Here is a 144179-nt window from a genome sequence, read left to right as displayed (position 1 = left end):
TCACTAGTTTGTGAGCCATTCTACATGCCTGTTGTATGGAGGCAGGCTCGTGTGAACTTATATCTTCTTGGATTATTTCCGGTAATCCTTTCACAAACGCGTCGATCTTCTCTTCCTCATCTTCGAAAGCTCCCGGACACAATAGGCACAATTCTGTGAATCGTCTTTCGTACGTGGTAATATCAAATCCTTGGGTTCGTAACCCTCTAAGTTCCGTCTTGAGCTTATTGACCTCGGTTCTGGGACGGTACTTCTCGTTCATCAAGTGCTTTAATGCTGACCACGGTAGTGCGTACGCATCGTCTTGTCCCACTTGCTCTAGATAGGTATTCCACCATGTTAACGCAGAACCTGTGAAGGTATGCGTAGCGTACTTCATTTTGTCCTCTTCAGTACACTTACTTATGGCAAACACCGATTCGACCTTCTCGGTCCACCGTTTCAATCCGATCGGTCCTTCGGTTCCATCAAATTCCAAAGGTTTGCAGGCAGTAAATTCTTTGTAGGTGCATCCTACACGATTTCCTGTACTGCTAGATCCAAGGTTATTGTTGGTATGTAGCGCAGCCTGTACTGCGGCTATGTTTGAAGCTAGAAAAGTACGGAATTCCTCTTCATTCATATTCACGGTGTGTCGAGTAGTCGGTGCCATTTCCTTCAAAATAGTCAAATGGAACAAGTTAATCATACAGAATATTAAGAGTAGTTAATAGTATTTCGTAGCATAATATGAACTCATTTATAAAAGCTTTTTCTTCATATTAGCGTTTTATAAGTTTAAATTCGGGTAGTACCTACCCGTTAAGTTCATACTTAGTAGCTAATATACAATTCAACTACTACAATTCTATATGAAAAACTGATTATAATAATATTTCGCGTTCAAACTTTTACACAATATTTTACAAACTTACAATACCGCTTATTTTACATATAGCATGAAATATAGCACACAATAAATTTGATACAAGATGGTTGTGAAGATAATTCTAGCTAGTACACAAGTCGTTCAGCAAAGGCAATAAAGACACGTAATTCATACGTCCAGAAACAAGTCATGCATTCTGGTTTTACTAGGATTACTTCCCATCCTTGGTCTTGTGGAACATAACCGTTATGGCCGTTGATAAGACAGCGTGTTGTAACGTCGTCAAAGGGGCGAGGGTTACGTAATGTCCAACAGTCCCGTAACAATCTAAAAACCTCATTTCTTACCCCAATTACCGACCCCGTCACTTGTGGGAACGTTTTGTTTAATAGTTGTAGCCCGATGTTCTTGTTCTCACTTTGGTGAAAAGCGAACATTACTAATCCGTAAGCATAACATGCTTCTTTATGTTGCATGTTAGCCGCTTTTTCTAAATCACGAAGTCCAATATTCGGATATATTGAGTCAAAATAATTTCTTAACCCATTGCGTAAAATAGCATTTGGGTTCCCCGCAATAAATGCGTCAAAGTAAACACATCGTAACTTATGGATTTCCCAATGTGATATCCCCCATCTTTCGAACGAAAGCCTTTTATAAACCAAGGCATTCTTGGAACGTTCTTCGAATGTCTTACAAACTGATCTCGCCTTAAATAGTTGTGCCGAAGAATTCTGACCGACTCTAGACAAGATTTCATCAATCATGTCTCCAGGTAGGTCTCTTAAAATATTGGGTTGTCTATCCATTTTGTGCTTTTATACTGTAAAATAGACAAGAGTTAGATTCATAAAAAAAAATACTTATTAATACAAGCAATTTTTACATATATCATAAAGCATAAGCACACTATATTACATATATTACACCACACGAATACAACTATCTTATTCCGACTCGCTTGTTTCTTCTTCTTCGGTTTTGGTTCGTTTTGCCAAGTTTCTAGGGATATATGATGTTCCCCTAATACGAGCCGTCGTAATCCACATTGGTTTAGAAAAACCTGGTGGTTTAGAGGTTCCCGGGTCATTGTTACAACTTAAGGACTTCGGGGGTTGACGATACATATAAAGTTCATCGGGGTTGGAATTAGATTTCTCTATTTTTATGCCCTTTCCCTTATTATTTTCTTTTGCCTTTTTAAATTCAGTTGGGGTAATTTCTATAACATCATCGGAATTCTCGTCGGAATCCGATTCATCGGAGAATTGGTAATCCTCCCAATATTTTGCTTCCTTGGCGGAAACACCATTGACCATAATTAACCTTGGTCGGTTGGTTGAGGATTTTCTTTTACTTAACCGTTTTATTATTTCCCCCACCGGTTCTATTTCTTCATCCGGTTCCGATTCTTCTTCCGGTTCCGATTCTTCTTCCGGTTCCGACTCTTCTTCCGGTTCCTCTTCGGGAACTTGTGAATCAGTCCACGAATCATTCCAATTTACATTTGACTCTTCATTATTATTAGGTGAGTCAATGGGACTTGTTCTAGAGGTAGACATCTATCACATAATATCAAACGCGTTAAGAGATTAATATATCACATAATATTCACATGTTTAAAAATATATAGTTTCCAACAAAATTTGTTAAGCAATCATTTTTCAAGTAAACACGGTCGAAGTCCAGACTCACTAATGCATCCTAACAAACTTGATAAGACACACTAATGCAAAATTCTGGTTCTCTAAGACCAACGCTAGGATACCAACTGAAATGTCCCGTTCTTATTGATTAAAAACGTTCCATATTAATTGATTTCGTTGCGAGGTTTTGACCTCTATATGAGACGTTTTTCAAAGACTGCATTCATTTTAAAACAAACCATAACCTTTATTTCATCAATAAAGGTTTAAAAAGCTTTACGTAGATTATCAAATAATGATAATCTAAAATATCCTGTTTACACACGACCATTACATAATGGTTTACAATACAAATATGTTACAACAAAATAAGTTTCTTGAATGCAGTTTTTACACAATATCATACAAGCATGGACTCCAAATCTCGTCCTTATTTAAGTATGCGACAGCGGAAGCTCTTAATAATCACCTGAGAATAAACATGCTTAAAACGTCAACAAAAATGTTGCTGAGTTATAGGTTTAACCTATATATATCAAATCATAATAATAGACCACAAGATTTCATATTTCAATACACATCCCATACATAAAGATAAAAATCATTCATATGGTGAACACCTGGTAACTGACATTAACAAGATGCATATATAAGAATATCCCCATCATTCCGGGACACCCTTCGGATATGATATAAATTTCGAAGTACTAAAGCATCCGGTACTTTGGATGGGGTTTGTTAAGCCCAATAGATCTATCTTTAGGATTCGCGTCAATTAGGGTGTCTGTTCCCTAATTCTTAGATTACCAGACTTAATAAAAAGGGGCATATTCGATTTCGATAATTCAACCATAGAATGTAGTTTCACGTACTTGTGTCTATTTTGTAAATCATTTATAAAACCTGCATGTATTCTCATCCCAAAAATATTAGATTTTAAAAGTGGGACTATAACTCACTTTCACAGATTTTTACTTCGTCGGGAAGTAAGACTTGGCCACTGTTGATTCACGAACCTATAACAATATATACATATATATTAAAGTATGTTCAAAATATATTTACAACACTTTTAATATATTTTGATGTTTTAAGTTTATTAAGTCAGCTGTCCTCGTTAGTAACCTATAACTAGTTGTCCACAGTTAGATGTACAGAAATAAATCGATAAATATTATCTTGAATCAATCCACGACCCAGTGTATACGTATCTCAGTATTGATCACAACTCAAACTATATATATTTTGGAATCAACCTCAACCCTGTATAGCTAACTCCAACATTCACATATAGAGTGTCTATGGTTGTTCCGAAATATATATAGATGTGTCGACATGATAGGTCGAAACATTGTATACGTGTCTATGGTATCTCAAGATTACATAATATACAATACAAGTTGATTAAGTTATGGTTAGAATAGATTTATTACCAATTTTCACGTAGCTAAAATGAGAAAAAATTATCCAATCTTGTTTTACCCATAACTTCTTCATTTTAAATCCGTTTTGAGTGAATCAAATTGCTATGGTTTCATATTGAACTCTATTTTATGAATCTAAACAGAAAAGTATAGGTTTATAGTCGAAAAAAATAAGTTACAAGTCGTTTTTGTAAAGGTAGTCATTTCAGTCGAAAGAACGACGTCTAGATGACCATTTTAGAAAACATACTTCCACTTTGAGTTTAACCATAATTTTTGGATATAGTTTCATGTTCATAATAAAAATCATTTTCTCAGAATTACAACTTTTAAATCAAAGTTTATCATAGTTTTTAATTAACTAACCCAAAACAGCCCGCGGTGTTACTACGACGGCGTAAATCCGGTTTTACGGTGTTTTTCGTGTTTCCAGGTTTTAAATCATTAAGTTAGCATATCATATAGATATAGAACATGTGTTTAGTTAATTTTAAAAGTCAAGTTAGAAGGATTAACTTTTGTTTGCGAACAAGTTTAGAATTAACTAAACTATGTTCTAGTGATTACGAGTTTAAACCTTCGAATAAGATAGTTTTATATATATGAATCGAATGATGTTATGAACATCATTACTACCTTAAGTTCCTTGGATAAACCTACTGGAAAAGATAAAAATGGATCTAGCTTCAACGGATCCTTGGATGGGTCGAAGTTCTTGAAGCAGAATCATGACACGAAAACAAGTTCAAGTAAGATCATCACTTGAAATAAGATTGTTATAGTTATAGAAATTGAACCAAAGTTTGAATATGATTATTACCTTGTATTAGAATGATAACCTACTGTAAGAAACAAAGATTTCTTAAGGTTGGATGATCACCTTACAAGATTGGAAGTGAGCTAGCAAACTTGAAAGTATTCTTGATTTTATGTAACTAGAACTTGTAGAATATATGAAGAACACTTAGAACTTGAAGATAGAACTTGAGAGAGATCAATTAGATGAAGAAAATTGAAGAATGAAAGTGTTTGTAGGTGTTTTTGGTCGTTGGTGTATGGATTAGATATAAAGGATATGTAATTTTGTTTTCATGTAAATAAGTCATGATTGATTACTCATATTTTTGTAATTTTATGAGATATTTCATGATAGTTGCCAAATGATGGTTCCCACATATGTTAGGTGACTCACATGGGCTGCTAAGAGCTGATAATTGGAGTGTATATACCAATAGTACATACATCTAAAAGCTGTGTATTGTACGAGTACGAATACTGTTGCATACGAGTAGAATTGTTGATGAAACTGAACGAGGATGTAATTGTAAGCATTTTTGTTAAGTAGAAGTATTTTGATAATTGTATTGAAGTCTTTCAAAAGTGTATAAATACATATTAAAACACTACATGTATATACATTTTAACTGAGTCGTTAAGTCATCGTTAGTCGTTACATGTAAGTGTTGTTTTGAAACCTTTAGGTTAACGATCTTGTTAAATGTTGTTAACCCAATGTTTATAATATCAAATGAGATTTTAAATTATTATATTATCATGATATTATCATGTATGAATATCTCTTAATATGATATATATACATTAAATGTCTTTACAACGATAATCGTTACATATATGTCTCGTTTAAAAATCATTAAGTTAGTAGTCTTGTTTTTACATATGAAGTTCATTGTTAATATACTTAATGATATGTTTACTTATCATAGTATCATGTTAACTATATATATATCCATATATATGTCATCATATAGTTTTTACAAGTTTTAACGTTCGTGAATCACTGGTCAACTTGGGTGGTCAATTGTCTATATGAAACATATTTCAATTAATCAAGTCTTAATAAGTTTGATTGCTTAACATGTTGGAAACATTTAATCATGTAAATATCAATCTCAATTAATATATATAAACATGGAAAAGTTCGGGTCACTACATTTGTAGTGACCCGAACTTTTCCATGTTTATATATATTAATTGAGATTGATATTTACATGATTAAATGTTTCCAACATGTTAAGAAATCAAACTTGTTAAGACTTGATTAATTGAAATTGGTTTCATATAGACAATTGACCACCCAAGTTGACCGGTGATTCACGAACGTTAAAACTTGTAAAAACTATATGATGACATATATATGGTTATATATATAGTTAACATTATATTATGATAATTAAACATATCATTAAGTATATTAACAATGAACTACATATGTAAAAACAAGACTACTAACTTAATAATTTTGAAACGAGACATATATGTAACGATTATCGTTGTAACGACATTTAATGTATATATATCATATTAAGAGATATTCGTACATCATAATATCATGATAATATAATGATTTAAAATCTCTTTTGATATTATAAACATTGGGTTAACAACATTTAACAAGATCGTTAACCTAAAGGTTTCAAAACAACATTTACATGTAACGACTAACGATGACTTAACGACTCAGTTAAAATGTATATACATGTAGTGTTTTAATATGTATTCATACACTTTTGAAAGACTTCAATACACTTATCAAAATACTTCTACTTAACAAAAATGCTTACAATTACATCCTCGTTCAGTTTCATCAACAATTCTACTCGTATGCACCCGTATTCGTACTCGTACAATACACAGCTTTTAGATGTATGTACTATTGGTATATACACTCCAATGATCAGCTCTTAGCAGCCCATGTGAGTCACCTAACACATGTGGGAACCATCATTTGGCAACTAGCATGAAATATCTCATAAAATTACAAAAATATGAGTAATCATTCATGACTTATTTACATGAAAACAAAATTACATATCCTTTATATCTAATCCATACACCAACGACCAAAAACACCTACAAACACTTTCATTCTTCAATTTTCTTCATCTAATTGATCTCTCTCAAGTTCTATCTTCAAGTTCTAAGTGTTCTTCATAAATTCCAAAAGTTCTAGTTTCATAAAATCAAGAATACTTTCAAGTTTGCTAGCTCACTTCCAATCTTGTAAGGTAATCATCTGTCATAACCCGTCCTTAACCATAAGAACTTGTTAGATAACGTATGATTTCATTGCGAGGTATTGACCTCTATATGCGACATTTTTTTAAAGAAAAACTGCATATATTATACATTACAAACCATGATCCTTATTTTTGATACAAGCTTTGGACAAAATAAAGATGATTATCGTTTAGCGATAATATTCGACTTACAAACTTTACAAATGATAATAACAACCCGATTTCTAGCATATTTTACAACACAAGTTCTTGGATATGCAGTCTTATTTTTGACACAAATATGCGTACGCAAGATCCTGCTTAGATTCAACATGATGCAGCGGAAGCTTCTAATTATCACCTGAGAATAGACATGTTTAAAACGTCAACATAAAGTTGGTGAGATATAGGTTTAATGCCGGCAGCGATATAAATATAGACCACAAGATTTCATATATAAACATTTTAATAAAAATATTCTAAGTGGTTGAGCACTTGGTAACCATACTTAACATTTAATCACGTCGCATATTCCCTTTATTATGAAATCTTACTACACCGTACCAAGTGTAGTCACGAAACGAAGTACTGTGCAACCGTTGAATACTGGTCGTCCAGTCCGGTTGGGGTTGTCAGGCCCGATAGATCTATCAACAGGATTCGCGTTTACAATACCGCTGTAAATAACAGTTACCAAGCTACAGGGAAGTATGCCAGTGGTACAACTCAACGTAGAATATATTTTTCAGTTACTTGTGTCCATATCGTAAAATATAAAATACATGTATTCTCATCCCGAAATATTTAGAGTTTAAAAGTGGGACTATATACTCACTGTTGTCTTGAAGATATATATAATTTGACTTGGTCTCCGGTTGATATCACGAACCTATCCATATATAATATATCAATACCTTTTCTTTTTAAACAAACGTCACATATATATACTTGTTATACTTTTAATACTTTGAATAATTCCTTAGTCCGTAGTTAGCAGTTCGTTGTTAGTAATTCAATTTTAATGGTTCATTTTTAGATGTTTAATATACCCGCAATGAAATAAATAAAACCCCCTAACGAAATAAATAAAACCCCATCGTATATGTATTGGTCGAGATTAATCTTGACCCACGGTACCGGTGTTGTCAAATGACGTGTTGCGTACATAAAGTACCGGTGTTGTCAAATGACGTGTTGCGTACAAACATGGGATCTTATGATTAATCTTCTCGTGTTGTTTGCGGGTGATCCTGAACCATATAAAATTGAATTATAAGTACATATATATAAAATATCATGTTATCTTAGAAATATGTGATTTTATTTAATTTTTCCCAATTAATCCCGAAGTTAAACAAGTCTTAGATATCCGATCTCGTTTTGGTCATAGTTTCTTCGTTACAACTCCGTTTTCGTTGATTCAACTTGTCACTTCCTTGGATCGAGTCCCTCTTTAAGACTATGAACTGTAAATACCTTAGTTTGTATTCGAAATCACAGGTCATAGGTCAAACTTTAGTGAAACTTATGAAGTTAATCATTTTCCATCATGTAAACAACCTTAAATGATTATTTTTCTAAAAATACTTATACTTTGAGTTAAATCATGAAATTTTTATGTATTATCATATTCATAGTAAAAATCATTTTTCCAGAAAATAAACCTCCAATTCAAAGTTTAAGATGGTTTTTAATTATCCAACCCAAAACAGCCCCCGGTTGCACTCCGACGTCGTAAATTCAGTTTTTAAGGTGTTCTTTGAAAAACCAAGTTATACCTTGTTAAATTAGCATATATTTATGATATATTACAGGTCTTGAAGTATTTTAAAAGTTAAGTTAGAAGGATCTATTTAGTTTGCAAACAAGTTTGAAAACATTCAAACTATGTTCTTGTTGTTAAAATTTTATACCACAAAATAAGATAGCTATATATATATGAATCGAATAAGGTTATGAACATAGATTCTACCTCAAGTTCCTTGGACAAGGTTGCTGTAAAAGAGGAGTAAAAAGCTAGAACCAAAAGGGTGATGGAATTGGATGAAAGATTGGAAGTAAGTTTGTGTTCTTGGAAGGATTTCTTGAAGTGTTTTTGTATGGTTTTCTTATGGTGATTAAGTAAGGTTTTTGAAGCTAAATGATGGAGAAAATGCTTGGAGATGATCAAGTATGAAGTTAAGAGTATTTTGAGAGAGAAATGGAAGTGTAAGTATGAGAAAATGGGGTGAAGAAATGGTGTGCATGCATAAAAACGTTTTTAGGTTATAAAGGAAAAAAAAGATACCTAACTTTGTTTTCTTGCTAAATAATTCATGCTACTTGACAAATGGTTGGTTCCACATGTTTCTTAATCATTTAAGGCTGCTAAGGAGCAGATTTTTATTGGTATATACCAATAGTAAATACATCTAGAAGCTGCGTATGATACGGGTACATATACTCTAGGTATACGTATAGAAATCTTTGAGGAAACGGAACGAGGATTCAAATATAGCTATCTTTTGTAAATATACTTATATTGTTTTATGTATGTAAGCCCTTTAAAAGTGATAAAATACATATCTATACGATGCATGTATAAGTAATATAGGTTATAAGTATTTACGTCGAAAAACATTACGTATAGTTATCGTTTTAAAAACTTAAGTTAGTAGTTTTAAAATATACTTATAACTTATTGTTATTAATACAAAATGAGATATTAAAACATTCTTAGATCATGTTAAATATGTATATATACATATATATACACAAACGTATAATTATCATATGTTATATAGTTCGTGATATCATCGGTCAAACTAGACGGTCAAACGTTGTGTAAACTCTTTTCGGAAATATAAATCTCGACAATTTGGATTGCTTATCATGTTGGTAAGGTTTAATTTATGTAAATATTAATCTTATAAGTATAGAACGATCGAAAAAGTGCGGGTCGTTACATTACCTCCCCGTTAAATAAATTTCGTCCAGAAATTTTAAAATTGTACCTATTTTGCGTCATCGAGAAACAAGTGTGGATACTTTTGTTTCATCTGATCCTCTCGTTCCCAAGTAAACTCAGGACCTCTTCGAGCATTCCAACGAACCTTAACGATCGGTATGTTGCTCTGCTTGAGCTGTTTAACTTCACGGTCCATGATTTCGATTGGTTCTTCGATGAATTGTAGTTTCTCATCGACATGGATTTCTTCAAGAGGAATGGTGAGATCTTCCTTTGCAAGACACTTCTTAAGGTTCGAGACGTGAAAGGTATTATGTACTCCGGCGAGTTGTTGCGGTAACTCGAGTCGATAAGCTACCGGTCCAATGCGTTCAATAATCTTGAACGGGCCTACGTACCTTGGGTTCAGTTTACCCCTTTTGCCGAAACGTATTACACCTTTCCATGGTGACACTTTTAACATAACCATGTCACCTATCTGAAACTCTAATGGTTTCCTTCGAACATCGGCGTAGCTCTTTTGGCGACTACGGGCTGTTTTCAATCTCTCCTTGATTTGTACAATCTTCTCAGTCGTTTCGTGTATGATCTCGGGACCCGTTAATTGTCGATCTCCTACTTCATTCCAACAGATAGGAGATCTACACTTCCTTCCATACAATGCTTCGAATGGCGCAGCTCCAATGCTCGCATGATAACTATTATTATACGAGAATTCTGCTAACGGTAGATATTTATCCCATCCGTTTCCAAAATCGATCACACATGCCCTGAGCATGTCTTCAAGAGTCTGAATTGTTCTTTCACTCTGCCCGTCGGTTTGCGGATGATATGCGGTACTCATATCCAAACGAGTTCCTAGTGCCTCCTGTAGTGATTGCCAGAACTTTGAGGTAAATCTACTATCACGATCAGATATAATGGAAATAGGTATTCCATGCCTTGAAACTATTTCCTTTATATATAATCGTAATAATTTCTCCATTCTATCCGTTTCCTTTATAGGCAAGAAATGTGCAGATTTGGTAAGACGATCAACAATTACCCAAATAGTGTCGTATCCCCAGGCAGTCTTTGGTAACTTCGTGATGAAATCCATGGTAATACCGTCCCATTTCCATTCTGGGATTTCTGGTTGTTGAAGTAATCCTGACGGCTTTTGGTGTTCTGCTTTGACTTTGGAACAAGTTAAACACTCCCCAACATATGTTGCAACGTCTGTCTTTAAATTAGGCCACCAATAATGCGTCTTAAGATCTTGATACATCTTTCCAACTCCAGGATGTATCGAGTATCTTGTCTTATGTGCCTCATTCAATATCAACTTCCTTAATCCACCCAACTTCGGTACCCAAATACGGTTTGCAAAATATCGAATTCCGTCTTCCCGTATAACGAGTTGCTTCTCATACTTCTTCATTATTTCATTTCTTATGTTTTCTTTAGTAAGTGCTTCTCGTTGAACTTCTTTGATTTGTGAGTTGATATTCATGCGAATTTTTATGTTCATCGCTCGTACTCGAATTGGTTCTCGTTCCTTTCTGCTTAGAGCATCGGCCACCACGTTCGCCTTCCCGGGATGATAACGAATTTCACAATCATAGTCGTTTATCAGCTCGACCCACCTACGTTGCCTCATGTTCAGCTGTTTTTGATCGAAAATATGTTGAAGGCTTTTATGATCAGTAAACACAGTGCATTTAACCCCATACAAGTAGTGTCTCCATATCTTCAATGCAAACACGACTGCTCCCAGTTCTAGATCATGCGTCGTATAATTCCGCTCGTGAATCTTTAATTGTCGGGATGCGTATGCAATAACTTTCTTCCGTTGCATAAGAACGCAACCAAAACCTTGTCGCGAAGCGTCACAATATATTTCAAAATCATCGTTCCCTTCTGGTAACGATAAAATAGGCGCCGTAGTCAACTTCTTTTTCAGTAATTGAAATGCACTCTCCTGCTCAGAAGTCCATTCATATTTCTTCCCTTTTTGCGTTAACGCTGTCAACGGCTTAGCTATTCGGGAAAAATCTTGAATAAACCTTCTATAATAACCGGCTAAACCCAAAAATTGGCGTATCTGCATTGGTGTCTTAGGAGTCTCCCATTTTTCAATGGCTTCAATTTTTGCTGGATCAACCTGAATTCCTTTGCTACTAACAACGTGGCCAAGAAATTGCACTTCTTTCAACCAGAAAGCACATTTAGAAAATTTAGCATATAGCTGTTCTTTTCTCAACAACTCTAATATCAACCTTAAATGCTGCTCATGCTCTTGCTCACTCTTGGAATAGATAAGAATATCATCAATGAAAACGATAACAAACTTATCTAAATATGGACTACAAACTCGATTCATGAGGTCCATGAATACAGCTGGCGCATTCGTCAATCCAAACGGCATGACCAAAAATTCGTAATGACCGTAGCGTGTCCGAAAAGCAGTTTTCGGTATATCTTCTTCTTTGACACGTAATTGATGATAGCCCGATCTTAGGTCAATTTTCGAGTACACACATGATCCTTGGAGTTGATCAAATAAGTCGTCAATTCTCGGTAGTGGATACCGATTCTTGATAGTTAACTTATTTAATTCACGATAATCTATACACATTCGGAAAGATCCGTCTTTCTTCTTGACGAATAAAATTGGAGCTCCCCACGGTGAAGTACTTGGTCGTATGAATCCACGATCCAGTAATTCTTTTAACTGACTCTGAAGTTCTTTTAACTCGGACGGTGCAAGTCTATATGGAGCACGGGCAACCGGTGCAGCTCCTGGTACAAGATCTATTGGAAATTCTACAGATCTAAATGGAGGTAATCCCGGCAACTCTTCCGGAAATACTTCAGGAAAATCTCTTGCCACAGGCACGTCATTGATGCACTTCTCTTTTTCTTTCTTTTCGACTTTATTAACATGTGCTAAGATAGCATAGCACCCTTTCTTCAAGCACTTTTGAGCTTTCAAATAACTAATGAGTTTTAGCTTTGATTTACCCTTCTCTCCATAAATCATTACTGGCGTTTTATCCTTACGAGGAATGCGAATTGCCTTCTTGGCGCACACAACTTCAGCTCCTATTTTGGACATCCAGTCCATGCCGATTATTACATCAAAACTTCCTAATTCTACGGGTATCAAATCAATCTTAAATGTTTCTCCGGCTAAATTTATTTTACAATCACGGCAAATTTTATCGGCTTTAATTAGTTTACCATTAGCTAACTCAATCATGTACTTAGCATCTAGAGGTAATGATGAACAATTCAATTTAGCGTGAAAGTCTCTACACACGTAACTTCTATCAGCACCAGTATCAAATATAATAGATGCGGATAAGTTATTAATGGTAAACGTACCCGTAACAAGCTCCGGGTCTTCACATGCCTCTCTAGCATTAATAACAAATGCTCTCCCACGTGCAGGTCCGATATTCTTCTCTGGATTCGGGCACTGGCTCTTATAGTGACCTTGTTTTCCACACCCAAAACAAGTAATGGTAGCCAAAGCAGTTCTATTTGCATTGGTGGCAGGAGTCTTGGTACCATTTGTATTTGTAACGAGAGCCCTACAATCTTCAGCAAGATGACCCTTTCGATTACATTTGTTGCATACCACATTACAGTAACCAGAGTGATGTTTGTGGCATCGGTTGCATAAAGGATTTTGTCCTTTATAACCAAATCTTAAACCACTACCCGCACCTTGCGTGTTTTCTTGTTTCTTAAAAGATTGTTGTTGGTTACCTCGATCATAATTTCCATTCCACTTTCTTTTGTTACCTGATACCTTCACATCAGTATTGGATACTTTCTTATCCATGATGACCTGATCCATTAGCTCGTTTGCCATGGTTATAGCTTCATGAATTGTCTTAGGTTTCGATGCTGTAACATTTGCCTTGACCTTTTTGGGCAAACCATCTTTGTACATTTCAATCTTCCGTTCTTCGGTTGGAACCAATTCAGGACATAGCAAAACTAATTCCATGAATCGCTGATTGTAGTTGGTGATTTCAGTACCAATAACCTTCAGACTTCGTAACTCATCTTCCAACTTCCTAACCTCGTTCCTTGGACAATATTCGTTGATTAACATTGTTTTGAATTCTTCCCACGGAGTATCATAAGCTACATCTCCTCCTACAGCCTTCACATAATTTTTCCACCACGTGAGTGCACTATCTTGTAAAGTGCACGATGCTTACTTGGTCATGTCCTTTTCAACACAACCACTGATTTTAAACACAGTCTCCATCTTTTCTATCCACCGGGTTAAACCGATCGGTCCTTCTGTTCCACTGAATGATGAGGGCTTGCAAGCTTGAAAAGTTTTGTAAGTGCACCCCACACGAGGATTTGGGTTAACTGCAGCACCTCTTACAGCCTCGACCCATAACATTCTGTCGTTCACTCGCTGATTGATGAGTTCCTGGATTTCTTGTTTCGTCATTCGGTTCAATCGCGCCATATTCTTCTATAAGAATGAAAAGAAAATAATTATTCACATGGAATATTATAGATGTAGTGTATATTTACAGTACATTATAGCTTATTAATAATATGAACCAGGTATTATTATAAAAGCCTTTTCTTCTTATTAGCGTTTTATAATTATATCTAGGGTAGTACCTACCCGTTAATGTCCATACTTAATAGCTTAGTACAGAATCAATTACTACCATCTAAATAATACTTAACCATGGAAAATTATTGCATTTCACACTTCACTATTTTACATATGCTTATCTTACATCGAACATTAAACAAACCACACTAATAATATTATACAAAACATTATATGATCCCATGGTTTAATACGGCAGCGCATCGTTTGGTCTATTTTCTAGGACGTTTAGGTTCAAAGAATCGCTTAACGCTTATCCTGGCTGTCTGCCTATATTTTGGCTGTGGGACTAAAGAACTGGATGCCGGGATAGAACGAATAGGAATAGCGGGAATAGGGGTGGTAGTGTCTAGTGGAGTTGGTGCCACATCATCCTTACTAAACTCGGGATTTGAATTTTCTAATTCATTAGCCTTTCGTTTCTTTCCTAGTTCGAACTCGTCTTTTGTAATTTCCTGTATTTCTTCCTCGGGTTCACTTTCCTCCTCGGGTTCACTTTCCTCCTCGGGTTCACTTTCCGGGTTCTCTATAGTCGGTTCATCCGGAATTTGTGAGTCTTCCCCAAAGATATTATTTTCGTCATCGGATAGGTTAATGACTGGAACACTATCTGAAGATTCTGGTTCGGAGTCGCTGAACGTGATGACAAGTTTTGAGCCCGACATCTATCACACAACAACTAACCCATTAGTACTACATAATATTTACATATAAATTTTAACCAACAATGATAAGCAATGGTTTTTAAATCAGACCCGGTCAAAGTCCAGACTTACTAATGTATCCTAACGACTTATCAGTTAGACACACTAATGCAAACCTGGTTCGCTAAGACTACCGCTCTGATACCACATGTCATAACCCGTCCTTAACCATAAGAACGTGTTAGATAACGTATGATTTCATTGCGAGGTATTGACCTCTATATGCGACATTTTTTTAAAGAAAAACTGCATATATTATACATTACAAACCATGATCCTTATTTTTGATACAAGCTTTGGACAAAATAAAGATGATTATCGTTTAGCGATAATCTTCGACTTACAAACTTTACAAATGATAATAACAACCCGATTTCTAGCATATTTTACAACACAAGTTCTTGGATATGCAGTTTTATTTTTGACACAAATATGCGTACGCAAGATCCTGCTTAGATTCAACATGATGCAGCGGAAGCTTCTAATTATCACCTGAGAATAGACATGTTTAAAATGTCAACATAAAGTTGGTGAGATATAGGTTTAATGCCGGCAGCGATATAAATATAGACCACAAGATTTCATATATAAACATTTTAATAAAAATATTCTAAGTGGTTGAGCACTTGGTAACCATACTTAACATTTAATCACGTCGCATATTCCCTTTATTATGAAATCTTACTACACCGTACCAAGTGTAGTCACGAAATGAAGTACTGTGCAACCGTTGAATACTGGTCGTCCAGTCCGGTTGGGGTTGTCAGGCGCGATAGATCTATCAACAGGATTCGCGTTTACAATACCGCTGTAAATAACAGTTACCAAGCTACAGGGAAGTATGCCAGTGGTACAACTCAACGTAGAATATATTTTTCAGTTACTTGTGTCCATATCGTAAAATATAAAATACATGTATTCTCATCCCGAAATATTTAGAGTTTAAAAGTGGGACTATATACTCACTGTTGTCTTGAAGATATATATAATTTGACTTGGTCTCCGGTTGATATCACGAACCTATCCATATATAATATATCAATACCTTTTCTTTTTAAACAAACGTCACATATATATACTTGTTATACTTTTAATACTTTGAATAATTCCTTAGTCCGTAGTTAGCAGTTCGTTGTTAGTAATTCAATTTTAATGGTTCATTTTTAGATGTTTAATATACCCGCAATGAAATAAATAAAACCCCCTAATGAAATAAATAAAACCCCATCGTATATGTATTGGTCGAGATTAATCTTGACCCACGGTACTGGTGTTGTCAAATGACGTGTTGCGTACATAAAGTACCGGTGTTGTCAAATGACGTGTTGCGTACAAACATGGGATCTTATGATTAATCTTCTCGTGTTGTTTGCGGGTGATCCTGAACCATATAAAATTGAATTATAAGTACATATATATAAAATATCATGTTATCTTAGAAATATGTGATTTTATTTAATTTTTCCCAATTAATCCCGAAGTTAAACAAGTCTTAGATATCCGATCTCGTTTTGGTCATAGTTTCTTCGTTACAACTCCGTTTTCGTTGATTCAACTTGTCACTTCCTTGGATCGAGTCCCTCTTTAAGACTATGAACTGTAAATACCTTAGTTTGTATTCGAAATCACAGGTCATAGGTCAAACTTTAGTGAAACTTATGAAGTTAATCATTTTCCATCATGTAAACAACCTTAAATGATTATTTTTCTAAAAATACTTATACTTTGAGTTAAATCATGAAATTTTTATGTGTTATCATATTCATAGTAAAAATCATTTTTCCAGAAAATAAACCTCCAATTCAAAGTTTAAGATGGTTTTTAATTATCCAACCCAAAACAGCCCCCGGTTGCACTCCGACGTCGTAAATTCAGTTTTTAAGGTGTTCTTTGAAAAACCAAGTTATACCTTGTTAAATTAGCATATATTTATGATATATTACAGGTCTTGAAGTATTTTAAAAGTTAAGTTAGAAGGATCTATTTAGTTTGCAAACAAGTTTGAAAACATTCAAACTATGTTCTTGTTGTTAAAATTTTATACCACAAAATAAGATAGCTATATATATATGAATCGAATAAGGTTATGAACATAGATTCTACCTCAAGTTCCTTGGACAAGGTTGCTGTAAAAGAGGAGTAAAAAGCTAGAACCAAAAGGGTGATGGAATTGGATGAAAGATTGGAAGTAAGTTTGTGTTCTTGGAAGGATTTCTTGAAGTGTTTTTGTATGGTTTTCTTATGGTGATTAAGTAAGGTTTTTGAAGCTAAATGATGGGGAAAATGCTTGGAGATGATCAAGTATGAAGTTAAGAGTATTTTGAGAGAGAAATGGAAGTGTAAGTATGAGAAAATGGGGTGAAGAAATGGTGTGCATGCATAAAAACGTTTTTAGGTTATAAAGGAAAAAAAAGATACCTAACTTTGTTTTCTTGCTAAATAATTCATGCTACTTGACAAATGGTTGGTTCCACATGTTTCTTAATCATTTAAGGCTGCTAAGGAGCAGATTTTTATTGGTATATACCAATAGTAAATACATCTAGAAGCTGCGTATGATACGGGTACATATACTCTAGGTATACGTATAGAAATCTTTGAGGAAACGGAACGAGGATTCAAATATAGCTATCTTTTGTAAATATACTTATATTGTTTTATGTATGTAAGCCCTTTAAAAGTGATAAAATACATATCTATACGATGCATGTATAAGTAATATAGGTTATAAGTATTTACGTCGAAAAACATTACGTATAGTTATCGTTTTAAAAACTTAAGTTAGTAGTTTTAAAATATACTTATAACTTATTGTTATTAATACAAAATGAGATATTAAAACATTCTTAGATCATGTTAAATATGTATATATACATATATATACACAAACGTATAATTATCATATGTTATATAGTTCGTGATATCATCGGTCAAACTAGACGGTCAAACGTTGTGTAAAGTCTTTTCGGAAATATAAATCTCGACAATTTGGATTGCTTATCATGTTGGTAAGGTTTAATTTATGTAAATATTAATCTTATAAGTATAGAACGATCGAAAAAGTGCGGGTCGTTACATCATCCAACCTCAAGAAATCTTTATTTCTTACAGTAGGTTATCATTCTAATACAAGGTAATAATCATATTCAAACTTTGGTTCAATTTCTATAACTATAACAATCTTATTTCAAGTGATGATCTTACTTGAACTTGTTTTCTTGTCATGATTCTGCTTCAAGAACTTCGAGCCATCCAAGGATCCGTTGAAGCTAGATCCATTTTTCTCTTTTCCAGTAGGTTTATCCAAGGAACTTAAGGTAGTAATGATGTTCATAACATCATTCGATTCATACATATAAAGCTATCTTATTCGAAGGTTTAAACTTGTAATCACTAGAACATAGTTTAGTTAATTCTAAACTTGTTCGCAAACAAAAGTTAATCCTTCTAACTTGACTTTTAAAATCAACTAAACACATGTTCTATATCTATATGATATGCTAACTTAATGATTTAAAACCTGGAGACACGAAAAATACCGTAAAACCGGATTTACGCCGTCGTAGTAACACCGCGGGCTGTTTTGGGTTAGTTAATTAAAAACTATGATAAACTTTGATTTAAAAGTTGTTATTCTGAGAAAATGATTTTTATTATGAACATGAAACTATATCCAAAAATTATGGTTAAACTCAAAGTGGAAGTATGTTTTCTAAAATGGTCATCTAGACGTCGTTCTTTCGACTGAAATGACTACCTTTACAAAAACGACTTGTAACTTATTTTTCTGACTATAAACCTATACTTTTTCTGTTTAGATTCATAAAATAGAGTTCAATATGAAACCATAGCAATTTGATTCACTCAAAACGGATTTAAAATGAAGAAGTTATGGGTAAAACAAGATTGGATAATTTTTCTCATTTTAGCTACGTGAAAATTGGTAACAAATCTATTCCAACCATAACTTAATCAACTTGTATTGTATATTATGTAATCTTGAGATACCATAGACACGTATACAATGTTTCGACCTATCATGTCGACACATCTATATATATTTCGGAACAACCATAGACACTCTATATGTGAATGTTGGAGTTAGCTATACAGGGTTGAGGTTGATTCCAAAATATATATAGTTTGAGTTGTGATCAATACTGAGATACGTATACACTGGGTCGTGGATTGATTCAAGATAATATTTATCGATTTATTTCTGTACATCTAACTGTAGACAACTAGTTGTAGGTTACTAACGAGGACAGCTGACTTAATAAACTTAAAACATCAAAATATATTAAAAGTGTTGTAAATATATTTTGAACATACTTTGATATATATGTATATATTGTTATAGGTTCGTGAATCAACCAGTGGCCAAGTCTTACTTCCCGACGAAGTAAAAATCTGTGAAAGTGAGTTATAGTCCCACTTTTAAAATCTAATATTTTTGGGATGAGAATACATGCAGGTTTTATAAATGATTTACCAAATAGACACAAGTACGTGAAACTACATTCTATGGTTGAATTATCGAAATCGAATATGCCCCTTTTTATTAAGTCTGGTAATCTAAGAATTAGGGAACAGACACCCTAATTGACGCGAATCCTAAAGATAGATCTATTGGGCCTAACAAACCCCATCCAAAGTACCAGATGCTTTAGTACTTCGAAATTTATATCATATCCGAAGGGTGTCCCGAAATGATGGGGATATTCTTATATATGCATCTTGTTAATGTCGGTTACCAGGTGTTCACCATATGAATGATTTTTATCTCTATGTATGGGATGTGTATTGAAATATGAAATCTTGTGGTCTATTATTATGATTTGATATATATAGGTTAAACCTATAACTCACCAACATTTTTGTTGACGTTTTAAGCATGTTTATTCTCAGGTGATTATTAAGAGCTTCCGCTGTCGCATACTTAAATAAGGACGAGATTTGGAGTCCATGCTTGTATGATATTGTCTAAAAACTGCATTCAAGAAACTTATTTTGTTGTAACATATTTGTATTGTAAACCATTATGTAATGGTCGTGTGTAAACAGGATATTTTAGATTATCATTATTTGATAATCTACGTAAAGCTTTTTAAAACCTTTATCTATGAAATAAAGGTTATGGTTTGTTTTAAAAATGAATGCAGTCTTTGAAAAACGTCTCATATAGAGGTCAAAACCTCGCAACGAAATCAATTAATATGGAACGTTTTTAATCAATAAGAACGGGACATTTCAGTTGGTATCCGAGCGTTGGTCTTAGAGAACCAGAATTTTGCATTAGTGTGTCTTATCGAGTTTGTTAGGATGCATTAGTGAGTCTGGACTTCGACCGTGTTTACTTGAAAAATGATTGCTTAACAAATTTTGTTGGAAACTATATATTTTTAACATGTGAATATTATGTGATATATTAATCTCTTAACGCGTTTGATATTATGTGATAGATGTCTACCTCTAGAACAAGTCCCATTGACTCACCTAATAATAATGAAGAGTCAAATGTAAATTGGAATGATTCGTGGACTGATTCACAAGTTCCCGAAGAGGAACCGGAAGAAGAGTCGGAACCGGAAGAAGAATTGGAACCGGAAGAAGAATCGGAACCGGATGAAGAAATAGAACCGGTGGGGGAAATAATAAAACGGTTAAGTAAAAGAAAATCCTCAACCAACCGACCAAGGTTAATTATGGTCAATGGTGTTTCCGCCAAGGAAGCTAAATATTGGGAGGATTACCAATTCTCCGATGAATCGGATTCCGATGAGAATTCCGATGATGTTATAGAAATTACCCCAACTGAATTTAAAAAGGCAAAAGAAAATAATAAGGGAAAGGGCATAAAAATAGAGAAATCTAATTCCAACCCCGATGAACTTTATATGTATCGTCAACCCCCGAAGTCCTTAAGTTGTAACAATGACCCGGGAACCTCTAAACCACCAGGTTTTTCTAAACCAATGTGGAAAACGGCGGCTCGTATTAGGGGAACATCATATACCCCTAGAAACTTGGCAAAACGAACCAAAACCGAAGAAGAAGAAGAAACAAGCGAGTCGGAATAAGATAGTTGTATTCGTGTGGTGTAATATATGTAATATAGTGTGCTTATGCTTTATGATATATGTAAAAATTGCTTGTATTAATAAGTATTTTTTTTATGAATCTAACTCTTGTCTATTTTACAGTATAAAAACACAAAATGGATAGACAACCCAATATTTTAAGAGACCTACCCGGAGACATGATTGATGAAATCTTGTCTAGAGTCGGTCAGAATTCTTCGGCACAACTATTTAAGGCGAGATCAGTTTGAAAGACATTCGAAGAACGTTCCAAGAATGCCTTGGTTTATAAAAGGCTTTCGTTCGAAAGATGGGGGATATCACATTGGGAAATCCATAAGTTACGATGTGTTTACTTTGACGCATATATTGCAGGGAACCCAAATGCTATTTTACGCAATGGGTTAAGAAATTATTTTGACTCAATATATCCGAATATTGGACTTCGTGATTTAGAAAAAGCGGCTAACATGCAACATAAAGAAGCATGTTATGCTTACGGATTAGTAATGTTCGCTTCTCACCAAAGTGAGAACAAGAACATCGGGCTACAACTATTAAACAAAACGTTTCCACAAGTGACGGAGTCGGTAATTGGGATAAGAAATGAGGTTTTTAGATTGTTACGGGACTGTTGGACATTACGTAACCCTCGTCCCTTTGACGACGTTACAACACGCTGTCTTATCAACGGCCATAACGGTTATGTTCCACAAGACCAAGGATGGGAAGTAATCCTAGTAAAACCAGAATGCATGACTTGTTTCTGGACGTATGAATTACGTGTCTTTATTGCCTTTACTGAACGACTTGTGTACTAGCTAGAATTATCTTCACAACCATCTTGTATCAAATTTATTGTGTGCTATATTTCATGCTATATGTAAAATAAGCGGTATTGTAAGTTTGTAAAATATTGTGTAAAAGTTTGAACGCGAAATATTATTATAATCAGTTTTTCATATAGAATTGTAGTAGTTGAATTGTATATTAGCTACTAAGTATGAACTTAACGGGTAGGTACTACCCGAATTTAAACTTATAAAACGCTAATATGAAGAAAAAGCTTTTATAAATGAGTTCATATTATGCTACGAAATACTATTAACTACTCTTAATATTCTGTATGATTAACTTGTTCCATTTGACTATTTTGAAGGAAATGGCACCGACTACTCGACACACCGTGAATATGAATGAAGAGGAATTTCGTACTTTTCTAGCTTCAAACATAGCCGCAGTACAGGCTGCGCTACATACCTACAATAACCTTGGATCTAGCAGTACAGAAAATCGTGTAGGATGCACCTACAAAGAATTCACTGCCTGCAAACCTTTAGAATTTGATGGAACCGAAGGACCGATCGGATTGAAACGGTGGACCGAGAAGGTTGAATCGGTGTTTGCCATAAGTAAGTGTACTGAAGAGGACAAAGTGAAGTACGCTACGCATACCTTCACAGGTTCTGCGTTAACATGGTGGAATACCTATCTAGAGAAAGTGGGACAAGACGATGCGTACGCACTACCGTGGTCAGCATTCAAGCACTTAATGAACGAGAAGTACCGTCCCAGAACCGAGGTCAATAAGCTCAAGACAGAACTTAAAGGGTTACGAACCCAAGGATTTGATATTACCACGTACGAAAGACGATTCACAGAATTGTGCCTATTGTGTCCGAGAGCATTCGAAGATGAGGAAGAGAAGATCGACGCGTTTGTGAAAGGATTACCGGAAAGAATCCAAGAAGATATAAGTTCACACAAGCCCGCCTCCATACAACAGGCATGTAGAATGGCTCACAAACTAGTGAACCAAACTGAAGAAAGAATTAAAGAACAGACTGCTGAAGAGGCCAATGTGAACCAAGTCAAAAGAAAGTGGGAGGAAAACGGTGATAAGAATCACCAATACAACAACAACAGCAATTACAACAATAATCGCAACAATTATCCCAACAATCGCAACATCAATCGCAACTACAACAAACGACCCAACAATAACAACAACAACAACAACAACAACAACTACAACAATCATCCCAACAACAATAATAACCGCAACAATAACAACAATCAGAAACAGCTATGCCAAAGGTGTGAAAAGTATCACTCGGGGTTCTGCACCAAATTTTGCAACAAGTGTAAAAGAAATGGTCATAGCGCGGCGAAGTGTGAGGTCTACGGACCAGGGGTTAATAGAACGAAAGGAACAAATGGTGTCGGAACGAGTAATGGCGGAGCAAGTAGTGTCGGAGCAAGTTATGCCAATGTAGTTTGTTATAAATGTGGAAAACCGGGCCACATTATTAGAAATTGCCCGAACCAGGAGAACACGAATGGACAAGGCCGCGGAAGAGTTTTCAATATTAATGCGGCAGAGGCACAGGAAGACCCGGAGCTTGTTACAGGTACGTTTCTTATTGACAATAAATCTGCTTACGTTTTATTTGATTCGGGTGCGGATAGAAGCTATATGAGTAGAGATTTTTGTGCTAAATTAAGTTGTCCATTGACGCCTTTGGATAGTAAATTTTTACTCGAATTAGCAAATGGTAAATTAATTTCAGCAGATAATATATGTCGGAATCGAGAAATTAAACTGGTTAGCGAAACATTTAAGATTGATTTGATACCAGTAGAGTTAGGGAGTTTTGATGTGATAATCGGTATGGACTGGTTGAAAGAAGTGAAAGAAGAGATCGTTTGTTACAAAAATGCAATTCGCATTATACGAGAAAAAGGAAAACCCTTAATGGTGTACGGAGAAAAGGGCAACATAAAGCTACATCTTATTAGTAATTTGAAGGCACAAAAACTAATAAGAAAAGGTTGCTATGCTGTTCTAGCACACGTCGAGAAAGTACAAACTGAAGAAAAGAGCATCAATGATGTTCCCATTGCAAAAGAATTTCCCGATGTATTTCCGAAAGAATTACCGGGATTACCCCCACATCGATCCGTTGAATTTCAAATAGATCTTGTACCAGGAGCTGCACCAATAGCTCGTGCTCCTTACAGACTCGCACCCAGTGAGATGAAAGAACTGCAAAGCCAATTAAAAGAACTTTTAGAGCGTGGTTTCATTCGACCAAGCACATCATCGTGGGGAGCTCCTGTTTTCTTTGTCAAGAAGAAAGATGGTACATTCAGGTTGTGTATCGACTACCGAGAGTTGAACAAACTTACCATCAAGAACCGCTACCCACTACCGAGAATCGACGACTTATTTGATCAACTACAAGGCTCGTCTGTTTATTCAAAGATTGACTTACGTTCCGGGTATCATCAAATGCGGGTGAAAGAAGATGATATTCCAAAGACTGCTTTCAGAACACGTTACGGTCATTACGAGTTTATGGTCATGCCGTTTGGTTTAACTAATGCACCAGCTGTGTTCATGGACCTTATGAACCGAGTGTGTGGACCATACCTTGACAAGTTTGTCATTGTTTTCATTGATGACATACTTATTTACTCAAAGAATGACCAAGAACACGGTGAACATTTGAGAAAGGTGTTAGAAGTATTGAGGAAGGAAGAATTGTACGCTAAGTTTTCAAAGTGTGCATTTTGGTTGGAAGAAGTTCAATTCCTCGGTCACATAGTGAACAAAGAAGGTATTAAGGTGGATCCAGCAAAGATAGAAACTGTTGAAAAGTGGGAAACCCCGAAAACTCCGAAACACATACGCCAGTTTTTAGGACTAGCTGGTTACTACAGAAGGTTCATCCAAGACTTTTCCAGAATAGCAAAACCCTTGACTGCATTGACGCATAAAGGGAAGAAATTTGAATGGAATGATGAACAAGAGAAAGCGTTTCAGTTATTAAAGAAAAAGCTAACTACGGCACCTATATTGTCATTGCCTGAAGGGAATGATGATTTTGTGATTTATTGTGACGCATCAAAGCAAGGTCTCGGTTGTGTATTAATGCAACGAACGAAGGTGATTGCTTATGCGTCTAGACAATTGAAGATTCACGAACAAAATTATACGACGCATGATTTGGAATTAGGCGCAGTTGTTTTTGCATTAAAGACTTGGAGGCACTACTTATATGGGGTCAAAAGTATTATATATACCGACCACAAAAGTCTTCAACACATATTTAATCAGAAACAACTGAATATGAGGCAGCGTAGGTGGATTGAATTATTGAATGATTACGACTTTGAGATTCGTTACCACCCGGGGAAGGCAAATGTGGTAGCCGATGCCTTGAGCAGGAAGGACAGAGAACCCATTCGAGTAAAATCTATGAATATAATGATTCATAATAACCTTACTACTCAAATAAAGGAGGCGCAACAAGGAGTTTTAAAAAAGGGAAATTTAAAAGATGAAATACCCAAAGGATCGGAGAAGCATCTTAATATTCGGGAAGACGGAACCCGGTATAGGGCTGAAAGGATTTGGGTACCAAAATTTGGAGATATGAGAGAAATGGTACTTAGAGAAGCTCATAAAACCAGATACTCAATACATCCTGGAACGGGGAAGATGTACAAGGATCTCAAGAAACATTTTTGGTGGCCGGGTATGAAAGCCGATGTTGCTAAATACGTAGGAGAATGTTTGACGTGTTCTAAGGTCAAAGCTGAGCATCAGAAACCATCAGGTCTACTTCAACAACCCGAAATCCCGGAATGGAAATGGGAAAACATTACCATGGATTTCATCACTAAATTGCCAAGGACTGCAAGTGGTTTTGATACTATTTGGGTAATAGTTGATCGTCTCACCAAATCAGCACACTTCCTGCCAATAAGAGAAGATGACAAGATGGAGAAGTTAGCACGACTGTATTTGAAGGAAGTCATATCCAGACATGGAATACCAGTCTCTATTATCTCTGATAGGGATGGCAGATTTATTTCAAGATTCTGGCAGACATTACAGCAAGCATTAGGAACTCGTCTAGACATGAGTACTGCCTATCATCCACAAACTGATGGGCAGAGTGAAAGGACGATACAAACGCTTGAAGACATGCTACGAGCATGTGTTATTGATTTCGGAAACAGTTGGGATCGACATCTACCATTAGCAGAATTTTCCTACAACAACAGCTACCATTCAAGCATTGAGATGGCGCCGTTTGAAGCACTTTATGGTAGAAAGTGCAGGTCTCCGATTTGTTGGAGTGAAGTGGGGGATAGACAGATTACGGGTCCGGAGATTATACAAGAAACTACCGAGAAGATCATCCAAATTCAACAACGGTTGAAAACCGCCCAAAGTCGACAAAAGAGCTACGCTGACATTAAAAGAAAAGATATAGAATTTGAAATTGGAGAGATGGTCATGCTTAAAGTTGCACCTTGGAAAGGCGTTTTTCGATTTGGTAAACGAGGGAAATTAAATCCAAGGTATATTGGACCATTCAAGATTATTGATCGTGTCGGACCAGTAGCTTACCGACTTGAGTTACCTCAACAACTCGCGGCTGTACATAACACTTTCCACGTCTCGAATTTGAAGAAATGTTTTACTAAAGAAGATCTCACTATTCCGTTAGATGAAATCCAAATCAACGAAAAACTTCAATTCATCGAAGAACCCGTCGAAATAATGGATCGTGAGGTTAAAAGACTTAAGCAAAACAAGATACCAATTGTTAAGGTTCGATGGAATGCTCGTAGAGGACCCGAGTTCACCTGGGAGCCTGAAGATCAGATGAAGAAGAAATACCCGCATCTATTTCCAGAAGATTCGTCAACACCTTCAACAGCTTAAAATTTCGGGACGAAATTTATTTAACGGGTAGGTACTGTAGTGACCCGAACTTTTCCATGTTTATATATATTAATTGAGATTGATATTTACATGATTAAATGTTTCCAACATGTTAAGCAATCAAACTTGTTAAGACTTGATTAATTGAAATAGGTTTCATATAGACAATTGACCACCCAAGTTGACCGGTGATTCACGAACGTTAAAACTTGTAAAAACTATATGATGACATATATATGGTTATATATATAGTTAACATTATATTATGATAATTAAACATATCATTAAGTATATTAACAATGAACTACATATGTAAAAACAAGACTACTAACTTAATAATTTTGAAACGAGACATATATGTAACGATTATCGTTGTAATGACATTTAATGTATATATATCATATTAAGAGATATTCGTACATCATAATATCATGATAATATAATGATTTAAAATCTCTTTTGATATTATAAACATTGGGTTAACAACATTTAACAAGATCGTTAACCTAAAGGTTTCAAAACAACATTTACATGTAACGACTAACGATGACTTAACGACTCAGTTAAAATGTATATACATGTAGTGTTTTAATATGTATTCATACACTTTTGAAAGACTTAAATACACTTATCAAAATACTTCTAATTAACAAAAATTCTTACAATTACATCCTCGTTCAGTTTCATCAACAATTCTACTCGTATGCACCCGTATTCGTACTCGTACAATACACAGCTTTTAGATGTATGTACTATTGGTATATACACTCCAATGATCAGCTATTAGCAGCCCATGTGAGTAACCTAACACATGTGGGAACCATCATTTGGCAACTAGCATGAAATATCTCATAAAATTACAAAAATATGAGTAATCATTCATGACTTATTTACATGAAAACAAAATTACATATCCTTTATATCTAATCCATACACCAACGACCAAAAACACCTACAAACACTTTCATTCTTCAATTTTCTTCATCTAATTGATCTCTCTCAAGTTCTATCTTCAAGTTCTAAGTGTTCTTCATAAATTCCAAAAGTTCTAGTTTCATAAAATCAAGAATACTTTCAAGTTTGCTAGCTCACTTCCAATCTTGTAAGGTGATCATCCAACCTCGAGAAATCTTTATTTCTTACAGTAGGTTATCATTCTAATACAAGGTAATAATCATATTCAAACTTTGGTTCAATTTCTATAACTATAACAATCTTATTTCAAGTGATGATCTTACTTGAACTTGTTTTCGTGTCATGATTCTGCTTCAAGAACTTCGAGCCATCCAAGGATCCGTTGAAGCTAGATCCATTTTTCTCTTTTCCAGTAGGTTTATCCAAGGAACTTAAGGTAGTAATGATGTTCATAACATCATTCGATTCATACATATAAAGCTATCTTATTCGAAGGTTTAAACTTGTAATCACTAGAACATAGTTTAGTTAATTCTAAACTTGTTCGCAAACAAAAGTTAATCCTTCTAACTTGACTTTTAAAATCAACTAAACACATGTTCTATATCTATATGATATGCTAACTTAATGATTTAAAACCTGGAGACACGAAAAATACCGTAAAACCGGATTTACGCCGTCGTAGTAACACCGCGGGCTGTTTTGGGTTAGTTAATTAAAAACTATGATAAACTTTGATTTAAAAGTTGTTATTCTGAGAAAATTATTTTTATTATGAACATGAAACTATATCCAAAAATTATGGTTAAACTCAAAGTGGAAGTATGTTTTCTAAAATGGTCATCTAGACGTCGTTCTTTCGACTGAAATGACTACCTTTACAAAAACGACTTGTAACTTATTTTTCCGACTATAAACCTATACTTTTCTGTTTAGATTCATAAAATAGAGTTCAATATGAAACCATAGCAATTTTATTCACTCAAAACGGATTTAAAATGAAGAAGTTATGGGTAAAACAAGATTGGATAATTTTTCTCATTTTAGCTACGTGAAAATTGGTAACAAATCTATTCCAACCATAACTTAATCAACTTGTATTGTATATTATGTAATCTTGAGATACCATAGACACGTATACAATGTTTCGACCTATCATGTCGACACATCTATATATATTTCGGAACAACCATAGACACTCTATATGTGAATGTTGGAGTTAGCTATACAGGGTTGAGGTTGATTCCAAAATATATATAGTTTGAGTTGTGATCAATACTGAGATACGTATACACTGGGTCGTGGATTGATTCAAGATAATATTTATCGATTTATTTCTGTACATCTAACTGTAGACAACTAGTTGTAGGTTACTAACGAGGACAGCTGACTTAATAAACTTAAAACATCAAAATATATTAAAAGTGTTGTAAATATATTTTGAAGATACTTTGATATATATGTATATATTGTTATAGGTTCGTGAATCAACCAGTGGCCAAGTCTTACTTCCCGACGAAGTAAAAATCTGTGAAAGTGAGTTATAGTCCCACTTTTAAAATCTAATATTTTTGGGATGAGAATACATGCGGGTTTTATAAATGATTTACCAAATAGACACAAGTACGTGAAACTACATTCTATGGTTGAATTATCGAAATCGAATATGCCCCTTTTTATTAAGTCTGGTAATCTAAGAATTAGGGAACAGACACCCTAATTGACACGAATCCTAAAGATAGATCTATTGGGCCTAACAAACCCCATCCAAAGTACCAGATGCTTTAGTACTTCGAAATTTATATCATATCCGAAGGGTGTCCCGGAATGATGGGGATATTCTTATATATGCATCTTGTTAATGTCGGTTACCAGGTGTTCACCATATGAATGATTTTTATCTCTATGTATGGGATGTGTATTGAAATATGAAATCTTGTGGTCTATTATTATGATTTGATATATATAGGTTAAACCTATAACTCACCAACATTTTTGTTGACGTTTTAAGCATGTTTATTCTCAGGTGATTATTAAGAGCTTCCGCTGTCGCATACTTAAATAAGGACGAGATTTGGAGTCCATGCTTGTATGATATTGTCTAAAAACTGCATTCAAGAAACTTATTTTGTTGTAACATATTTGTATTGTAAACCATTATGTAATGGTCGTGTGTAAACAGGATATTTTAGATTATCATTATTTGATAATCTACGTAAAGCTTTTTAAAACCTTTATCTATGAAATAAAGGTTATGGTTTGTTTTAAAAATGAATGCAGTCTTTGAAAAACGTCTCATATAGAGGTCAAAACCTCGCAACGAAATCAATTAATATGGAACGTTTTTAATCAATAAGAACGGGACATTTCAACATTTACCCTGTTGTGTACATGAGATAAATCACATACAATACAAATATAAACATGCATGGTAATTTGAAATGGGACTTAATATCCCACTTTCAAATTACAAAAATGAAATATTAGTACAAAATAATAAAAATGTTAAAAATTACATAAACAATATCAAAATATTTTATGTTTAAACATAACTAGATAAAAAATAATAAAAGATAAGAAATCAACAATGGAACACTATTGATTTGGATAGGGATTCCAATTCATATCGATGTTCGGGTTCCATGGTTGGTGATAGGTGTCCTGGTAGGCTTGATTGGGGTCGTACAGGTTAAAGGGTAGTCGAATGTTGGGCTGATGTGGTGGGTAAAAAGCAGGTTGAGTCGGGATGTAGTTATTTGATACCTGATATGATAGCTGGCTCATGATTTGGTGCTGGTGAACTTGCCAGCTATCGTGTTGGCGTCGCCTGGAAGTCTCATACTCATTCGCGGCTTGCCACTGCTCATACCGACGATGCCTATCCTCATTACTCATTTCCACCTCATCTATACGCTGGAAAACGTCAGTAAAACTATCCCTAATGACATCCCTGATGTCATCTGCTTCCTCCATCTCCTCATCCGAACCCCTCTCTACCTGTGGATGGGTGCCATGATATGGTATAGGCATATTGTGCCTCCGTTTTAGTACCTTTGCACCCTGATAAACCTGCAAGCCTATGCTCTCGGCTTGTTCCTCAACTACCATCATTGGACCCCCATGTTCCCTATCTACACCTAAGTACTCTCCAATGAGAGTAACAAAAATACCTCCTCCTATTATTCCCCCATCCTGTATACCTTCCACAACTTTGGACAAATAATACCCAACACAGTAGGGAATATTAACAAAGCCTCTAGTGTCTCGAATGCACTTAAGGTAAAATAAATCGTTTAGAGTCATTTTCTCCTTGTTTTTACCTCTTTGTGTAATCGAATTAGCTAAAACTCTATGTATTATACGAAGCTCTGCTTTGTTAATATCTAAATAGGAGTGTCTTCCTGCCCGTGTAAACACATTAAAATTTGACATACGCCTCCATACGGCGTTAGCGTCAAAATTTCTATCTACCCTCTCACCGTGATAAATTAAAGCTGTACAATCAGGTGATAATAATTTAGTGGGTGTGTAAATCTGTAAAGCTCTAGCCATGTCTATCATAGACATCATGTACATTCTACCCCTAAGTAAAAACCTAAGAAAAGTCTTATCGTCTAACATATCTACATCCTTATTTAAGGCTATAGTACTCATTAGCTCAACACACCACTCCTTATATACAGGCCTACGAGTGGTAAATAAACGTTCCCAATCGGGAAAAGAAGAGCTGCCATACCTTTGGATTAGATGCTACCTAAATGAGTCAGCTAGGTGGACCCTTACCAAAGGTTCCCAATCTATTACCCTTGGTACCTCTACATTTTTGGTCCAAAGCTTAAATTTGTTACTTTGGTACATCGGGTAATCTCTCCAACTTCTATCAAACCTTAGATTGGGGTGTAACTCCTCTTCATGAATTCTCGAGTGTTCTATTACATGGTGAACGGGAAATACTACGTAGGCGGTAAAAAATTGTGGCTTCGGCTCATAGTATGGTACGTGTTCATCATAATGTTGTTGTTTTTCATGTTGTTGCTCCGGTTCGTGATATTGCATCTCTGGTTGTGGTTCCGGATCACGTTGCCTAGACGATGATGATGCACTATCAGTATCGGTATTTCTCTGCAAAACACATTAAACACAAAATTTGTGCATCCAAATATGCATTAGTGTTAGCAAAATAACAAATTAAAATAATTACAATAACATGTTTAATCCATATTCAACTTATACTCATTTTCATATTTTTATCAATTCTACAATTTTTCAAATATATATATATATATATATATATATATATATATATATATATATATATATATATATATATATATATATATATATATATATATATATATATATATAAACAAGATCGTTAACCTAAAGGTTTCAAAACAACACTTACATGTAACGACTAACGATGACTTAACGACTCAGTTAAAATGTATATACATGTGGTGTTTTAATATGTAATACTCATTTTCATATTTTTATCAATTCTACAATTTTTCAAATAAGCATATATGAAAATGTATACAAAGTTCATAAGCATTCAACTCAAATAACATGTCAAAATAATCATTACTAGCAATTAAACAAGTTTCAAATGGCATTTATATCAAAATAATCAAGTTCATGAATTTTAGACTTAAAAAGTCCACTTTAATGCTCAAAAATCATGTTTAGAATCAAAGTTTTTATCATTTAGCTACCTAAACATGTTACACTACTTAATTTAGCAATAATCCATAACAAAAATCGGCCATAACCTGTTTATATCAAAAAGCCCCAAATTGCTCAAAAACACAAACCCTAGATTTCTAAAAATTTTGAAGTTTAAGGCTTCAAATCATGTTAAATAGCATCAATCTAGGTTATACATACATAATATACTAGCAATTTAACTCTAATTACACTAGAAATCATCAAAATTAAATTAGATAAAAATTTGCTCAAGAACACTAAAATTCGAATTTAAAGAGTTTTAGGGGTGGAATCGTTACCTTCTTTGAAAAACTTTCGAACAAATGCATGATTAGAGTGAATTATAGCAAGAAAATTGGTGAATTTTGGTAAAAAAAAAATGATGATTTTAGAGTGTTTTTGGGAGGGTTTTCGTGTACTTGTGTGTGTTGAAGTGGGAAGACAGAAGCAGCGAGCTGCTCTTTTTGTTTCTGACCAAGTTTCTGCCTCCATGCTAAAAATAAACATATATTTCATAGCATTATCCCTCAAGAAAGACAAGCTTTTAGTTGCAATTGTTCTATTTACAAGTGATATTCGTTTAAATAATAAAAGGTGAAGACAAAAGACAGATTCGACGAATTGAAGACGCAAACGACTAAAAAGCTCAAAAGTACAAAATACAATCAATGTGATTCCAATTATTGATGAGAAACGTCTCAAAATTACAAGAGTACAAGACGCGAAACGCAAAATACACGATATTAAATTGTACGCAAGGACGTTCAAAAATCCGGAACCTGGACCAGAGTCAACTCTCAACGCTCGACGCAACGGACTAAAAATTACAAGTCAACTATACACATAAATATAATATAATATTTAAATAATTCTTAAAATTATTTATATATTATATTTATTTATTAAATCCGTCGGCAAGAAAAAAAACAAAGTAACCTGAGCTGGAAAAAGTGGCCATGCAATCGCATGGCCTGGAAGCACATTTTCCATGCGATCGCATGGAAGTAGGTGACAGGCCACATGCTATAAATTTCGCGGTTTTGGCTCAGTTTATATCCATCTTTTTCTCTTCCATCACTCAACGGTATATATATATATATATATATATATATATATATATATATATATATATATATATATATATATATTATATTTTAATTTTAATTTTAAATTCTAATAATAAGGGTATGTTAGCGAATGTTGTAAGGGTGTAAGTCGAAATTCTGTCCGTGTAACGCTACGCTATTTTTAATCACTGTAAGTTATGGTTAATGTTATTTTTAAATTAATGTCTCGTAGCTAAGTTATTATTATGCTTATTTAAGACGAAGTAATCATGATGTTGGGCTAAAATATTAAAATTGGGTAATTGGGCTTTGTACCATAATTGGGGTTTGGATAAAAGAACGACACTTGTGGAAATTAGACTATGGGCTATTAATGGGCTTTATATTAACTAAATGATACCTCGTTAATTTAATATATAGACTTATAATTTGACGTATTTATATATAACCACATACGCTTGACTGGGCACGGTGGGCGGGATATCTATAAATACCAATAATTGTTCATTTTACCGGACACGGAACTTGATTAATAGTTAATAGACTTGTTGAAACAGGGGTGGATTACATTCAAGGGTAATTGGTGTAATTGTTAACAAAGTAGTAAAACCTTGGTTTACACGCAGTCGATAACCTGGTGTATTCATTAAACAAAGTATTAAGACCTTGTTACAATTCGAATCCCCAATTAGTTGGAATATTTGACTTCGGGAATAAGAATAATTTGACGAAGACTTCCGCATTTTATGATTATTACTGATGGACTATTATGGACAAATCCGTATGGACATATCAAATAATCCAGGACAAAGAACAATTAACCCATAGGAATAAACTAAAAATCAACACGTCAAACATCATGATTATGGAAGTTTAAATAAGCATAATTCCTTTATTTCATATTTAATTGCACTTTTAATTATCGCACTTTTATTTATTGTCATTGTATTTAATTGCACTTTTAATTATCGTACTCTTTAATTATCGCAATTTTATTTTATCGCACTTTTATTTATCGCAATTTCATTATCGTTATTTACTTTACGCTTTAAATTAAGTTATATTTATTTTTAATATTTTACATTAGGTTTTAACTGCGACTTAAGTTTTAAAATCGACAAACCGGTCATTAAACGGTAAAAAACCCCCTTTTTATAATAATAATATTACTTATATATTTTGTATTTTTACAAATATAGTTCTTAAAAATATAGCGTTAAGTTTGTTTAAAAGATCCCTGTGGAACGAACCGGACTTACTAAAAACTACACTACTGTATGATTAGGTACACTGCCTATAAGTGTTGTAGCAAGGTTTAGGTATATCCATTCTATAAATAAATAAATATTTTGTGTAAAATTGTATCGTATTTAATAGTATTTTCTTATAAAAATATAACTATTTCCTAGTACGCCTCGCACACATCAAGTATTTTTGGCGCCGCTACCGGGGAAAGTCAACGCCGGAAGCAAAATGCTATATAAAAAAAAAAGATTTTATTAGAATTTTATTAAGTTCTTTGTATAAAAATATACGTTTTAAATTTTTTTAAAAAAATATACAAAAATATAAAAAGAAAAACAAAATTTATATATTTTTAAGAGATTGTTAAATATATAATTTTTATAAAGTTTCTTTATTTTTAGTTTGTAAAATATAAGTTTTATAAATATTTTATATAAATTTTAAAACAGAAAAAAATATAATAAAAACATTCGGCCTGGTACTGTAGCAGCCCAGAACCTGGCCCGAAACCCTAGCTCATGCGACCGCATGAGCCCGAAGGTAAAAATTCATGCGATCGCATAAACATACCTGACACGCCACAGTTGACTGATTCCTGCATTAATTACGGAGTATTTATTATTATTATTATTCTAAACCCTAATTAGGGTTAGTTAATTAAATAATTAATTTAGTTTTTGTTTTAGTTTTTTGTTTTAATTTATATTTTAAGTATTAATTGGTTTTTATTAAATTATAAAATTAATAGTTTATAAAATAAATAATATAAAAATAATATTTTTATAAAAATTGTACTTTTTGCAACTTTAAGTATATTTTTATATTTTATTTCTTTTTATTTCTTTTTAGCGTAATATTTGTATTTTTCGCTCGTAATTAGTTTTAAGACATAGTTTTTTTTTGCCATAGTTATTTTTATTTCTAGATTTTTAGGCTTTGCCGTAAAATCCCTTAAGTGCTATTTCTTTAGACTAAGATTTAGGTGCTTTAGAATTTTGCGACGCCATTTTTAATATTTTAGTACTTTTTAAGTAATTGCTGTTTTGGATATAGAATTCCTTTTAAGCTTTAATATTTTTAGACGCAACTTTTAATTCTTAGTTTTTAGTTCCTTTTTAAGTTTCGACGCGTTACTTTCTTATTTTTATTTTTCGACGCCTATCATTTTTTCGACCTTTTATTTTTCGACGTTTTTCGACGCGCTCTTTTTCTTTCTTATTTTTCGCCACTCTAGTTTGTAGGACTTAGATTTTTTCTATTTCTTCTCTAAAATTTCTTTAAATTTCAACGAAAAATTATTTTAAGCGGTTAAATTGATAGACATCCAAATTTTCTGCTTCGTAGTAATAGTTGGATTTATTAGTGGCTGAGTTGTGAGCTTCCGATTTAAAGGGTTTTGGTTCCCTGCTACATCTATTGGCTATTCGAAACGTGGGCAAAAGGAGAAAAGTCTATTAATTTGATAACTTATATAATTTTTATTTTTATAACTAATAGGATATTCAGTGAATGCACCGAGCAAAACGTTCACCACCTTTTGTACGTTCACCACCTGTAACTCGATCAAGACATCTAGCAAATATTGTCGCCGTTGATTTTTCTTTAGAATCATCATCCAGTCGACCAAGTACTCCAATTCAAAATTCTGATAATCCATTTTTTGAACCCGACCTCACAATTGAGAATCCGGAGGATATTCAGGGACAATTCAGAGATCTTGAACCACTAATCTTTCCTCCAGAACCACATATCATTCAAACGGAGATTGTTGAGGAACCGGCCATTAAATCAGAATCCTATAGTGATTCAGATTCAACAAATTCAATCATGAAGAATCTGGAACCTCTAAGTATGGAAGACCGAATGCGAGCTAAACGCACTGGCCAAGGTCACGCAATTACTCAACCTGACATTAATGCGCCAGATTATGAAATCAAAGGACAAATCCTACACATGGTAACTAATCAATGCCAATTTAGTGGTGCACCGAAGGAAGATCCAAATGAACATCTTCGAACCTTTAATAGGATCTGCACTCTATTTAAAATAAGAGAAGTGGAGGATGAACAGATATATCTCATGTTATTTCCCTGAACTTTAAAGGGAGAAGCCAAAGATTGGTTAGAATCGTTACCTGAAGGGGCGATTGATACATGGCACGTTTTAGTTGAATAATTTCTTAAACAATTCTTTTCAGCATCTAAAGTCGTGAGACTTCAAGGAGAAATTGTTACGTTCACACAAAAGCCAAATGAAACTCTATATGAAGCATGGACCAGATTTGGAAAATTATTGAGAGGATATCCGCAACATGGTTTAGACACTTGTCAAATAGTACAAATATTCTACCAAGGATGCGACATCACTATACGAAAAGACATCGATATAGCAGCTGGTGGTTCCATTATGAAGAAAACAGCAACTGATGCTTACAAAATTATTGATAACACTGCTTCCCACTCACATGAGTGGCATCAAGAAAAAGATATCGTTAGATCATCTAAAGCAGCTAGAGCCGATTCTAGCCATGACTTTGATTCCATTTCCACAAAGATAGATGCTGTAGAGAGACGAATGGAAAAGATGACTAAAGATATTCACTCAATACGAATTAGTTGTGAGCAGTATGGAGGACCACATTTAACAAAAGATTGTCTCAGTATTGAACTAACAATGGAACAAAGAGAGAATGTTTCATACATGAACCAAAGGCCTGGAAATAATTATCAGAATAATTATCAACCGCCAAGACCAATTTACAATCAAAACCTGAATTATAACCGAAATGTTCCATACAACAACCAACAAGGTCCAAGTAATCAACAAGTATCCAATAATACTTACAATCAGCAAAGACCTATTTTTCAAAACAAACCACCACAAACGGATGATAAAAAGCCAAATTTAGAAGACATGATGTCGAAGCTAGTTGAATCTCAAACACAGTTTTTCACATCTCAGAAACAAACCAATGAACAAAATGCTCAAGCATTTAGAAATCAACAAGCTTCTATTCAAAATCTGGAACAAGAAGTAAGTAACCTAGCAAGATTGATAGGTGAAAGAAAATCGGAAAGTCTACCTAGTGATACAAATGCTAACCCACGGAATGAAACAGCTAAAGCCATTACCACAAGAAGTGGTATTACACTTAAACCACCTGAAATACCTGTAATTTCTGATAAATCTATTCCTACTCCACAAGAACCACAATCTGAACAAGATAAGGAAAAAGAACCGGTAGTGAAAAGGTTAATGAAGATAACACAGTTAAGACGAAACCTTATGTTAAACCATACCAACCACCACTTCCTTACTCTAGTAAAATGAGAAAAGAAAGACTTGAAGCCGAGCAATCCAAATTCTTGGATATGTTTAAACAAATAAATGTCAATCTTCCTTTCATTGATGTGATTTCAGGAATGCCAAGATATGCTAAATTTCTGAAAGATCTAATCACGAATAGAAATAAAATGGAAGAACTCTTGGCTGTTACTATGAATGCTAATTGTTTTACAGTGCTGTTGAATAAGATACCAAAAAAATTATCTGATCCAAGAAGTTTCACAATTCCATGTTTTCTGGGTAGTCTTAGTTCAATAGAAGCATTGGCAGACTTAGGAGCTAGTATAAATTTAATGCCGTATTCACTATACGCTAAACTAGACCTGGGAGAATTGAAACCAACACGAATAAGTATACAACTAGCCGATCGATCAGTAAAATATCCTAGTGGGATAATGGAGAACATGCTAGTTAAAGTTGGTACTTTAGTATTTCCAGTAGATTTTTTTATTCTGGATATGGAATAAGATTCTCAAGTTCCTCTCATATTAGGAAAACCATTCTTAAACACAGCTAAAGCAATAATAGACGTGTTCGGTAAGAAACTGACCCTAAGTATAGAGGACGAGAGTGTTACCTTTTCTGTTGATAGAGCCATGCAACAACCACAATCTGTAGATGATACATGTTATTACATTCAAACTGTAGATTCACATGCAGAATTGTTACAAGAATTTCCAGAATTACAAGGAACAGGAGAATGTTCTTTAGGAGAAGGAACTGAACCAATTGATGAAGCTGAAATGTTAGCTACACTTATGGCTAATGAATATGAACCAACAACAGAAGAACTTCAAATGCTAAAAGAGGAAGACAGATATCGACACAAATCATCGATAGAAGAACCACCGATATTAGAGTTAAAGCCACTTCCAACCCATTTGGAATACGCTTATTTACATGGTGAATCTGAATTACCGGTAATAATATCCTCTTCTCTTACAGAAAATGAAAAATCTCAACTCATTTCTGTGCTAAAAGCTCATAAACCAGCTATTGCATGGAAAATTCATGACATTAAAGGCATAAGTCCTTCATATTGTACACATAAAATCCTTATGGAAGAAGGTCATAAAACCTATGTGCAACGCCAACGAAGACTAAATCCTAATATGCAAGATGTTGTTAAGAAAGAAATTATTAAACTGCTAGATGCAGATTTAATTTATCCAATCTCTGATAGTCCATGGGTAAGCCCAGTTCAATGTGTACCTAAGAAGGGTGGCATGACTGTCATCACAAATGAAAAAAATGAGCTTATTTCTACTAGGATTGTAACAGGATGGCGTGTCTGTATTGATTATAGAAAATTAAATGACGCCACCAGAAAAGATCACTTTCGCTTACCTTTCATTGATCAAATGTTGGAAAGGTTAGCCGGAAATAGTTACTATTGTTTTCTTGATGGTTTTTCCGGATATTTTCAAATTCCAATAGCACCCGAGGACCAAGAGAAAATCACATTCACGTGCCCTTATGGTACTTTTGCTTACAAACGCATGCCATTTGGACTTTGCAACGCCCCTGCAACCTTTCAAAGATGCATTATGGCGATTTTTCACGACATGATAGAAGAATGCATGGAAGTTTTCATGGATGACTTTTCAGTCTTCGGTGATACATTTGAATCATGTCTAGTTAATCTTAAACGAATGCTTATTAGATACGAACAATCAAATCTAGTTCTTAATTGGGAGAAATGTCATTTCATGGTTAAAGAAGGCATCGTTCTTGGACATAAAATCTCAAAGAAAGAAATTGAAGTGGATAGAGCTAAAGTAGATGTAATTGCTAAACTTCCACATCCCACCAATGTTAGAGGAGTTAGGAGTTTTCTAGGGCATGCCGGTTTTTACCGATGTTTCATAAAAGATTTTTCTAAAATTGCCACTCCTATGAATAAACTCCTAGAAAAGGATGCTCCATTCATCTTTTCAGATGAATGTATCAAATCTTTTAATATTCTTAAAGAAAAACTCACTAATGCGGCGATCATGATAACTCCAAATTGGAATCTACCGTTTAAACTAATGTGCGATGCAAGTGATTTTGCAATGGGAGCCGTTTTAGGACAAAGGATTAAAAAATGATTTCAACCTATATATTATGCTAGTAAGACGTTACAAGGAGCACAAACAAACTATACAACTACTGAAAAGGAACTCCTTGCTATTGTCTTTGCTTTTGACAAATTTCGTTCATATCTCATTCTAGCAAAAATGGTGGTCTATACTGACCATTATGCTCTTAGATACCTATTTTCGAAACAAGATGCTAAACCACGATTAATCCGTTGGATCTTACTCTTAGAAGAGTTCGATATTGAAATCCGAGACAAAAAGGGAGCAGAAAATCTCGCCGCTGATCATCTTTCTCGTCTTGAATATCCTGAATTAGAAGTTCTAAATGAATCGGCCATACAAGACAACTTTCCTGATGAATATCTATTGAGATAGATTATAATGAAATTCTATGGTTTGCAGACTATGCAAACTACTTAGTATGTGGATTCCTTGAAAAAGGATTATCATACCAAAAACGAAAGAAATTCTTTAGTGATATAAAACACTATTTCTGAGAAGATCCACATTTGTTTAAAAGTTGTCCCGATGGAATAATACGCCAATGTGTATTCGGAGATGAAGCTAGTCAAATCTTAAACCATTGTCACACAGGACCAACAGGAGGGCATTATGGGCCTCAACTCACAGCAAGAAAAGTTTACGATGTTGGATTCTATTGGCCTACAATTTTTAAAGACGCGCACCTTCTTTGCAAATCCTGTGATGCTTGTCAAAGGGCCGGAAAAATAAGTCAACGTGATGAAATGCCACAAAAGGTCATTCAAGTATGTGAAGTATTTGACATTTGGGGTATTGACTTTATGGGTCCGTTTCCAAAATCTCATAATAATCTCTACATTCTCGTTGCCATTGATTATGTATCTAAATGGGCGGAAGCACAAGCTCTCCCAACTAACGATGCACGAGTTGTAGTCAACTTTTTAAAATGTCTTTTTGCTAGGTTTGGAACACCGAAAGCTTTAATAAGTGATCGGGGTACTCATTTTTGTAATAATCAACTTGAGAAAGTTCTCAAAAGATATGGAGTAACTCATAAAATCTCAACCGCATATCATCCACAAACAAGTGGACAAGTTGAAAATACCAACCGAGCATTAAAACGTATTCTAGAGAAAATCGTAGGATCAAATCCGAAGGAATAGTCCATAAAATGGAGGATGCACTCTGGGCTTTTAGAACAGCCTACAAAACTCCAATTGGAACCACACCTTTTAAACTCATTTACGAAAAAGCATGTCATCTTCCAGTAGAAATTGAACACAAAGCATTTTGGGCTTTGAAGACATGTAATCTTGATTTACATGAAGCCAGACGTCTACGGTTAAGTCAATTAAATGAATTAGAATAATTAAGACATGAAGCATATGAAAATTCGTTAATCTATAAAGAAAGAACGAAGAAATGGCATGATAAAAGAATCAGAAGTTCAAAAGAATTTAAGGAAGGAGACAGAGTTCTTCTTTTCAATTCACGATTCAAGCTATTTCCTGGAAAATTGAAATCAAGATGGTCTGAACCATTCATAGTCAAAAGAGTTTTCCCATATGGAACAATAGAGTTAATAAATTTAAATGGGATTAAATTTAAAGTTAATGGTCACAGAGTTAAACATTACATACATGGTCCGATGGAAGTTGACAATGAAGTCAATCATAATTTCACCACCCAAGAAAACCCTCAAAATGAAAACATAAATATGTTTTCAACAACATATGAAAAATCAAAATTGGAAAATAGGGAGGATTCAAATTGGAGTGATGAAGAAGAATTCTTATACAAACCTCCCATTCCAAGAAACGAAGAAAAATGTGAACAAGAAGTTCAAATAGAAGTGAAAGAACCAAGAAAAGAACACTCGAAAAAGGTTTACAAACCAACTCGACTTACTAAAGTAGGAGACCCGGGCGAATTTATCATTTCTTGCTTGCTTAATGATGGTGCTGTATATAATGGACTCGCAGATTTAGGAGCAAGTGCAAATATTATGCCCCTTTCCTTATACAAAAGATTAGGTATGGGTAAATTAAAACCAACCAAAATAGGTATTCAATCATTTGACCTAACCATTAAACACCCGGTTGGAATAGAAAATAATTTACTTGTTAATGTGGGAAGTTTGACCTTTGTTACAAACTTCATAGTGATTAATATGGAGGAAAACCTCGATATTCCTCTAATTTTAGGTCGCCCATTTTTAGCAACCACCGATGAAATGTCCCATTCTTATTGATTAAAAACGTTCCATATTAATTGATTTCGTTGCGAGGTTTTGACCTCTATATGAGACGTTTTTCAAAGACTGCATTCATTTTAAAACAAACCATAATCTTTATTTCATCAATAAAGGTTTAAAAAGCTTTACGTAGATTATCAAATAATGATAATCTAAAATATCCTGTTTACACACGACCATTACATAATGGTTTACAATACAAATATGTTACAACAAAATAAGTTTCTTGAATGCAGTTTTTACACAATATCATAAAAGCATGGACTCCAAATCTCGTCCTTATTTAAGTATGCGACAGCGGAAGCTCTTAATAATCACCTTAGAATAAACATGCTTAAAACATCAACAAAAATGTTGGTGAGTTATAGGTTTAACCTATATATATCAAATCGTAACAATAGACCACAAGATTTCATATTTCAATACACATCCCATACATAGAGATAAAAATCATTCATATGGTGAACACCTGGTAACCGACATTAACAAGATGCATATATAAGAATATCCCCATCATTCCGGGACACCCTTCGGATATGATATAAATTTCGAAGTACTAAAGCATCCGGTACTTTGGATGGGGTTTGTTAGGCCCAATAGATCTATCTTTAGGATTCGCGTCAATTAGGGTGTCTGTTCCCTAATTCTTAGATTACCAGACTTAATAAAAAGGGCATATTCGATTTTGATAATTCAACCATAGAATGTAGTTTCATGTACTTGTGTCTATTTTGTAAATCATTTATAAAACCTGCATGTATTCTCATCCTAAAAATATTAGATTTTAAAAGTGGGACTATAACTCACTTTCACAGATTTTTACTTCGTCGGGAAGTAAGACTTGGCCACTGGTTGATTCACGAACCTATAACAATATATACATATATATCAAAGTATGTTCAAAATATATTTACAACACTTTTAATATATTTTGATGTTTTAAGTTTATTAAGTCAGCTGTCCTCGTTAGTAACCTACAACTAGTTGTCCACAGTTAGATGTATAGAAATAAATCGATAAATATTATCTTGAATCAATCCACGACCCAGTGTATACGTATCTCAGTATTGATCACAACTCAAACTATATATATTTTGGAATCAACCTCAACCCTGTATAGCTAACTCCAACATTCACATATAGAGTGTCTATGGTTGTTTCGAAATATATATAGATGTGTCGACATGATAGGTCGAAACATTGTATACGTGTCTATGGTATCTCAAGATTACATAATATACAATACAAGTTGATTAAGTTATGGTTGGAATAGATTTGTTACCAATTTTCACGTAGCTAAAATGAGAAAAATTATCCAATCTTGTTTTACCCATAACTTCTTCATTTTAAATCCGTTTTGAGTGAATCAAATTGCTATGGTTTCATATTGAACTCTATTTTATGAATCTAAACAGAAAAAGTATAGGTTTATAGTCGGAAAAATAAGTTACAAGTCGTTTTTGTAAAGGTAGTCATTTCAGTCGAAAGAACGACGTCTAGATGACCATTTTAGAAAACATACTTCCACTTTGAGTTTAACCATAATTTTTGGATATAGTTTCATGTTCATAATAAAAATCATTTTCTCAGAATAACAACTTTTAAATCAAAGTTTATCATAGTTTTTAATTAACTAACCCAAAACAGCCCGCGGTGTTACTACGACGGCGTAAATCCGGTTTTACGGTGTTTTTCGTGTTTCCAGGTTTTAAATCATTAAGTTAGCATATCATATAGATATAGAACATGTGTTTAGTTGATTTTAAAAGTCAAGTTAGAAGGATTAACTTTTGTTTGCGAACAAGTTTAGAATTAACTAAACTATGTTCTAGTGATTACAAGTTTAAACCTTCGAATAAGATAGCTTTATATGTATGAATCGAATGATGTTATGAACATCATTACTACCTTAAGTTCCTTGGATAAACCTACTGGAAAAGAGAAAAATTGATCTAGCTTCAACGGATCCTTGGATGGCTCGAAGTTCTTGAAGCAGAATCATGACACGAAAACAAGTTCAAGTAAGATCATCACTTGAAATAAGATTGTTATAGTTATAGAAATTGAACCAAAGTTTGAATATGATTATTACCTTGTATTAGAATGATAACCTACTGTAAGAAACAAAGATTTCTTAAGGTTGGATGATCACCTTACAAGATTGGAAGTGAGCTAGCAAACTTGAAAGTATTCTTGATTTTATGTAACTAGAACTTGTAATATATATGAAGAACACTTAGAACTTGAAGATAGAACTTGAGAGAGATCAATTAGATGAAGAAAATTGAAGAATGAAAGTGTTTGTAGGTGTTTTTGGTCATTGGTGTATGGATTAGATATAAAGGATATGTAATTTTGTTTTCATGTAAATAAGTCATGAATGATTACTCATATTTTTGTAATTTTATGAGATATTTCATGCTAGTTGCCAAATGATGGTTCCCACATGTGTTAGGTGACTCACATGGGCTGCTAAGAGCTGATCATTGGAGTGTATATACCAATAGTACATACATCTAAAAGCTGTGTATTGTACGAGTACGAATACGGGTGCATACGAGTAGAATTGTTGATGAAACTGAACGAGAATGTAATTGTAAGCATTTTTGTTAAGTAGAAGTATTTTGATAAGTGTATTGAAGTCTTTCAAAAGTGTATGAATACATATTAAAACAATACATGTATATACATTTTAACTGAGTCGTTAAGTCATCGTTAGTCGTTACATGTAAATGTTGTTTTGAAACCTTTAGGTTAACGATATTGTTGAATGTTGTTAACCCATTGTTTATTATAACAAATGAGATATTAAATTGTTATATTATCATGATATTATGATATATAATATATCTCAGTATGATGTATATACAGTTAAATGTCGTTACAACGATAATCGTTACATATATGTCTCGTTTCGAAATCATTAAGTTAGTAGTCTTATTTTTACATATGTATTTCATTGTTAATACACTTAATAATATATTTACTTATCATTTAACATAATTAACCAAGTGTATCAATATCTTAATATGATTCATATGTACCTAGTAAGACGTTGTTATAACGATAATCGTTATATATATCGTTTTCGAGTTTCTTAAATTAATAGTCTCATTTTTATGTATATAACTCATTGTTAAAATACCTAATGAGATACATACTTATAATAAAAACATGTTAAATATATATATAACCATATATATGTCATCGTATAGTTTTTACAAGTTTTAACGTTCGTGAATCACCGGTCAACTTGGGTGGTCAATTGTCTATATGAAACATATTTCAATTAATCAAGTCTTAACAAGTTTGATTGCTTAACTTGTTGGAAACATTTAATCATGTAAATATCAATCTCAATTAATATATATAAACATGGAAAAGTTCGGGTCACTACAGTACCTACCCGTTAAATAAATTTCGTCCCGAAATTTTAAGCTGTTGAAGGTGTTGACGAATCTTCTGGAAATAGATGCGGGTATTTCTTCTTCATCTGATCTTCACGCTCCCAGGTGAACTCGGGTCCTCTACAAGCATTCCATCGAACCTTAACAATTGGTATCTTGTTTTGCTTAAGTCTTTTAACCTCACGATCCATTATTTCGACGGGTTCTTCGATGAATTGAAGTTTTTCGTTGATTTGGATTTCATCTAACGGAATAGTGAGATCTTCTTTAGCAAAACATTTCTTCAAATTCGAGACGTGGAAAGTGTTATGTACAGCCGCGAGTTGTTGAGGTAACTCAAGTCGGTAAGCTACTGGTCCGACACGATCAATAATCTTGAATGGTCCAATATACCTTGGATTTAATTTCCCTCGTTTACCAAATCGAACAACGCCTTTCCAAGGTACAACTTTAAGCATGACCATCTCTCCAATTTCAAATTCTATATCTTTTCTTTTAATGTCAGCGTAGCTCTTTTGTCGAATTTGGGCGGTTTTCAACCGTTGTTGAATTTGGATGATCTTCTCGGTAGTTTCTTGTATAATCTCCGGACCCGTAATCTGTCTATCCCCCACTTCACTCCAACAAATCGGAGACCTGCACTTTCTACCATAAAGTGCTTCAAACGGCGCCATCTCAATGCTTGAATGGTAGCTGTTGTTGTAGGAAAATTCTGCTAACGGTAGATGTCGATCCCAACTGTTTCCGAAATCAATAACACATGCTCGTAGCATGTCTTCAAGCGTTTGTATCGTCCTTTCACTCTGCCCATCAGTTTGTGGATGATAGGCAGTGCTCATATCTAGACGAGTTCCTAATGCTTGCTGTAATGTCTGCCATAATCTTGAAATAAATCTGCCATCCCTATCAGAGATAATAGAGATTGGTATTCCATGTCTGGAGACGACTTCCTTCAAATACAGTCGTGCTAACTTCTCCATCTTGTCATCTTCTCTTATTGGCAAGAAGTGTGCTGATTTGGTGAGACGATCAACTATTACCCAAATAGTATCAAAACCACTTGCAGTCCTTGGCAATTTAGTGATGAAATCCATGGTAATGTTTTCCCATTTCCATTCCGGAATTTCAGGTTGTTGAAGTAGACCTGATGGTTTCTGATGCTCAGCTTTGACCTTAGAACACGTCAAACATTCTCCTACGTATTTAGCAACCTCGGCTTTCATACCCGGCCACCAAAAATGTTTCTTGAGATCCTTGTACATCTTCCCCGTTCCAGGATGTATTGAGTATCTGGTTTTATGAGCTTCTCTAAGTACCATTTCTCTCATATCTCCAAATTTTGGTACCCAAATCCTTTCAGCCCTATACCGGGTTCCGTCTTCCCGAATATTAAGATGCTTCTCCGATCCTTTAGGTATTTCATCCTTTAAATTTCCCTCTTTTAAAACTCCTTGTTGCGCCTCCTTTATTTGAGTAGTAAGGTTATTATGAATCATTTTATTCATAGATTTTACTCGAATGGGTTCTCTGTCCTTCCTGCTCAAGGCATCGGCTACCACATTTGCCTTCCCCGGGTGGTAACGAATCTCAAAGTCGTAATCATTCAATAATTCAATCCACCTACGCTGCCTCATATTCAGTTGTTTCTGATTAAATATGTGTTGAAGACTTTTGTGGTCGGTATATATAATACTTTTGACCCCATATAAGTAGTGCCTCCAAGTCTTTAATGCAAAAACAATCGCGCCTAATTCCAAATCATGCGTCGTATAATTTTGTTCGTGAATCTTCAATTGTCTAGACGCATAAGCAATCACCTTCGTTCGTTGCATTAATACACAACCGAGACCTTGCTTTGATGCGTCACAATAAATCACAAAATCATCATTCCCTTCAGGCAATGACAATATAGGTGCCGTAGTTAGCTTTTTCTTCAATAACTGAAACGCTTTCTCTTGTTCATCATTCCATTCAAATTTCTTCCCTTTATGCGTTAATGCAGTCAAGGGTTTTGCTATTCTGGAAAAGTCTTGGATGAACCTTCTGTAGTAATCAGCTAGTCCTAAAAACTGGCGTATGTGTTTCGGAGTTTTCGGGGTTTCCCACTTTTCAACAGTTTCTATCTTTGCTGGATCCACCTTAATACCTTCTTTGTTCACTATGTGACCGAGGAATTGAACTTCTTCCAACCAAAATGCACACTTTGAAAACTTAGCGTACAATTCTTCCTTCCTCAATACTTCTAACACCTTTCTCAAATGTTCACCGTGTTCTTGGTCATTCTTTGAGTAAATAAGTATGTCATCAATGAAAACAATGACAAACTTGTCAAGGTATGGTCCACACACTCGGTTCATAAGGTCCATGAACACAGCTGGTGCATTAGTTAAACCAAACGGCATGACCATAAACTCGTAATGACCGTAACGTTTTCTGAAAGCAGTCTTTGGAATATCATCTTCTTTCACCCGCATTTGATGATACCCGGAACGTAAGTCAATCTTTGAATAAGCAGACGAGCCTTGTAGTTGATCAAATAAGTCGTCGATTCTCGGTAGTGGGTAGCGGTTCTTGATGGTAAGTTTGTTCAACTCTCGGTAGTCGATACACAACCTGAATGTACCATCTTTCTTCTTGACAAACAAAACAGGAGCTCCCCACGGTGATGTGCTTGGTCGAATGAAACCACGCTCTAAAAGTTCTTGTAATTGGCTTTGCAGTTCTTTCATCTCGCTGGGTGCGAGTCTGTAAGGAGCACGAGCTATTGGTGCAGCTCCTAGTACAAGATCTATTTGAAATTCAACAGATCGATGTGGGGGTAATCCCGGTAATTCTTTCGGAAATACATCGCGAAATTCTTTTGCAATGGGAACATCATTGATGCTCTTTTCTTCAGTTTGTACTTTCTCGACGTGTGCTAGAACAGCATATCAACCTTTTCTTATTAGTTTTTGTGCCTTCAAATTACTAATAAGATGTAGCTTCGTGTTGCCCTTTTCTCCGTACACCATTAAGGGTTTTCCTTTTTCTCATATAATGCGAATTGCATTTTTGTAACAGACGATCTCTGCTTTCACTTCTTTCAACCAGTCCATACCGATTATCACATCAAAACTCCCTAACTCTACTAGTATCAAATCAATCTTAAATGTTTCGCTAACCAGTTTAATTTCTCGATTCCGACATATATTATCTGCTGAAATTAATTTACCGTTTGCTAATTCGAGTAAAAATTTACTATCCAAAGGCGTCAATGGACAACTTAATTTAGCACAAAAATCTCTACTCATATAGCTTCTATCCGCACCCGAATCAAATAAAACGTAAGCAGATTTATTGTCAATAAGAAACGTACCCGTAACAAGCTCCGGGTCTTCCTGTGCCTCTGCCGCATTAATATTGAAAACTCTTCCGCGACCTTTTCCATTCGTGTTCTCCTGGTTCAGGCAATTTCTAATAATGTGGCCCGGTTTTCCACATTTATAGCAAACTACATTGGCATAACTTGCTCCGACACTACTTGCTCCGCCATTACTCGTTCCGACACCATTCGTTCCTTTCGTTCTATTAACCCCTGGTCCGTAGACCTCACACTTCGCCGCGCTATGACCATTTCTTTTACACTTGTTGCAAAATTTGGTGCAGAACCCCGAGTGATACTTTTCACACCTTTGGCATAGCTGCTTCTGATTGTTGTTGTTGTTGCGGTTATTATTGTTGTTGGGATGGTTGTTGTTGTTGCTGTTGTTGTTGTTGTTGTTGTTGTTGTTGGGCCGTTTGTTGTAGTTGCGATTGATGTTGCGATTGTTGGGATAATTGTTGCGATTATTGTTGTAATTGCTGTTGTTGTTGTATTGGTGATTCTTATCACCATTTTCCTCCCACTTTCTTTTGACTTGCTTCACATTGGCCTCTTCAGCAGTCTGTTCTTTAATTCTTTCTTCAATCTGGTTCACTAGTTTGTGAGCCATTCTACATGCCTGTTGTATAGAGGCGGGCTCGTGTGAACTTATATCTTCTTGGATTCTTTCCGGTAATCCTTTCACAAACGCGTTGATCTTCTCTTCCTCATCTTCGAATGCTCCCGGACACAATAGGCACAATTCTGTGAATCGTCTTTCGTACGTGGTAATATCAAATCCTTGGGTTCGTAACCCTCTAAGTTCTGTCTTGAGCTTATTGACCTCGGTTCTGGGACGGTACTTCTCGTTCATCAAGTGCTTGAATGCTGACCACGGTAGTGCGTACGCATCGTCTTGTCCCACTTGCTCTAGATAGGTATTCCACCATGTTAACACAGAACCTGTGAAGGTATGCGTAGCATACTTCACTTTGTCCTCTTCAGTACACTTACTTATGGCAAACACCGATTCGACCTTCTCGGTCCACCGTTTCAATCCGATCGGTCCTTCGGTTCCATCAAATTCCAAAGGTTTGCAGGCAGTGAATTCTTTGTAGGTGCATCCTACACGATTTCCTGTACTGCTAGATCCAAGGTTATTGTTGGTATGTAGCGCAGCCTGTACTGCGGCTATGTTTGAAGCTAGAAAAGTACGGAATTCCTCTTCATTCATATTCACGGTGTGTCGAGTAGTCGGTGCCATTTCCTTCAAAATAGTCAAATGGAACAAGTTAATCATACAGAATATTAAGAGTAGTTAATAGTATTTCGTAGCATAATATGAACTCATTTATAAAAGCTTTTTCTTCATATTAGCGTTTTATAAGTTTAAATTCGGGTAGTACCTACCCGTTAAGTTCATACTTAGTAGCTAATATACAATTCAACTACTACAATTCTATATGAAAAACTGATTATAATAATATTTCGCGTTCAAACTTTTATACAATATTTTACAAACTTACAATACCGCTTATTTTACATAAAGCATGAAATATAGTACACAATAACTTTGATACAAGATAGTTGTGAAGATAATTCTAGCTAGTACACAAGTCGTTCAGCAAAGGCAATAAAGACACGTAATTCATACGTCCAGAAACAAGTCATGCATTCTGGTTTTACTAGGACTACTTCCCATCCTTGGTCTTGTGGAACATAACCGTTATGGCCGTTGATAAGACAGCGTGTTGTAACGTCGTCAAAGGGACGAGGGTTACGTAATGTCCAACAGTCCCGTAATAATCTAAAAACCTCATTTCTTACCCCAATTACCGACTCCGTCACTTGTGGAAACGTTTTGTTTAATAGTTGTAGCCCGATGTTCTTGTTCTCACTTTGGTGAGAAGCGAACATTACTAATCCGTAAGCATAACATGCTTCTTTATGTTGCATGTTAGCCGCTTTTTCTAAATCACGCAGTCCAATATTCGGATATATTGAGTCAAAATAATTTCTTAACCCGTTGCGTAAAATAGCATTTGGGTTCCCCGCAATATATGCGTCAAAGTAAACACATCGTAACTTATGGGTTTCCCAATGTGATATCCCCCATCTTTCAAACGAAAGTCTCTTATAAACCAAGACATTCTTGGAACGTTCTTCGAATGTCTTACAAACTGATCTCGCCTTAAATAGTTGTGCCGAGGAATTCTGGCCGACTCTAGACAAGATTTCATCAATCATGTCTCCGGGTAGGTCTCTTAAAATATTGGGTTGTCTATCCATTTTGTGTTTTTATACTGTAAAATAGACAAGAGTTAGATTCATAAAAAAAAAATACTTATTAATACAAGCAATTTTTACATATATCATAAAGCATAAGCACACTATATTACATATATTACACCACACGAATACAACTATCTTATTCCGACTCACTTGTTTCTTCTTCTTCGGTTTTGGTTCGTTTTGCCAAGTTTCTAGGGATATATGATGTTCCCCTAATACGAGCCGTTATTTTCCACATTGGTTTAGAAAAACCTGGTGGTTTAGAGGTTCCCGGGTCATTGTTACAACTTAAGGACTTCGGGGGTTGACGATACATATAAAGTTCATCGGGATTGGAATTAGATTTCTCTATTTTTATGCCCTTTCCCTTATTATTTTCTTTTGTCTTTTTAAATTCAGTTGGGGTAATTTCTATAACATCATCGGAATTCTCGTCGGAATCCGATTCATCGGAGAATTGGTAATCCTCCCAATATTTTGCTTCCTTAGCGGAAACACCATTGACCATAATTAACCTTGGTCGGTTGGTTGAGGATTTTCTTTTACTTAATCGTTTTATTATTTCCCCCCACCGGTTCTATTTCTTCATCCGGTTCCGATTCTTCTTCCGGTTCCGATTCTTCTTCCGGTTCCGACTCTTCTTCCGGTTCCTCTTCGGGAACTTGTGAATCAGTCCACGAATCATTCCAATTTACATTTAACTCTTCATTATTATTAGGTGAGTCAATGGGACTTGTTCTAGAGGTAGACATCTATCACATAATATCAAACGCGTTAAGAGATTAATATATCACATAATATTCACATGTTAAAAATATATAGTTTCCAACAAAATTTGTTAAGCAATCATTTTTCAAGTAAACACGGTCGAAGTCCAGACTCACTAATGCATCCTAACAAACTCGATAAGACACACTAATGCAAAATTCTGGTTCTCTAAGACCAACGCTCTGATACCAACTGAAATGTCCCGTTCTTATTGATTAAAAACGTTCCATATTAATTGATTTCGTTACGAGGTTTTGACCTCTATATGAGACGTTTTTCAAAGACTGCATTCATTTTAAAACAAACCATAACCTTTATTTCATCAATAAAGGTTTAAAAAACTTTACGTAGATTATCAAATAATGATAATCTAAAATATCCTGTTTACACACGACCATTACATAATGGTTTACAATACAAATATGTTACAACAAAATAAGTTTCTTGAATGCAGTTTTTACACAATATCATAAAAGCATGGACTCCAAATCTCGTCCTTATTTAAGTATGCGATAGCGGAAGCTCTTAATAATCACCTGAGAATAAACATGCTTAAAACGTCAACAAAAATGTTGGTGAGTTATAGGTTTAACCTATATATATCAAATCGTAACAATAGACCACAAGATTTCATATTTCAATACACATCCCATACATAGAGATAAAAATCATTCATATGGTGAACACCTGGTAACCGACATTAACAAGATGCATATATAAGAATATCCCCATCATTCCGGGACACCCTTCGGATATGATATAAATTTCGAAGTACTAAAGCATCCGGTACTTTGGATGGGGTTTGTTAGGCCCAATAGATCTATCTTTAGGATTCGCGTCAATTAGGGTGTCTGTTCCCTAATTCTTAGATTACCAGACTTAATAAAAAGGGCATATTCGATTTTGATAATTCAACCATAGAATGTAGTTTCATGTACTTGTGTCTATTTTGTAAATCATTTATAAAACCTGCATGTATTCTCATCCCAAAAATATTAGATTTTAAAAGTGGGACTATAACTCACTTTCACAGATTTTTACTTCGTCGGGAAGTAAGACTTGGCCACTGGTTGATTCACGAACCTATAACAATATATACATATATATCAAAGTATGTTCAAAATATATTTACAACACTTTTAATATATTTTGATGTTTTAAGTTTATTAAGTCAGCTGTCCTCGTTAGTAACCTACAACTAGTTGTCCACAGTTAGATGTACAGAAATAAATCGATAAATATTATCTTGAATCAATCCACGACCCAGTGTATACGTATCTCAGTATTGATCACAACTCAAACTATATATATTTTGGAATCAACCTCAACCCTGTATAGCTAACTCCAACATTCACATATAGAGTGTCTATGGTTGTTCCGAAATATATATAGATGTGTCGACATGATAGGTCGAAACATTGTATACGTGTCTATGGTATATCAAGATTACATAATATACAATACAAGTTGATTAAGTTATGGTTGGAATAGATTTGTTACCAATTTTCACGTAGCTAAAATGAGAAAAACTATCCAATCTTGTTTTACCCATAACTTCTTCATTTTAAATCCGTTTTGAGTGAATCAAATTGCTATGGTTTCATATTGAACTCTATTTTATGAATCTAAACAGAAAAAGTATAGGTTTATAGTCGGAAAAATAAGTTACAAGTCGTTTTTGTAAAGGTAGTCATTTCAGTCGAAAGAACGACGTCTAGATGACCATTTTAGAAAACATACTTCCACTTTGAGTTTAACCATAATTTTTGGATATAGTTTCATGTTCATAATAAAAATCATTTTCTCAGAATAACAACTTTTAAATCAAAGTTTATCATAGTTTTTAATTAACTAACCCAAAACAGCCCGCGGTGTTACTACGACGGCGTAAATCCGGTTTTACGGTGTTTTTCGTGTTTCCAGGTTTTAAATCATTAAGTTAGCATATCATATAGATATAGAACATGTGTTTAGTTGATTTTAAAAGTCAAGTTAGAAGGATTAACTTTTGTTTGCGAACAAGTTTAGAATTAACTAAACTATGTTGTAGTGATTACAAGTTTAAATCTTCGAATAAGATAGCTTTATATGTATGAATCGAATGATGTTATGAACATCATTACTACCTTAAGTTCCTTGGATAAACCTACTGGAAAAGAGAAAAATGGATCTAGCTTCAACGGATCCTTGGATGGCTCGAAGTTCTTGAAACAGAATCATGACACGAAAACAAGTTCAAGTAAGATCATCACTTGAAATAAGATTGTTATAGTTATAGAAATTGAACCAAAGTTTGAATATGATTATTACCTTGTATTAGAATGATAACCTACTGTAAGAAACAAAGATTTATTGAGGTTGGATGATCACCTTACAAGATTGGAAGTGAGCTAGCAAACTTGAAAGTATTCTTGATTTTATGTAACTAGAACTTGTAATATATATGAAGAACACTTAGAACTTGAAGATAGAACTTGAGAGAGATCAATTAGATGAAGAAAATTGAAGAATGAAAGTGTTTGTAGGTGTTTTTGGTCGTTGGTGTATGGATTAGATACAAAGGATATGTAATTTTGTTTTCATGTAAATAAGTCATGAATGATTACTCATATTTTTGTAATTTTATGAGATATTTCATGCTAGTTGCCAAATGATGGTTCCTACATGTGTTAGGTGACTCACATGGGCTGCTAAGAGCTGATCATTGGAGTGTATATACCAATAGTACATACATCTAAAAGCTGTGTATTGTACGAGTACGAATACGGGTGCATACGAGTAGAATTGTTGATGAAACTGAACGAGGATGTAATTGTAAGCATTTTTGTTAAGTAGAAGTATTTTGATAAGTGTATTGAAGTCTTTCAAAAGTGTATGAATACATATTAAAACACTACATGTATATACATTTTAACTGAGTTGTTAAGTCATCGTTAGTCGTTACATGTAAATGTTGTTTTGAAACCTTTAGGTTAACGATCTTGTTAAATGTTGTTAACCCAATGTTTATAATATCAAAAGAGATTTTAAATCATTATATTATCATGATATTATGATATATAATATATCTCAGTATGATGTATATACAGTTAAATGTCGTTACAACGATAATCGTTACATATATGTCTCGTTTCGAAATCATTAAGTTAGTAGTCTTATTTTTACATATGTATTTCATTGTTAATACACTTAATAATATGTTTACTTATCATTTAACATAATTAACCAAGTGTATCAATATCTTAATATGATTCATATGTACCTAGTAAGACGTTGTTATAACGATAATCGTTATATATATCGTTTTCGAGTTTCTTAAATTAATAGTCTCATTTTTATGTATATAACTCATTGTTAAAATACCTAATGAGATACATACTTATAATAAAAACATGTTAACTATATATATAACCATATATATGTCATCGTATAGTTTTTACAAGTTTTAACGTTCGTGAATCACCGGTCAACTTGGGTGGTCAATTGTCTATATGAAACATATTTCAATTAATCAAGTCTTAACAAGTTTGATTGCTTAACATGTCGGAAACATTTAATCATGTAAATATCAATCTCAATTAATATATATAAACATGGAAAAGTTCGGGTCACTACAACCGAGGCATTCATTGATGTAAGAGAAGGTAGAATGACACTTAGGGATTGTGATAAATCGATCACCTTTGTGAATCGAAAGTTTAGATCTCCACCAACCAAAACTGTTAGACCAATAAAAACACATAAGTGTGGGGAAGATGATGAAACACTTAATGATGATCCGATCACAAAGAACCCCGTTGATGATACGAAATTAGATGAACCCGTTTTTAACAGTTCAACGAAGAAACTTTATAAACGGATTCATGATGCTAAGATTAAGGGAAATTTTAAGTTATGTAACCGATTAGTATCCAATTTATCGCCAAAAGAAAAGGCGATGTTAGTTGAATTTGTGAAAGCTGCGGAGGAAATCAACAAATGGATTGAAGAAAAAGTCAGAGATATACAAATTGTTGATGATCCAATTGAAAATAACATTAATCACAATTTCAACACCACGGCTAACTAAGTGTGGGGAGATTCGAGTCTTTTAAGGGTAATACATATTTCTGTTAGAGTTAGATATTCTGTTTTCATGTAGTTCTCGAGAATGGAATCCGAATGGTCTTTCCCTAGCAGACCCTAAAGAACTAGTCTTCTCCCCCCATTCTGAATTTTTATTTTTTTAGGTTTTACGAGATGAAGAATTCCTGTGAACTAAACCATGGTCTAATGCTACACGCTTTGATCACTAAACGTAATAATGACACACTCCCGAGTGACCTGGTATCAGTAATAAGAGCCAATTTGGACGGAGTAAGAAAAGAACTCAGAAACGATCATAATAAGTTACATTTTGGTAAAGGAAAATCAAAATCCGCAGCGAAAAGAAGAGCACGACACCTTGAAAGATGTCACAAATGCGGAAAATAGTCACACGAAGGAAAATGCTCGACAAATCAGACATATTCCAATACTGAGTTCGTTACTTTATGCAGAGAAGGACCGTTCATATGTTTCGAAGAAAAATCATTGAATGCTCGAGGTTATGCCTATGTAGCTATGGAAAACCAATTAGTCCGACTATCTTATGAGTAGGCTAAAGCAGGTCACTGAGAATTCTATCTCACAGGTAAGTATGTACAGTTTTTATTTTTATTTTATTGCTTTTAACCTTTTGATAATAAATGCTAAATTGTTCGCTATAAAGTATTAAATTGGTATTTAATAAAATTAGATTTTGCGACCGAAATTATTGATATCATACAAAAATTTACTACATCACTGCGAAATTTACCATTTATTCTTAAGGTATAAATATCTTTAATCAATCAACCCAAAATATTTTAGAAATTCGTCAGGAGTAAAACTAGGTAATATAGCCGAAATTACTTTACCGAAAAGAGGGGCGTATATTTTTGATAATATTTGATTGATTAAAGTGGGATAAAAGACCAAAAAGATTTTTTATTTTTTATTTTTACTTTGTTTTTTTAAAATTAATATATTAATATTAAATTATTATTGTAAACTTTTAAAATCAATATATTTAAGTTTGTAAATATTTGAAAAATTAATATTTTTAATATAAGTTTGTATGTATAAAAACAAAAATATAATATAAATTTGGTATGAATTTTTAATAAAATGAATTTTTAATTTTATTCATTTTAAATTTAAGTTTGGTGTGAATTTAAAAACAAAAATTTACTTTATTTCGCTAAGATAAAAATATGATTTTTAAAATTCGTCGTGAGTTGAAAACTTGGTCATTGAACAGAAATTGCTCTACCCAAGGGAGGGACGAGAACTTTTATTATCATTATTTTTAATCTTATTGAATTAAAGTATGCCAAAAACATTAAAAAAAACCAAAAATCTTTGCTTTTAAAACAAACGCCAATATGTTTGAAAACTTTGGTAAAATTTAATCAATTTTCTACGCTAATCACCCTCAATAATTTAAATTGTTACTGATTTCTTGCAAATGAGGGCATTGCAAGATCTTAAGTGTGGGAAGGGGTTAAATTTTTTCGGATTTGTTAAATTTTTAACTTATACACTTGGTTACCGTTAAAAATACTAGTAACACAGTAGTTGTATTAGAACCTATTGCTCTCTGATAATAAAGAACATCCCTAGTCTTATATACTGACTACCCAATTCTAGTAAAATTTTTCAAAATTTTCAAATAAATGAATTCAAAATCATGTTTATACATATTTATGAATGATAAAACTATGTGTTAACACCGAAATTATTGTTACCTCGTAAAAGACATAAATTGAGAAACAACCCAAAATGTTAGAATTCATTTAAAATGGAATAGAGGACAATAAAAAGGCAAAGAAAGGAAAATAAAAGCCAAGTGTAGGAAAATTTACCAAGTTATTTTGAACATATGTCACATATTTTTGTAACAAATAATTGAAAATACTTTTGCTTTGGACTAAACTAAACAGTTTTACCCGATTTACTGTAATATATTTGAAAGAAAGATGGATCTACACGATGAATCAATTCCATCATTAAAAGAAAGTAAAGTCTTCCGAAAAAGACACTTACTTCTTGATTTAGGTCATGAAGTTGTCGTCCAGACCAGTTGTAGAGTCTACGAAAAACCTTGAAAAGTTTTCTCGAAAATCAGCTGGAAATCCACGGACCTTAGCATCAAACAGGGTCGCCAAGTGGTCAGACTTATCCTAACCATGAGAGGATCTGTCTCGTAAAATGGGGAGGACGCCGCGCAAATTAGCTGGATAAGACTAATGAATCAGACCCCCAGAAAAGGATAATCTCCTTAAAGATCAAAAATCAGCTTTAGAGCCTGATATTACTCAATCCTTGAGATTGACTTTAAAGATTGAGAATTACAAACTCATGGAATTCGATGATATCTAAACTCGAGCTTGAACGAGAAAATATTTTGATCAAAATTACAAACCGATTTGTTTTCTAAAAACCCATTTTTAATGCGTTCATTACCATTGAACGTAAAATCCTGAGAATTCAACGGAATTCATGAGGTCACCTGAACCAAATCGGGTGTCAACCCTAAGAACGGTGTTTGCATAGTATGGTCAAAGATAGAACCTTGTACCAGACCGAAAAATTATAAGGGTGAGCTTTACTATTGCTCATACCAAGGATAGTAATTGCATCCGACACGTTATAGACCATAATTAAAAGCATGTCAGGGGACATTGCCTTAACAGTTGCTTGTTCAACGCTTTCTTTTACAACTGGACGGTAGTTTACCGAAAGGTAATATACGGAGCAAGTATACTGGATGTGTTGCTTTCCCAATACAAGGCTAGCAAGTGGGTGACACAAAACCGCAAGTTTTGAGCTAAAATTTTCAAATCTGAAACCCACCAAACCCACAAAAATATTTTGCAAACACCGGTGAAGGGTTATTCCGGAAAACTTATCTAGGGTAAAAGCTAGATTGAATTTTCAAAAAGATCAAATGTTTTCATAAAGATCCAATTTCCTTAAAGGATCTAAATTTTCATAGTCATGTGGGACTGTAAACCACATCGTTACTACCATTGTTCATACTGCCGTATAGAAATCACTGATGTCCAAAGTGTGAAGAATAAAGAAGTGATTCTAGTATTTTTATTTCAAGACTATATTGCTTGAGGACAAGCAACGCTCAAGTGTGAGAATATTTAATAATGCTAAAAACGAACATGTAATTCATAGCATTATCCCTCAAGAAAGACAAGCTTTTAGTTGCAATTGTTCTATTTACAAGTGATATTCGTTTAAATAATAAAAGGTGAAGACAAAAGACAGATTCGACGAATTGAAGACGCAAACGACCAAAAAGCTCAAAAGTACAAAATACAATCAAAGTGATTCCAATTATTGATGAGAAACATCTCAAAATTACAAGAGTACAAGACGCGAAACGCAAAATACACGATATTAAATTGTACGCAAGGACGTTCGAAAATTCGGAACCGGGACCAGAGTCAACTCTCAACGCTCAACGCAACGGACTAAAAATTACAAGTCAACTATGCACATAAATATAATATAATATTTAAATAATTCTTAAAATTATTTATATATTATATTTATTTATTAAATCCGTCGGCAAGAAAGAAAACAAAGTAACCTGAGATGGAAAAAGTGGCCATGCGATCGCATGGCCTGGAAGCACATTTTCCATGCGATCGCATGGAAGTAGGTGACAGGCCACATGCTATAAATTTCGCGGTTTTGGCTCAGTTTATATCCATCTTTTTCTCTTCCATCACTCAACGGTATATATATATATATATATATATATATATATATATATATATATATATATATATATATATATATATATATATATATATATATTATATTTTAATTTTAAATTCTAATAATAAGGGTATGTTAGCGAATGTTGTAAGGGTGTAAGTCGAAATTTTGTCCGTGTAACGCTACTCTATTTTTAATCACTGTAAGTTATGGTTAATGTTATTTTTAAATTAATGTCTCGTAGCTAAGTTATTATTATGCTTATTTAAGACGAAGTAATCATGATGTTGGGCTAAAATATTAAAATTGGGTAATTGGGCTTTGTACCATAATTGGGGTTTGGATAAAAGAACGATACTTGTGGAAATTAGACTATGGGCTATTAATGGGCTTTAAATTAACTAAATGATACCTAGTTAATTTAATATATAGACTTATAATTTGATGTATTTATATATAACCACATACGCTTGACTGGGCACGGTGGGCGGGATATCTATAAATACCAATAATTGTTCATTTTACCGGACACGGAACTTGATTAATAGTTAATAGACTTGTTGAAACAGGGGTGGATTACATTCAAGGGTAATTGGTGTAATTGTTAACAAAGTAGTAAAACCTTGGTTTACACGCTGTCGATAACCTGGTGTATTCATTAAACAAAGTATTAAGACCTTGTTACAATTCGAATCCCCAATTAGTTGGAATATTTGACTTCGGGAATAAGAATAATTTGACGAAGACTTCTGCATTTTATGATTATAACTGATGGACTATTATGGACAAATCCGTATGGACATATCAAATAATCCAGGACAAAGAACAATTAACCCATGGGAATAAACTAAAAATCAACACGTCAAACATCATGATTATAGAAGTTTAAATAAGCATAAATCCTTTATTTCATATTTAATTGCACTTTTAATTATCGTACTTTTATTTATTGTCATTGTATTTAATTGCATTTTTAATTATCGTACTCTTTAATTATCGCAATTTTATTTTATCGCACTTTTATTTATCGCAATTTCATTATCGTTATTTACTTTACGCTTTAAATTAAGTTATATTTATTTTTAATATTTTACATTAGGTTTTAACTGCGACTTAATTTTTAAAATCGACAAACCGGTCATTAAACGGTAAAAACCCCCTTTTTATAATAATAATATTACTTATATATTTTTGTATTTTTACAAATATAGTTCTTAAAAATATAGCGTTAAGCTTGTTTAAAAGATCCCTATGGAACGAATCGGACTTACTAAAAACTACACTACTGTACGATTAGGTACACTGCCTATAAGTGTTGTAGCAAGGTTTAGGTATATCCATTCTATAAATAAATAAATATCTTGTGTAAAATTGTATCGTATTTAATAGTATTTTCTTGTAAAAATATAACTGTTTCCTAGTACGCCTCGCACACATCAGGGTGGAATCGTTACCTTCTTTGAAAAACTTCCGAACAAATGCATGATTAGAGCGGATTATAGCAAGAAAATTGGTGAATTTTGGTATAAAAAAAAAATGATGATTTTAGAGTGTTTTTGGGAGGGTTTTCGTGTACTTGTGTGTGTTGAAGTGGGAAGACAGAAGCAGCAAGCTGCTCTTGTGGTTTCTGACCAAGTTTCAGCCTCCATGCGATCGCATGGCTTGGCAGTACAAATCTCATGCGATCGCATGGGATGTAGCTTTTTTTTTTTTTTTAAATACAACCTTTAACTTGTAAAAACAAAAATGGAATAAATTTAAAATTTTGTTTCCTTTTATATTGAGGGCATTTCGGTACGTTGATCTATTTCGTCCCTTGACAAAATTTTAAAAATTTATCTTTTTAAAGCGTTGTTTTAAAAGCTAAGATTTTTGGATTTTTTAATGTTTTTGGCATACTTTAGATCGATAAAATTAAAAATAATGATAATAAAATTTCTCGTCCCACCCTTGGGTAAAGTAATTTCGGTTCAACGACGTAGTCTTCAACTCACGACGAATTTTTAAAAATCAAGTGTTTTTAACTTAATGAAATAAAGTACATTTTTTTTTAAATTCACACCAAATTTAAAATGCATAAAATTAAAAATTCATATAAATATCATTAACATTTTTATACATTAAATTTACAAACTTATATTGAAAATATTAATTTTTAAAATATTTAAAAACTTAAATATATTGGTTTTAAAAATTTACAATAATAATTTAATATTAATTTAAAAACAAGGTAAAAATTAAAATTAAAAAAATCTTTTTGGTCTTTTATCCCACTTTAATCAATCAAATATTATCAAAAATATACGTCCCTCTTTTAGGTAAAGTATTTTCGGCTAAATTACCTAGTTTTACTCCTGACGAATTACGGCGGTATAAACAATGGTAGTAACGATGTGGTTTACAGTCCCACATGACTATAAAAATTTAGATCCATTAAGGAAATTGGATCTTTATGAAAACATTTGATCTTTTGAAATTTAAATCTAGTTTTTACCCTAGATAAGTTTTCTGGAATAACCCTTCTCCGGTGTTTGCAAATTCTTTTTGTGGGTTTGGTGGGTTTTAGATTTGAAAACTTTAGCTCAAAACTTGTGGTTTTGTGTCACCCACTTGCTAACCTTGTATTGGGAAAGCAACACGTCCAGTATACTTGCTCCGTATGTTACCTTTCGGTAAACTACCGTTCGGTTGTAAAGGAAAGCGTTGAACAAGCAACTGTTAAGGCAATGTCCCCTGACATGCTTTTAATTAAGGTCTATAACGTGTCGGATGCAATTACTATCCTTTGTAGGAGCAATTGTAAAGCTCACCCTTATAATTTTTCGGTCTGGCACAAGGTCCTATCTTTGACCATGCTATGCAACCACCGTTCTTACGGTTGACACCCGATTTGGTTCAGGTGACCTAATGAATTCCAGGTGAATTCCTAGGATTTTACGTTCAATGGTAATGAACGCATTGAAAATGGGTTTTCAGAAAACAAATCGGTTTGCAATTTTGATCAAAATATTTTCTCGTTCAAGCTCGAGTTTAGATATCATTGAATTCCATGAGTTTGTAATTCTCAATCTTTAAGGTCAATCTCAAGGATTGAGTAATATCAGTCTTAAAAGCTGATTTTTTTGATCTTTAAAGGAGATTATCCTTTCTGGGGATCTGATTCATTAGTCTTATTCAGCTAATTTGCACGGCGTCCTCCCCATTTTACAAGACAGATCCTTTCATGGTTAGGATAAGTCTGACCACTTGGCGACCCTGTTTGATTCTGAGATCCGTGGATTTCCTACTGATTTTAGAGATGACTTTTCTAGATTTTTCGTCAACCTACAGCTGGTCTGGACGACAACTTCATGACCTAAATCAAGAGGCGCGTTTCTTTTTCGGAAGACTTTACTTCCTTTTAATGATGGAATTGATTCATCGTGTAGATCCATCTTTCTTTCAAATATATTACAGTAAATCGGGTAAAACTGATTAAGATCGTCCAAAACAAAAGTATCTTCAGTTATTTGTTACAAAAATATGTGACTTATGTTTTAAATAACTTGGTAAATTTTTCCACACTTGGCTTTTATTTTCTTTTATTTGCCTTTTTATTGTCCTCTATTCCATTTTAAATGAATTCTAACATTTTGGTTTGTTTCTCAATTTATGTCCTTTTCGAGGTAACAATAATTTCGGTGTTAACACCTAGTTTTATCGTTCATAAATATATATAAACATGATTTTGAGTTCATTTAATTGAAAATTTTGAAAAATTTTACTAGAAATGGGTAGTCAGTATATAAGACTAGGGCTGTTCTTTGTTACCAGAGAGCACTAGATTCTAATACAACTACTACGTTACTAGTATTTTTAATGGTAACCAAGTGTTTAAGTTAAAAATTTTAAAAATTCGAAAGAATTTAACCCCTTCCCACACTTAAGATCTTGCAATGCCCTCATTTGCAAGAAATCAGTAACAATTTAAATTATTGAGGGTGATTAGTGTAGAAAAATGATTAAATTTTACCAAAGTTTCCAAACATATTGGCGTTTGTTTGCTGAATAATAAATGGTACATATCATTTGTTCATTCCATCTTGTTGTTACATCACATTTATTTTTCATCTTGTCGTCAAAATTATTAGCTTTTGCTGAACTTAATGCCAGTCTTTGAAAATACGCCGTTTTACCCTGTTTTGTACAATCGACAATATACATACATACAAATATAAACATGCATGTCAATTTGAAATGGGACTTAATATCCCACTTTCAAATCCTAAATGTGAAATATTAGTACACAATAATAATAAAAATGATAAAAATTACATAAATATATCCAATAACATAAGTTTAAACATGAATAAGTAAAAAGATAAAAACATAAAAATCATAAAAATAACCGACGGAACCAAATCAGTCTGGATAGGGGTTCCAGTTCATCTCCTCAGGTGGGTTCCATTGTTGGTTATAGGTGTTCTGATAGGCTTGGTTATAGTCATACCGGTTAAAGGGTGGTCGGATGTCGGGGTTGTGTGGCGGAAAATGAGCAGGTCGAGTAGGCACGTAATTATTTGGTACCTGATATGATAGCTGGCTCATGATTTGGTGCTGATGAACTAACCAGCTATCGTGTTGGCATCGCCTATAATCCTTGTATACTCGCTCGGAGTTCCACTGCTCGTACATACTATGTCTGGCCGCGCTCGTCATTTCTTCCTCATCTATACGAACGTGGACGTCAAGAATAGCATATCGAAAGACATCCCTAATGTCTTCCGCTTCCTCCATTTCCTCGTCTGACCCTCTTTCTACCTGAGGATGATTACCTTCATAGGGCAATGCCTGGTTGCGTCTACTCTTCAATACCTTAGCACCCACATAAACCCGCAATCCTATGGTCTCATCCTGTTCTCTACAAATCTGTAATGGACCCCCTTGGTTCCTATCAACACCTAAATACTCTCCAATGAGAGTAACAAAAATACCTCCTCCTATTATACTCCCGTCCTGCATTCCTTCTACCATTTTAGATAAATAAAAACCAACACAGTAAGGGATATTAACAAAGCTTCTCGGGTCTCGAATACACTTTAGGTAAAATAAATCATGTAAGGTCATTTTCTCCTTATTGTGACCTCTCTGTGTAATCGAGTTAGCCAAAAATCTATGAATTACACGAAGCTCGGCTTTGTTAATATGTAAGTAGGAGTGTTTTCCTCCCAGTGTAAAAACATTATAGTTTGACATACGCCTCCAAACAGCGTTCGCGTCAAAGTTCCTATCTACCCTTTCACCACGATAAATCAAACTCATACAATCGGGTAGTAGCAATTCACTAGGAGTGTAAATCTGTAATGCCCTGGCCATGTCCATCATGCACATTCTGTACATCCTACCGCCAAGGATAAATCTAAGAAAACTTCTATCATCTAACCTATCTACATCTACATTTAACGTTATAGTACTCATCAGCTCAACACACCATTCCTTATATATAGGTCTACGAATGGTGAAAAGACGTTTCCAATCTGTAAAAGAAGAACTGCCATACCTTTGAATCAAATGCTGTCTAACACGGTCAGCTAGATGGACCATTTCTAAAGGATTCCAATCAATTACCCTCGGCACCTCTACCTCTTTTGTTACTAATTTGAATTTATTACTTTGATATGATGGGTAATCTCTCCATCGTCTATCGAATCTCAAATTAGCATGCAATGTGTGTTCAGGAATCGTTGGGTATTCTACAGGTGGATGTGGCGGAAATACTATGAATTCATTAGGTAACTGTAGCGGGTCATAATAAGGTACGTGCTGATCAGGCTGTTGTTGTGGTTCCTATTGTGGTACTTGTTCAGGTTCTGGCTCGTATTGCATTTCTGATTCTGGTTCTGGAGCTGGAGCAGGTCGTCTAGATGATGATGATCCTGAACCACCAGTATCGGCTCTCTGCAAAACACATTAAACACAAAGTTTGTGCATCCAAATATGCATTAGTGTTAGCAAAATAACAACTTAAATTAACCACAATAACATGTTAAATCAAACTTAAACTTATACGCATTTTCACAATTTTTACAATTCTACACTTTTTTAAATAAGCACATATGAAAATGTATATAAAGTTCATAAGCATTTAACTCAAATAACATGTCAAAATAGTCATTACTAGCAATTAAACAAGTCTCAAATGGCAAATATATCAAATTAATCATGTTCATGAATTTTGCACCTAAAAAGTCCACTTTAATCTTCAAAAATCATGTTTAGGATCAATGTTTGGATCATTTAGCTACCTAAACATGTTACACTACTTAATTTAGTAATAATTCATGACAAAAATCGGCCATAACCTGTTTATATCAAAAAGCCCCAAATTGCTCAAGAACACAAACCCTAGATTTCTAAAAATTTTGAAGTTTTTGGCTTCAAATCATGTTAAATAGCATCAATCTAGGTTATACATGCATAAAATACTATCAATTTAACACTAATTACACTAGAAATTAACAAAATTGCATTAGGTAAAATATTGGTAATTATCACAAAAACTAGGAATTTATAGAGTTTAGGGGTGTAATTTTTACCTTTTTGCTGAAAAATGCGAATCTAGGCATGATTAGAGCAAGAAATTTGACGAATTACGGTAAATTTTGGTGAAATTTTGTGAAGATTTGAGAGTATTTTCGGGTATGTGTGTGTGTTGTGGAGAAAGACAGACCAGTCGACTGCTCTTGTATCAGGCCTGATTTCCAGCCTCATGCGATCGCATGAGGTTGGAGTGTAAACCCCATGCAATCGCATGGGGGTCCGGGTACAGTGTTTTTGCTTTTTTTTTTTTTTTTATAAAACCTTATAACTTTTTAAAACATTTAATTAATTAAATTCTAAAAATTTTGTTTTCCTTTAGGAGCGAGGGCGTTTCGGAACGTTGTCCTAGTTCGTCCCTCGACAAAATTTTAAAATTTCGTCAATTCAAAGCGCGGTTTTAAAAGTAAAGATTTTTGGGTTTTTTAATGTTTTTGGCATAATTTAATTCAATAAGATTAAAAATAATGATAATAAAAGTTCTCGTCCCTCCCTTGGGTAGAGCAATTTCGGTTCAACGACCTAGTCTTCAACTCACGACGAATTTTAAGAATCATATTTTTAACTTAGCGAAATAAAGTAAATTTTTGTTTTTAAATTCACAACAAACTTAAATTTAAAATGCATAAAATTAAAAATTTTAAAAATTCACACCAAACTTAAATTATATTTTTGTTTTTATACATACAAACTTATATTAAAAATATTAATTTTTCAAATATTTACAATTTTAAATATAATGATTTAAAAATTTTACAATATTATTTTAATATTAATTTTAAAAACATGGTAAAAATAAAATAAAAATCTTTTTGGTCTTTTATCCCACATTAATCAATCAAATATTATCAAAAATATACGCCCCTCTTTTCGGTAAAGTAATTTCGGTTCCATGACCTAATTTAACTCATGACGAATTTTTGAAATATTTTTGGTTGATTGATTAAAGATATTTATACCTTAAGAATAAACGGTAAATTTCGCAGTGATGTAATAAATTTTTGTATGATATCAATAATTTCGGTCGCAAGACCTAATTTTATTGAATACCAATTTAATACTTTATAGCGAACAATTTAGCGTTTATTATCAAAAGGTTAAAAATAAAAATAAAAATAAAAATGAAAACTGTACATACTTACCTGTGAGAAAGATTTCTTAATGATATGCTCTTGCCCACTCATAAGATAGTCGGACTAATTAGTTTTCCATAGCTACATAGGCGTAACCTCGAGCATTTAACGTTTTTTCTTCTAAACATATGAACGGTCCATCTCTACATAAAGTAACGAACTCGGTATTGGAATATGTCTGATTCGTCGAACATTTTCCTTCGTGTGACCATTTTCCGCATTTGTGACATCTTTCAAGGTGTCGTGCTCTCCTTTTCGCTGCGGATTTTGATTTTCCTTTACCAAATTGTAACTTATTATTTTCGCATCTGGATTCTTTTCTTACTCCGTCCAATTTACCTCTGATTAATGATACTATTTCACTTGGAAGGGTGTCATTATTACGTTTAGTGATCAAAGCGTGTAGCATTAGACCATGGTTTAATTCACAGGAAGTCTTCATTTCGTAAAACCTAAAAAAAATAAAAATTCAGAATGGGGGGAGAAGACTAGTTCTTTAGGGTCTGCTAGGGAAAGACCATTCAGGTTCCATTCTCGAGAACTACACGAAAACAGAAAATCTAACTCTAACAGAAATACATATTATCCTTTAAAGACTTGATTCTCCCCACACTTAGTTAGCTGTGGTATCGAAATTGTGATTAACTTCGCTGTCGACTTCCATTGGACTATCTATGTAATGTTTAACTCTGTGACCATTAACCTTAAATTCAATCCCATTTGAATTTATTAATTCTACTGTTCCGTATGGGAAAACTCTTTTGACTATAAATGGTCCAGACCATCTTGATTTCAATTTTTCAGGAAATAGCTTGAATCGTGAATTGAAAAGAAGAACTCTGTCTCCTTCTTTAAATTCTTTTGAACTTCTGATTCTTTTATCATGCCATTTCTTCGTTCTTTCCTTATAGATCTAAGAATTTTCGTATGCTTCATGTCTTAATTCTTCTAATTCGTTTAATTGACTTAACCGTAGACGTCCAGCTTCATGTAAATTAAGATTACATGTCTTCAAAGCCCAAAATGCTTTGTGTTCAATTTCTACTGGAAGATGACATGCTTTTCCGTAAACGATTTTAAAAGGTGTGGTTCCAATTGGAGTTTTGTAGGCTGTTCTAAAAGCCCAGAGTGCATCCTCCAATTTTATGGACCATTCCTTCGGATTTGATCCTACGGTTTTCTCTAGAATACGTTTTAAAGCTCGGTTGGTATTTTCAACTTGTCCACTTGTCTGTGGATGATAAGCAGTGGAGATTTTATGAGTTACTCCATATCTTTTAAGAACTTTCTCAAGTTGATTGTTACAAAAATGAGTACCCCGATCACTTATTAAAGCTTTCGGTGTTTCGAACCTTGCAAAAAGACGTTTTAAAAAGGTGACTACAACTCATGCAGCGTTAGTTGGGAGAGCTTGTGCTTCCGCCCATTTAGATACATAATCAATGGCTACGAGAATGTAGAGATTATTATGAGATTTTGGAAATGGACCCATAAAGTCAATACCGCAAATGTCAAATACTTCACATACTTGAATGACATTTTGTGGCATTTCATCACGTTGACTTATTTTTCCGGCCCTTTGACATGCATCACAGGATTTGCAAAGAAGGTGTGCGTCTTTGAAAATTGTAGGCCAATAGAATCCAGCATCGTAAACTTTTCTTGCTGTTAGTTGAGGCCCATAATGCCCTCCTGTGAAATATCCCGTTCTTATTGATTAAAAATGTTCCATATTAATTGATTTCGTTGCGAGGTTTTGACCTCTATATGAGACGTTTTTCAAAGACTGCATTCATTTTTAAAACAAACCATAACCTTTATTTCATAGATAATGGTTTTAAAAAGCTTTACGTAGATTATCAAATAATGATAATCTAAAATATCCTGTTTACACACGACCATTACATAATGGTTTACAATACAAATATGTTAAAACAAAATAAGTTTCTTGAATGCAGTTTTTACACAATATCATACAAGCATGGACTCCAAATCTCGTCCTTATTTAAGTATGCGATAGCGGAAGCTCTTAATAATCACCTGAGAATAAACATGCTTAAAATGTCAACAAAAATGTTGGTGAGTTATAGGTTTAACCTATATATATCAAATCATAATAATAGACCACAAGATTTCATATTTCAATACACATCCCATACATAGAGATAAAAATCATTCATATGGTGAACACCTGGTAACCGACATTAACAAGATGCATATATAAGAATATCCCCATCATTCCGGGACACCCTTCGGATATGATATAAATTTCGAAGTACTAAAGCATCCGGTACTTTGGATGGGGTTTTTTAGGCCCAATAGATCTATCTTTAGGATTCGCGTCAATTAGGGTGTCTGTTCCCTAATTCTTAGATTACCAGACTTAATAAAAAGGGGCATATTCGATTTCGATAATTCAACCATAGAATGTAGTTTCACGTACTTGTGTCTATTTTGTAAATCATTTATAAAACCTGCATGTATTCTCATCCCAAATGATGGTTCCTACATGTGTTAGGTGACTCACATGGGCTGCTAAGAGCTGATCATTGGAGTGTATATACCAATAGTACATACATCTAAAAGCTGTGTATTGTACGAGTACGAATACGGGTGCATACGAGTAGAATTGTTGATGAAACTGAACGAGGATGTAATTGTAAGCATTTTTGTTAAGTAGAAGTATTTTGATAATTGTATTGAAGTCTTTCAAAAGTGTATAAATACATATTAAAACACTACATGTATATACATTTTAACTGAGTCGTTAAGTCATCGTTAGTCGTTACATGTAAGTGTTGTTTTGAAACCTTTAGGTTAACGATCTTGTTAAATGTTGTTAACCCAATGTTTATAATATCAAATTAGATTTTAAATTATTATATTATCATGATATTATCATGTATGAATATCTCTTAATATGATATATATACATTAAATGTCTTTACAACGATAATCGTTACATATATGTCTCGTTTAAAAATCATTAAGTTAGTAGTCTTGTTTTTACATATGTAGTTCATTGTTAATATACTTAATGATATATTTACTTATCATAGTATCATGTTAACTATATATATATCCATATATATGTCATCATATAGTTTTTACAAGTTTTAACGTTCGTGAATCACCGGTCAACTTGGGTGGTCAATTGTCTATATGAAACATATTTCAATTAATCAAGTCTTAACAAGTTTGATTGCTTAACATTTTGAAAACATTTAATCATGTAAATATCAATCTCAATTAATATATATAAACATGGAAAAGTTCGGGTCACTACATCCTGTTGGTCCTGTGTGATAATGGTTTAAGATTTTACTAGCTTCATCTCCGAATACACATCGGCGTATTATTCCATCGGGACAACTTTTGAACAAATGTGGATCTTCCCAGAAATAGTGTTTTATATCACTAAAGAATTTCTTTCGTTTTTGGTACGATAATCCTTTTTCAAGGAATCCACATACTAAGTAGTTTGCATAGTCTGCAAACCATAGAATTTCATTATAATCTATCTTTAATAGATATTCATCAGGAAAGTTGTCTTGTATGGCTGATTCATTTAGAACTTCTAATTCAGGATTTTCAAGACGAGAAAGATGATCAGCTGCGAGATTTTCTGCTCCCTTTTTATCTCGGATTTCAATATCAAACTCTTGTAAGAGTAAGATCCAACGGATTAATCATGGTTTAGCATCTTGTTTCGAAAATAGGTATCTAAGAGCAGAATGGTCGGTATAGACCACCGTTTTAGCTAGAACGAGATATGAACGAAATTTGTCAAAAGCAAAGACAATAGCAAGGAGTTCTTTTTCAGTAGTTGTGTAATTCGTTTGTGCTCCTTGTAACGTCTTACTAGCATAATAAATAGGTTGAAATCGTTTTTCAATCCTTTGTCCTAAAACGGCTCCCATTGCAAAATCACTTGCATCGCACATAAGTTCAAATGGTAGATTCCAATTTGGAGTTATCATGATCGGCGCATTAGTGAGTTTTTCTTTAAGAATATTAAAAGATTTGATACATTCATCTGAAAAGATGAATGGAGCATCCTTTTCTAGGAGTTTATTCATAGGAGTGGCAATTTTAGAAAAATCTTTTATAAAACGTCGGAAAAAACCGGCATGCCCTATAAAACTCCTAACTCCTCTAACATTGGTGGGATGTGGAAGTTTAGCAATTACATCTACTTTAGCTCTATCCATTTCAATTCCTTCCTTTGAAATTTTATGTCCAAGAACGATGCCTTCTTTAACCATGAAATGGCATTTCTCCCAATTAAGAACTAGATTTGATTGTTCACATCTAATAAGCATTCGTTCAAGATTAACTAAACATGATTCAAAAGTATCACCGAAGACTGAAAAGTCATCCATGAAAACTTCCATGCATTCTTCTATCATGTCGTGAAAAATCGCCATCATGCACCTTTGAAAGGTTGCAGAGGCGTTGCAAAGTCCAAATGGCATGCGTTTGTAAGCAAAAGTACCATAAGGGCACGTGAATGTGGTTTTCTCTTGATCCTCGGGTGCTATTGGAATTTGAAAATATCCGAAAAAACCATCAAGAAAACAATAGTAACTATTTCCGGCTAATCTTTCCAACATTTGATCAATAAAAGGTAAGGGAAAGTGATCTTTTCTGGTGGCGTCATTTAATTTTCTATAATCAATACAAACACGCCATCCTGTTACAGTCCTAGTAGGAATAAGCTCATTTTTCTCATTTGTAATGACAGTCGTGCCACCTTTTTTAGGCACGCATTGAACTGGGCTTACCCATGGACTATCAGAAATTGGATAAATTAAACCTGCATCTAGCAGTTTAATAATTTCTTTTTTAACAACATCTTGCATATTAGGATTTAGTCTTCGTTGGCATTGCACATACGTTTTATGACCTTCTTCCATAAGGATTTTATGTGTGCAATACGAAGGACTTATTCCTTTAATATCATGAATCTTCCATGCAACGGCTGGTTTATGAGCTTTCAACACGGAAATAAGCTGAGATTTTTAATTTTCAGTAAGAGAAGACGATATTATTACAGGTAATTCAGATTCACCATGTAAATAAGCATATTCCAAATGGTTTGGAAGTGGCTTTAACTCTAATTTCGGTGGTTCTTCTATCGATGATTTATATCGATATCTGTCTTCTTCTTTTAGCATTTGAATTTCTTCTGTTGTTGGTTCATATCCATTAGCCATAAGTGTAGCTAACATTTCAGTTTCATCAATTGGTTCAGTTCCTTCTCCTAAAGAACATTCTCCTGTTCCTTGTAATTCTGGAAATTCTTCTAAGATTTGTCAAGTAGTATGAATTATTAGTAAGAAAACAAAATTAGGAATCCTTTTCTTTCTTTATAAACTAAAAACGTTTTTATAAATGAACACCATTTCTTCACTCCATTTTCTCATACCTACACCCTCATTTCTCTCTCAAAATACTCCTAACTTCATACTTGATCATCTCCAAGCATTTTCCCCATCATTTAGCTTCAATTACAAGCCTTAAACACCATAAGAAAACTCTTTCAAGAACATATCAAAATAACTACCCATTTGAAGAAGTTTACTTCCAACCTTTTGATCTAACTCCACCACTCTTTGATTCCAAGATTATTTCTTATCTTTTGCAGTAACTTTTTCCAAGTAACTTAAGGTAGTAACCTTGTTCATAATCTTATTCAATTCATATTCATATAGCTATCTTATTTTGTGGTATAAAATTTTAACAACAAGAACATAGTTTGAATGATTTCAAACTTGTTCGCAAACTAAATAGATCCTTATAACTTGACTTTTAAAACACTTCAAGACCTGTAATATATCATAATGATATGCTAACCTAACAAGATATAACTTGGTTTTACAAAGAACATCTTAAAAACTGAATCTACGTCGTCGGAGTGCAACCGGGGGCTGTTTTGGGTTGGATAATTAAAAACCATCTTGAACTTTGAATTGGAAGTTCATGTTCTGGAAAAATGATAATTCTTATGAATATGTTAACACATAAAAATTTCATGGTTTAACTCAAAGTGTAAGTATTTTTAGAAAAATGATCATTAAATGTTGTTTTTATGATGGAAAATGATCACTTTCATAAGTTTCACCAAAGTTTGACCTATAACCTATGATTTTGAATACAAACTAAGGTATTTTCAGTTCATATTCTTAAAATTTGACTCGATCCAAGGAAGTGGCAAGTTGAACCAACAAAAACAGAGTTGTAATGAAGAAACTACGACTAAAACAAGATTGGGTATCTGAAGCTAGTTTAGCTACGAAAATATTTGGAGAAAAAGTAAATTAATCATATCTTTTCTAATTAATATGATATTTTATATATAATTACTTATGATTTGATTTTATATATTTCAGGACCACCCATAAACAACACGAGAAGATTAATCATAAGACCTCATGATTGTACGCAACACGTCATTTGACAACACGGTACTTTATGTACGTAACACGTCATTTGACAACATGGTACCATGGGTCGAGATTAATTCTGATCAATACGAATACGATGGAGTTGTACGGACCCGTCCTAATCCATCCGGATGAAGTCCATATCGATTATAAACGATTCACAACAGTTGATTACATCGCAAGGTGCTTGACCTCTATATGATACATTTTATAAACATTGCATTCGTTTCTGAAAAGACAATCTTTCGTTACATCAAAAGTTGACAACATGCATACCATTTTGTAATATATCTTACTATAACTGACTTAATAATAATCTCGATGAACTCAATGACTCGAATGCAACGTCTTTTGAAATATGTCATGAATGACTCCAAGTAATATCTCTAAGATGAGCAAATGCACAGCGGAAGATTTCTTTCGTACCTGAGAATAAACATGCTTTAAAGTGTCAACCAAAAGGTTGGTGAGTTCATTAGTTTAACATAAATAATCATTTCATAATTTTAATAGACCACAAGATTTCATATTTCCAATTCTCATAAACATACGTCCCATGCATAGAGACAAAATATCACTCATATGGATTGAACACCTGGGAACTGACATTCACAATATGCATACAAGAATATCCCCATCATTCCGGGATCCTCCTTCGGACATGATATAAATTTCGAAGTACTAAAGCATCCGGTACTTTGGATGGGGCTTGTTGGGCCCGATACATCTATCTTTAGGATTCGCGTCAATTAGGGTGTCTGTTCCCTAATTCTTAGATTACCAGACTTCATAAAAAGGGCATATTCGATTAGATAATCCAACCATAGAATGTAGTTTCGATTACTTGTGTCTATTTCGTAAAGAATTTATAAAAAACAGCGCATGTATTCTCAGTCCCAAAAATATATATTGCAAAAGCATTTAAAAAGGGATTAATGAAACTCACAATACGATATTTTGTAGTAAAAATATTCATACGACGATACTGAACAATGCAGGGTTGGCTTCGGAATCACGAACCTATAACATTTATATATATTAACACATATAATTGTAATCGAACGAATTTATATATTATTAGTGATATACTTGTTATTTTAATAGATTATGTGTTTCCTTAGTAACATAATTAAATGTATGTATTTTATATTCTTTAAATAAATAAAAATGTTAATATAGTTTAGTTAAATATATTTATATATGACTAATTTTTATTGTAGTAATGTTAATAATATTAGTAGTAATAAACGTAATATGGTTTTTATGAAAATAATAATGATACTAGTAATAATAAAAATGATAATAATAATATTAATGTAAAAATAGTAATATTAATGTTAAAAATAATAATAATAGGGATAATAAAATACTAATGATAAAAATAATGATAATTCTAATAATAATAATGATACTAATAATAATTATTAAGTTAATAATAATACTAGTAATTATAATGATAATAGTAGTAATAATAACAATAATAACAATAATAATAATAATAATAGTAATAGAAAACTACCTTAATGCATAAGCCTCCAAAAAAAATTAGAAAACCGCCTCGGCTCGGGCTCGAACCCAAGACCTCCCGCTTAATTGCTAACACCCTAAACAACTCACCCATTTCTATTTTTGTGGTTTAATTTGGAACCCATATATATTTAACCTATTCTCTTCGGCCCAACAGAAGTTTCGGCCCACTGCACAATCCATACTCGGCCCAACTAATAAATCTCAGCCCAATTATCATAGTAAATTCCATGGCCCAACATACAAGCCCAAGTAGGTTCTATTTATATAAAAATAATTTTTTTTTTTTGCCATGGCCTGGTTTCGAACTCGTGACCTCTTGGTTAACAAACACACCCTTAAACCATCCATCTATCTTTCCATTTCTGAATTCAATCATCCCTACAATTCTTTTAACCCTTCTTATACTGTATCTTTCTTCTTCACCTAATGAATCATCATCACAACACAATTTTCATCATATCCTAATCATTTCTTAATTATCACGATCCCTATATTATCCCATCATCATCAATCTTGTATTTATACATTCTATGATTAATACCTTATGCTCCAAATAATTATCATCATGATTACTTAGAAAAAAAAAAGAAAAAAAAACCAAGACAAACGTCCCTTTAATTAATCCAATTTGATTGGCCATATATTATCTTGTCCCACAAAACTTGCTTTTCTAGATGCTGGAAACGAGGGAAACAAAAGTAATAGAAACATGCTAGTAGCATGTGATATACCATAATGATATATACACTTTATTATAACTTTTTTTTTTATTCATGGTGTCGGGTGTTCATAATGGAAACGAAAAATAGATAATATGCAGCAACCTGTGTGCATGGACAACGATGATATCAACTAATGCATGAGACTATGAGAGAGAAAAGAAGAGAGAAAGGGGGATGACGACTTGAGGGATTCACGACAGGAAGAAGAATATATATATATATATATATATATATATATATATATATATATATATATATATATATATATATATATATATATAACTATATATATAATGATGGTGATGGGTTTGGTCTCGAAGTGGTGATAATTGGTGTTCTATGGTGGTTCTAACATGAAACAAGAAACGAAAGAAGGTTTATTTGAAGGTTGATGGTTGTCGAGCAATCATCGAGGAGGAAGATGGAAGTGATGGTGAGTTCGTGGCTTACGATGAAACAAGAAAAAAAAAATAGAGATGAGTCTTCATGGGTGATAGTTTATGGTGGTTATAACCGATGGTGGTGGCCGGTGGTATAGGTGGTAGTATGGTTGCGGTGGTATGATAGAGATGATCATGGTAGGGTGTTAGAATGTCACAAAGAATAAGATTGTAGAGTGCAGTAGGTTCATGAATATGCTATGTATATAAATTAAAAGAAAGTGTGCTAACATTCAATCATAAACAATAAACTAAATAATATAATAATAATAAATAAATAAATAAAAAACGTGTTCTTCAAATGAAAACAGTTAGACATCGAGTTATTTGGATTGTTTATACCGACACTTTTAACATCGAGTGGTATATCGTGTCCATTGCTAAACAGTTAGTATATAAAAGTATTCCTAAAAATTCCAAATTTTTAAATTAAACATATTTAATTATTTCACTCATTACCTGTTTGAAACCTGATCAAAAAGGTTCGAAAATTATTTATTCTCTGTTCTGATTTATATGTACAGAGTACTAATACTTAAACTTAAAAAGTTAAAAATACTTTTAACAAATCTAAAACCTTCGTAATCGATTTACAGTTCAACTTTTATTTTAATCCATCATAAACTTATATTAAATCTATATGAACGCTAACGAAATGTCAACCGAGTATTACCGACGTTTACTAATTAAGCTCGAAATCATTTATATTCCCTTTCTATATATAAACAGTTTTAAAATATCAAAGTTAATTACTAAAACAAATATATTATATATTTTTAAACAAATAGATTTAATATAACTTTATATATTTACAAGTAATATTTATATACATATTTATATATATCTATATATTCTATAGTTTCCATTAATCGCATTTTAATATAAATCCTAATAATCATATTATATAATATTCTAAATTATATTTCAAATTATAAATACCTATTTAAATATATATGTTATCTATTTACAAATAGTTGTTCGTGAATCATCGGGAATGGTCGAAAATCAAACGAATATATGAAACAGTTCAAAATATTTGTGACTCAACATTACAGACTTTGCTTATCATGTCGAAATAATATAAAGATTAAGTTTAAATTTAGTCGGAAATTTCTGGGTCACTACAGTACCTATCCGTTAAAGAAATTTCGTCCCGAAATTTGATAGAGGTCGTCATGGCTAACAGGTAGACTGTTATTATGACGAATATAAGCTGATACATAGAGTTTTATCATGATTAAGAGATACGGATAAAATAATTCGATTTCTCGAAGCGTATGAGTGAAGCTATCGTAAAGAGCGAAATGAGTAAATGTAGAATCGTTTTAACTGTTGACGTAGTTATGATTGATTTTCCGGAATTTAAGGGATTTAGAGAAAATCTTCATAATAAGATTTGGTTCTTCGGCGATTAAGAAAATCAAGATCTCCTTTGATTTAATGTGATAATCTGTTTCGAGTGTTATGTCGGATATTTCATTATAAATCCACCCCCGTTCGTTTCCTTACAACTCACACTTTCTATTCTTTCCCCCTCAATTCATATTTTAAAGTATTCATCAATATGCTCCATCCAGTTCTAATTCTCGATATACTTCTAACTTTCATATCGGTCATTCTTCTTTTTTTTCATCTACCGCCGGAAGAATCTATTTACTTCTATTATTTCCTTGGGATTATGATGTTTTTAATTCTCCCGTGTCTTTACGTTGTAATAGGTATTGATATACACGGTTTTTAATTTCTGGGTTGTTGTCGAGTTTTATATTTTCTTTTGTATTCAAGGATTCCATACTTTTGTCTCCTCTTCCCGACTTCAAATCAAACGAATAATGGTCCGGAATTCATAGGTATGGATTTTGAAATGAACATAGTTAATGTTCTAAGGAGGAAATCGAAATGGCACGATCTTGATTTGGTAATTTACCATAATATCCGAAAAGATAGAACTATCAAGAAGATAGGTTCTTAATATGTTTGGAGATTGAGTAGAATGTAAGACTCGTGTAAATGGCACCTGATGATGGTACTGTGAATCATCACGTTCCATTAGAAACTCAGCATGAATTACTGTAATATAATCACGTTGATCAAGTGTCATTATATTATACTAACTCATGCATCAGTTCCCAACACTACTTCAAAAACATTCATAATTTAAACTCGAAGGTTTACAGAATATAGAAACTAGAACAGTTTCCTTTTATGATATAATACGGATAGCACAGAGAGTTATTTAATATCGAACGAGAATATTTATGAAGATATCTTCAGAAATATTGAGGACATTAATAAAGAAAGGTACGATGATATCTTAGGATTTCAGAATCAAATTGTGATGAAGAAATTTATTCACGATGATTTAGAGTGGTTAAGGAGTAAGGTATTCGCTAAAGATTTCATCAGAAACAGATTCATCTGAATTCTTTATGTACAAATTTAGTCCTTGTAATTTGTTCAGAGTCTCCTTCACGGTTTGCTCAATCTGTTTTTCAGTACCAAATTTTCTATCGAGCGTTCCTAACACTCCTTTCTTTATCATCAAACTTTTGGCCGTTTAGACCATCTACCACTCTTCTGTTTCCTCTGCATTTAATGCTACGATATCTGAATCATCGGGTTATCAACCCGAGGTGGTTTTAGGAGAATTGTGTTTTTAGATGATTAAACGCTGATGGTAATATGGTGACATATAAAAGGTTCCCCGGTAACAATAAAAGAGCACGCATATATAACATAGTTATAATAAGGTTGTTTCAAACGAAAAGTCAAAGTTGATTTGCTAGAGCTGTGACGAAATTGGTTAATTTGGAGAGGGATTGTAAAATTAATTTCGGTAATAACAACGTCAAAGGAGCTATCACGGAAACGTGTTAAACGTTTACTCAGGTTCCGAGAGTTTTCAAGTGCATAACTATATGCATCAATATCTTCTTACGTAGATGAAGTGCGGTTGGTTCATCCTATCGATTGAAGTGTTTTCAAGAATTATGAAAGGTTTGAATCGCAAATTGTAATCGTTAAGATACAAATGAAGTTTAAGATGAAAATCAAGTGGCAAACTTGAAGAATTGTTTAGTTTCATATGTTATAATCAATATTTTTAATTCATTTTAAATGTCCACTGTTGGTAGTCCTCGGTTGATTAGTCCACAGTTAGTTAGGAATAGTTAGCTAGAATTTTGTTAGCGTGGATTCTTAACAAAATTTCTCATAGTTAATTTGTTTGTTACTAACAAATTTTATTTCGTCAAATGTTTTCTTCAATATGCCACCTGTTGGATTCTGATAGGTCAAAATCTAAATATGAAATTTGAATGAAAATGGTTATTCTGTGGTGAACGGATTCATATTTCTGTGGATGTAAGTAGGATAGGAAATGACTGTTGAATCAGATTTGAAGAATGTACAGTGTAACTTATTAATGTGAAATCTTAAATATTCCTCGAGTATTACCTACCCGTTAAAATATTTTCATCATTAACAGTTTGTACGAAAGAATTTTTAATCGCAATCTTTATGAAAATATATATACATATATATTTTCTTCAGATGTAATTATGGATTTAACGAGTCAAGATAATATTAGACTCATTTGATTTTTCGGTTTGAGTTAGAATAAATAATCTCTAAAACTATTAGGATCCACATATTCTTCGCAGAATATTGATGAAGTTATGGATCAATACTTCATCGTTAATTATCAGGATCCACATATTCTTCACAGAATATTAATGAAGTTATGGTTCAATACTTCATTGTTAATTATTGTTGGTACTCCTTGGTATCTATGATGCGTATGATGTTGATGTTCATGGGACAGTTTGTGATGTTGAGGTGTGGGATGCGGATGTTGCTGTTGGTGGTGGTACTGTTGGTGCCAGTGATGTTGTTGAAGCTGGTACGTTTTACACCATACTTTTCAAGGTTACAACTCGGGTGCGAAGCTCGTTGACATATTACTCCGGGATGATTGTCGGTAGGAACGAGCGAGTGAATAAGGTTTAGAATTTTAGATAGAATATAATCGTGGTGAGATACTTTGGAAATGTGAGTGAAAATGGTATTACGAACAGGTTCGCCGGTAAGTGCTTCAGGTTCTTTGCCAAGAGGTGAATTCGGTTGATGAAAAGGATCGCCTTCTTCGTGTCTCCATTGATTAAGTCGACTACGATCTCATCCGATGAATTGGGGATGACTGATTGATTGATTCATTCTGGTGACGCATGCTTTCGAAGCTGGAGTGGGACTCCAAATCGGAATCTGAGGGACTTGAACTAGTGGTGAGTTCCATTGCGTACGATTGAATAAAGGATTTTTCGATATGAAATGAATTTCGGATATCGGATGATATTCTAATTACATAAAATACTTATACATGGTACAGAAGATCCCGTAGATTATGGAGGAATTTTCAGATGCTATCAGGCAAGGCTAATAGTAACAGATACGCTAAGTATGACTTAGCAGATATGCTAAGATATGAATTAGCAGATACGCTAAGATATGAATTTTGTCTATACACTATTTATGCAGTCAATGCGGTAAAACGTGTCTAGACTAAGAATAATGAGCATGTAATTTCCTAAGGATGATAAGCAGATGATTTTCGACAAAAATGATAAGCAAAACTTTTGACATGCAGACACGGTCGAAGTCCAGACTCACTAATGCATCCTAACAACTTATCAGTTATGCATACTAATGTAGACCTGGTTCGTTAAGACCACCGCTCAGATACCAACTGTGAGGACCGTCCTAATCCATCTGGACGAAGTCCATATCGATTATAAACGATTCACAACAGTTGATTACATCGCGAGGTGCTTGACCTCTATATGATACATTTTACAAACATTGCATTCGTTTCTGAAAAGACAATCTTTCATTACATCAAAAGTTGACAACATGCATACCATTTCGTAATATATCTTACTATAACTGACTTAATAATAATCTCGATGAACTCAATGACTCGAATGCAACGTCTTTTGAAATATGTCATGAATGACTCCAAGTAATATCTCTAAGATGAGCAAATGCACAGCGGAAGATTTCTTTCGTACCTGAGAATAAACATGCTTTAAAGTGTCAACCAAAAGGTTGGTGAGTTCATTAGTTTAACATAAATAATCATTTCATAATTTTAATAGACCACAAGATTTCATATTTCCAATTCTCATAAACATACGTCCCATGCATAGAGACAAAATATCACTCATATGGATTGAACACCTGGTAACCGACATTCACAATATGCATACAAGAATATCCCCATCATTCCGGGATCCTCCTTCGGACATGATATAAATTTCGAAGTACTAAAGCATCCGGTACTTTGGATGGGGCTTGTTGGGCCGAATAGATCTATCTTTAGGATTCGCGTCAATTAGGGTGTCTGTTCCCTAATTCTTAGATTACCAGACTTCATAAAAAGGGCATATTCGATTAGATAATCCAACCATAGAATGTAGTTTCGATTACTTGTGTCTATTTCGTAAAGAATTTATAAAAAACAGTGCATGTATTCTCAGTCCCAAAAATATATATTGCAAAAGCATTTAAAAAGGGATTAATGAAACTCACAATACGATATTTTGTAGTAAAAATATTCATACGACGATACTGAACAATGCAGGGTTGGCTTCGGATTCACGAACCTATAACATTTATATATATTAACACATATAATTGTAATCAAACGAATTTATATATTATTAGTGATATACTTGTTATTTTAATAGATTATGTGTTTCCTTAGTAACATAATTAAATGTATGTATTTTATATTCTTTAAATAAATAAAAATGTTAATATAGTTTAGTTAAATATATTTATATATGACTAATTTTTATTGTAGTAATGTTAATAATATTAGTAGTAATAAAAGTAATATGGTTTTTATGAAAATAATAATGATACTAGTAATAATAAAAATGATAATAATAATATTAATGTAAAAATAGTAATATTAATGTTAAAAATAATAATAATAGGGATAATAAAATAATAATGATAAAAATAATGATAATTCTAATAATAATAATGATACTAATAATAATTATTAAGTTAATAATAATACTAGTAATTATAATGATAATAGTAGTAATAATAACAATAATAACAATAATAACAATAATAATAATAATAGTAGTAATAGAAAACTACCTTAATGCATAAGCCTCCAAAAAAAATTAGAAAACCGCCTCGGCTCGGGCTCGAACCCAAGACCTCCCGCTTAATTGCTAACACCCTAAACAACTCACCCATTTCTATTTTTGTGGTTTAATTTGGAACCCATATATATTTAACCTATTCTCTTCGGCCCAACAGAAGTTTCGGCCCACTGCACAATCCATACTCGGCCCAACTAATAAATCTCAGCCCAATTATCATAGTAAATTCCACGGCCCAACATACAAGCCCAAGTAGGTTCTATTTATATAAAAATAATTTTTTTTTTTTTGCCATGGCCTGGTTTCGAACTCGTGACCTCTTGGTTAACAAACACACCCTTAAACCATCCATCTATCTTTCCATTTCTGAATTCAATCATCCCTACAATTCTTTTAACCCTTCTTATACTGTATCTTTCTTCTTCACCTAATGAATCATCATCACAACACAATTTTCATCATATCCTAATCATTTCTTAATTATCACGATCCCTATATTATCCCATCATCATCAATCTTGTATTTATACATTCTATGATTAATACCTTATGCTCCAAATAATTATCATCATGATTACTTAGAAAGAAAAAAAAAAAAACAAGACAAACGTCCCTTTAATTAATCCAATTTGATTGGCCATATATTATCTTGTCCCACAAAACTTGCTTTTCTAGATGCTGGAAACGAGGGAAACAAAAGTAATAGAAACATGCTAGTAGCATGTGATATACCATAATGATATATACACTTTATTATAACTTTTTTTTTTATTCATGGTGTCGGGTGTTCATAATGGAAACGAAAAATAGATAATATGCAGCAACCTGTGTGCTTGGACAACGATGATATCAACTAATGCATGAGACTATGAGAGAGAAAAGAAAAGAGAAAGGGGGATGACGACTTGAGGGATTCACGACAGGAAGAAGAATATATATATATATATATATATATATATATATATATATATATATATATATATATATATATATATATATATATATATATATATATAACTATATATATATAATGATGGTGATGGGTTTGGTCTCGAAGTGGTGATAATTGGTGTTCTATGGTGGTTCTAACATGAAACAAGAAACGAAAGAAGGTTTATTTGAAGGTTGATGGTTGTCGAGCAATCATCGAGGAGGAAGATGGAAGTGATGGTGAGTTCGTGGCTTACGATGAAACAAGAAAAAAAATAGAGATGAGTCTTCATGGGTGATAGTTTATGGTGGTTATAACCGATGGTGGTGGCCGGTGGTATAGGTGGTGGTATGGTTGCGGTGGTGTGATAGAGATGATCATGGTAGGGTGTTAGAATGTCACAAAGAATAAGATTGTAGAGTGCAGTAGGTTCATGAATATGCTATGTATATAAATTAAAAGAAAGTGTGCTAACATTCAATCATAAACAATAAACTAAATAATATAATAATAATAAATAAATAAATAAAAAACGTGTTCTTCAAATGAAAACAGTTAGCCATCGAGTTATTTGGATTGTTTCTACCGACACTTTTAACATCGAGTGGTATATCGTGTCCATTGCTAAACAGTTAGTATATAAAAGTGTTCCTAAAAATTCCAAAATTTTAAATTAAACATATTTAATTATTTCACTCATTACCTGTTTGAAACCTGATCAAAAAGGTTCGAAAATTATTTATTCTCTGTTCTGATTTATATGTACGGAGTACTAATACTTAAACTTAAAAAGTTAAAAATACTTTTAACAAATCTAAAACCTTCGTAATCGATTTACAGTTCAACTTTTATTTTAATCCATCATAAACTTATATTAAATCTATATGAACGCTAACGAAATGTCAACCGAGTATTACCGACGTTTACTAATTAAGCTCGAAATCATTTATATTCCCTTTCTATATATAAACAGTTTTAAAATATCAAAGTTAATTACTAAAACAAATATATTATATATTTTTAAACAAATAGATTTAATATAACTTTATATATTTACAAGTAATATTTATATACATATTTATATATATCTATATATTCTATAGTTTCCATTAATCGCATTTTAATATAAATCCTAATAATCATATTATATAATATTCTAAATTATATTTCAAATTATAAATACCTATTTAAATATATATGTTATCTATTTACAAATAGTTGTTCGTGAATCATCGGGAATGGTCGAAAGTCAAACGAATATATGAAACAGTTCAAAATATTTGTGACTCAACATTACAGACTTTGCTTATCGTGTCGAAATAATATAAAGATTAAGTTTAAATTTAGTCAGAAATTTCTGGGTCACTACAGGGGTCTTTATTTATTTTATTTAAGCAACTAATTGTGGACCACTAACATCGGACTGCTAACTACGGACTAAGAAAATATTAAAAGTATTAAAAGTATATATATATGTAACGATTACTTAAAAAAGAAAATATGTTGATATATTATATATATGGTTAGGTTCGTGATATCTATCGGAGACCAAGTCGAATTAAATACCTTCAAGGCAAAAGTGAGTTTCATTTGCTCCCTTTTATATATATTTTTGGGACTGAGAATACATGCGCTGTTTTTATAAATGTTTTACGAAATAGGCACAAGTACTAAAACTAATTCTACGTAGGTTTAAACCAGAAATATACCCTTAGCTTGGTAACATTAAACTACTTGTCTATGTACGGTAGGCGCGAATCCTAAAGATAGAACTATTGGGCCTGACAAACCCCATCCTGACTATGGGATGCTTTAGTACTTCGAGGTTATTTTAAACACACCTGATCTGGTATACTTCAGAGGGTAAAACATGAATGTTAAGGCTTGTTACCGGGTGCCTACAACTTATAGAATACTTTTATACACTTGCGAATGTACATATATTTATAAACGGAAATCTTGTGGTCTATTAATATATTGAAATGATTGTTATGATAAACCTATGAACTCACCAACCTTTTGGTTGACACTTTAAAGCATGTTTATTCTCAGGTATTAAAGAAATCTTCTGCTGTGCATTAGCTCATTTTAAGGATATTACTTGGAGTCATTCATGGCATATTTTGAAAGACGTTGCATTCGAGTCATTGAGTTCATCAAGATTATTATTAAGTCAATTATAGTTGGATATATTATGAAATGGTGTGCATACCGTCAATTTTCGTTGTAAAGAAAGTTTGTCTTTTAAAAACGAATGCAATGTTTGTAAAATGTATCATATAGAGGTCAAATACCTCGCGATGTAATTAACTATTGTGAGTTGTTTATAATATATATGAACGGGTCCTTTCAGTTGGTATCAGAGCGGTGGTCGTAGCGAACCAGGTCTTGCATTAGTGTGTCTAACTAGTAGTTGTTAGGATGCATTAATGAGTCTGGACTTCGACCGTGTCTACATGTCAAAAGTTTTGCTTATCATTTCTAGTTGGAAATCATCTGCTTATCATCCTTAGAAAATTACCTGCTTATCATTCATAATTCTAGACACATTTTACTGCATTTACTGCATTGATAGTGTATAGACGAATTCTTATCTTAGCATATCTGTTATTGCGAACTTTGACTGATATCTTTTCAAAGATTCTCCGTAATTTACAGGATTTTGGTATTATATATACATATGTAAATTATGTATTGAACAGTACCAAATATAACTTCTATAATCTATTCCATACCAAAAATTCATTTTCCCCATTATACAAGATGGATTCCGCATCTATTTCGAATTCTTCAGATTCCGACAGTTATGCCGATATGGATTTCCATTCGGGCTCCGAAAGCAGCGTCACCGGAATGGATCAACCAATTTCCCATCATCTATTCTGGATGAATTGGGGATGGGTTCGTAATATACTAAATCACTAGAGACAAGAAGAAGGTGATCCATTCCATCCACCAAATTGCCCTCTTGGCGATGAACCTGAAGCACTTACCGGCGAACCTGTTCGAAACACCATTTTCTTTCTCATTTCTAGAGTATCTCGTCATGATTATATACTATCCCATATTACAAATCTTGTTCATTCGCTCGCTCCAACCGCCAATCATCCCGGTGTACTAGCAGAAGTTAACGAACTTCGCGCTCGCGTGACGGCTTTGGAGAACATGGTGCGAAGGTTGCAAACACCAGCAGCAGCACCAGCAGCATAATCAGCACCACCATCAATAACATCAACAATACCATCATCACCACTAACAAACAACATCCGCATCACACGTCTCGACATCATAATTTGTCCCACAAACATCAACATCATACGCACCATAGATATCAAGGAGTACCAACAATAATGAATGATGAAGTATTGATCCATAACTTCATTGATATTCTGCGAAGAATATGTGGTTTCAAAAAGTTTTAGAGATTTCTTATTCTAGCTCAAACCGAAAAGCAAATGAGATTAATATCATATTAACTCATTAAATTCATGATTTCATCTGAAGAAAATATATATGTATATATGTTTTCATAAAGATTGTAATTAAAAGTTCTTTTGTACAAAATATTAATGGTGAAAATTTTTTTTTAACGGGTAGGTAATACCCGAGGAATAAATAGATTTCATCTTAATAAGTTATATTGTACATTCGTCGAAGCTGATTCAACAGTCATTTACTATCCTACTTACAACCACCGATGTACGTATCCGTTCACCGCAGAATAACCATTTTCATTCAATTTTATATTTGGATTTTGACTTTCCAGAATCCAACAAGTGGCATATGAAGAAAACATATGACAAAATAAAATCTGTTAGAAACAAACAAATTAACTATGAAAAATTTTGTTAAGAATCCACGCTAACTGTTCCAGCTAACTGTTCCTAGCTAACTGATTACATTTTATTTATCGCAGTTTATTTATCGCAATTTAATTATCGCACTTTTATTTATCGTCATTTAATTTCTGTAATTATTTTACGCACTTTAAATATCGGGACACGTATACAATGTTTTGACATATCATATCGACGCATCTATATATATTATTTGGAATCACCATAGACACTCTATATGCAATAATGATCGAGTTCTCTATACAGGGTTGAGGTTGATTATACAATAATATATATAGTTTGAGTTGTGATCGAGTCTGAGACGTATACGGGTCACGACACGTATTAATTAATTCGTATATTATATATTAAACTATATATGAATTATTGGACTGTTACTGTGGACTAATGACATTGGATAATTAAAATGAATTAAAATATTGATTATAACATATGAAACTAAACATTTCTTCAAGATTGCCACTTGATTTCATCTTAAACCACATTGTATCTCGACGATTACAATCAGCGTTCAAATCTATCATGATTCTTAAAAACACCTCAATCGAGAGGATAAACCAACCACACTTCATCTACGGAAGAAAAGATTGATGCATATAGTTATGCACCTGAAAAAACCCTCGGAAACTGAGTAAACGTTTGACACGTATCTGTTCTAGTTCCTTTGACATTGTTATTACCGAAGATCATTTTGCAATCCCTTTCCAAAGTAGCTAATTTTGTCACAGCTCCAGCAAGTCAACTCCGACTTTTCATCCGAAATAACTTTATTATAACCGCGATATATATGCGTACTCTTTATTGTTACTAGGGAACCTTTTATATTCCACAATATTACCATCAGCGATTAATCATTCTAAAAACACAATTCTCCTGAAACTATCTCGGTTTGATAACCGATGACCCAGATCAGTTAACTTTGAAAATGCTGACGAAGCAGCATGTTGTTGATGATCTTAATGGCCAAAAGTTTGATGATAAAGAAAGGAGTGTTAGGAACGCTCGATAGAAAATTTAGTACCGAAAAGCGAATTATGCGAAACTATGAAGAAAGCCGTGGACAAATCACAAAGAATAAGTTTGCCTTCAAAGAATCCAAATGATTCTGTGCCTGCTGAAATCGTTAGCAAACATCTTATTTCTCATTCTAAACCTTCACAGACAAATCTTCTTCATCATCCATTGATATTAGAAATTCTAAGATATTCTCGTATGTTCTATTATAAATATCCTCCATATTTTTGGCGATATTTTCACAACTATTCTTATCTGAGATCATTTATCTCTCCGTAATATCTGCAACATAAAAGAAACTGTGTTAGTTTCTAAATTCTGAAACCTTCGAGTTTAAAATATGAATGTTTTGAAGTAGTGTTGGGAACTGAAGCATGGATTAGTATAATATAATAACACTTGATCAACGTCATTATATTACAGTAAGTCATGCTGAGTTTCTAATGAAGCATGATGATTCACAGTACCGTCATCATGTGCCATTTACACGACTCTTACATTCTATCTAATCTCTAAACATATCAAGAGAATATTTTTCTGGATGACTCGGTCTTCTCCAGGGTATTCTGGTAATTTAACAAATCAAAATCGTTCTATTACCATTTTCTTCTTAGAGCATTAGCTATGTTCATTCTGAATTTCATATCTACGAATTCCGGACCATTACTCGCTTGACTCGAAGTCGGGAAGGGAAAACGAAACCATGAAGCTCCGAAAAATAATGAAGAATATAAACTCCGATAATAACCCCGAAATTACAAACTGTGTATATCGATGCAGATAGCAATATAGAGACACGGGAGAATTAGAAACACTATAAACATAAGAGTATAGTAGAAGTAAATAGATTCTTCTGGTGGTAGATAAAAAAGAAGAATGACAGATATAAAAGTTAGGAGTATATCAAGAATCAGGACTGGATGGAGCATATTGATGAATGCTTTAAAGTAAGAATCAAGGGAGAAAGAATAGAAGGTGTGAGTCGTGGAAAATAAGGAAACGAAGGGGTGAATTTATAGTGAAATATCCGACAGAGCAATCGAAACAGATTATTGCATATAATCAAAGAAGATCCTGATTTTCTTAATCACCAAAGAACCAAATCTTGTTACGTAAGATTCTCTTTAAATCCCTTAAATCCCGGAAATCAATCATAACTACGTCATCGGTTAAGACGAATATATTTTACTCATCTCACTCTTTTACGATAGTCTCATTTATATTCTTCGCATAATCGAATCGTTTTATCTACATTACTCAATGATGATAAAACTCCATTATCACCTTATATTTGTCATGAAAATCTTCTTATTGTTATCCATAACAACCTCTATCAAATTTCGAGGACGAAATTTCTTTAACGGGTAGGTACTGTAATGACCCGGAATTTTTCGACCAAATTATACTTATGAGATTAATATTTACATAAATTAAACCATACCAACATGATAAGCAATCTAAATTGTTGAGACTTGTGTTTTTGAAAAGAGTTTTACACAACGTTTGACTGTCCCATATGACCGATGATATCACGAACTATATAACATACGATAATTATACGTTTGTGTATATATATGTATTTATATATATTTAACATGATCTAAGGATGGTTTAACATCTCATTGTGTACTAATGACAATGAGTTATAAGTATATTTTGAAACTACTAACTTAAGTTTTCAAAACGATAACTATACGTAACATTCTTTGATATATATACTTATAATATATAATGCTTATACACGTATCGTATATATAATGTATTTAATCACTTTTTAAGGACTTAAATACATAAAACAATATAAGTATATTCACAAAAGATAGCTATATTTGAATTCTCGTTCCGTTTCCTCAAGATTTCTATACGTATATCTAGGGTATATGTACCCGTATCATACCCAGCTTCTATACGTATTTACTATTGGTATATACACATCAAATCAACATCCTAATCAACATTATTACTGCCCTAGATATGAGGTAACTAAGATTTGTCAAGTAGTATGAATTATTAGTAAGAAAACAAAATTAGGAATCCTTTTCTTTCTTTATAAACTAAAAACGTTTTTATAAATGAACACCATTTCTTCACTCCATTTTCTCATACCTACACCCTCATTTCTCTCTCAAAATACTCCTAACTTCATACTTGATCATCTCCAAGCATGTTCCCCATCATTTAGCTTCAATTACAAGCCTTAAACACCATAAGAAAAGTCTTTCAAGAACATATCAAAATAACCACCCATTTGAAGAAGTTTACTTCCAACCTTTTGATCTAACTCCACCACTCTTTGATTCCAAGATTATTTCTTATATTTTGCAGTAAATTTTTACAAGTAACTTAAGGTAGTAACCTTGTTCATAATCTTATTCAATTCATACTCATATAGCTATCTTATTTTGTGGTATAAAATTTTAACAACAAGAACATAGTTTGAATGATTTCAAACTTGTTCGCAAACTAAATAGATCCTTCTAACTTGACTTTTAAAACACTTCAAGACCTATAACATATCATAATGATATGCTAACCTAACAAGATATAACTTGGTTTTACAAAGAACATCTTAAAAACTGAATCTACGTCGTCGGAGTGCAACCGGGGGCTGTTTTGGATTGGATAATTAAAAACCATCTTGAACTTTGAATTGGAAGTTCATGTTCTGGAAAAATGATATTTCTTATGAATATGTTAACACATAAAAATTTCATGGTTTAACTCAAAGTGTAAGTATTTTTATAAAAATGATCATTAAATGTTGTTTTTATGATGGAAAATGATCACTTTCATAAGTTTCACCAAAGTTTGACCTATAACCTATGATTTCAAGTACAAACTAAGGTATTTTCAGTTCATATTCTTAAAATTTGACTCGATCCAAGGAAGTGGCAAGTTGAACCAACAAAAACGGAGTTGTAATGAAGAAACTACGACTAAAACAAGATTGGGTATCTGAAGCTAGTTTAGCTACGAAAATATTTGGAGAAAAAGTAAATTAATCATATCTTTTCTAATTAATATGATATTTTATATATAATTACTTATGATTTGATTTTATATATTTCAGGACCACCCATAAACAACACGAGAAGATTAATCATAAGACCTCATGATTGTACGCAACACGTCATTTGACAACACGGTACTTTATGTACGTAACACGTCATTTGACAACATGGTACCATGGGTCGAGATTAATTCTGATCAATACGAATACGATGGGGTCTTTATTTATTTTATTTAAGCAACTAATTGTGGACCACTAACATCGGACTGCTAACTACGGACTAAGAAAATATTAAAAGTATTAAAAGTATATATATATGTAACGATTACTTAAAAAAGAAAATATGTTGATATATTATATATATGGTTAGGTTCGTGATATCTATCGGAGACCAAGTCGAATTAAATACCTTCAAGGCAAAAGTGAGTTTCATTTGCTCCCTTTTATATATATTTTTGGGACTGAGAATACATGCGTTGTTTTTATAAATGTTTTACGAAATAGGCACAAGTACTAAAACTAATTCTACGTGGGTTTAAACCAGAAATATACCCTTAGCTTGGTAACATTAAACTACTTGTCTATGTACGGTAGGCGCGAATCCTAAAGATAGATCTATTAGGCCTGACAAACCCCATCCTGACTATGGGATGCTTTAGTACTTCGAGGTTATTTTAAACACACCTGATCTGGTGTACTTCAGAGGGTAAAACATGAACGTTAAGGCTTATTACCGGGTGCCTACAACTTATAGAATACTTTTATACACTTGCGAGTGTACATATATTTATAAACGGAAATCTTGTGGTCTATTAATATATTGAAATGATTGTTATGATAAACCTATGAACTCACCAACCTTTTGGTTGACACTTTAAAGCATGTTTATTCTCAGGTATTAAAGAAATCTTCCGTTGTGCATTAGCTCATTTTAAGGATATTACTTGGAGTCATTCATGGCATATTTTGAAAGACGTTGCATTCGAGTCATTGAGTTCATCAAGATTATTATTAAGTCAATTATAGTTGGATATATTATGAAATGGTGTGCATACCGTCAATTTTCGTTGTAAAGAAAGTTTGACTTTTAAAAAAGAATGCAATGTTTGTAAAATATATCACATAGAGGTCAAATACCTCGCGATGTAATCAACTATTGTGAATCGTTTATAATGTATATGAACGGGTCCTTTCAAACAAACTCTTAAAAATATATAAATTTTGTTTTTCTTTTTATATTTTTGAATATATTATTTAAAACGTATTTTTTACAAAAACGTATTTTTATAAAAGTAAACTTAAAAATTAATAAAAATCTCTTTTTTTTATAGCGTTGCGCTTCCGGCGTTTTAGCTGATCCCCGGCAGCGGCGCCAAAAATACTTGGTGTTATGCGAGGTGTATATGAAATAGCTTATATTTTACTAGGAAATACTATTAAATATAATATAATTTTACACAAGATATTTATTTATTTATAGAATGGATATACCTAAACCTTGCTACAACACTTATAGGCAGTGTACCTAATCGTACAGTAGTGTAGTTTTTAGTAAGTCTGGTTCGTTACACATGGAAATCTTTTAAACAAAGCTTAACGCTATATTAGTTTTAATTTATAAAAATACAATTATATATATAAGTAATATTATTATTATAAAAAGGGGGTTTTACCGTTTAATGACCGGTTTGTTGATTTTTAAAACTTTAGTCGCAGTTAAAACCTAATGTAAAATATTAAATAAATAAAAGACTTAATTTAAAGCGTAAAGTAAATAACGATAATGAAATTGCGATAAATAAAAATGCGATAAAATAAACTTGCGATAATTAAAGAGTACGATAATTAAAAGTGCAATTAAATACAATGACAATAAATAAAAATGTGATAATTAGAAGTGCAATTAAATATGAAAATAAAGGAATTATGCTTATTTAAACTTCCATAATCATGATGTTTGACGTGTTGATTTTACTTTATTCCCATGGGTTAATTGTTCTTTGTCCTGGATTATTTAATATGTCCGTCTGGTTTTTGTCCATAACAGTCCATCAGTCATAAATATAAAGTGCGAGTATCCTCGTCAAATTATCCTTATATCCGAAGTCAAATATTCCAACTAATTGGGGACTTAAACTGTAACAAGGTCTTAATACTTTGTTTAATAATTACACCAGGATATCGACTGCGTGTAACCCAAGGTTTTAATACTTTGTTATCAATTATGCTAAGTGTCCTTGTACATAATTTCACCCCTGTTTTAATAATTCCATAGACTATTAATCCATTCCCGTGTCCGGTTAAATGAACGATTATTCGTACATATAAATATCCCGCCCATCGTGTCCGATCGAGTGTATATGGTTATTTATAGGGACGTCCAATTGTAAATCTTTATATTAAAATTAACAAACTATCATTTAGTTAAACAAGTATAAAGCCCATTAATTGCCCATAGTCTAATTTTCACAAGTTTCGTTCTTTTGTCCAAACCCCAATTATGGTACAAAGCCCAATTACCCAATTTTAGTAATTAGCCCAAGATCATGATTACTTCATTTTAAATAAGCATAATAATAACTTAGCTACGAGACATTAATGTAAAAAGGTTGAACATAACTTACAATGATTAAAAATAGCGTAGCGTTACACGGACAGAATTTCGACTTACACCCTTACAACATTCGCTAACATACCCTTATTATTAGAAATTAAAATTAAAATTAAAATTAAAATATAAATATATATACATATACGTTGATGAATGAGGAGAAAAAGATGTGTTAAATGATGCACCAAAGCTCGAAATTTATAGGCCTGTGAGCTGAAAAAGGGGCTCATGCGATTTCATGAGCTTTGCTCTTCAAGGCCATGCGATCGCATGGCCAGCTGGGGAGGCTCACATGTCTTTGTTTTTTAGTTTGCCGACGGTTTATAAATAATAATATAATATATAAATAATTATAAGAATTATTTAAATATTATATTTTATTTATGTGCATAGTTGACTTGTAATTTTTAGTCCGTTGCGTCGAGCGTTGAGAGTTGACTCTGGTCCCGGTTCTGGATTTTCGAACGTCCTTGCGTACAATTTAATATCTTGTACTTTGTGTTTCGCGTCTTGTACTCTTGTAATTTTGAGACGTTTCTTATTAATAATTGGAACCTCGTTGATTGTATTTTGTACTTTTGAACTTTTTGGTCGTTTGCGTCTTCAATTCGTCGAATCTGTCTTTTGTCTTCACCTTTTATTATTTAAAAGAATATCACTTGTAAATAGAACAATTGCAACTAAAAGCTTGTCTTTCTTGAGGGATAATGCTATGAAATATATGTTCATTTTTAGCATTATCAATGATAAAGGTTGCGATTGTAGTGATGGAAATATTAAATGATGACAAGATAATGATAAGATGATGATAGTATGGTGATATAAATGATGTTGATAATGAAGATGTTGACCCGTTAATGATGTAGTATGATGATGAATCGATGTATGATGATTACGATTATGATTAAGATGATGATGCTAGGGTTGCTGTTTGATCGAGCACACAACACGTTTAGTGTAAAGGGTTTTATTAAGAAAACACGTATTACGAGTTAAAATAGTTTTAGGTGCTAATTAAAACAGAAAATGAGAAGCAGATGATTGATTAGAAGGGATTTCGGGTTAGTGGGACGTCGCGGGTTCAAACCCGGACTTGGGCATTTTTTTAGGGCTACTCCTTTGAGGTAGTTTACTTATTTATCATTATTATTATTATTATTATTATTATTATTATTATTATTATTATTATTATTATTAATATTATTATTATTATTATCATCCTAAATATTATTAATGACATAATTAGTATTGGAATAGGTATTATTAGTATTATGACTAAGATATTGATATTAGTAATATTATTAGTATCATTATTTTAAGAATTAGCTCTTTTATTAAAACTAGCATTTTATATAAAATTATCATTTTCTAGTATTATTATTATTATTATTATTATTATTATTATTATTATTATTATTATTATTATTATTATTAGTAATATTATTTTTACTATCATATTTATTTAAAGTATCATTATTACGATAATTCTAAAAATTACCATTTTTATTAAAATTATCATTTTTACTAAAACTATATTTTTATTAAACATAACATTATTAATTAAATTATCATTTTTTATTATTATTTTGAATTAACAATATTGATATCATTATTATTAACATTATAAAGAGATTGCAACTTTTTAATTACTAAGTATTAGTATTATTTTACCAATTAACAGCAAGTACATAACACTAAAATTTAAAACATATAACATATAAGTTATTAAAATAACAAGTATATCACAAATAATATAAATTCGTTCGATTACAACCAAATGTGTTAATATATATATAAATGATATAGGTTCGTGAATCCAAGGCCAACCTTGCATTATTCAATATCGTCATATGTATTTTTACTACAAAATACAGTATGGTGAGTTCATTTGATTCCCTTTTACTCTTTACATTTTTGGGACTGAGAATACATGCGCTATTTTTTACAACTGCTTTATTAAATGCTTTTGAAATATATTTTTGAACTGCGAATGCATGAATTGCTTTTATAAATGTTTGACAAGATAGACACAAGCAAAACATTCCTCGAATGAATTATGTGGACATGATAATTGCCACCATTGAATTATGTGGACATGATAATTGCCACCATTGAATTATGTGGACATGATAATTGCCACCAATTGATGAATATATTTATCCCCTGATTATTATTGCTTGGTAACCTAAGAATTAGAATCGGGTATGGCCCTAATTCACGCGAATCCTAAAGGTAGCTACCGGGTTTAACACCCCCACCCAGAATGTTCACTAGACGGAAGAGCTAGTGGGCGTGGTGTAACAACCCTGGATTTTCCAACTTTTATTTATTAATAATTGTTATTATTAATATGTGTGATAAAACGAATGTATGTTATTACATTTACATGTTGCCATGATTGCCCGAACTTGACTCTAATTGCCCGAAACGTCTTTGTGACACACGAAACTTTCACGAATAATATTTTTAGAGTATTATTTACATTCATGATTAGTTTTATTAATCATTTCAATTAACTAAGACTATTAGTTAGTTACTTGGGCTTAAATTGGATTTATTTGTTACTTACATGAAACTTGGGCTTGATTAATGTTAATGGACTCTTGAATAAGGACTTATAAGCCCAACCTACTTCTTAATGGACTTAACTAGCCCAACACTCATGCAAGTATCATCTTTATGGATTAACTAGTTGGTTTGATACTTAAAGAATCTAGTTACACATTTTCCCCATGCTAGGCCACCTTATATCCATCTTTTTAGTCAATTGCACACAAGGAACTAGTGGATTTTTTGGCCTCCCCCTTCCTTTTTCCTGCTGACCGACGGCTCCCATAGAATAGAGGGGAGTTCAAAATTTTTTTTTATCACTTATTATACTTACACTCTTCACTAGTTCCATTTCACACACACACACTTAAAAGTTACTTCTTTTTTTTCTCTCATTTCCCTCTCAAGTCTTGTAAGTATTATGAACACTTTTCCTCTCTTTTTCTTCATCTAAAAACCGAATCCCTAGCACTTTCATCATCATCATTTGCTTGTTTCTTTTACTTGATTCTTGTTCTTGTTGTTGATAACTTACTTTGTTGTTGTTGTTTGGTTACTTACTAATTACTAAGAAGCAAACTTTCTAGTTTGATTCTTCACTTTATCTTGTTCATAACAAGAACATACAAGGATTAAACTTTATAGTTTATGTTCTACTTTTAAAGATTTAAAAGATCAAAGTTCATGTGTTGAAAGCATACTTGTGATTCATGAGGTAAACTTTAAAGTTTACTTTCCTTAAAGATCAAGCTTAGGCTTGAATCTTTAAAGTGTGCAACCCATGAACTTATTAACTTGTTTACTTAGCTTATTTACTTCATTTACTTGCACTTTAATTTCATGATTTATGTTCTTGTTGGTCAAGTGTTACTAGTTAACATTGATCTCATTAATCTTGAACTAAAAGTTAACTTTAAAAGTTCAAGAACATGTAAGTAAGTTTCTTTAATTATAACTTGGTACACTTATGTTAGATCTAGACTTTTGAGTCTTGGATCTTCAAGATAAAACTAAAGAACTATGTTCTACAACTCAAGATCTTGATTTCATAAGTTTACTTTCAAGTTTGTAACTTATTATTAGTTTTAAAGTTCATGTATGTGTTAGATCTAAGACTTTGATGTAACTTTGGTTCATCAAACTTCATACAACTCTTAAGTGAGTTGTGCTACATGTCTTAGACCTACACTTGTGTCATAATAGTCAAAACTTGCTTAATATTACTTTATAGTTCATGTATGTGACAAGCCTAAGACTTTGATGTAACTTTGGTTCATCAAATTACATACAACTCTTAAGTGAGTTGTGCTGCATGTCTTAGACTTACACTTGGGTTATGATGGTCAAACCTTGGTGAAAATGATGCAAACACATCAACGAGTTGTACACTCGAAGCTATATGCATCAAGGATGAGAACCATGATAAGCATCGAGCACCAAGACCACCGGAACCCACTATTTTTCTGTTTTCTGTCTTCTGCCTACTGTTTTCTGGTTTCTGTAACATACCAGTACACCTAGGCTACTTTAACCTTGATTTTCAGATATATCTTTTCGAGTAGATAATTTTTCATATAGGACTCGTCTTAATCCGAGTTACGGTTTAGGATTTATGGCCCTCCGATCGTCACCATGTCCTTTTAACGTTGTGCAGAAATTTCTGACCTACTCGCACTTAGACCGTCGCCACGGTCAAACGAAGACGAGTTTGCTTCTGTAAATTTTACCACACTTAAAGGACTCATATATGGAGCCATGGCCACTGGTCTCACCTTAATTCAGTAATCGTAGAGGCCGTGGTGACTGATCGAAGTCAGCCTTTGTTTTAAACCACTTTCATGAACGAAACTTACTTTACGCCTTTTGTTTGATGATGAATGATGATGACCCTTAAGACCTTATTTACATACTTTTAAACCTATTCAGACGATTTACTAACTTAGTACTATTTGACTTAGGTTGAGGACCCGTTTGGACAACCTTTATTACTTGCTTACTTTCCGAGTCATACTTTACCGCTACTTTATCATTGTGAGTTATAGCATTCCCTTTTTACTTTAACTTATTTTGGGAACTGAGAATATATGCGGATTTTATGTTTTACATACTAGGCACGAGTACTTAAACTTTATATATGTGTGGGTTATACAACGGCAGAAACATTCCCTTTAGCTCAGTAACGTTTAGTCATTGGTTTTTGAACCAGTGAACGCGAATCTTAGATATGGATCCATAGGGTTTGACATCCCCACTCGGGCTAGTCGCACTAGCATTTAATGAGTGTTTAATACTTCGTAAACATACGCACTTGCCAAGTGTACTTTCAGGGGGTATAAACGTTAAGTTAGTTACCAAGTGCCCACGGTTAACATATACTTTATCATACTATTTTGAAACGTTCTTTGTAGCACTGAAATCTCGTGGCCTACCTTACATACTGTTATACTTAAACTATAGCTCACCAACCTTTGTGTTGACGTTTTTAAGCATGTTTTTCTCAGGTGCTTAAGGTTATTTGCTTCCTCTGTCGTGCTAGTCTTGCCGTAGACACCCGCTGCTCTAGTGTTATCACCGCATGAACTGTTTATCTTGCATTCAAACTTTAATAATTTTGAACTATGTTTTGTAACGACCTAAGGGTCATATACATTTATTCATGCTTGCTATTCGTAGAAGCGTACTGTTGGTGTAAAACATTTGATGTCAATTATGATGTCACCTTTTTATCGTGAATGCAACTTCTTTTATTACAGCATATAGTACTTAACCTTGTAATGATCCTGTTATTGATGATTCGTACACGATGGTTTTGTACGGGGCATCACAAGTGGTGTTTAGTACTTCGAAGTTTATATGATTATTATACAGACGAGATGTTCTGTTTTGGGGATATTATTGATGCGCATTATATGTTAAGGTCGGTTACCAAGCCAAGCTATGAAAGCAAAGTGAATGTTATGTATCGAGAGAATGATTTTTATACACAGGTTATGTGTATTATATTTTGTACACGAGATATGTGTACGGTTACTAAGATTTATGAAAAATGGATTTCGTACACGAAAAAGGTGTACTGTGTTTAAAAGATATCGTACATTACAGGTGGGTGTAGGATTCGGGCCCATTTGTACCATGCAGCATTTAAATCTTGTGGTCTATCAAAATGATGAATTTTATTGTTTACAATAAACCTATGAACTCACCAGCCTTTTGGTTGACACTTTAAAGCATGTTTATTCTCAGATACGAAAGAAATCTTTCGCTGTGCATTTACTCAATTTAAAGACATTACATGGAGTCGTTCATGGCATATAGAAGTCAGTATCATCGCGATGGTACCAGATGTTATTGTATTCGTTCAGGAAGATTTTGGACGGGGTTTGACATGTGGTATCAGAGCAGTGGTCTTAGAGAACCAGGTCTTGCATTAGTGTGTCTAACTAGTAGTTGTTAGGATGCATTAATGAGTCTGGACTTCGACCTAGTAGTTGTTAGGATATATTAATAAGTCTGGACTTGAACCTGGTCTGCATGTTAAAAACTCTGCATATCATTTCTTTCAAAAAATATCTACCTATCATTTTCAGTCTCGACACGTCTTATTGCAATTATTGCATAAATGGTGTACAGACAAGTTCATATCCCATCACATTAAACCTTGTCTGACACATTTCCTCGACTCCCTCTGTAATCTACGGGATCTTCTGTACTATATACAGATAGTTTATGTAATTAGAATGTCATCCGATATACGAAAATCATTTCATATCAAAAATCCTTTATCTAACCGTGCAAGATGAATTCTGTTACCAGTTCAAGTTCCTCGGATTTCTGACAGCTATTCTGATATGGATTTCCACTCGAACTCCGAAAGCAGTGTAACCGGAATGGATCAACCAAACAACCATCATCAATTCTGAATGAATTGGGGATGGGTTCGTGATCTACTTAATTAATGGAAATGAGAAGAAGGCGATCCTTTCCATCAACCAAATTACCCATTTGGCGAAGAACCTGGACCACTTACCAGCAAACCAGTCCGAGACACCATTTTCACTCTCATTTCCAGAATAGTTCGCAACGATTATATAATATCTTCAATTCTAAACCTTATTCATCCGTTCGTCTCAACCAACAATCATTCTGGTGTGATAGAAGAAGGCAACGAACTTCGTGCTTGAGTAATCAATTTGGAGAATATGGTGCAAAATTTACCAGCTTCAGCAACATCACCGGCACCAACAGTACCATCAGTAACGGCACTAGTACCATCAACGTCGTACGCACCATAGATACCAAGAAATACCAACAACAATGAACGATGAAGTATTGATCCATAACTTCATTGAAGAAAAAAAAATATTCTGCGAAGAATATGTGGTTTCTAAAATTTTTAGAGATTATTTATTCTAGCTCAAACCGAAAAGAAAATGAGTTTAATATCATATTAACTCATTAAATCCATGATTACATCTGAAGAAAATATATATGTAAGTATATTTTCATAGAGATGGTAATTAAAAATTCTTTTGTACAGACTGTTAATGGTGAAAATATTTTAACGGGTAGGTAATACCCGAGGAATATTTAGATTTCACATTAATAAGTTACACTATATATTCTTCGAATCTGATTCAACAGTCATTTACTATCCTACTTACATCCACAGATATACGAATCCGTTCACCACAGAATAACCATTTTTATTCGATTTCATATTTGGATTTTGACTTATCAGAATCCAACAAGTGGCATAATGAAGAAAATATTGGACAATTAAAATGAATTAAAATATTGATTGTAACATATGAAACTAAACAATTCTTCAAGTCTGTCACTTGATTTCATCTTAAACCCCATTTGTATCTTGACGATTCCAATCTGCGTTCAAACATTTCATAATTCTTGAAAACACTTCAATCGAGAGGATGAACCAACCGCACTTCATCTACGGAAGAAAATATTGATGCATATAGTTATGCACATGAAAACACTCGGAACCTGGGTAAATGTTTAAAATGTATCTGTGCTAACCCTTTGGGAGTTGTTATTACCAAAAATAACTTTGCAACCCCTTTTCAAATTAGCCAATTTTGTCACAGCTCCAACAAGTCAACTTCGACTTTTCATTCGAAACAACCTTATTATAACCTTGATATATATGCGTGCTCTTTTATTGTTATCGAAGAACCTTTTATATTTCAGCACATCACCAGCAGACGTACCAGCAACTTTGTTGCTCCTTGGCTTAAATCTCTCCGACAAATCACTATATTTATCTATTGAAGTCTTATCATGAACTCATCCGCACCTTGTAACGAGAATTGCCATACCAATTATCAGAAATCAGCGTTTAATCATCTAAAAACACAATTCTCTTGAAACCCCTCGGTTTGATAACCAATGATCCAGATCCGTTAACTTTGAAAATGCTGACGAAGCAGCATGCAGTAAATGGTCTAAATGGCCAAAAGTTTGTTAATAAAGAATGGAAGGTTGGGAACGCTCGATAAAAAATTTGGTACTGAAAAATGGATTGAGCTAACCATGAAGGAGACCAAGGAAAAATACAAGGACCAAACCCTATATTCAAAGAATCCAGGTAATGTTGGATCTGATGAAATATTTAGAGAATATCTTGCTATGTACACATGTTAAATCTTGTGGAAAATCTTTCTTCATCAACCTTCGATCTTAGAAATTCTGAAAATATCATCATAAATATCTTCGATATTTCTGAGAATATTTTCATAACTCTTCTTGTCCGAAATTAGTTATCTCTTCGTGCTTTTCGTATTCCATTATATTGGAAATTCTGTAAAATCTAAGTATAAATTATGAATGAATTCTGGAGAAGTGTAGGGAATTGAAGCATGAGTTAGTATAATATAATGGCGTTTGGCCAACGTGATTATATTACAGTAAGTCATGCTGAGTTTCTAATGGAATGTGATGATGGTTCACAGTAGATCACACCCTCATCATGTACTATGTTACATAACTCTTTCATTCTATTTAACCTCTGAACATATCAAGAAAATATATTCTTGATAGTTCCATCCTCAGGGATTCTGGTAATTTGACAAATCAAATCATGCTAATACATTCCTTTCTGCTTAGAATACTATAATCATTCGAAATTCTATATTTACGAATTCTGGACCGTTACTCGCTTTACTAGAGATCGGGAAGAGAAAACAAGAGCATGGAGCTCCAAAATATAAGGAAGAATATAAGCACGACAACAACACAGAATTACAAACCGTGCATATCAATACTTATAGCAATATAAAGACACGAGAGAATTATAAATACAACAATCCCAAGAGCGAAGTAGAAGTAAACAGATTCCTCCGGTGGGAGTTTGAATAGAAGGATGATTGTTGTGATACTCAGAATGAGGTCAAGTATCAGAACTGGATTAAGCATTTTCACAATCTTTGGGAGTATGAAGAAAGTAAAGGAATGGTGAAAATAATGGAACAGAAGAGATTAATTTATAAGGGAAATATCAGACATAGCAATCGAGACAGATTGCCACATTTAATGAAAGAGGATCATAATTTCCTTGAATTCTGAAGAATTAAATCTTATATAGATTACGTGGATTTTCTCCAAATTTCATTGAATTCTGAAAATACACCGTGACTACGTCAAAAGTTAAATCTCTATCTCAATCTTTTGTGACAGCTTCACTCGTACGCTTCACATAATCAAATCGCTTTATCTATATTACTCAATGATGATAAAACTTAAGTTATCAACTCATGTTCGTCATGAAAACATTCTTATTGTTAACCATGACAATCACATTCAAATTTCGGGACGAAATTTCTTTAATGGGTAGGTAATGTGACGACCCGGAAATTTCCGACCAAATTTAAACTTGATCTTTATATGATTTCGACACGATAAGCAAAGACTGTAATGCTGAGTTTCAAAAATTTTGAACTGTTTACATATATGCAATTACCCTTCGACCATTCCCGACGATTCACGAATAACTAATTGTAAATAGATATGTGTATATATATATATAAATAAATATATTTATATAAAATGTTATTAATCATTTGTATGAAATTATTGTTATAAATAAATATGTAAAACAATATATAGAATAGTTAAGTTGTTATTAGAATAACTATATATATGTATGACTTCTATAATATATGTATATTGTATTATATATAACACATATAAATATTAATTATTTAAAAATGTTATAATATAACATAAATATTACATAATTAATAATATATAAGTTTAATATATGAAATCTTATTACAAGTTAAAATATGGTTGTTATAATAATTATTACTTTCATTATTATAATTAATACTAGTATTAAAATTAATATCAGTATTAGTTATATTATTATTTTCAATAGATAATATATAGACATGAAATTTAGTACATTTAACTTGTTATCCTTATTAGTCTTATTATTATTACTTTCATTATTATTAATAAAATAAACATTAATATTAGTGTTATTATTGTTATTATATTTATTAATCAATAAGATTAATCATGATAAGCAAATACATATATATATATATATATATATATATATATATATATATATATATATATATATATATATATATATATATATATATATATATATATATATATATATATATATATATACAATATATACATCAATATTTTTGTATTAATAATTAATTGTTTAGATTAATTAATACGGATTAATACAATTACAGAATCAAATTCAGTAATGGGATCAGTTTCATATCACGATCACTGTAGGGATTTTTGTTTCCTGTCTGCAAATCAAATTTAATCCCTAATTCAGCCAAATTCTGTTAGCACTCCCTTTCTCCTTTTATTTTTTTATTAATTATCCGGTACGAATTGATTCCTCCTGTCGAGCATTCTTTACTGTTATTCCTGGCTCGGATACTTTTGTCAATATTCTCAATCTTCTTTCACTTTGTTATTATATTTTCTTATTGAACTCTGTCGACACAATCCTAACTACAAAACAAATGAAATCGAATCTTAATGCTGTAGTAATTGTTAATTAATACATTATATATATATATATATATATATATATATATATATATATATATATATATATATATATATATATATATATATATATATATATATATAATCACATATTCAAAGCATAAAAAGGGAGGGAAAACAAAAAACATTTATGATCTTATTGTTTTGATAGTGCTCCAAATGAACATATATTTAGGCGCAATATCCTTCCAATATGTAAAGTTTTCAGTTGCAAATGTTCTATTTTCAAGTAATATTCGTTTAAATAAATAAGTGCGAAGACAAAAGGCGAAAATGAAGATTTGAAGACGCAAACGTCCAAAAAGCTCAAATGTACAAGATACAATCCAAGTGGTTCAATTTATTGATGAGAAACGTCTAAAAATGACAAGAGTACAAGTTGTAAAACGCAAAGTACAAGATATTAAATTATACAAAAAAGCGTTCGAAAATCTGGAACCGGCACCTGAGCCAACTATCAACGCCCGACCCAACGGACCAAAAATTACAAGTCTACTATGCACAAGAATATAATATAATATTTAAATTATTTATATATTATATATTATATTAAATAACGTCGACAAGCAAATGGCGAAAAGTTGGTGAGCTAGAGTGCGTCGCTTCGCGATCTTGGAGCTGGAAGGCACATTTTCTTCGCGATCTCGGAGCAGTCAAATCCCAAAATGCCTATAAAAGGCAACGAAGTCTGCCGAGTTTTAAACACAATAATAATACTCCCTCTGTAATATAAGAAATATATATATATATATATATATATATATATATATATATATATATATATATATATATATATATATATATATAGTATAGGTTAGTTTTATATCAGTTAGTTTGGGTTATGTAAAGGTTACTTTACGAGTTCTAAAGTCGAAATTCTGTCTGTGTAAAGCTACGCGATAAATACTCAATGTAAGTTATGTTCTCCTTTTTAAATTAATGTCTCGTAACTAAGTTATTATTATGCTTATTTAAATCGAAGTAATCGTGATGTTGGGCTAAATATTAAAGATGGGGTTATTGGGCTTTGGACCATAATTGGGGTTTGGATAAAAGAACGACACTTGTGGAAATTAGACTATGGGCTATTAATGGGCTTTATATTAAATTAACGATACCTCATTAATTTAATATAAAGGTTATGATTTGACGTATCTATATATAACCACATACGCTTAATCGGACACGATGGGCGGGATATTTATAAGTACGAATTATTGTTCATTTGACCGGACACGGGGATGGATTAATAGTTACTGGACTCATTAAAACAGGGGTGGATTACATTCAAGGGTAATTGGTGTAATTGTTAAAAAAGTATTAAACCTTGGATTACACACAGTCGATAACTTGGTGTATTCATTAAACAAAGTATTAAGACCTTGTTACAGTTCGAATCCCCAATTAGTTGGAATATTTGACTTCGGGTATAAGGTTAAATTTGCCGAGCAATTTATAATTATGATCGATGAACTATTTTAGACAAAAACCAGATAGGTTTCAAAAACATCCAGGACAAAGGACAATTAACCCAGGACAATTAATTAAAATCAACACGTCAAACATCATGATTATGGAAGTTTAAATAAGCATAATTATTTTATTTTATATTTCATCGTACCTTTAATTATCGTCATTTATATTTTGCATTAGGTTTTAATTGTGACTTAAAATAAAAAATCGACAAACCGGTCATTAAACGGTAAACCCCCTTTTATATATTATTACTATATATAATATATTTTGTACAAATATAATTGTTTAAAAATATAGTGTGCAATAAGGCCGCTCCCTGTGGAACGAACCGGACTTACTAAAAACTATACTACTCTACGAGTAGGTACACTGCCTATAATGTTGTAGCAAGGTTTAGGTATATCCCATCTGTAAATAAATAATTAAAACTTGTGTAGTTTGTATCGCTTTTCGTAGTAAAATATATAGTATTTCACGTACACCTCGCACGACATCAAGTTTTTGGCGCCGCTGCCGGGGAATCGGCGAAACAATATAATTTTTAATATATATTTGTATAAATATTTTTATATAATTTTTAGAAAAACAATATTAAAAAAAAACGAAACTGTTTTGGCTCCCTACATATCTCCGCGATCTCGGAGAAAAATAGGCAAACCACATAGCGATCGCGGAGTCTGGTCTGACAGGCCTGACCTGATACACATTAATAACGAAGTAGGGTTTTATTTATTATTATTATTATAATATTTAATTTTTAGGGTTTTATTATTTAATATAATTAATATCTAGATTTATTATTAATTTGTAATATCAAGTTTTATTTATTTGTATTATTATTGTTATTAATTATATAGATTAATATTTTTATATAATAATAATATAAAAATTATATTTTTATAAAATTTGTATTTTTATTATAATTTGTATTTGTATCGTTTATTTTATATTTGTCGTTCGTAATTAGTTTTAAAATTTGTTTTTGCCGTAGTTATTTTATATTTCTAGATTTTTAGGCTTTGCCGTAAAATCCCTTAAGTGCTTTTTCTTTAGACTAAGATTTAGGTGCTTTAGAATTTTGCGACGCTGTTTATAAATTTTAGTACCTTTTAAGATACGACGCGCTACCTTCTTATTTTTATTTTTCGACTTTTTTCGACGCGCACTCTTTTTCTTTCTTATTTCTCGACACGCTAGTTTTTACGACATAGATTTTCTATTTCTTCTCTAAAAATTCCAAACGAAAAAATTATTTTAAGCGGTTAAATTGATAGACATCCAAATTTTCTGGTTCGTAGTAATAGTTAGATTTGTTAGTGGCGAGTTGTGGGCTTCTGATTTAAAGGGTCCTGGCTACCTGCTGCATCTATTGGCTATTCGAAACGTGGGCAAAATCAGAAAAGTCTATTAATTTGATAACTTATATAATTTTTATATTTATAACTAATAGGATAATTAATAAATGCACTACATTGTAGCTAAAATTTGGTAATAAGTGTAGTATGGAAAACCTCAAAAATATCTTGGAAACTCTTTATGACATCCTAAATCAATTAAATCAATACCCTCAAACGGGTGTTGATGACAATTCGTTCGGTCCATCTTGAATCACGAATAACGAAACAATAACTAGTTGTGAAATCTGTGGAGAGTATCATTCAACATGAGAATGTTATTATTACGTTCCTATGGAAAATTATGCACCCACGGAACCTGAATGGAATGATTATGAAGAATATAAGCCAAATTGAGATTATTCCCAAGAATATATCCAAACTCAACAACCAGAGGACGAGGAAAATTATGTGTCTGAAAATTCTTTAGATTATATGAAAATCAAACTCGAAGAACTTGATGCTCAAAATGAACAAATGAGAGAGTTTGTAAATAGGCAAGCTGAAACTCTATCAGATTACACACCTGTTGATCTGAGGAATATTGTGCAAGAAAATCTCATATCATCGAATTTTGATGAATTCGAGAGCTCCGAAATCACCAATTATCCCGATGATACTTTTTATTCAGCTTTACCAATTTCACAACATATCGACACATTAGCCTCAACTGACGAAATCATCGATCCATCAATGGATGAAGAAGAAGTAAGGGTGACAAATTGGTACTCTTGGGAAAATGATAACGTTGAAAATTTTACCCCCGAGACCAAAGTGGTGGAACCAATAGGGACCGTTAATGAAGAAGAAATTACTTCGATCCAGCCACAACCTTCCAACCCAATATTCTCAATAGACGAGTCATCTACCGAAGATGAACCACGAGCTGTAATAGATAATGACACCTCGGATTTCACCCAATTGGGTAATAGAGGTGAAAACTTTAATCCCGAGAATAAACGGAAGGAAATGTTAGGAATTGTCCACCCTATAGTATGTATGTCGGTGTATATCGATCCATTTGACCAAGAACCAGAAAAGAGACATATCCATTTACTAAAAGCTACACTTAAAAAAGAATTAAGTAGTGATGATCGGGTGGGTCTAAACTTTAAACCCATTGATATATTATACACCACCCAAGATGTAAATAACTGGCTCACTATTCTAATTCGTGGAACTAATTCTACCGACTTCACATGTCGTCAACCAAGTGTGGGGAAGTCTAACCCCACTTAACGTTAAATTTGGGGTTTGGGTTAGTGCATAACTCGTTAATATAAATGCACGATTAGGGTAAAAGATGTATTTTCAAATATTAGCAAACAGTTCAGAAAAGCAACCGTTTTTGAAGAAAAAACATGTGTGATAAAACAAGAAGGAATGAACGATGAGGCGCGCCATCTATCATTCAACGAGCTTTGTAATTACAAACTGGGTATTTGTAATCACTTTTCTACACTAATCACCCTCATGAATTTATAATTATAGTCTGATTTCATGCAAATGAGGGCATTGCATGATCTCAAGTGTGGGGAAGGGTTATAAATTCTCTAGGGTTTATACTTGGTTTATTTTCTAAATTTTATGAAAATTTAAAAAAATTTCAACTAAATGAATTCAAAATCATGTTTATACATATTTATGAACGATAAAACTAGGTAATAATACCGAAATTATCGTTACCTTGAAAAGGACATAAATTGAGAAACAACTAAATCGCTTGAATTTATTTATTAAGATATAAAAAGACGCATGAAAAAAAGCCAAGTGTGGGGAGAATGTACCAAGTTATTCGATAAAAACTATCTATCACATGTTTCTGTAAAGTTTATTGCAGGTGCTTTTGTTTTGGACTAAATTAACTATTTTACCCGATTTATTGTAATAGATTTGAAAGAAAAGATGGATCTACACGATGAATCAATTCCATCATTAAAAGAAAGTCAAGTCTTCCGAAAAAGACACGCGCTTCTTGATTTAGGTCAAGAAGTTGTCGTCCAGACTAGCTGTAGGTTGACGAAAAATCTAGAAAAATCATCTCTAAAATCAGCAGGAAATCCACAGACCTCAGCATTAAACAGGGTCGCCATGTGGTCAGACTTATCCTATCCATGAGAGGATCTGTCTCGTAAAATGGGGAGGGTGCCGTGCAAATTAGGTTGATAAGACTAATGAATCAGACCCCCAGAAAGGATAATCTCCTTAAAGATTAAAAATCAGTTTTTAAGCCTGATATTACTCAATCCTTGAGATTGACCTTAAAGATTGAGAATTACAAACTCATGGAATTCAATGATATCTAAACTCGAGCTTGAACGAGAAAATATTTTGATCAAAATTAAAACCGATTTGTTTTCTGAAAACCAATTTTCAATGCGTTCATTACCATTGAACGTAAAATCCTAGGAATTCACCTGGAATGCATTAGGTCACCTGAACCAAATCGGGTGTCAACCGTAAGAACGGTGGTTGCATAGCATGGTCGGAGACAGGACCTTGTGCCAGACCGAAAAATTATAGGATGATCTTTACTATTGCTCCTACAAAGGATAGTAATAGCATCCGACACGTTTTTGGACCATAATCAAATGCATGTCATTAGACATTGCCTTAACAGTTGCTTGTTCATCGCTTTCCTTTACAACCGGACGGTAGTTTGTCGAAAGGTAATATACGGGACAAGTAAACTGGACGTGTTGCTTTCCTAATAAAAGGTTAGCAAGTGGGTGACACAAAGCCGCAAGTGTTTAGCTAAAATTTTCAAATCTGAAACCCACAAAACCCACAAAAATATTTTGCAACACCGGTGAAGGGTTATTCCGGAAAACTTGTCTAGGGTAAAATCTAGCTTAATTTTTCAAAAGATCAAAAGTTTTCATAAAGATCCAATTTCCTAAAGGATCTAAATTTTTATAGTCTTGTGGGACTGTAAACCACAAATGTTACTATCATTGTTTATATCGCCGTATCAAAATCACTGATGTATAAAGTGTGAAGAATAAAGAAGTGATTCGTGTGATTTAATTTCAAGTTATGTATTGCTTGAGGACAAGCAACGTTCAAGTGTGGGGATATTTGATAGTGCTCCAAATGAACATATATTTAGGCGCAATATCCTTCCAATATGTAAAGTTTTCAGTTGCAAATGTTCTATTTTCAAGTAATATTCGTTTAAATAAATAAGTACGAAGACAAAAGGAGAAAACAAAGATTTGAAGACGCAAACGTCTAAAAAGCTCAAATGTACAAGATACAATCCAAGTGGTTCAATTTATTGATGAGAAACGTCTAAAAATGACAAGAATACAAGTTGTGAAACGTAAAGTACAAGATATTAAATTATACAAAAAAGTGTTCGAAAATCCGGAACTGGCACCTGAGCCAACTATCAACGCCCGACGTAACAGACCAAAAATTACAAGTCCACTATGCACAAGAATATAATATAATATTTAAATAATTATATAAATTATTTATATATTATATATTATATTAAATAACATCGACAAGCAAATGGCCAAAAGTTGGTGAGCTGGAGTGCGTCGCTTCGCGATCTCGGAGCTGGAAGGCACATTTTCTTCGCGATCTCGGAGCAGTCAAATCCCAAAATGCCTATAAAAGGCAACGAAGTCTGCCGAGTTTTAAACACAATAATAATACTCCCTCTGTAATATATATATATATATATATATATATATATATATATATATATATATATATATATATATATATATATATATATATATATATATATATATATATATATATATATATATATATTATAGGTTAGTTTTATATTAGTTAGTTTGGGTTATGTAAAGGTTACTTTACGAGTTCTAAAGTCGAAATTCTGTCTGTGTAAAACTACGCGATAAATACTCAATGTAAGTTATGTTCTCCTTTTTAAATTAATGTCTCGTAACTAAGTTATTATTATGCTTATTTAAATCGAAGTAATCGTGATGTTGGGCTAAATATTAAAGATGGGGTTATTGGGCTTTGGACCATGATTGGGGTTTGGATAAAAGAACGACATTTGTGGAAATTAGACTATGGGCTATTAATGGGCTTTATATTAAATTAACGATACCTCGTTAATTTAATATAAAGGTTATGATTTGACGTATCTATATATAACCACATACGCTTAATCAGACACGATGGGCAGGATATTTATAAGTACGAATTATTGTTCATTTGACCGGACACGGGGATGGATTAATAGTTACTGGACTCATTAAAACAGGGGTGGATTACATTCAAGGGTAATTGGTGTAATTGTTAACAAAGTATTAAACCTTGGATTACACACAGTCGATAACCTGGTGTATTCATTAAACAAAGTATTAAGACCTTGTTACAGTTCGAATCCCCAATTAGTTGGAATATTTGACTTCAGGTATAAGGTTAAATTTGCCGAGCAATTTATAATTATGACCGATGAACTATTTTGGACAAAAACCAGATAGGTTTCAAATGCATCCAGGACAAAGGACAATTAACCCAGGACAATTAATTAAAATCAACACGTCAAACATCATGATTATGGAAGTTTAAATAAGCATAATTATTTTATTTTATATTTCATCGTACCTTTAATTATCGTCATTTATATTTTGCATTAGGTTTTAATTGTGACTTAAAATATAAAATCGACAAACCGGTCATTCAACGGTAAACCCCCTTTTATATATTATTACTATATATAATATATTTTGTACAAGTATAATTGTTTAAAAATATAGTGTGCAATAAGCCCGCTCCCTGTGGAACGAACCGGACTTACTAAAAACTATACTACTCTATGATTAGGTACACTGCCTATAGTGTTGTAGCAAGGTTTAGGTATATCCCATCTGTAAATAAATACTTAAAACTTGTGTAGTTTGTATCGCTTTTCGTAGTAAAATATATAGTATTTCACGTACACCTCGCACGACATCATGTTTACTCACTAATATACAACGGCCACGTTTCTTCAATCATACTTCCTTTATATGTTTCTAATCGAGCCAAGAGTCACCAACTTTCTGTTTCATGTCATTTCACATTCACATTCACATTATTCATACAATGGAATTTTTTTTTTGATTCTTTGTCTTCGATTTGTTATAAGTCACTATCCTAGTTTTCATATATATACATATATATACAATGCATGATGAAGAATATCAGAAACAAAAACTCAATCACCTTTGATCACCACCTTGTTCATCTCCTTCAACACTTGGCCACAACCATCATACACCCTACATGCTCGACTAAACTCGATCACCTTCAAACGAGAAGCACTTGAACCACCATCGAAACCACCATGGTACTGTTTCTCCATCTGTTTTAGTTTGAAAAGAAACAATCTCAATTCACCACCTTTCTTTACTATGAACATCTACAACACCCACATGCTCAATTGCTATTACTATCTATCCTGTTTCTATTTTGGATCACAGACCACATCACCACCATACGTCTCATTCTTTTTCTGTTTCACGATCAGACACCAATACTCAAGATAACAAGTTTTATTGCTACTACCATTCAGTACTATGCTGTTGCACCTGCTACTCGTTGTTTCGCTATTTTTTTTTCTCTCTCACGCTGATGGATATTCTTTCTTTCAAAAATAACATAGATAGTAATATATAGAGAACAATGGTAGATATCACGATAATGAAGTGATTATGGGATATTAAAAGAATTGTGGAGGGGTCACGAAGGGACTTTTCTTCTTGGATCCAATTTCAACGAACACCATAGTATGGCCAACATGTCTTTCTTTTTTTTTCCCACTTGCCTTATATATAATAGTGATATTACTAAAATAATGAAAGCTCTTGTGATTTCTTTTTCGGATATTGATGGAGTCCCACGAATATCACAGTGGGTCGATGGAGAGTTTTATTTATTGAACCACTACCTTATCAATATTATTACTTTGGGGCCGAATGAACCTCACCACCCAACTAAATCGGGTTATTTAAATTAGAATCTAGCATGCGTTTAATAATTGATAAAGGATGTTGACTTACTTTTCTCAATTGTCTCGGCCCACATGCAACATCATGCTTAATTATTGTGATGATGATGATCACAGTGACGATTAGGATTTCAAGGATGATAGTGATGTCAAATATAATGATGATAGTGACGATGATGGTGGTATAGAGATGTTGAAGATGATGATATATGATATTATGATCATGGTCATTTATGTTAACCAAAGACTGTTAACGATGATGATGAGGATGATATTAAGTCAAGATATTACTCAACAGCTCAATCTCACTTCTCCTTGTTCAAAACAACCGGGTTTTGTTTTGATTGATGGGTTTGTAGATCAATTGTCTTAATGGTCTATTACTAGGATCATTAAAAACTAATTTAGATTGGGCCGTTGAATTAATTAATTGGACTCTAAGTGGGTTGCACGAAAATTTTGGCTAAACGTGGACTACTACATACGTAATGATGTATACGTGGTGTATAGAGATAAGATGATTGTATACGATGATGATAAAGGTTGCGATTGTAGTGATGGAAATATTAAATGATGATAAGATAATGATAAGATGATGATAGTATGGTGATATAAATGATGTTGATAATGAAGATGATGACCCATTAATGATGTAGTATGATGATGAATCGATGTATGATGATTATGATTATGATTAAGATGATGATGCTAGGGTTGTTGTTTGATCGAGCACACAACACGTTTAGTGTAAAGGGTTTTATTAAGACAACATGTATTACGAGTTAAAAGATTTTTAGGTGCTAATTAAAACAGAAAATGAGAAGCAGAGGATTGATTAGAAGGGATTTCGGGTTAGCGGGACGTCGCAGGTTCAAACCCGGACTTGGGCATTTTTTTAGGGCTATTCCTTTGAGGTAGTTTACTCATATATATATATATATATATATATATATATATATATATATATATATATATATATATATATATATATATATATATATATATATATATATATATATATATATATATATATATATATATATATATATATATATATATATATATATATATATATATATATATATATATATATATATATATATATATATATATATATATATATATATTATTATTATCATTATTATTAATATTATTATTATTATTATTATCATCCTAAGTATTATTAATGACATAATTAGTATTGAAATAGGTATTATTAGTATTATGACTAAGATATTGATATTAGTAATATTATTAGTATCATTATTGTAAGAATTAGCTCTTTTATTAAAACTAGCATTTTATATAAAATTATCATTTTCTAGTATTATTATTATTATTATTATTATTATTATTATTATTATTATTATTATTATTATTATTATTATTATTATTATTAGTATTATTATGATTATGATTATTATTATTACTATTATAAGTATTAATTACCATTTATTATTACTATTATAATTATTATTATGAAAATAATACAAATTAATATTATTTTCATTAATATTAATATTAGTATCATTTTATACTTATTAGTAAAATTATGATTTTTAGTATTATCGTGATTATTATCAGTATTATTATTAATAACATTATTAGTATCATAATCATTAGTTAAAACATAATATTATGTAATATTAATATGTTTTTATATAAATATCATTTGTTTGCGAAAAGTAATATTTGTAATAATAATAGGTTAAGAATAATAATAATAATAATAATAATAATAATGATTATTATTATTATTTATATCGATTAGTTAAAACATAATATTATGTAATATTAATATGTTTTTATATAAATATCATTTGTTTGCGAAAAGTAATATTTGTAATAATAATAGGTTAAGAATAATAATAATAATAATAATAATAATAATAATAATAATAATAATAATAATAATAATAATAATAATAATAATAATAATAATAATAATAATAATAATAATAATAATAATAATAATAATAATAATAATAATGATAATAATGATAATAATAATAGTAATAATAGTAATAATGATGATAATAATTTTAATAATGATAATTTTAATAAGTATAATAATTTTAATAATAATGTTAATTTAAAAAAATAGTTTTGATAATAATAATATTAATAACTTTATTAATAATGATAATACTAGTAATAAAAATGATAATGATAATTTTAATGATTATGATACTAATAATGTTATTAATAATAATACTGATAATAATCACGATAATACTAAAAATCATAATTTTACTAATAAGTATAAAATGATACTAATACTAATATTAATGAAAATAATATTAATTTGTATTATTTTCATAATAATAATTATAATAGTAATAATAAATGGTAATTAATACTTATAATAGTAATAATAATAATCATAATCATAATAATAATACTAATAATAATAATAATAATAATAATAATAATAATAATAATAATAATAATAATAATAATAATAATAATAATAATAATAATAATAATAATAATAATAATACTTAATAATAATTATATTTATAATAATAATAATAATAATAATAATAATAATAATAATAATAATAATAATAATAATAATAATAATAATAATATTAAAACTTTTAAGAAATGAAAACTACCTCAATTAGCCCTTAAAAAAAATCCCAAGCCTGGCTCGAACCATGACCTCTCGCTCACACGCAAACACACAACACCACTCGACTGCTTCTGTCTTTCTGTTTTTAATCCGGAACTAATTTTATTTAACCCGTTTTTAATTTTTCATCATCTTCTTCAACCCAGTCAACCAGTATCAATTAACAATCATAACAACTAATTGACTAATGTTTTAGGTTCTTCAATTGAAACAGAAGTAATCAAAATTAATTGTTTTAATAGAAAACGGAAAAAATAAATAAATAAATAAAAATTAAACCTGCTGTTCGAGTAAAAAAATACGAACATCATAATTGATTTCAAATTTGAGGGCGTTTTAGACAATAATTACAACATGAAATAGGTTCTAAATTCATCCTATAAACTTCTGAAATCCTCAATTTAATTTGAAACACAACAGAAAATTCAAATTCGATTGAAGAACAAATGTTGACTTTTTCAATTTAAAACTTTGACTCAGAAATTAGGATTCGATAGGAAAAATTGGAAATTGAAACTTTCCAGATAGTCTGAATGAAGGATTTCTAACAAAACTTCGTTATTACATTTTTGAATTTGATTCGAAATTGTGATATGGCTAAAAAGTTGAAGAACAGAGGTTTTCGGCATTTATTTTCTGTATTTTCTTTTTGTTTTGATTATGAATTGAATTAGGAACTGATGATGGATTTATATAGTCGACTGGTACCTCCTATCATTGAATTGATTGAATTTCAATAAGCAATTGTGGGTGTTGACAATGATATATACGATCAGGAGAAAAAAAATAAAAATAATATGAAAAGCAAAGCACGATCTGTATAAAAATTAAAAGGAAACAGATACTGGGTGTCGACATGATTTCCATATAAACAGATAAATAAAAAATTCAAAAGCAGATTAAATTTTTAGGTAAAATTAGGTATCTTTGTTTGATCAGTATAAATTTAATTAATATATTAATAATAATAATTATAATAATAATTATATTTATAATATTAATCAATAATAATAATAGATAAAGATAATAATAATATTTTATAGTCTTTTGCATCAATTTGGAGTGTAGAAACGACATTGATCTACATTTGGATTAGAAATATGAGACAATGACCTAGTCTCATATTAAAAAAATATTTATGTAGTATAGAAACAAACTTATTAAATTAATTTTTTTGTCCGTAAATGGTTAACCAAATTAACCATTTTATAATTAATCGTTAACCAACTTAACCATATTAACCAAACCGCTTTTAACCGCACCCAATGGTTAAAAAAGCTAGTTAACTGCAATAATGGTTATGGGTGTGGTTTTTGGCCTAAAACCGCCCCAACCCGCACCATGCTCACCCCTAGTTACAATAGGCTGTTTATATAGGCATATCTAAACCAGGAAACGACATAAAGAGCAAGAAAACGCGTTTTACCTCGTCAGGCTCCCGGATAGGCTTAAGCCGCGCCACGGCTAAAGGAGCCGCGCCGTGGCTTAAGGCATGATTTTGACCCCGATAGCTTTCCAAGTGTTATGCCGCGCCGCGACTTAAAGGTGCTGCGAAATTCTTCTTTATTTTTTTTTTATATCCTTCACAATCCAACACCTCCATCACTTAATGACTTCTAATTGAACACCTTCGAAGAGGAACCACTCCTCTTGTTAAAAGATCAACCAAACCCGAGCAACCGTCGAACGCATTCTACCCGACACCCTTTGACAACCAATTTTTCTTAGTGACAAGAAGCTCTAATCCGCTTGCATATTCCATAAACCCTATAATATTGACCAAACACCATTAGTCATCCTGTTTCCAAACCGTAAGCATCAAACTTCCCTGATACTCCTACTATCGACATTCAAACCGATGTATCTTCTTTGTTACAACACTACCCAAATATGAGTTAAACCCTACTAAGCTCCCGTTACAAACCCACATCTTCAAAAACATAGCGCGTATCGCTCGAAGTTTTTGAGACAAAACCATCTCGCGCTCGCATCATTAAACCCGAAAAATTCATCCTGAAAATTGCCCAGATTCAAAAAATCATATCTCAAGATCCAACGGTCAGATTGGCCTCAAATTTTTACCACGTATAGATCAGTGTGACTACTATCCACAGCCAAAACATCAAGTCGATCCAACGGATAACGAACCTGGTACGAATTTTATACTACAACAGCTCCTGGAACTCCGAATTTGAAAGTTCAATCATTCTTTCCTACGGGATCGCGAAGAACGAGAACTCAGATCCGACACCCAGATCTCCCAAAAAATCTCTCCGCAATGAACTCATATACCCGACCTCAGACTCCGTAATCCTTTGCGAACCATCACTATCATAATACAATTCATCGACTAATTACATCATAAAAGCCAAGATCAGACTAACCTTGGTGTGAGTAATCTTCATAGATACATAGACATACCCCAAGATTACCGAGAACAACTAAGTCACCTTATCTTGATACATGTTGCAAGACAAATCCCTTAAGCTCGTCGTTTAGCAACCTTGATGAAAAAAAAACTGATTCATCAACCATTATAGAAAAAACTTGCTTTCAATTCGCCATCGTGCTCGAACTCGTAATCTTGAAGCTCTAGATACCACTTGTTAGGAATTTGGAACCCAACAAGACTGGTGATAAATAATTAATGAACGATAAATAAAAGCATAAAACGACACAAGGATTTAACGTGGTTATATCCCAACTCCATACACGTAGAAGAGTTTAGTCCTCGGGCGCAAACCAGAGATTTTTCTCTATGATTTTCGTGCACACATTTACATGTTACATGGAGTTATATTTATAGGAGAAAACAAACAAAGAAACAACGTGTTGAACAAGCCAAGATGTTCCAGAATATTCTTGGCCGACCTGCACCTCACCATTGGTGACATTATGTCACCAGATGTGACATCCTTGTTCCATCAGCACAAAAAGCTCAACCACGATTCTCACGTTTTACCAATTCATGTCACTAATGGTGACAATATGTCACCAGGAGTGACATTATGTTGGTCTCGCGTTTCTTCCTTTTTGTTCAACATTCTCCATACTCAACAGGAGTTGGGCACAAAGGGAGTTAGGGATGGAACTTTCAGCTAATCAAACCGAAAGGCCAACACCGGAGCGTGTGGAACTTGATCTCAGTTAGCAAAGTTTAATGATGATGATGACTGTGACTATTAATGCTATTACTACTACTAATTTCATAATTGTTTGTGTTTGTATTTTATCAGATTGGGGTCAGTCAGTCGTTGCCTTCAAATGTGTATTTGTGTAAATAGAAACAAAGAAGGATTTGTGAAGAATGTTGGTCACTTGGTGTAGGTTGAGTAGAAAATGTTGGGGGTTTGATGTAAATATTTAAATTCATTTGTGTATTATGGTTTATTTGATTTAAACAAGTTATTTATTATTGATTGTATTATTTAATTTGTTGATCATTCGTTTGAGATGATAATAGACTAAGTCAGATAATGATAGAAATGTATGATAGAATAAAGTATTAAAGTGCTTTCTAAAATCAAAATACTTAAATATGTATATATATACTAAACTATATAGTGGTAAACTTTTCTTTTTCATGTGTGATAAATTGCTTTCAATGTACATGTCACAAGTTAAATTTGCTAATAATGGAAATACATTTATCCCCATGTGATGTTTACACTTCAACAATTTCCAATCTGATAGCCCAACCTCGAACAAATACGAGTCGTGTACCCATGAGAATATTCGCAATGGTCTTGTCGAGGACAACCCCTTGCTCGATTTCTTTATGAGAAAATCTGGATACTCGCTGGAAGTGGAGAATATTTTTTTTAGATCTCGCATTTTATCTCTTAATCCAGGATGAAAAAATGGGCAGCAAAACAAAACATGAGAGTAGAAGTTGACATTGGTCAACGCAAAACGGTGAAACCATGGACAGTAGTAACGAATTCCATCCATGTGTTCCGGGAAGGGATATACTTTGTACTTGAACATGACGTAAAGGTCCGTATTCCTATAACCATAATCCGGCAGCCAAAATCATCCGGGGTTAACAAGCCACTCAAGGTCCCTACTAATTTGTGGCCTACCACTATATGACGCAAATAGGTAATCTAGATCTGTTTTAACTCTTAATTATCTTGATGCACAACAATGACATTGATAGGTTAAGATCCATTACAATTGACAATTTCACGATTTGCACCATCACCCAACAAGATTTTAATCACTTCCCTAGAATTTACAATACTTCTTGAAACAACACAATGAAGAGCAACAGTTTAATCGAACGTACAAGTTTAATTAATATCATCAAATGATGAAAAAAGTATGTAGTTTATCACCTAAATACTACCATATTTTGCAGCAATCATTCACGATGTTCTATGCACTTAAGAACCCCGACTCAAATGATTGCTCTAAAGTAAATTGAACACCGTTAATAATTGCTCTAAAGTGTATAGAGTACCATTAATGATTGCTGAAAAATATGGTAGTATTGAGGTGATAAACTACATACTTCCTTCATCATTTGCTGATATTAATCGGAATTGTACGTTCGATAAAACTATTGCTCTTCATTTTGGTGTTTCAAGTAACATTGCAAATTCTAGGGAAGTGATAAAAATCTTGTTGGATGTTGGTGTAAAACATGAAATTGTCGATTATAACGGGTCTCGACCTATCGATATCATTGTTACGCATCAAAATAATCAACAGTTGAAAAGTGATCTAAAAAAGCTATTTGAGGCATACAGTGGTAGGCCACAAATTATTAGGGACCATGAGTGGCTTGTTGACCCCATAAGATTTGGTTTCCGGGTTATGTTATAGGAATACGGACCGTTATGCCATGTTTGAATACAAGGTACATCTTTGCCCGAAACACGTGGATGAAATTCGTGTTGATGGAAACGGAGACAGAAGCCAGGACCACCACAGAATATTGTCCGCTTTGGGAACAGCGAGCCACCGGCGACTCAACTGCCCTCAAGGGTTTAAAACGCGTCCTGTGAGGAAGAGGTATCAAGCCACATATATGAGCCACCCCAACAATCCCCCCCCCCCCCACATCGGTGTGGTAACCCCGGCTCTGATACCAGTTAATGGCAACGGAGACAGAAGCCAGGACCACCACAGAATATTGTCCGCTTTGGGAACAGCGAGCCACCAGCGACTCAACTGCCTTCACGGGTTTAAAACGCGTCCTGTGAGGAAAAGGTATCAAGCCACATATATGGGCCTTTGTTTTTGCCTCTCCAACCGATGTGGGAAAGGGGTGAAGGTCACCCCAACAATTCGTAACTGTTGCCCGTGGTTTCATCATTTTGGATTGACCAATGTCAATGTCTGTTGTCTTTTTTGGTTCTGATGCCCATTTCTTTCATCCGGGATTGGGAGATAAACAGCGTTATCTAAAAAAATATACTACACTTTCTGTGATTGTCCAGATTTTCTCGATAAAGAAATCGAGCATGGGGGTTGTTCTGGGCAAGACCGTTACGAATATTTTTTTTTTTTTTTTTTGGCAAACGTACACATATATTAATTTTCAACCGTTACGAATATTCTCATGGGGTAAATGAGAATTACCTGCATCTTGAGCTATACAAGACTCAGATGTATTCGAGGTACATCCTGGAAGTAAATGTGAGGGACATGTTTGTTTGCTTGTTACGTGCATACTCAGAGATCGAGATGTGAGGGTACTTAGTGGAAGTAAATGTGGGCAACCTGTTTGTTACCTCGTTGATACTAAAGAACCCCGAGTTTTCCATGTATTTGAATTTTTGGGTTGTTGCTTTTTAAAGTTCGTCGTCCTCTTGAATGTCCTGTTTGTTGTACTTCCAACTTTGTCAAGTTTCAAGAAACACTATTTAAATGTAAATTTTTCCAAGTATTTATAAGTGACGCATTGAATAGAAAACCGTAAGTTAACGACTTTCATTGTTCATATGTGCCTTTTTAGTTTTATTTGCGGCACTATCATAATGTTTTTCACGGAGTAATACCTGTAGCCGATCTCTCATCTTTCAACGATTCCACATGGTGAACTACTAAAATCATTGCTAATAACATTAATCATAATTATTTTTTTCTTTTCCATAACTTAGATATCTATCTTACTTAGAGGTTATCATACGAGCCAAAGCAATATTTGCCTTATTGTTTTCATATAGTGAAGTAATCATCATCTTGGGTGTTTAACATTTGACATATGTTCTCACAGGTCCTTTAGACCAGCCACATCCAAACTTCCCCATCAACCAAAGTGGTTTCGATTCCAGCCTCATTTAGGTGGTGGTGAGTTAGTTGTTCAAGATAAATGGTGACCAAACGTGTAAAGTTTCTGGCTTTATACAATATGTTATGCCTGATTTAGAACATGAGACCGTTTGTCTCACCAGCTACCCTTATGTAGTTTCATGCATTTTAGTTGCATTGATTGAACCGTGAGATCAATAGGTAGCATGACCATTCTTCATGTCAACTAGAGATGCCTTGGATACAATCATTATTTTATTATAAGCCTATGTGCGATGAAGCTGGATGAACATGTGTAGTAGGTACTGCAAGTTTCTTGTAAACTGTCAATCTGTCATCCACTTGAACGATCGATTGTCGTGTTCATATAGTTTGTGTTGCATTCACTCTCAATGAATTGCCACTACCGAGCACTACACCTTCATTAAAATAAATTACAGCAGGCTTCGTATGGTTTACTATCACACAATTCTATTACGAATGATGTTTGAACCAATTCAATATCCATTAAACTCCATTAGTTGTTTTTTCCCCACAAAGACGTACAACAGTACCAGCAGGTAGCAACAACAGCAGTTGATGATGTAGCGTGAGGGTACGAAATAGTATTATTTTTACTAGGAAATACTATAAAATATGACACAAGTTTTATTAATTTACGGATGGGATATACCTAAACCTTGCTACAACACTATAGGCAGTGTACCTAATCGTAGAGTAGTGTAGTTTTTAGTAAGTCCGGTTCGTTCCACAGGGAGCTGGTGAAGTTAACGCTATATTATTAAGTTTATAAGTAGTAGTATTATTATAAAATAGGGGGGTTTTACCGTTTAATGACCGGTTTGTCGATTCTATATTTTAAGCGCAAAGATAAATGACGATAATTAAAGTGCGTAAAATAATGACAATAAATAAAATGACAGTAAATAAAATTGCGAGTAATAAAATGACAGTAAATAAAGATACGATGAGAAATACAATAAAAGAATTATGCTTATTTAAACTTCCGTAATCATGATGTTTGACGTGTTGATTTTAATTTATTACCATGGGTTAATTGTCCTTTGTCCTGGTTTATTTGATACGTCTATCTGGTTTTTGTCCATAATAGTTCATCGGTCATAAATATAAAGTGCGAGTATCCTCGTCAAATTACCCTTATACCCGAAGTCAAATATTCCAACTGATTAAGGATTTAAACTGTGACGCAGTTATCACTTCTGTCAACAATTACACCAGTTATCACTGTATGTAATCCACCCCTGTTTTAATTAGTTTATGAATATTAATTCATCCACTTGATCAGAATGAATAATCAATTACCCAACCCAATTGATTAATTAAATGATTATAACAGATTCCATATGAACGTCACTAAATAGGACAACCATAATCATTATTAATTATTAGGTTAATTAATTTGAAGATAGGTTCGACAGACTCCAATGAGTTGTCACTCAATTAGACAATACCCCCCATCTATTAATAGTCAATAATCCAATTTCCACAAGTGTCGGTCTTTTGCCCAAACCTTAATTATGGTCCAAAGTTCAATAACCCAATTTTAGTAATTAGCCCAACATCATGAGTACTTCATTTTAAATAAGCATAATAACGACTTAGCTACGAGACATTAATTTAAAAAGGAAGAACATAACTTACAATGATTATTTATAGCGTAGCGTTACACGGACAGAGTTTCGACTTACACACTCAAACGATCTCTATCATAAATCTTATTATTATCATAATTTAAAATTAAAATTAAGATTATTGTTATATCTGATTACATTAACATTATGATAGAGAATTATAAATATAGATATTGATATTTGATATAGAAAAATAAGAAAAAAAGATAGAAAGAAAAAAGGATCGAAAAAATTATATCCTTCTCATCGTTACAATCGTTCCATTTATAGGCTAAATTGTAAATTGAATTTTCATTTACGACCCCTGAACTATGCTCAATTAACAACTTTTTATTATTTAATATTATTCTTATTATGATTTATTTAAATATTATATTTTATTCTTGTGCATAGTTGACTCGTAATTTTTACACCGTTGCGTCGAGCGTTGAGAGTTGGTTCATGTCCTGGTTCCGGATTTTCGAACGTCCTTTCGTACAATTTTATATCGTGTACTTTGCGTTTTGTAACTTGTACTCTTGTCATTTTTAGACGTTCTTCATCAATAATTTGAACCTTTTGAATTGTATCTTGTACATTTGAGCTTTTTGGACGTTTTGGTCTTTCAAATCTTCGTTTTTGTCTTTAAATCTTCATTTTCAAGCGATTTGCGTCTTTCGTCTTCGCACTTATTTATTTAACTATTACAATTAAAAATAAGGAAATTACATTTAAAAACTTTACATATTGGAACGATATTGCTACTAAATATATGTTCATTTGGAACACTATCAAATATCCCCACACTTGAGCGTTGCTTGTCCTCAAGCAATACAGAACTTGAAATAAAAACATACATGAATCACTTTTTTATTCATCACATTTTGTACATCAGTGATTTTGATATAGCGGTATAAACAATGACAGTAATGATGGTTAAAGGTGGGTGTGTCATCCACAGTTGCCTTGGGTTTAGGTCAACGACACTTGCAATCAAATAGCCGATTTACTTTCGGTTTCCAAAGCAAAGTGCACATTTGAAAGGTGGTTTACAGTCCCACATGACTATTAAAATGTAGATCCTTAAGGAAATTGGATCTTTATGAAAACATTTGATCTTTTTTTTTGAAAATTTAATCTAGCTTTTACCCTAGATAAGTTTTCCGGAATAACCCTTCACCGGTGTTTGCAAAATATTTTTGTGGGTTGTGTGGGTTTCAGATTTGAAAATTTTAGCTCAACACTTGTGGTTTTGTGTTACCCACTTGCTAACCTTGTATTAGGAAAGCAACACGTCCAGTTTACTTGTCCCGTATATTACCTTTCGGCAAACTACCGTCCGGTTGTAAAGGAAAGCGATGAACAAGAAACTGTTAAGGCAATGTCCCGTGACATGCAGATGATTATGGTCTTATTAACGTGTCGGATGCTAGAACTATCCTTGGTAGGAGCGATAGTAAAGATCATCCTATAATTTTTCGGTCTGGCACAAGGTCCTGTCTCCGACCATGCTATGCAACCACCGTTCTTACGGTTGACACCCGATTTGGTTCAGGTAACCTAATGAATTCTGATGAATTCTCAGGATTTTACGTTCAATGGTAATGAACGCATTGAAAATGGGTTTTCAGAAAACAAATCGGTTTGTATTTTTGATCAAAATATTTTCTCGTTCAAGCTCGAGTTTAGATATCATTGAATTCCATGAGTTTGAATTCTCAATCTTTAAGGTCAATCTCTAGGATTGAGTAATATCAGTCTTAAAAGCTGATTTTTAATCTTTAAGGAGATTATCCTTTCTGGGGATCTGATTCATTAGTCTTATCCAGCTAATTTGCACGGTGCCTCCCCATTGTACGAGATAAATCCTTCTCATGGTTAGGATAAATCTGACCACTTGGCGACCCTGTTTGATGCTGAGGTCCGTGGATTTCCTGCTGATTTTAGAGATGACTTTTCTAGATTTTTCGTCAACCTACAGCTGGTCTGGACGACAACTTCATGACCTAAATCAAGAAGCGCGTGTCTTTTTCGGAAGACTTTACTTCCTTTTAATGATGGAATTGATTCATCGTGTAGATCCATCTTTCTTTAAAATATATTACAGTAAACCGGGTAAAACTGATTAGTATCGTCCAAAGCAAAAGTACCTGCAATAATTCTTATACAAAAATGTGATAGATAGTTTTTAATTGAATAACTTGGTACATTCTCCCCACACTTAGTTTCTTTCTTTGCCTTTTTATTTTCTTCTATTTCATTTTAAATGAATTCAAGCGTTTTAGGGTGTTTCTCAATTTATGTCCTTTTCGAGGTAACGATAATTTCGGTATTATCACCTAGTTTTCATCGTTCATAAATATGTCTAAACATGATTTTGAGTTCATTTAATTGAAAATTTTTCAAATTTTCACAAAATTTGGCAAATAAACTAAGTGTAAACCCGAGAGAATTTATAACCCTTCCCCACACTTAAGATCATGCAATGCCCTCATTTGCATGAAATCAGACTATAATTATAAATTCATGAGGGTGATTAGTGTAGAAAAGTGATTAAAAATACCCAGTTTGTAAGCATATTATTTTACATCACATTTGATATTTTGCGCCTTGTCATCAAAATTAGTAGCTTTTTGTTGAACTTAATGACAGTCTTTGAAAGTGCGCTGTTTTACCCTGTTGTGTACATAACATAAAATACAAACATATATATATATTTTTGAAGTTTGGTATATAACCCCTACGTTCAAAAATTTATAAAGTCTAATATCTTTTTGGCATACTTTAGATCAATAAAATTAAAAATAATGATAACAAAATTTGCCGTCCCACCCTCGGGTAAAGCAATTTCGGCTTAATGACCTAGTCTTCAACTCACGACGAATTTTAGAAATCATTTTTTCAACTTAATGAATTAAAGTAAATTTTGTTTTTAAATATCACACAAAACTTAAAAGCATATTAATTTCATATAAAACCTAAAAAAAAACAAAAATTCAGAATGGGGAGAGAAAACTAGTTCTTTAGTGTCTGCTAGCGGAAAAGACCAATCGGATTCCATTCTCGGAACTACACGAGAACAGAACAACTAACTCTAGATAACATTTTCTTAGAACATTTGAATCTCCCCACACTTAGGTAGCTGTGGTGTCGAAATTGTGATTAACTTCATCGTCAATTTCTTTTGGTCCATAATCAACTTGCCTATCTGTGACTTTTTCTTTAAGCCAGTGCCCGGCTTCTTCCGTAATATCCCAAAATTCAACTAGTTTCGCCTTTTCTTTAGGCGACAGATTGGATACTAACCGGTTACATAACTTAAAGTTCCCCTTACTTCTAGCATCGATAGCCCGTTTAAAAAGTTTCTTCATTGAACTGTTAATAACGGGGTCATTTAATTTCGTATCAACAACGGGGTTCTTTATTATCAAGTCATCATTAGGTTTTACTTCATTTTCCCCACACTTAGGCGTTTTATTATTGCTAAGCACTACCGTTGGAGTTGGTAAAACAACATGGTTATTACCAATCGTTTTTACTGGTTCAACGGTTTTAGTTGGTGGAGATTTAGACTTTCGAATCATAAAGGTGATAGATTTATTACCACTTTTAAGTGTCATTCTTCCATTTCCTACATCAAATAACGCCCCGGTGGACGCAAAGAATGGTCGACCTAAAATTAGAGGAACGTTTGGGTCCTCTTCTATGTCAATGACAATAAATTCGACTAGAAAGGTTAAATTGCCTACTTGAACGGGTAAGTTGTCAGCAATTCCAACTGGGTGCTTAATGGTTTGATCAAAGAGTCGAACACTCATATCCGTTGCACTTAACTTACCTACACCTAATCTCTTATATAAGGAAAGAGGCATAACACTTACACTTGCACCTAAATCTGCTAGTGCATCATACATGACACAATCACTAAGTAGACAAGGAACAATAAATTCACCCGGATCACCTACCCTAGGTGGAGGTTTTGGTGGAACTGTCTTCACCGGGTTTATATTTACGGCTTTTGTTTCTTGCACTTTCTTATTCTTTTTCTTCTTCTTCTTTCCAGAGGTATCACAATCTTTATTACCTATCACTTGCTCATACTCAACTCCTTTTCTTGGAAACGGGATGGGTGGTTTGTATGGTGCCACCACTGGCTTTACATACTCGGGTGGTGGTGGTGTAACTTCTTCATTGTTACTCTCATCTAAAACCTTCCCATCTTCTGATGCTGGTTTTTCAGAATTCGTTGAAACCATATTAACATTCTCATTCCGAGGATTTACTTCAGTATTACTCGGTAGCTTTCCTTGTTCCCTCTCACTCATCATGCTAGCAAGAGTACCTACGTGTTTTTCAAGATTCAAAATGGAAGCTTGTTGAGTTCTTAATGACTGATCAAATCTCTCGTTCGTTTGGGTTTGAGATGTAATGAATTGTGTTTGAGATTCAATCAGCTTTGCCATCATTTCTTCTAGATTTGGCTTTTTCTCTTCGGGTTGTTGTGGTGGTTTATACAAGCTAGGTCTTTGTTGATTGAAAGTGTTGTTTTGAGTCGGTTGGTTATTCGAACCTTGTTGGTTATACCAGTTATTTTCGGGTCCTTTTGGATTGTAAAGAATGTTTTGATTTCGATTTAAGTTTAGCCTTGGCGGTTGATAATTATTTTGATAATTATTTCCCGGCCTTTGGTTCATATAGGAAACATTCTCTCGTTGTTCCATCGTTGGTTCAATGTGACAATCTTTCAATAAGTGTGGTCCACCGCATTGCTCACAACTGATTCGTATTGCGTGAATATCTTTATTCATCTTTTCCATTCGTCTTTCGAAAGCATCTATTTTTGCGGAAACGGAATCAAAGTCATGGCTAGAATCGGCTCTAGCCACTTTAGATGAATGAAAAATATCTTTTTCTTGATGCCACTCATGCGAGTGGGAGGCTGTGCTATCAATGATCTTGTAAGCTTCAGTTGCGGTTTTCTTCATAATGGATCCACCAGCGGTTATGTCGATGTCTTTTCGTGTGGCGATGTCTACGCCTTTATAGAAGATTTGTACTATTTGAAAAGTATCTAATCCGTGTTGAGGACATCCTCTCAACATCCTTCCGAATCTTGTCCACGCCTCATATAATGTTTCATTTGGATTTTGCGCGAACGTAACAATTTCTCCTTGAAGTCTCACGGCTTTGGATGCCGGAAAGAATCGTTTAAGAAATTTTTCAACTAAAACATCCCATGTGTCAATCGCCCCTTCAGGTAACGATTCTAACCAATCTTTGGCTTCTCCCTTTAAAGTCCAGGGAAACAACATGAGATAGATCTGCTCATCTTCCACTTCTCGGATTTTGAATAGTGTACAAATTCTTTTAAACGTACGAAGGTGTTCGTTAGGATCTTCATTCGGTGCACCACTAAATTGGCATTGGTTAGTCACCATGTGTAGGATTTGTCCTTTGATTTCATAATCTGGCGCATTAACATTTGGCTTAATAATGGCGTGACCTTGGCCCGTGCGTGTAGCTCTCATTCGATCTTCCATACTTAGAGGTTCCGTTACTTCCATAATTGAATTTGTTGAATACGAATCACTAGAGGATTCTGATTTAATGGTTTGTGGCTCAGGAGGAATAATTAGTGGTTCAAGATCTTGGAATTGTCCTTGAATATGCTCCGGGTTCTTAATTGTGAAGTCGGGTTCAAAAGATGGATTATCGGAAATTTGAGTTGGAGTTCTTGTTCGACTAGATGACGATTCTAAAGAAAAATCAACGGCGACAATATTTGCTAGATGTCTTGATCGAGTTACAGGTGGTGAACGTATGACCGGCGGCGAACGTCTTGCTCGGTGCATTCACTGAATATCCTATTAGTTTTTAAAAAGGAAAGAAAAATTATAATAAGTTATCCAATTAATAGACTTTTCTGATTTTGCCCACGTTTCGAATAGCCAAAAGATGCAGCAGAGGGGCAGGATTCGTTTGGTCTCAATATAATTGAGTACTGTTTGGCTCCAATAACCCGGTCCACGTACAAATCCAACTATTACTACGAACCAGAAAATTTTGATGTCTATCAATTTAACCACTTAAAATAAATTTTCGTAATTTTAAGAAATTTAGAGAAGAAGTAGAAAAAATTATAAGTCCTAAAAACTAGAATGGCGAGAAATAAGAAAGAAATAGATTGCGCGTCGAAAAATGTCGAAAAATAAAAGGTCGAAAAATAGGCGTCGAAAAATAAAAATAAGAAAGTAGTGCGAAATACGGCGTCGCAAAATTTTAAAGCACCTAAATCTTATTCTAAGGAATAAGCACCTAAGGGATTTTACGGCAAAGCCTAAAAATTCTAGAAGTAAAAATAACTACGGCAAAACTAAACTTAATACTAAAAGTTGCGACTATAGTCTAAAAATCTAAAGGTAATAAAACAAAAAAACATTTTTTTTTTATAGACAAAATTTTAAAAATATATATATTTTTTTTAATAATTTTTTTTTTTTTTTTTTTTTTTTTTTTTTTATGATAGTTTATTGCAGTTTAAATCTAGTATTAAATTAAGACGCTTAATCTAAAAAAGTTACTACAACTGTTATTATAGGAAAAAGATGTTTGTCTTACTAATATCATAATATACTTTTTATCTGTACCTTTAAAAATAAAAAATTCTGCCATGTGACTGTTTCCAAAGTTGCAACAAAAATGGACAATGTGTTAAAGTTCTACAGAAAACCTACACTTGTCTTTCGCTATAAACCATCAAAATAAAGTGGTTCATTCACATAACAACATCTTTTCATCAACTTATCAACGTCATCATCACCATTCTATTTTATTATCTCCAGCCTAAATGACAACCAGCTAGTCCTTGGCCCAATAATTCGAATAGGGGCAGCCCAAATTAAAAACATCATCATCACAGTTCAGTTTGCCTCACTCGGTCCAATCGTATATAAATGTAATGTGGCCCAATGATAATTAACATCCCAACAGATAATAGAATAAGAATTCGGTCCAAGAATTAAAATCATTACACCACTTGTGTAAATATTTTAAACGGTCAGTATACTCCATGTCTCAAAAGCAAACAAAAAACATGGTGTCCACAAAAAGTATGCATCGATTTATTTATAATAAAGTGACGGTGAGTGGAAAACTAGAATCCAAGAAAAATATCCCCATTGTGACCCCTCCACTTATTCTTTTATCCTCATTCTTATCGTTGTATTAATAGAAGTGGGTCATAGCGAAAGTAACAGAATTATTGCAGCAGTTATCGATGATGGTATTGGATGGTAGCGATGAGGTTTTTAAGTTGGATTCTAGGGTGGATGAGTTTTTTTTTTTTTTTTTTTTTTTTTTTTTTTTTTTTAATTCATTTACTATTCATGAATAGTAAATGAAAATAAATTAATTAATTTACTATTCACATGAAAGCGACATGATAGCAATTATTAATTATAAGTTACATAATATACCCCTGAAGTATTTAATAAATACGACTTTTTTTTTTAAAATTTACGTAATATTTGGCTTGTCTTAAATATTCGTCTAATTGATCATCGTTAAGTTCATTATAGATATCTAAAGTTCGTACAAGATCAATTTGGCTCCGTTTGAGATTTCACATTTGTCTCAAAACCAATTAAGAGCCAAAAGATGATCGTCTTTTATTAATCCCCAATGCAATTTAAAGAATTTAAATTTCTTAAATATTATTATATTATTATATTCTATTTCAATATTATTATATTATTATATTCTATTTCAATATTATTATAATTAAAAATATAGCGTTTTAGTGCTCCCCGGCAGCGGCGCCAAAAACTTGATGATGTAGCGTGAGGGTACGAAATAGTATTATTTTTACTAGGAAATACTACAAAATATGACACAAGTTTTATTAATTTACGGATGGGATATACCTAAACCTTGCTACAACACTATAGGCAGTGTACCTAATCGTAAAGTAGTGTAGTTTTTAGTAAGTCCGGTTCGTTCCACAGGGAGCTGGTGAAGTTAACGCTATATTATTAAGTTTATAAGTAGTAGTATTATTATAAAATAGGGGGGTTTTACCGTTTAATGACCGGTTTGTCGATTCTATATTTTAAGCGCAAAGATAAATGACGATAATTAAAGTGCGTAAAATAATGACAATAAATAAAATGACAGTAAATAAAATTGCGAGTAATAAAATGACAGTAAATAAAGATACGATGAGAAATACAATAAAAGAATTATGCTTATTTAAACTTCCGTAATCATGATGTTTGACGTGTTGATTTTAATTTATTACCATGGGTTAATTGTCCTTTGTCCTGGTTTATTTGATACGTCTATCTGGTTTTTGTCCATAATAGTTCATCGGTCATAAATATAAAGTGCGAGTATCCTCGTCAAATTACCCTTATACCCGAAGTCAAATATTCCAACTGATTAAGGATTTAAACTGTGACGCAGTTATCACTTCTGTCAACAATTACACCAGTTATCACTGTATGTAATCCACCCCTGTTTTAATTAGTTTATGAATATTAATTCATCCACTTGATCAGAATGAATAATCAATTACCCAACCCAATTGATTAATTAAATGATTATAACAGATTCCATATGAACGTCACTAAATAGGACAACCATAATCATTATTAATTATTAGGTTAATTAATTTGAAGATAGGTTCGACAGACTCCAATGAGTTGTCACTCAATTAGACAATACCCCCCATCTATTAATAGTCAATAATCCAATTTCCACAAGTGTCGGTCTTTTGCCCAAACCTTAATTATGGTCCAAAGTTCAATAACCCAATTTTAGTAATTAGCCCAACATCATGAGTACTTCATTTTAAATAAGCATAATAACGACTTAGCTACGAGACATTAATTTAAAAAGGAAGAACATAACTTACAATGATTATTTATAGCGTAGCGTTACACGGACAGAGTTTCGACTTACACACTCAAACGATCTCTATCATAAATCTTATTATTATCATAATTTAAAATTAAAATTAAGATTATTGTTATATCTGATTACATTAACATTATGATAGAGAATTATAAATATAGATATTGATATTTGATATAGAAAAATAAGAAAAAAAGATAGAAAGAAAAAAGGATCGAAAAAATTATATCCTTCTCATCGTTACAATCGTTCCATTTATAGGCTAAATTGTAAATTGAATTTTCATTTACGACCCCTGAACTATGCTCAATTAACAACTTTTTATTATTTAATATTATTCTTATTATGATTTATTTAAATATTATATTTTATTCTTGTGCATAGTTGACTCGTAATTTTTACACCGTTGCGTCGAGCGTTGAGAGTTGGTTCATGTCCTGGTTCCGGATTTTCGAACGTCCTTTCGTACAATTTTATATCGTGTACTTTGCGTTTTGTAACTTGTACTCTTGTCATTTTTAGACGTTCTTCATCAATAATTTGAACCTTTTGAATTGTATCTTGTACATTTGAGCTTTTTGGACGTTTTGGTCTTTCAAATCTTCGTTTTTGTCTTTAAATCTTCATTTTCAAGCGATTTGCGTCTTTCGTCTTCGCACTTATTTATTTAACTATTACAATTAAAAATAAGGAAATTACATTTAAAAACTTTACATATTGGAACGATATTGCTACTAAATATATGTTCATTTGGAACACTATCAGCAGTAGTACAACAGTACCAGTTTGGGACTCTATTTTCGTAAGGCTACTACTTTCAAACAGTATCTCCAATTTTGACAAACAAGCTGTCTATAGAAAGGTGGGAGCATCAACTTTCCAATGGACATGTCCTAATAGGCTAAATCGTATTTTGTGGGACCCGAAAACTACAGTGAAGTCGCCCAAAAAAAATTGTCAAAAAGTTGGGTGTAACATCGGTAAGTATGAGATTTACCTTATAATCCCAACATCTACTGGAAGCTTGCTCAAGGTAGACTAATTTCATGTTTTTAGCTGCTTTGGTTGAACCCTGAGATCAATGGGTAGCGTGATCATTCTTCATGTCAACTAGAATGCCTTGGTTACAATCTTTATTATATGCCTCATTATAATGTTATTTGTGGGTATTTATTTCCAGTTAACGTCTGCAATGAAGCTAGATGAACCCGTCTAGCAGATGTTGTAAGTTTCTTGTAACATGTCATCCACTTGAACAATCGATTGTTCTGTCTATATAGTTGAGGTTGCATTCACCGTCATTGAATTGTCACTACACCTTTATTAAGATAAATTACAGCAGGCTTGTACGGTTCGCTATCACACAATTATATTACGAATGATGTTATAACCAATTCAATATCCATTAACCTCCATTAGTTGTTTTCCCCCCACAAAGACGTGTTTGGCCCGATAATGACTAGACAAGTAGTTGAAATCTATGTCATCTACAAATTGTATCATTTTTAGCATATGTAAATTGTGTGTTATTATCGTTTTAATTACTGGCAAGCAGTACTTATTACCCGCATCTAACGATTCTTGATCTAATGAACGGCTGAGATTATCCATGTTCAGACTACTCGGGGAAGAGGGTTACTTATTACTCAGATGTACACGACCCTGTCCGATTATTCTTTAGCTAAACTATTTAGAATTGAAATACTTCTTAAAATTTTAACACCTAAATTTTATATAGTATACTATTATCTTCAAATTTTTCATTTTTCAAAACACTTATCTATAGTTTCTATTATATTGCTAAAATGATGATGTCATAATTAGGCTAATTCCTTTGTTAAGAAAAAATCAAAAAGAAAAAGAAAAAGATCTAAGCATGGTGGGTGATGTCATTAATTTAAATAATTTTGAATTAAAATTAAATCTTATGAATTAATTATTATTATTAAATCTTATTAATAATTATTTTAATTATTAAAATTAAATAATTTTAAATTATTGTAATTAATTATTTTTAATTGAGTACGAAAAGGTGTAAAAGTTAGGCAGAAAGAAACTAATTTTATATTTATATTTTTAATTTACACTTTTTAAAATAAAATGACAACCAATATTATCTCTTATGAGTGCATGAGGATTGTTTAATATGCATTTTAGGTGTCTGATGAAATGTTCAGCTGACGAGTTTCTTAGTCGGACTATGTGGTTCCACAGGTCATTAAACTAAATAACTTTTACATTTACCATCACTTAATACCTAAAACATATCATTAAACTGTTTCGTTTAAATAAATCCGTGGTTTCACGGGTCATTTCACTAGTTAAACCATTATATTACTACATTTATACCTTTAAAAGTTTAATACATTAATTTTTCATCATTCATTCGTATTGTTTACTCATAATGAATATCAAATATATTATTCTTATTCAGAAAGTTTCTATCATACAACTATTCAACATGGAACTATTCATCATCTAGAATATCAAAAACTATTGTCATTAAGAAAGTTTCTATCATACAAATATGATGAACTAGTGAACTACATACAAATACGATGAACTAGCTATTAAACATGTAATCATTATGTTCACCTAACTTTAAAACTACGCGTTAGCAACTCGGGGCAAAATGGTATCCGACAATATCCATCAAATCAGGCCCGGCCCAATAGGGGAACAAAGTGCACAATTGCTCAGGGCCCGTTTTTTTAGGGGCCCAAAAAATGTGACTAAGTCCACTAACTTGTTCGGGCATATATCAACTAAATATAATCAGTAGCAAAATATTAATGAAATCTCAAGTTAGCTCAACGGTCTAACTCCCTTGTTTCATTTAACTCTCGAAATTAGCGTGGGTTCAAGTCCCACAAGTGACAATTTGTGGTTTTTTTTATATAGTTCATATTATTCACTAGGTATAAGGGCTTTTTTTCCCACTTCGCTCGGGGCACTTAAATTCTCGGGAGCATCAAATAAAACCCTAAAACCCGCCTTACAAAACTTCCTTCTTCCCTAGTTGGTTAACAAATTACGATCTTACAGAGTAAAGTTGGCGACAACATCAGATTCCAACTGTTTGTTGCCATGGGGAAATCCAAGAGCTCAAGGAAAGGAAAGGAAAAAAGCATGGAGATCGAATATAAGTACACAGGATATACGAAGATTTCTATGAATAATCCAGCAAAGATGCAGTTCCGGTGGTTCTCTTACCGACGTTCCCAGCGATTCTCTGTTTTTTGTCGATAAATCAAGAGATCGTGGTACTCTTAATAAACTTTTAATTAGATGCTCTTCCTTTTTAATTTCATATACAGAATATCCGTATATTTAATCTATCTACTATAAACTTGTTTGTGGTTATGCATATTCAGATCTTTCTGTGAAGCGTAAAATTGATAAACATAGAGAGAAGGTACTCCGTGTTGATAGTATACTACAGAAGAATATGTTTGTAAAACCTGTACCATCATCAACTCAGAAAAAAACAAAGAAACAACAAAAGGAGATTAAGAAGGCAGAAAGTTCTTCTCAGGTTTGTTAGGCTTTAAAATAGTTAAGAGAATTGGTTTCTTTTAAATACTAGTACTCAAAATGTTAAGTGTGATTGATGATGATGATGATGTATTGTGATTTTACTAGAAAGATGGCAATAAGGATGCACATGGTTGATATATGGAATGATATACGTTAATTTCCATCCAACTATTTAAGTTTAACTCTTCTTTGTGTACAATTGTGTAAAATGAGTTTTTCTAAATTTATGTGGTTTTTCCAGGTGACCATCTTGTGAATGAAGAAGAGAAAGATTTTTTTTTTTGAAATGGTAATAAACCATTCAAATGTTTGAAAAATAGAAATCCTGAAAAACAATTTGCAAACATGGTATTTCCGGACTTTCAAATGCCGGATTTGACCATTTCACCTAAATCCGGAGTTTGGAACTAAGGATTTGACACGTGGCACAATTTTGGTAGGGGGTGGTACAGGGAAGGCAGATAGTGGGTCAGCTAACGGGTCAGCTTTTTGATGAGAGAGGGTAGAATCCGGAGTTCCAAACTCCGGTTTTAGGTGAAATGGTCAAATCCGGAGTTCCAAAATCCGGAAATACCATGTTTGCAAAATGTTTTCCAGGATTTCTATTTTTCAAACATTTGAATGGTTTATTACCATTTCAAAAAAAAAAAAAAAAAATCGAAGAGAAAGGTGAAACATCTTTTTTTTTAACAGCGATTGGGATCACCCGAGGGGGAATAAACCACCCGTTGCGATCATCTCCCGTTTCGACTATGCCGATTCAGCGATAATAACTCCGCCCTCATCGCTGCCCGGGAGGAAACCTTGAAACCGATCCAAGGGCACGGCCAAGTAAAACCCCCCTCCCCTTTACCCCCCCCCCCCCCCCCCCCCCCCCTCCCAAAACGATATGAGAAAAGTGTCATGGGTGGATACTTCATGGCAGGGGTGAAACATCTATTTGCAGTTATTTTTATTAAATTAAACCATGATCCCATGGTTTTGCTTCTTTGGGCCTATTAGTTTTAGGATAATTATGTTTTTGACAGGTCTCTAATAAGACTATCGTCATTCCAGCTGTGGAAGTTAGCCACATGGCTGCTCATACAATCTATCGTCTGAAACTCATCAGGTTACTTGGATTAATTTAACTCATCTTATTTGTACATTTTGCATAGCACGTGGGAATCTGGAATTATTTACTTTTTCCCGTTGGTTCACTAATTTCTCTGTTTTGTACTGCTGACAGGACTCATCCGTTGCAGATGAAATGAAGAAAGTTATACAAAAGAATTGTGCTTTGCTCCCGTTCCTTTGAATGTTGTGCGAGAACCTATTGATGAGGAAGATGCGGGTATTTTTAATATACTGTTGAAATTTGTTTTTATCTCACAAATTTCATGGTCTTAAAAGTTTGAAAGTAGTATTCATTGTTATATGCAAAATTGTTTAATGTATGTTTTATATAATATGAGCTAGCAATAGATTAATCCTACAAATATGGAGGATAGGGATGCAGCCACCTGCTAAAACAAAAACCCTACACAAGATTGACATGAACTAGGCCAAATAGTACCCTGACATGAAACAAAATCACAAATAAACAAAAAAGCCCACAGCAACAAAACAAAGCAGAAATGCAGGCGCCATAGAGAACTTTAATTATTGGCTTGTTTAGAAGATGAACACATACATGTTTCTAATGTACTTGGAGGCATGTGTAGGCGCTTGTTAATTTCAGAAGTTCCTTAGCTTTAAACTTAGGTTAGTAGAATCTAATAATGAACATTGTTTGCCAATTCATCGACTCTTTATTTTCTATGAATATAGAAGGATTTGGAATAGAGTCTCTTGATCACGTTTCTGTATCCAGTCTACGCATTTGTTGTGGTGCCAACATTGCTCTTGTTACTGAAGGATTTACTTACTTTGACATTAGGAGATCAATAGTTAAGAAGGTTCTAGAATTGAACAACAATGACTTCAATTGATAATGGCGGAGTTAAAGATGATAAGCCTAACGGACCGGAATTCAACAAGTAGTCACTTCAACATATCGAAACCTCCCGAAGGGGATTTCTTAAGGACAAGAATTCTGAAACTCCAAGTGACGGTAACCCAACAAATAGAACCCCGAGTTTTCTTGTATTTTGGATTATAGGGAAGTCAAAAACATATCGTCCATATTTACTTCCAATAAGTACCCTCGAACACGTCCGAGTCTTGTATCTCTCAGGGTGCAGGTAACTCTCATTTACGCCATGAGAATATTCATAATGGTCTTGTCGAGGACAACCCCCATGTTCGATTTTTTCTTTTGAGAAAATTTGGACAATCGGCACGAAGTGTAGAATATAGATTTTTTAGATCTCGCATTTTATCTCTCAATCCGGGATGAAAAAATGGGCAGCAGAACAAAACATGACAGTAGACGTTAACATTGGTTAACGTAAAATAATGAAACCATGGGCAGCAGTTACGAATTCTATCCACGTGTTCCGGGAAAGGATATACCTTTTATTTGAACATTACGCAATGGTCTGTATTCCTATAACCATAATCCGACAGCCAAAATCTTCTGGGGTTAACAAGCCACTCAAGGTCCCTACTAATTTGTGGCTTACCACTGTATGCCTCAAATAGCTTTTCTAGATCTCTTTTCAACTGTTGATTATCTTGATGCACAAGAATGACATCGATAGGTCGAAATCCATTACAATCGAAAATTTCACGATTTGCATCATCATCCAACAAGATTTGTATCACTTCCCTAAAACTGTTATTACTACTTGAAACAACACAATGAAGAGCAGTAGTTTTCGCGAACGTACAAGTCCGATTAATATCTGATGAAAAAAGTATGTAGTTTATCACCTAAACACTACCATAGTTTACAGCAATAATTCTGCACTTAAGAACTCCGACTCAAATGATTGCTCTAAAGTGCATAGAACACCGTTAATGATTGCTCTAAAGTGCATAGAACACCGATTTCTGCAACTTATGACTGTATTGAGGTGATAAACTGTAACGACCCGGCTTTTTCGACTTGCTTTTGTGCTTTGTGCCTTCACGAAACTGCATATATGTGCGTACTGAGCTAGTTTATGCTCTGGGATCTTATTTAATAATTAATTACTTTCATTAATATCTTGCAATGTGCTATTAAGTGTGTGATCACTTAACTCGATCCCCGAAAGCTTTTACGACCGTTGGTGTCACTTGACGTTTGAAACGAGCTATGTATTTCGGTACACGTTTAACTTTGGTCATAATCGGAATATTATGACTACGAAACACTAATTGTTATTTTATAATAACAATTACTTGGGTTTTTGGATGCTTAATTACGTTTAGTAATTTACTAGAGCACACTAGTTAGTCTTGATGGGCTTTCTACCTTGTTGGACTTTAGCCCACCCTACACTAGCTAGTGGACTATTAAATTAGCTCAATTTTAATAAGTTAGTGACCCATATTAATGTAAGACAAATGCCCATTTATTAAAGGGAACATACTAGCATTTTTGTTAAGTATTATCCTTAATGTTGCATGGGATCCTAACATAAGCACCAACTTTAGACAACCATTAAACAAAAAGCAAAAGTTATCCCCTACTTGTCCCCTCCCAAACCTACGGCCATGAGGGCCTTGCCTCACTCATTCCCACAATAAATACAAGCCTTAGCTCACTCATTTCACACTTGATTTCATTTATAATTTACACACACTTACTCTCTAATTCTCTCTCTAGTTCTTCTCTCTCTAAAAAGTATAAGTATTTGATTTTTCTTCTTCTTCTCCCTTCATCACCCACGACATCATCATCATCATCATCATGTATGGATCTAGCCTTTAGCTTTTGATCTTGTTATATCTTAAAGATTCAAACTTGTGTTTGAATCCTTCAAGATCATGGAAGATTCAAGTTTTCTAGTATTGAATCTTCACTTATTTCGTAGATCTAAATCTTTTTAGCTTTAATCTTGTTATTTTGTTATAAAGATTCAAACTTGTGTTTGTAATCTTCATGTATCTTAAAGATCCAAGCTTTATGCTTCAAGAACACTAAAGATTCAAGCTTTTTAGCTTAGGGTTTCATTATTTTGTTAAAGATATTAGCTTTTTAGCTTATGGTAAAGATCTTAGCTTTATAGCTTATGGTCTCATTAATCTTGTAAAGATCCAAGCTTTCTAGCTTAGGGTTTTCTTAATACTTGAGATCTAAGTTATTATTGTAGATCTCACTTACTTGGAACCTTCTTGTGTTTGTTGTGATGATAAAGATCAAGTCTTCATCATCACATATGATATAGATGCATGAACTTGTGTAAAATGGACAAAGGTTGAAGCTTTATTGGATTCACGCAATAAAGAGGCAACCTTGATGTTCAAAACTTGTAGAATGATAGATTTTACTTTTAGTTGTGTGTTGATGGTTGAACCTTGGTCAAAGTGATGATAAAACATCAAAGAGTTGTACACTTGAAGCTTACAAGCATCAAGGATGAGAACCGTGATGAGCATCAAGCACCAAGAACCTCACCGGAGCACTTGTTTGCTGTTTTTTAGGGTCTGATCAGACTCCTGGGCTTCTGAAAAATTGATTTTCAGATAGTTCATTTCGATTAGATGACCTTTAGTTTAGGCCTCGACTTAATCCGATATACGGTTTAGGATTTATGACCTTCCGAAAGTCACTACGCCCTTGTAACGTTGTGCTGAAATTTCTGACATACTCTCACTTAAACCGTCGCCACGGTCAAACGAAGACGAGTCAGGTTCTGAAAATTGGTTAGCAGTTAGAGGACTCACATACGGAGCCATAGCCGCTGACTACGCGTCTTTTCCATTTGTATAGAGGTCATAACAGCTGACCTAAGTCAGCCTTTTGTTTCGATCTCTATTCTTGTTAAACTTACCTTAGTATTGATGAATGATAATGATAATGATGATGTCGATGATGACACTTACACTTAATTTATTCACTTTTAACCTTTTGGGACAACATACTGACCTAGTAACCTTTGACTTAGGTTGACGACCTTTCGAACCGACTTACTACCTGCATACGTTTCGTATCGACTTTTACTGCTTATTCACTGTGAGTTATAGCTTCCCTTTACTACTTTTTACTATTTTTGGGACTGAGAATACATGTGCTTTTTATGTTTTACTTGCTTGACACGAGTACTTAAACTTTACATATGTGTGGGTTATATAACAGCATAAAGATTCCCCTTAGCACGGTAACGTTTAATCATTGGTTTTGAACCGGTGAACGCGAATATTAGATATGGATCCATAGGGTTTGACATCCCCACTCGGGCTAGTCGCGCTAGTATTTAACGGGTGTTTGATACTTCGAGGACATACGCACTCGCCAAGTGTACTTTTAGGGGGTATTACTATTACGTTAAGTTAGTTACCGGGTGCCCACGGATAAGCATATATTATTCATACTGTTTTGAAACACTGATTTAAACTGCTGGTTGAAGCACTGAAATCTCGTGGTCTGCATTACATTACTGATTACAAACAAACTATAGCTCACCAACATTCGTGTTGAATTTTAAGCGTGTATTTCTCAGGTGCTTAGACGATGTTGCTTCCGCTGTTATACTTGCTGTCTTGGTGTTATAGACTTTCTGTTATGGACCTGCTGTGTCAGTTTTTCGCTGCATTACTTAGAGATGTCTCAACCATGAAACTTTTATCTTGCATTCATAACTTATGTTATTTTCAAATAATGGCTTTGTAACGACCTGTGGTTCACATACTTATGTTAACGCTACTAGTAAGCATGTTATCTTTTGTAAACGCTATATTTTTATGAATACAAAACTGGTTTTCAAACATCATGTAGTGTTTGACCTTGTAAAGATCCTATTGTTGACGAATCGTACACGATGGTTTTGTACGGGGCGTCACATTTGGTATCAGAGCATTGGTTGTAGGGAATTAGGTTGCATTAGTGAGTCTTGACCGAGTCGAGTAGGATTCGCTAATAGGACTAATCTACAACTTGCTCGTTTAATTATTTCTGCGGAACCTGCTGCATGCTACTGTGTTGTATTACTGCATGTTACTGCTTACTACTACTGCATGCTACTGCTTACTTTTACTGCTATATGAACTTGTTGCATGCTACTGCCTACTTTCACTGCTATGTGAACTTACTGTATGCTGCTGCTTATTCTCGTTACTGCATGCTACTATCTGCTTTTTACATGATACTTCTGTTGATACTGATATTACTGCCATGCTATGTACTGTTGTAGATGCTCTAGGCTGCTGTAGTTACAATGCCTGATTACGTGCTTGCTACCCGTCTGCTTTTCGCTGTACTGACTTGGAGAACTTATCCTTCCTAGTTCAGATGTTTTTCTGAACTACCTTCCCGCTCGTCTAACCTAAGGATTAGTATTGTAATCCACCAGTTACTACTGTTCCACCTTTCCAGAGGTCGAAACATTACTTCACGCAACCTAGGAGGAGTACCCCTCGAATTACACGCCCACTAAAGTTGATCCTCGGAGGAGGAGATATGTGAGGACTTGTCGGAGTAACTGCACCCCGAGCTCACCCTAATTAGCCACATACAACGTATGAACATTAGAAGGATGTATATTTTGAAATATATGTATATTTTATATATATATATATATATATATATATATATATATATATATATATATATATATATATATATATATATATATATATATATATATATATATATATATATATATATATATATATATTATGAAATAAAAATAAATCTTTCCGTGCTAAGCTATTATGTGTGAATCTTAACTACTCGGTTAATTCATATTACAAATATGCAATAATGTACGTCCTTCGCCCGCAACATAACCATCGTTAACTACTAACCATCATTAACTACAATCTCTGTCTCAATTCAACAAATTCCAATTTATAATAAATCAAGTATATATTTGATTTTACACTTTCATCATCGATGTACTCGAAACTTTTCAGATAACATCATTCGTACTTTACGAAATTCACAAGAATCCCACGAACACCAACATCACGCAAAGTATTGA

This window comes from Rutidosis leptorrhynchoides, chromosome 8 (assembly GCF_046630445.1).
Source record: "Rutidosis leptorrhynchoides isolate AG116_Rl617_1_P2 chromosome 8, CSIRO_AGI_Rlap_v1, whole genome shotgun sequence".
Classification (NCBI taxonomy): domain Eukaryota; kingdom Viridiplantae; phylum Streptophyta; class Magnoliopsida; order Asterales; family Asteraceae; genus Rutidosis; species Rutidosis leptorrhynchoides.
The sequence above is the reverse complement of the archived record's forward strand: the minus strand, read 5'-3'. Positions refer to the sequence as shown.